Source organism: Ictalurus furcatus, chromosome 20 (genome assembly GCF_023375685.1).
Source record: "Ictalurus furcatus strain D&B chromosome 20, Billie_1.0, whole genome shotgun sequence".
Classification (NCBI taxonomy): domain Eukaryota; kingdom Metazoa; phylum Chordata; class Actinopteri; order Siluriformes; family Ictaluridae; genus Ictalurus; species Ictalurus furcatus.
Genome location: NC_071274.1, coordinates 11725242 through 11864004, shown reverse-complemented (window position 1 = coordinate 11864004; position 138763 = coordinate 11725242). Strand labels below are relative to the sequence as shown.

At 40.5% G+C, this 138763-nt stretch overlaps 1 protein-coding gene across 1 annotated transcript; it reads left to right on the top strand.

The window, feature by feature from the left end:
* The first annotated feature begins 21835 nt into the window (after window positions 1–21835).
* On the top strand, window positions 21836–55720 carry alg3 (ALG3 alpha-1,3- mannosyltransferase). Its single transcript, XM_053651265.1, has 10 exons — window positions 21836–22014; window positions 34307–34406; window positions 34649–34796; window positions 36523–36683; window positions 36888–37008; window positions 37526–37659; window positions 37866–37937; window positions 38695–38771; window positions 39240–39384; window positions 43453–55720. The coding sequence occupies exons 1-10, from the start codon at window positions 21840–21842 to the stop codon at window positions 43622–43624; spliced, it is 1305 nt and encodes a 434-aa protein (XP_053507240.1). The 5' UTR covers window positions 21836–21839; the 3' UTR covers window positions 43625–55720.
* Window positions 55721–138763: the final 83043 nt, after the last annotated feature.

Sequence of the window (138763 nt, the reverse complement as noted above, 5' to 3'; positions counted from 1 at the left end):
CAACACAATTTTTTCTAATCTCTCTTTCTCTCGTTCTCTTCCCGAAGGTTCGGGTGCGGACGAAGACGCCAGCTGGTGAGCTTACACACGATGGTGGATGACGGCACGGGAAAACTCCACACCCTTCTAGGGAATCCCGACACGCCCTCGAGAGTGTCGCAACGCCAGCCACACCCCCACAAAACCTCCCACACTCACCCACACACACCTCCTCACTTCAGACAGCACCATGTAAGAGAAATAAAAGATTAATCACTGTATCACTGCAACCAGTTTCCTGCGTATCTGTGCTCCGCCCCCCTGGGCTATTTCCCTTACAATATATATATATATATATATATATATATATATATATATATATATATATATATATATATAATACACACACACGCCGCCCCAATTCCAAAAGTGTTGGGATGCTGTGTAAAATGTAAATAAAAACAGAATGCAATGATTTGCAAATTTCATAAATGCATATTTTATTCACAGTAGAACATAGAAAACATATCAAATGTTTAAACTGAAGAAATGTACCATTTTAAGAAAAAAATAAGGTATTTTGAATTTACTGGCCACAACACATCTCAAAAAATTTGGGACAGGGTCAACAAAAGGCTGGAAAAGTAAGTGTTACTAAAAAGAAACAGCTGGAGCTTAATTGGCAACAGTTCAGTAATATGATTGGGTATAAAAAGAGTATCTTAGAGAAGCAGAGTCTTTCAGAAGTAAAAATGCCCAGTGGTTCACCAATCTGCGAAAAACTGCATCTACAATTTGTGGAACAATTTCAGAATAATGTTCCTCAATGTAAAATTGCAAAGACTATGAATATCTCATCATATACAGTACATAATATCATCAAAAGATTCAGATAATCTAGAGAAATATCTGTGCGCAAGGGACAAGGGTGAAAATCAATATTGCATGCTTGTGATCTTCGGGCCCTCAGGTGGCACTGCATTAAAAACAGGCATGATTCTGTAATGGAAATCTCTGCATGAGCTCAGAAACACCTCCAGAACATAGTGTCTGTGAACAGAGTTCGCCGTGCCATCCACAAATGCTGGTTCAAGCTCTATCATGCAAAGAACATGATCCAGAAATGCTGCCATCTTCTCTGGGCCAAAGCTCATTTAAAATGGACTGAGGCAAAGTGGAAAACTGTTCTGTGGCCAGACGAATCAAAATTTTAAATTCTTTTTGGAAACCATGGATTCCGTGACCTCTAAAGAGGACTAAAGAGTAGAGGAACCATCTGGCTTTTTATCAGCGTTCAGTAGAAAAAGCCTGCATCTTTGATGGTGTGGGGGTGCATTAGTGCCTGTGGAATGGGCAGCTTGCACATCTCGAAAGTAGGGCTGCACAATTAATTGAATATGGATCAATTACGATTACGATTTTGACTGCCCACGCTTAAATGAACATGATCGACTGTGATATTGACGTTTAAAGTTCATCCTCCGCTAATAGAAAACTCTGCTGCAGATCAAATCAAGCGCTTCACTTACAGCCAATCACCATAGAGCGGCGCAGGGATGACATCATTTTGTAGTGTCAAAATCCCGAAACGGAGTTAGCATTTTAGCCCTCGAGCTGCCAGCTTCGCTTTAAGCTCCAGTGCTTTGCATGAGGGGAAATCATGACATTAACATGATGCTAAATGGCACTACAGAGGTTGTCGGGGACATTAAAAGTTATCACGCCGAACGGGAATAAAACTTTGCAGATAAACTCAGGGCTCTACAGTGCGACCATTTCACTTGCATTTGTGACTGAAAAGTATTTGGTGCTACTGTAAAAAATATATATTCGCACCGGTGCAAGTGACCTATTTGGAGTTGTATAATACAATCTAGATAAAAACTACAACTCCAAAATTCATCTACACCAAGCAACAGTTACTTTCACACTGCTTTTCATCATCTCAGTCAACCGAACAAGTGTTGAAATACTGCAAAGAAGCCATTATGATGACAAGTAACTCTGTACATCATCTGATTCAACTTCCCAATCTCACAAACCACCATCTTTTATTGATCCTGCAAAATGACCGGAAACTGCGACCTGCTCGTGTAGACACAGCGGCTTCGGGCGGAGTAAATTAATAATAATGCTAACGCTACAAGGTGGGTTTAATTCAAACTTCTTTATTAAAAAATTCCTCACCAATCATAAGCAAGAGTAGCAACTGTTCAGTCTGTACACATACAGTATGCTGCAGCTCTCCATTCACTAACTCTAATTCACTTCATTTAAACTCAGGGTTGCCAGATATCACTAGAAAAGTCAATTCCAGTTTCCATCTTTTGATTTAATCCCCCCAAAACACAATATTATCAGTAGACACGGCAACACTGTACTGGGGGAACCAATCTAAAATTGATAAACAAACAAAAATAAAACTAATAAAATGTAAAGACAGAAAATGTGCTTAGTTATAAATAAATCATTTAATATAAAAAAAGATATTATAAAAACTTCATAAAATATAAGTAAAATGAGAAATGAAATAATGTTTAATTACTATGGGTTGCATTTAATATCAATTTGACATTAAGCTTAGTAACTTATTTCCTTAGAAAGCTATTAGCCTTTTTCCTAATATAGATCATTTTTGTGTTAGTCTACTTTTAATTAGGACTCTTTGTTGTTTTTAAGATATTTAAAAATAAATATTTTATGCTTGTTTATTTATCAATTAACCAACAGTATCTCATTGCTACTATTTTAACTCAATTAACAGTGACCATGAGCAGAGAGCTTACATTTAACTGTTTATGATAGACTTCATGATTAAACTTTAAACGAAAAAAGATTGGTATCTGGATCGGTATCGGCTGTAAAAATCCTGATCAGTGCATCCCTAATGAACACCATTAAACTAAAGCGCTTCCCATCTGATGGGTAAATGAACTCACCCAATCACATCCTATATGAGATTATTCAGATATATACACAATATACACAGAGCTGTTCGAGAACTGACTCCAGCCCAGAACCATGACAAACATTCACACACCCATTCATACACTACGGACACTTTGGACATACATGCCTACCATGCATGTCTTTGGACTGGGAAACCAGAGTGGCCGGAGTAATCCCCTGCAGCACAGGTAGAACATGCAAACTCCGCACACACAGGGCTGCATTGGGAATCGAACCTATAATTTTTAGGATCAAAATGTTTTACGTCTTCTGTGAGAACGATATGTTTAGGCCCGTCCGAATATTGCACATACCCAAACATGTCTGAGGTAAAATACAGTTATTTTCAAAAGGGCATGAGAGCCCTCCTTGTGCCCTCAGTGTGGGTACCACGCGCACTCTCACTTTTAAGGTATCACCCAATCCTGTTTAAAAATGTTAAAACTAACAACTTCCTAATTTTTTACATTGTTAAACTTGTTTTATAATACTCATTCCAGGTTATTCAGTTAAATTTTTTGTATAGATGCCAAAACAAATAAAGAATGCCTAGAGCCTGGTAGTGTGTCCAGAATACCAGTCAAAACCAGGCAGTCACTTAAGAAGAAGGCTGCTTTTGAGGTAACTACATGTTTTTATAAATTTTCCAACTAACAATTTAAAATGCAATGAACATAACTGTGAAATTTGAGTAATAAACATTACACTGTTACAATACTACAGAATTTTAAAGCTCTTATAGTGTTTTAAAGGTGGGAGAGCCATCAGGGACAAACACCTGCTCACAATCATACTAGACCCCTTCTGACATGGAATGGTACACTTCTGAAACTCCTTTGCATCTAGATGACTTGACTTAAGACTCAGATATAGCGTCAGTTATGGATGGATCACGGTGTGTGACTAATTATGAAGGTATTATTGGGGCAAAACAACTGAGCACCTGTGACAGTGGAATTTTAACTTGTAGATTTTTTTTCTCTCCCACAGACACAACAGTTACACCTTCTCAAATTCCTCATTGCAGGTGCACTAATCCTATTCTACAAATCACAAATCCTTCTACAAATCACAAATGAGGAAACTCATACGCTCAATTTTTGCTAAAGTTGCTGCAGTGAAAACACATTCACACACCCCTTTAAAAAGTGGGGTGTCATAGACAAATTTTGCACATCTGCAAATTAGTATGTGAATTCATGCAATGAGAGTTACACACCTGTAGAATATTTTCTCAAAGATAATTTTTTTCTTGAATATTTTTCTAGCACAAACCATATTCACTGCAGCAACTGTAGCAAAAATGTGAGTATATGAGTTTCTTCATTTGCTGGCCTATTTGTAGAAGTGGATTTGTGATTTGTAGAATAGCATCGGTGCAACTGCAATGAAGAATTTGAGAAGGTGTAACTGCTGTGTTGTGTTGTGGGAGAGAAAAAAATTCAAGTACAAATTCCACTGTCACAGGCGTTCAGTTGTTTTGCACCAATAATACCTTTATAACTAATTGTCCAGCAACTGACTAATCAAACACTGCACTGTAACAGATTTTGAACTGCATGCTGTGTATGATTTTTAAGGTGCAAGGCATTACAGGGACAAACAAAGCCCTTTTGCTCATGGACCAGACCTGTTCAGACGAGTCCTCTTTGGATATAAATACATTCTCTTCAGATTCAGCCGTAGCTACACTATATAGAGTAGCAACCACCAAATCATTCATGAAAATGTAATAAACACCATACTGGCTTTTGTATTGTTTCAAAGGTGGGGCAGCCTTCAGAGTCAAACTTGACCTGCTCATACTCATGCCAGGCATCTACTGACATACGCGGTACACCTTTCCACCTTGATGAGTTGGCTTCAGACTCAGAGGTAGCTTCAATATTTGATAATGTCTAACATCATTTGTTTGCAGGTGACATTTTTTTTTGATATTGTGTTTTATAATGCAATTAAATTCATACAGTAGTTACTCATCTTGGCAGTGATTTTATGAACAAGATTTGCATGTAAATTTGTGTGTGCCTTGGCAGTAGGGGCATTTTTGTTGCCTTCCTTCTGTACAAGTGCAACTTAAAATAGTATTCATCCTAAAATTTGAGTGAAATATACTTCCAAAATTATTTGACATTTTTGCTCTTACTATTGTGCATTTGTCTATGACATAATACTCACTGATTAGGCTTAGATTTAAGATTGTTTACTATACTAATAATAGTATTTCACATTAAATTAACAATCACTAAATATTAAAATGCAGTTCTTTTTTCCTGTGCCATACTAAGCTAAGTGTCTTTTCATAATTCTCTAGGGTGAGACTGTATCAGATTTCTTTGGATTGGATGAATTAGATGAGCCCGCTTTCAGCATGTCTTCTGAAGATACAAGATCTGATGACACGAATAGTGAAAGTGAGGTTCACACTCTGACAGATAATCCACTTCACAAAATTGCCACAGACACAGGGATGGACACAGTTCTTAAATCAACAAAGTGAGGAAACAATCACAAAGGCAGAGGCTCTGCTGTTGATAATGGCTCATGCTGCTGTACATAATATTACTGGATGTCAACTGGATGACCTGCTGAAGCTTATTAATTTCCTTTTTCGGTAATGAAGTAGTCCCAAGGTCCAAACATATGTTCAATAAGGTATTTAAAAACAGCTCAGAAATAGTTGAGTTTCATCTTTCATCTTCAGGCTGCAAATCTCACATTGTAATCATTTCTTTAAATAATAATTTTAATAGTAATAGTAAATAGTAATAGTAAATAATTTAATAGTAATTAATAGTTTTTTCATCAATGTGCCAATTGCACCACAAATTCAGAACATTCTGGAAAATTCAGAAATTCAAGAGCACTTCAGCTATCGATTTGACAGGCCACACAGTGTCGAGAATATTATCTCAGACACCTATGATGGAGTTATGTATGAAAAAGGTTGTCACAACCTGGTGGAATTCTTTCAAATCTAAACAATTTTTCATACAATTTTAATTCTGATGGGTCCCCTGTAAACAAATCTTCAAAATTTTCTATATGGCCTATACAGCTACACTTGAATGAACTGCCCCCAAAATTAGATTTAAGCATGTAATCCTTGCTGGTCTCTGGTTTGGAACACAAGAGCCAGCTATGCAAGTCTACCTGAAACCATTTATAGAACAAACAAAGTCCAAAGCAAGACCTGCAATGCAGAACACCACTCAGTTTAATGGGTATTATGGATGTGGTTTCTGTCTTCATCCCGGTGTTTTAGTTATAAGACAGATTAAGTACACTGTTTGCCTCAGAACATAATGACAGAGACTCAAAGTCTATGATAAGAGACATGGAGGCAGCCTTAGTTGATGGTAGGCCTGTCAGAGGAATTAAAGGTCCATCACAACTTATGAACATGCCATAATTTGCTATTGTATGGGGCATTGTACCGGATTATATGCATGCTGTCCTTCTTCGAGTAACCAGACAGGTCACAGAGCTTTTACTTCAGAGTAGTCACCAGCCATATTACACTGGTAGACCAGACACTTTGGTAGACCCGTACACTGGTGTACGGGTAATAGAAAATCGCATCCGAAGAATCCAGCCTCCACATCTCATTACCCGCTTACCTAGGCCACTTGACGAGTTCAGATATTGGAAGGCATCAGAATGGAGAGATTGGTTGCTTTTTTATTGTTTCCATGTCTTACGGGTGTGGGGGGTGTTAGTGAGTGTCTGGTGTATTATGAGTGGGTGTGGGGGGTGTTAGTGAGTGTTTGGTGTTAAAAGTGTGGTGGCATGAGTGGGTTTGTGGGGTATTGGTAGGTGTATGGTTGTGGGTGGTTTATTGAGTGTATGTCGATGGGGGGGGGGGGGGGGGGAGTAGTTGTAGGCGTGTCACACAGTGCAGATCTTATGGTGTAGTGTAAGCTGCTCTTCGATTCTTTCTCTTACTCTCTGTTCTCTCTTCTCACTTCCCACAACACCCTACCCCCCACTCCAATAACACACACACACACACACACACACACTTTCAGATCTCTGCTACTGTAATTAACCATGTTCCTTCCCATTGAAGGTGGAATATGTAGGAAAACCTAGTTTTGGACAATGGAAGTAGCTGACGTGTGAGAACTTGGAACCTGGAAACTTGCCAGGAGTAGAAGGCATACTAGGGGTTACCACTGTCTTGTCATAATTACTGTAACATTGCCAGAGCAGAGAAAACATGTTGAGGAAAAATAAATGTGACTTTTCCTTCTGTATAACAAAGTTTTTATTTTACTTATTTTACATAGTTCAACATAACACAATTGATATTGTAGCATTGGTGCTTGTGTTTATAGTTTTAAGGGAATGTGTTTGGGAATAACTAAGGTATATGTAAACCCAATAATAGTAAGTGTTAAGTCTCAATCGGTCCAGCAGTTTTTATATATGTATCTCTAAAATTGTCTGAATGGGAGTTAAAGAAAAATAAACTCATGTGTATAGGATTACATGGTTGAAAATGAGATATAAAATGAAAAGTTTAAGGGGGCTAGGCAAGTTACAATTTAAGTTAGAATTCATTAGATTTCCAAAAGCCGGAAGCATCATGTATGTTGTGTCTACTTAATATATTGTACAGTTGTTTTTTTTGTCTCACAAACAGACATGGAAAAAAAAAAGATAGGTGGGGTCGGTTCTGAAAGTACTTCACATTTACATATGATACTATTGTTGTTATTTTTTATTATGTAAAGACTATGTCTGTTTCACTTGTAATTTGTGTACAAGTCTATTGAATACTGAAATGTTCATACTAAAAAAGCTGACTATATTTGGTCAATGTATTATTATGGTGAGTGTATTTGTTCAGACAATATTTTAATCTGGTATGATTCACAGCATCCTACAGATTTTATGTTCTAATTTATTTGTGCATCCAGTTTAATAATTTTGATGTAGAATTTTCTGATGTAGCTATGCTATCCAGCCTGCCTGACTACTCTTGTAATTACCATTGTCAGTAGATGAAACTAATAAAACAATCTAATTAGGAAATGGATAAGATGAACACCAGCTTGACCAGGAAATCAACTGACCCACCATTTAAAACCATCTGAACACCAGATTTGCCAGGCTAGTAAACCAGCTGACCCACCCACCATCTAAAAGCATCTGAACACCAGCTTTGCCAGGCTGGGAGACTAGCTTGCGAAATTTCGCATTGATTATAAAATACTATTATTAACTTATAAAGCACTAAACTGTCTCACGCCACAGTATCTAAGCAACATTTTGGTTTTCTATGATCCACCACGCCTACTTAGATCAAAAGATGCAGGCTATTTGACGGTACCTCGAACAGCGAAGGGTACAGCAGGGGGAAGAGCTTTCTCTTATAAAGCCCCACAGTTATGGAACAGCCTTCCAATTAGTGTTCGGGACTCAGACACCGTCTCAGTGTTTAAGTCTAGGCTTAAAATATTTTAATTTGTTTACTCAAGCCTACCATGACTAGACTTTCTGTTACGTTAAGCATAGTCCTAACAATCTCTTCTCTCCCTCTCTCCTTCTGTCAAGCCACACATGATTTTATGGAGATACGAGAGATCCTGATCCTTTCTGCTCTCCGGACCTCCCTGAACTGTTTCGGATATCCTACCTCTGGATGGAGGTCTCATCTACTCCAAGTCCAGATTGCTGGGACTACAGTTGCTTCTAAGGCCAAACAGACTTCATATAAAACCATAATGAACTTTTTTACACTATCTGTTGTTACCCAGATGAGGATGGGTTGCCTTCTGAGTCTGGTTCCTCTCAAGTTTCTTCCTCTTAACATCTTAGGGAGTTTTTCCTTGCCACCGTCTTGCTCAATTAGGATAAATTCGCACATTTAAAATCTGTATACCGTGTTTATATGTTTCTGTAAAGCTGCTTTGATTACAGTGTCTATTGTAAAAGCTCTATACAAATAAAACTGAATTGAATTGAATAGTAAACCATCTGAACACCAGCTTTGCCAGGCTGGTAAACCAGTTGACCCACCCACCATCTAAAACCATCTGAACACCAGCTTTGCCAGGCTGGTAAACCAGTTGACCCACCCACCATCTAAAACCATCTGAACACCAGCTTTGCCAGGCTGGGAGACTAGCTTGACCAACTTGGCCAGGCTGGGAAACCAGCTACATCCATCTTAAACTAGCAAAGACCAGCCAACCAGCCTAGGCTGGCTTTAGCTGTTTTTTTTTCAGTAGGGAAAACAATGTTATTAAAGTAGTGTTGTATCAGAAATTCTCCAAAATTCTCATTGACTCATGATTTTCCTCTACAAAGATAATTTGTGGAAAACTATAAAAATGAACTTAAAATCGGCCATGGATCCAAATGCATTGAAATCTTGAATGTGTGGGATTATGTCAATTTTGAAATTGTCTGCAACACTGAGGAGGAATCTGCCATTGCTGCTTGCAGCTATATTTATTATTATTCTCCTTATCTCCCTAAAGTGCCCAGTAACTCAAGATCTGAATGATAAAAAGTTTTGAAATTTGGCACATTGATACTACAGGCCACGAGTAACTTCCACACCATAAATGGCCAACTTGAGCCCATAGGTGGCACTAGAGGCCATGCCCAAATTCTACATGATTTTCCCTGCACCCCATAAGTCCAAAATATCTGAAAATTTGTATAAATGCCTTATTTCTCATAGGGAACAAAAAAGCCATGGGGACCCATAATGTCTGCCATGATAGATTTTCCAGTACATTTGTCCAAAATTACAAAAATCTTCTCCTCATGAACCGTGAGGATGCATGTCTTTCAATAAGGTGATAAGCAACAAGGGATAAAATAAAATTGGTCGAACTATTTACATATTGGTGAATTGACAACTGTTGCACATATTTCTTGTGCCCATTAATCAATGGAACATTAACCTATGGATTTGATCTGTGCCACACACAAAGAGGACACTACAGTATGTTATCATGTGCGATGGCAGCCTCATATCTCCAAAAACAATTACATTAAAGGAATTATTATTATCTTTGTTAATATCTGTTATATTATCCATCCATCCATCCATCTTCTATACCACTTTATCCTTTTCAGGGTCACGGGGAAACCTGGAGCCTATCCCAGGGATACACCTTGGACAGGGTGCCAATCCATCGTAGGGCACAATCACGTACACAGTCACACACCCATTCATACACTACAGACACTTTGGACACGCCAATCAGCCTACCATGCATGTCTTTGGACTGGGGGAGGAAACCGGAGCACCCGGAGGAAACCCCCGCAGCACGGGGAGAACATGCAAACTCCGCACACACAGTTTGTTTTAAATCCAGCCAAAGTAAACTTCATTCAGATTAATCCTATAGCAGCACAGAGTAAATCAAATTAATGTTATAACAGCAGGAATAAATTCAAAATAATGTTAAAGTAGAGTTATATCAGCACAAAGTAATTCTCCAAAATTCTCATTGACTCCTGATTTTTCTGTACAATGTTCATTTGTGGAAAACTACAAAAGTGAACTTAAAATCTGCCATTGATCCAAATGCGTTGAAATGTTGCATCTGTGGGATACATTTCTCTACTATGTCAAATGGTAAAATGGTCCGCAATATTGAGGAGGAATTTCTGCTTTCAGCTGTATTTGTTATAATATTTCTATATTATGTTGTATTCATTGGAATAATACATAACAAAATGATTCAACTTGAATATAATAACTGTTGAATACTGTTGTCCTCTAATCAACTTTTCCATACAGTATCCACCTAAAAAGATCTTTGTTCATACACAATTACAACAAAGACGGACAATATATTATTTTTCTACTGAACAAAAATCACAGGAATAATCAATGTCTAAATGAAATCTCTCTAATACATTTTAGCTGGATATATACCATCTAAGATTTTAAATGTAACCTCTTTTTGCTTTATTATTTAAACAGTATTTTCACAAATACTCCAAGCTTTAACCCAGTTTATATTCCTAAATACAGATGTCCACAATAAGCTTTTATGTGTAGCTGTTTCACCTAGGCCTATCACAATATTCCTAATATGTTTATTAATAATGAAGCTTGTTATAAAATGTAGGTAATTTCACAGTCAGTTTATCAATTTTATAATCACATCTCAACAAAAGATCAAATCACGTTTTAAGTGGAAACAGCAGCGATTTATTTAGACTTGAAACTGAAGAAAACTCTTTAGTACAATGAACTACTTTTATTACCTCTGAATTAAAAAAAAAGATAAATTGTCTTCCTAATACTTTTATACCTTCAAACCCTGCCAAAATTTGGGCAACTAATAAAAACAAAAATGTAGATAATGGGCTATCCTGCTGTATACATTGATTAATCTTAAACCTACCAGTTGTACCATTTGATAATTTGTGTAAACTATTTTTAAAAGTATTCTCCAAAACCAAAATGCCAAATACATCTAAACATAAATTAGAAGACTCATGGTATCAAATGCTTTGTAAAATCATATCTAAAATTAACCTAATACAGTGCCCTTCACTAATATTGGCACGCTTGGTGAATATGAGCAAAGAAGACTTTATTGTTTAACCTTTTGATCTTTTGTTTAAAAAATTCACAAAAATACTCTGCTGTCAGGGATAAACAATTGCAAACACAACACAGTTTATCCAAAAAAGATCTTTGTTAAATATATGTGTGCCACAATCATTGTGACCCCTATGAATTCATATGAGAAATATATTTGAAGTATATTCCCATTGATATTTTACATTTTTAGTACACCTGGGTGACTACGAAAAGGAAATTGTTCAACCATGACTTCCTCTTTTACAGGGTGTAAATATGAGGTAACACATAGGCCAAATTCCCTTAGTCATTCATAACAATGGGTAAGACCAAGGAATATAGCTGTTATGTGCAGCAAAAGGTTGTTTAGCTTCACAAAATGGGAAGTGGCTATAATAATATAGCAAAAGCAAAATGCCCATTTCCACCATCAGGGCAGTAATTAAGAAATTCCAGTCAACTGGAAATATTATGAATCAACCTGGAAGAGGACATGTGTCTATATTGTCTAAACGCACTGTGAAGAGGATGGTTTGAGTGGCCAAAAAATCTCCAAGGATCACAGCTGGAGAATTGCAAAATTTTGTTGCGTCTTGGGGTCAGAAAGTCTCTCAAATTACAAATCACCACAAGTTGTTTGGAAGGGATTCAAGAAAAATGCCTCTACTCTCATACAAAAACAAACTCAAGCATCTTCAGTTTGCCAGACACTATTGGAACTTCAAATAGGATCGGGTTCTAAACCAAAATAGAGCTTTTTGGCAATAAACACAAGAGGTAGCCATATTTAAAAGTACCTCATGTCCACCGTTAAATACTGTGGGGGCTCTTTAATGTTTTGGGGCTGCTTTTCTGCCAGAGGACCTGGACATTTTGTGAGGATACATGGCATCATGGACTCTATCAAATATCAACAGATATCAAATGAAAACCTTACTGCCTCTGCCAGAAAGCTTAAAATGGGCCGTGGTTGGATCTTCCAGTAGGATAACGATCAAAAATGGTTTACTGACCACAAAATTAAGGTCCTGACTTGAAACCCATAGAAGACCTGTGGGGTGAACTGAAGAGTAGAGTCCACCAGTGTGGACCTCAAATTTGAAGGATCTGGAGAGATTCTATACGGGGGAATGGTCTCAGATCCCTTGCCATGTATTCTGCAACCTCACCAGGCAATATAGGAGAAGACTCAGAGCAAAGGGAGATAGCACAAAGTATTGACTAAAAGGGCCCCAATAATTGTGGCACACATATATTTAACAAAGTTTTTTTTGATAAACCCGTGTTTTGTTTGCAATTGTTTGATATCCATGAGAGAAGAGTATTTTTGAATTTTTTAAACAAAATATCAAAAGGTTAAACAATAAAGACAAAATTTCACAACCTTCTTTGGTCATATTTACCAAGGGTGCCAATATTAGTGGAGGGCACTGTATTATTACAGATATGTCTCCCAGTCAGACACCCTGATTGTTCTTCCTCAATAATTTCAAGGGCAAACAGTTTGCATCATTATTCAGAAGAGTAATTGGTCTCCAGCTGTCAATATGAAGTTTATCCTTATTTATTCTTAGGAATAATTGTAATAAGACCTTGTTTAAGAGTTGCAAGTAATTCTCTGTATACTATGGATTCTTTGAACATGGCTACTAAAAATGAGACAACTGAACATCTTATAAAACTCACTAATTAGTCCATAATTTCTGGAGATGTGTTATCTTTCAAACCCATAATACTTATATTAAATATTACTAATATTTTTAACCTCTTACAAATTAATGTATTTGTGACAAAATAATTTAAATTCTCCATCTATTTTCTTTGTTCTACTCAAAAAATAAATGTTTCTATGTCATTATAAGGGTCTGAAGTGTAATGATATAAAACTTGGTGACATTCAGCAATTTCTTTATTTTCCACATACACTATTATTACTCATGAGTTTATGTATAGATGATAATTCACTATTCTGTTTCTCCAAATGAAAAAAAAAATCCATCCATATCTGTCTACTTCTTATAGAGGCAAGTCTAACTTTATTTTCATATATTGTGTCTAATTGTAATTGCAAGGAGGCCAATTGTTTAAGTTCTTCATTTGTTAAATGTTGCCTACTGAACAGTTTCATTATTGTTCAATTCATTTATTTTCTTTTTCTCTTTTTACTTTGGCAAATTTTCCCCCATAGTTATAGCTATGCTCCTTATTTCAAATTTAATTATTTTCCAATTGTGACCAAATTTATTTAGAACACACACCTATTCCCAATATTTTCCTATAATTTCAAGGACTTTCTTTTTAAATGATTAATTCTCTAACAAGTTTATTTATTTATTTATTTATTTATTTAAATTTTCAATAGTTTTTCTTTGGACCAACTGTATCTGCAGCATAATTGTTAAAGTTTTATGAGAATTCAGCATTCTCTGCACTGTCTGCTGAAATTAGCCAAAAATCAATGAGATAGTTTAGTCAAATCATTATTACTCCATGTATACATTATTTGGTGTGGGTATGTATATCTCCAAATATCTAAAAGATCCAATCTTGCACATATGTTTTTTAATTCACATGTTCTTTCACTGTTTTTGGAGGCCATCTGTCTATTTCTTTATCCATGTCAGTATTAAGGTTTTAGCACAAGGAAATTTAGAACTAATTTGGTTAAATTTACTCCCAACTGTTAAAAACAAATTATTATTTTTCTTCTTATAATTGGTGGCATTAACATTCACTACAATGAATTGAAAGAGATCTATACTAATGTATAGAAATATCCATCTACCTATAGTATCTGTTTGTATACTGTGAACTTTTTCTTTTATTTTTTCTTAATATAACTACCCCTGCTGATCTGTTGCTACCAATTTAAAACCCAATTATAATTCCCCCACTGACTCCTCCAGAAGGTCACATCTGCTTCACAAGCATGAGACACCTGAATAAAACAAAAATCTATTAAATATTTTAAAAATCTATAAATATTGCTTTGACAATAATAAAGATTTCCTTTTCACTTGGTTTCTTATATGTCTGGCATTAACAGGAAAAAATATAAACTGATGAACACCAACTAAATAAAGTAAGTTAACTTATCTCAAGTGCACTTAGTACCTAGAGAACATATGTTGTCACACACATTGAACTTGTTGCATTCATCAACAGTAACTCAGATAAATATTCTGACTTCAATAGCAGTCATTCTATAGACAATATCTAAAAGATAAACAGTATTAGAAATCTCTGGTTCTGAGCAAGAAATGGACCTTAATGAAATGTTCATTATACTTTAATTTCTTTTCCATTCACAAATGCTTTCTTGCCCATCAGATAAGCCTTCTCCCCATTTTTCCTAGCCTTCCTTACAAATGGTCACAAACAAGCATGCATTGCCCTGTTGTCAGCTGTCAGGTCTTCCTTAACTTGAAACCCTCTACTCCTGAGGAACTCATTGATCCTGGCGCCTTTCCATAACACATCTCTTGCTGATCTAGGCATAAATCTGACGATCACTGGCCATGGAAACGGATGCTTTAATCTGCTGTCCGTTCTGCCAATGCGATGGGCCACATCCACCATGATCCATCATGCTGCCATGATTGTCTCTCAGTCACTGCCTGGAATTGCTGCATGGCAAATCTCTTTCAACTTCAGTGTTTTCCTCCTGCTCTTTGGTGATACCATACAGTGGATTTAAAATGTCTACACACCCCTGTTAAAATGGGAGATTTTTGTGATGTACAATTTTTTAACCCTAGATAAATCAGAAACTTTTGTACCTTTATTGTGAATTTTTAACCTATTAATTAAAGTGACAAACAATAAGAATCATTTAGGGAAAAATACAAAATGTACAATAACCTCGTTGCATAAGTGCACACACCATTTTATAATTGGGAATGTGGCAGTGTTCAGTATCAACCAATCACATTCAAACTCATGTTAAAAACTAATTAGTATACACCTGCCATCAATTAAAGTGACTGACTGGATTTTCCTGATATCTTTTTGGTAACATCCAACTGGAATAGCCATGGGCCACAAAGAGCTTACAAAGCAGGAACAGGGTCTCATTGTTGAAAAAATTTCCAAGGCATTGGAAATACCATGGAACATTGGAAAAACAATCAACAAGTTGAGAAAATATGGCATGACAGTGACACTACTATGAGTATCCCTCCAAAACTGGTGAAAAGATCAGGAGAAAACTGGTCAGGGAGGATGCTAAATGGCCTACAGCAACATTAAAATGATTGCGGCAATTTCTGACAAGTGCTGGTTGCTCCCTACTGTCACGTATCAAGAAACTCTGGACTCCACTTCCCATCAGCCACTGCACTGCTCTAGTTGTCACATGACCACCTGCACCTGATTCACGTTTTGGTTAATGAGCACTCATGTGTATATATAGTCCTGGTCTGTACTATGTGTGGGTCTTTTGTTGTCTTAGAGTGCTGTGTTCCATGTTTCTTGATCTTGTTAGTTTATGTTTAGTTTTGCCACAGTATTATGTTAAGTTGTCTTAGACTCATGTTGTTTATGTCTCAGTGTTTTGTTTCATGCCACAGTGTTTTGTCAAGTTGTCTTAGTGTCTTTGTTTCTTAGTATGTTGCTTCAATAAAAGTCATTATCTGCACCTGCTTCTGGCTCAACCTCGATTCGTGACAGAACGAAAGACCCACAATCAGAAGCAGCAGATCGCCAGGATGGATAACTGGGGTGTCAGGATGCCACCGATGTTCGTGGAGTATTTTGCTACGTTACGCCAACAGGCGGAGGATTACCAAGCTGCGCTACGAAAGCAGCAGGTCGCCAGGAATTATCTGGGCTTCAACTTACCTCCTATGTTCACGGAGGACTACGCCATGTCACGCCAACAGGAGGAGGAGTCCGGGTACAAGGGGGAGTCTGTGGTCGGGGCTAGTACCATCTCCCACCCTCCCTCCCCTATTATGGATCTCGCTCAGCCATCATGTCCCGCCGAGGACGTCGCTCCGCTTTCGTGCCCCGCCGAGGTCGTCGCCCGGCCTCCCTGCTCGGCTGAGGTCGTCGCCCGGCCTCCCTGCTCGGCTGAGGTCGTCGCCCGGCCTCCCTGCTCGGCTGAGGTCGTCGCCCGGCCTCCCTGCTCGGCTGAGGTCGTCGCCCGGCCTCCCTGCTCGGCTGAGGTCGTCGCCCGGCCTCCCTGCTCGGCTGAGGTCGTCGCCCGGCCTCCCTGCTCGGCTGAAGACGTCGCTCCTTTTCTTTGCTTCTCTCAGTTTGTCGCTCCCCCTTCCTGCTCCACGGAGAACATCGTTCCTCCCTTGGGCCTCGCGGAGAACCTCGCTCCTCTTCCTGGCCTCGCGGAGAACCTCGCTCCCCCCCTTGAGTCTCATGTTGAACATCGCTCCCCTCTCCTGTCCCATGGAGGACGTCGCCCTGCGTTCATGCTCTGCCGAGGACGTCGCCTCGTTTTCATGCTCTGCCGAGGACGTCGCCTCGTTTTCATGCTCTGCCGAGGACGTCGCCCCGCTTTCATGTTCAGCTGAGGAAGTATCTCAGCCTCCCTGTGCCGTTGTGGAAGCCGCCCGGCCTCCTGGTTTTGCTGGGGACATGTTTTCCAGGGGGCCAGGACCACCCGATGGAGGACGTATAACTTTGGGCGCTCCGGGAGTAGCGCCCTTAGGGGAGGGTTCTGTCACGTATCAAGAAACTCTGGACTCCACTTCCCATCAGCCACTGCACTGCTCTAGTTGTCACATGACCACCTGCACCTGATTCACGTTTTGGTTAATGAGCACTCGTGTGTATATAGTCCTGGTCTGCACTATGTGTGGGTCTTTCGTTGTCTTAGACTGCTGTGTTCCATGTTTCTTGATCTTGTTAGTTTATGTTTAGTTTTGCCACAGTATTATGTTAAGTTGTCTTAGACTCATGTTGTTTATGTCTCAATGTTTTGTTTCATGCCACAGTGTTTTGTCAAGTTGTCTTAGTGTCTTTGTTTCTTAGTACGTTGCTTCAATAAAAGTCATTATCTGCACCTGCTTCTGGCTCGACCACGACTCGTGACACCTACATGTGACAACAATCTCCCTAATTCTTCATATCTCTAGGTTAAGAGGTAGGGTGGCAAGACAGAAGCCTTTTTAAACCAAAATAAATAAATGAATCAATAAATAATACATCCAATCTCCCAAAACCATGTGGAATAATGTGTTATGGTCTGATGAGACCAACTTTTTGGCCATAATACCAAAAGACATGTTTGACAATTTTGGTGCAAAACATTAAGGCTTCTGCTAAAACACTTGCATTTGACCCAAAGCCAACCTTCAGATCAACAAAGGAATGGCTTCACCAAAACAAGATCAAGGTTTTGGGATGGCCCAGCAAGAGTCCAGACCTAAATCCAATCAAAATTTTGTGGGGTTACCTGAAGAAGGCTGTGCACAGGAGATGCCCAGACAATTTGACAGTTAGAATGCTTTTGCAAGGAAAAATGGCAAAATATTGTCAAGATGTGCCAAACTGATTGACCCTTATCCAAAAACATTTAATGCTGTGATAAAATCTACAGGTGCTTCAACTAAGTATTAGTTTAGGGGTGTGCAAAATTATGCAACCAATATATTTTGTTCTTTTTCCTAAAATGATTCTAATTGTTTTTCACTTTAACAGGTGAAAATTTCACAATAAAGGTAGAAGAGGTTCTGACATTATTATTTTTTTTAAACAAAAACTCACCATTTTAACAGGGGCGTGTAGACATTTTATATCCATTGTATGTATGAAGATTATACTGATGGCTATACTGATCCTCCTCATTCACCTTTTGCTCCATTTCACTAACTTTCTTTTGCATTTGTACCACTTTCATCTACATTGTAGTGTTACTTAGTGAAAAAGCACAACCACTTGTTCCACCATCTTATAAGGAATATATTTCCTTTCCCATTCCTCATGCTGTCCAAAGCCATGTTGATTTGACGTCACTCAAATCAACATGGCTTTGAACGGCATCAGAAATAAACAAAATAATACTTCTTACCTTTAAATGAGTTATACTGTATATGCAAGTATTAGCTTTAATAAACATAGACATATTTGCTTGTTAGATCTAAAACACTGACTATACAGTTCGCTGTTTGAGAAAGAAAATATACTTCACTCATTAGAGTTAGCTGCCTAGCTTTTTGCTAAAAAACAAAAAACGAACATGGGAGCGTCCATTTTCCCAGTTCGTCTGTCAAACATGCCGAGATTGAAAATAATGCAATTCCAACCAGCAAATTATTGCCTAGGATGTAATACTAAAAAAAAAATAATTTTTTTTTTTTTTTTTTTTAATCTCAGCGTGCAATGTTTGGGAGAAGTGCAGGCTGAAGGAGGATTTTATCAAGTTAAGAAAGCTGTATTTTTCATATTGGCTATAATACCATTTATGGATGTTTAATTAAAACTTTAAATATGTATACAGTGGTTCTTGAAAGTTTGTGAACCCTTTAGAATTTTCTATATATCTGCATAAATATGACCTAAAACCATCAGATTTTTAAAAGGATTTATTTAAATAAAACAGGGTGCTCACTCACACCTGATTGTCATCCCATCCCAAAACATCTGACTCTAATTTCACCTTTAAATAAACTGCTAATCCTAGAGGTTTACATACTTTTGTCACTCACAGTAGTTTTCCTGAGTTCATAAATGTACAAGTATAATATTTTTGTCTAATTTGTTTCAATGGGTTCTCTTTATCTACTTTTAGGACTAGAATCTGATGTTGTTTTAGGTCATATTTATGCAGATATGTAGAAAATTCTAAAGGGTTCACAAACTTTCAAGCACCACTGTATATAACATGTACAATCTCAATTAGAACATTTTGAAAATCATCTTAAAACAATTCAAATCATGATAATTGCCCAACACTAGTTCCGGTCCAATAATTTTATATTTAGTACAACAGCACTGGGATATTTCACTGTTTTTTATCACTCTGCTTGTCTATGTTCAATAAATAAATTTCCAATTCTAGCAATAGTTCTTTACACTTAAACTCTTACTATACTTACTATGGGCTGTCAGTAAGTCTGTGCATTGTCTGGCAACACAACACTATCAAGCTGTGACTTTTCTGGGAACTATTTGTGTTGATGGAGCAAAAATAAACAAAATATTTGACCATATTGTGTCAGTTACTGCATATTAATTTCTTGTTTACAGAACTGTTGTATAAAAGCAATATCACACTCACAATCCTGCTGTAGCCTTGTTCCTTCAGCAAAATCACAGTCAGGCTGATATTTAGTACAACAGCACTCTTTCTTGAGCGATAATTGCTCATTAAAAAAAAAAAAAAAAAATCAAATAGGGTGAATCCATGCTGTTACATTACCTCCATGTCTTATTTTCATGTATACTGTGTCTTTATAGCTAGCTAGCTAGATAGATAGATACAGTACTTTATTGAATCCTGAGGGATTTTTTATTTTATTTTATTTTTTTACAGTATAAGGAGCATCACATTACAAGGACACTCATAGTATCAGACAGTAAGCAATGTAAATAAAATAAAAACATGAAATAATTAAGCATAAAGTGATCCACAATAAGTAATGAATAAGGAACGTGATAATAATGATAATAGAAGAAAGAGGCAAGTGATCAAAGTAAAGTGATGGCCAGGGAAATATGTGCCAATGATGTAATAGATTAGTCAAATATATAAATAATTACAGTGCAATTGAAGGATGCAGAAATGTTGTATTCTTGTTGTACCCTTGCTGAATGGTGGCTAGATCAGTCTGGAAGGGGTGTGAGACATTTTCCATCAGTACGTTTACATGGACAACAATAATCCAATATTAACCCGATTAAGACAATACTCTGATTAAGAAACTACCATGTAAACAGCGATTACTGATGACCTTAATCCGACTAAAGTCATACTCGAAGTAAACACAAATCGAATTAAGACATGTGGAGTATTTCTGTTTTAGTTGCATTATCGAAGTGGATTATAGACATGTACACACCTTATTCACACTATTAACGTCGTGTGGGAGTTTTCACCGCATTGTGTGACAGGACACATACACATACGGCAGTACTCAACCGTTTCACGGCAAACAAGAGAGCACGGCTGCGTCCGAAACCGCGTACTTACCTACTATATAGTAGGTGAAATACATGTATCTCGGCTACTATATAGTAGGTAAGTACACGGTTTGGGACGCAACCCATGGCTTCAAGCAGTCGTCTATTAGCACGTACAGCATGACAAATAAATAAACTGCACTTGAAGCTTTCATAAAATTAAAAATAAAAACATCCAAAACTGTATACGGTACCATAATGAAGACGAACTGTATGTTGATACGTGAAATTCTGGAGGGAACGTCGGATGGTGTGGCGTGGGGACGTAATGACGTGTGCCGTTAATCGGTCTATGTTCTATAACATGTAAAACGGGAACATGAAAGGAATATTCTAAAAACAACTCATGTAAGCACCTTAATCAGAATATTGTCTTATTCAGAATAAGGTCAATAATTAGATTACTGCTATCCATGTAAACATAGTCCATGATGAGCAGCAGTTTAGCCAGCATCCTTTCCTGCTCAACTGATTCCAAGGAGTCATACTATTGGATAGTTCCAATAAACTGTCCAACCTTCCAAAATAGTTGTTCAGCCTGCTGATGTCTCCTGCTTTAACGCTACTGCCCCAGTATACTGCCGTGTAAAAGACTGTGCTTGCCATAACCAACTGGTAGAACATGTGTACGCTGTTTTAAAAAAGTGAATATACCTTGAATAAACGAAAAGTTATCTAGTATTTTGCATTATGAGATTATTATATAACGAATTTTAGGCATATTTCCTAAATTTCAAGCTTAATAGTCTTTTACTATTTGGCATATAAGTATATGTACATAGTTAATGTACACATTTACAAATTCACACATCTTACCCAATTTCACACATACTACCAAACATTAAGAACATTACCAAAAAAAAATTAAGTCATGTAAAATATAAGGCAAACAGCACTATACTGTGACTTTTGATTGAAAATATAAACTCACAGCTGAGTTGAGCAGCTATTGGCATTTTTTGGAGAAATTTTAATTTATGCTCTAAATTCATTTCAAGCCAATGAGCGCATCTAGGGGAAAATTACCCCTTCTAATATGGCGACCCCATTGACGTACCTTCTGCATATACGTTATTTTTCTTACCCGTATTTAGACAAATCCCGCCTCTTACAGCGTCATGGGGCTTGGTGGAATACGGGTGGAAAACGTCAGGCAGCAGGAACGTATATTTCCTGCAGTTGCTGTGGCCGTGTCGCTGTTCTCACATAGTCAAACATGGCAGGAGGCAAAAAGAGAACTGCTCGCCTGTCCGCATTTCAAACTACAGTCAACTCCATATGGCAGGACAAACATCTGATATTGTTCAAACCGGAGTACACTCTCCTGGTCGCGGCGGTGCTCTGGTGTGTGGAAGTCGGCATCAACGTGTGGGTCATTCAAAAAGTAGCATGTAAGTCCCGTGCTAGCTAACCGGCTAACAGACAGTGCTAACAGACAGTCTATACGTACACGGTGATGTTATGGCGTCAATTTTAAACCATAAGTATCGTTGGTCGTAAGATAATAAAATAAAAAAATACACGCGCATCATAGACCTGAATACACAATAAAAAAAATCGAACAAAGTAAAAAAGAAAACAAAATAATCAGAATTAAAAACAAAATTGTGCTTTTCTTGTTTAATTTACTGTTACTTGCGCCTTCTGCTATTTTCTGCTAATAATTTTATTTTATTTTCATTCACACTTCAGTTTTCTTTGCCCTCGTTCCAAGTTTTTCGTTTATGATTACGAAAAGAGTTTCATGCAAATCAGGTACGGGATTAAAGTCTTTTTATTCCTTGGTGTTTTACGGCAGTTGGCATCCAAATTGTTGTATTACTGCCACCTACTGTCTTTCTTTAACTTTCATCCATCCATCCATCCATCTTCTATACCGCTTTATCCTTTTCAGGGTCGCGGGGAAACCTGGAGCCTATACCAGGGAGCATCGGGCACAAGGCGGGGTACACCCTGGACAGGGTGCCAATTTCTTTAACTTAGTCCTTGTTAATTAAATTCGTCCACGCAGTCCAGTACTCATTAGGAAATGAATCAAATATTTCCTTCCTTTATCATTATTTCCACATTCTATTATACTTCTAATATTGTACTCTTCTATATCAATTCTCCTTAGCTGTTCTTTCTTGTGAATATCTCCTGAATGACATAAAGACAGTGTTTAACTGTCTCCTCCTCCTAATATTCATAAATCTGTAGGATGTTTTCCTATGATATGTAGAGTTTTAGTTAGCTTGCAATTACTTATCCTTAGTCTACTTATTATAACTGGCTCTTTCCTTTCATTTTCCCTCTCTCTTACCTACTATATTTTGAACTCTGTACAGATGTTAGGGATGCACAATTATTGCCAAAAACGATAATCATGTTTATTTTGATCAATACTGAGATCATGATTATTCATTGATTTTAGGGACAACATATGTTTATTGCACTTTCACATTTAAATAAACAGACCACTGCTTTCACCTCTATGTTGTGCTACATTCCTGCTAATGAACAAATCTTTGCATCAAATTAGACTGGTCCTTAAAGTGCATCATCTCATAGAAGCAAAATTTAAATAAAATTGTACCCAAAATATAGGATAAGTAAAAAAATAAATAATACCATCAACCAAATGAAAATATGCAATCAAATATAACAATATCCAACCAAATGAAAACAATTCAGGCCTATGCAGAAAAGGCAATAACAGTGTTTACAGGAAGAGAGACGCAGCCAAATCACCCAATAAAGAGGTGCAGGGATGATGTCATTTTGTACCAGAACCCAGAAGTTAGCATCACACTGGTTCCCTAGACAAAATCCCAATAGGATTTCCCCATAGGCTTTTGGATTATCGCAAAAAATAGGCTCTGTGATCAACAAAAGTTTACAATACTAACATGTTTTGTCCATCAAGATAAATTTCACAAATGAACACAACTTTTATGAAGTTTGAAGCCTAAATACAATCGGCAGAAATAAAGAGCAAACCGTATGCTATAAACAAACTACACCACAGTCGCGTGACTTCAACGTCACCATCACCAAGCTTCCGATAACTTTTGCAAATTTTATTTAAAAATATTTTCCATAATACGGATATATACTGTGGATGAATCTTCATCCACGTTTTTTTGGTAATTGTGCACAGCATATCTGAACCAGTTTATCTGCAAAGTTTTTTCCTGTTTGGCGTGATGTCATTTAAAGTACCCGACAATGTCTGCAGTCCCGTTTAGCAAGTTGTTAGTATTATGATTTCCCCTCATGCAAACGCTGGAGCACTCAGCTTGCTCTGAAACCCGAAGCGAAGCACGTAGCGGGAGTGCTAAAATGCTAGCTCGTTTCCAGGTTTTAACATACAAAATGACATCATCCCTGCACTATTCTATGGTGACTGGCTGTAAGGTTAGGAAACGCTTGAGTTGATATGCAGCGGAGTTTTCTATGAGCGGGGGATGAACTTTAAACGTCAATATCGCAATCGATCATGTTCATGTAATCGTGGGCAGACAAAATCATAATCGAGATCAATATTCGATTAATTGTGCAGCCCTAAGAGATGTCTCCCTTTATTTTCATGATCCCACTGATGTTCCTGTTTTTCCATTATCTGATTGTTTCATTCTGACTTTGGTAACTTAAATTTGACATCAACATGTCCCTTTTGGTGCCTCTTTTGCCAATCTATCAGCTTTCTCATTTCCTGTATTCCCACATGCGCTGGGACCCACATGAATGTAATACTTCTCCCTAGTCTGCATATTCTTGAGTTTGTAAACAAAATTTCAAACAAAAATTCTTGATGATTTGGAGTTATTCCATACTTAATACTCATAAGGACTGATGGTGTCGCTACATATTAAAATGTTATCCCTGGTCTGTTCAATCCATTCTAATGCTATTGGTGTAGCATATAATTCAACTGTACATACATTTAAGCTGCCAGATGTTCTTTTGTTGACTCCCATTTCACATCTAGGAACGAATACTGCAGATCCTGTTGTATCTGTTTGTAAATCCTTTGACACGTCTGTAAATATTTGAATGCTGTCTTTGTATTATAAGACATTGTATTACAAGTCTTTGTATTATAATGCTTGTATTTATAATATTCACTGGCTATATATATTCTACTTCCTTTAATTTTTAAAAGCTCTAGATCAACCTATGGGTTTTCCAGTAACCAAATTGGTTTATCAGGCCACACCACAGTCTCAGCAAATTCTTTATCATACGCTTCGTTTTCCTTTGCTATTAAATCGCCTGTCCATCCAAAACTTTCATTCTTTCTCTTCTGCTTCTCCCAACATATCTATAATACCTTTTTCATTGGATGGTTATTTCCATGCCCCCTTAGATTGATCTAATAGTTGGTTGTCAGTTGCCTTCGTCATAACCACAAAGGCATTTCACCTGCTTCAACCTGAAGTGCACATACTGGGGAAGTTCTTATTGTCCCTAAGCATATTCTTAAAGCATGTGCTTGTTGGCAGTTCTCTCCCATCACCTCCCATCTTTTTAATCATACCCCATATTTCTTCAGTCTCTTCAAACTCTTCAAAGAGTTTTCAGTTGAATCACAATGTTTTCCAGAATGTCATTTTTGTTTGTCTTATTGTCTTCCTTACTTCTGCCTGAGCTAGTGTAAACTGAATCATGTGTTGAAAGTTGTGTTCTTTAAACTATCTTCAATGCTTTATTCCTGTTTTTTTTTACTACTTCCTTACCTGGATATCCTTACATGGTCATCCCACCATGGTACTACTTTCTTTTTAATTCTTCCTTTAATCTTGGGAATAGACTCTGCTGCTGCCAATATTATACCTTGCTTTATTTTGTCGTCTTATGTTTCTAATCTAATGTTTCCTACTTGATGATAATCATATAATTCAGTGGAATTGCCAGGGTGTCAAAGCTAACTTCACAGAATTACAATGCTTAACTGGCATTTTAAATCCACTTGCTTTTTGTATTCAGGAAACTAATTTATCGCCAAATGATCCCTTGACCCACAAGAATTTTACAATGTTTAATGCATATTGACCAAAGTTACAACAACCAACTGGTGGATCAGCTGTCCTAGTGAAACAAGATATAATTCAGTTATATTGCATTAGATACCCAACTACAAGCAGTCTGACTTACTCTTCATAAAGTCACTACACTGTGCATACCTACATACCTCCCCAATGAAATCATTACACAACAAGAACTGGATAAACTTGTCGCTCAACTGCCAACTCCATTCATCCTCATGGGAGATTTTAACGTCCATAACCCTTTATGGAGAGAAGACCGCTGCGATGTCAAAGGAAAGAGAATGGAAGATTTCACAAACAACAATGATTTATGTTTACTAAATGATGGGACTAAAACTTATCTCCATCCAGGTCATGGCTCTTATTCGACAATTGATCTGACCATATGCAGTGCAGAGATTCTTCTAGATTGCTTGTGGCAGGTCTGGGATGACCTATGTGGAAGTGACCAGAGTTGAGTGTAACGTGTTATTGTAATCTAATTAATTTTTCTGATAACGCAGTAATGTAACACAATATATTTTAAATTTATTTAATCTGATTACATTTACTGATGTCAATAAAATTACATTACTTACGTTACAAATTACTTATTAAGAAATCAAAATTAATTAAAATGCATTTCTAAAATATATCATGTTTTTCCCCGAAGATTTGTTTGTTAGCTCCAAATAATTCTCCACTTGGAGCGGTTTGTCACTACATAACTGAATGTCACTAAAAGAAGACCGCCTGTAATTTTATATCTTCAGTGAATGGAGGCGAGACCAATTAGACAGGGTTTACAGGAAAATACATGGAAATACTCGTGTCTTATTGGCTGACGGCTCTCAAATCTGCAAAACATTAGCTCACACAGTCAGTGTGAGGAATAATGGAAATATTTTTTATTTATTTATTTTAAACCAGTAAAGGGGAAACTGAAACAGTAACATCCTCTGATGCTAAGCAGGAAAAAAAGGTGTGTAAATGTCTATATGAGTTCCAGTGTACGTGTACATGATATGAGCCGAGCATAAGGAAAGATAATGTACTCTGCATGGCACTATAGCAGCTAAACTCATACAACGAACCCTTGGCTAACGATATCCAAACGAGCCTAGTTAGAAAAGTTTTATATTTTATTGGTCTGGTAGTCTTACAAAAAGTAACAAAACCCAAGGCAAGTTTTATGATAAATCCGACTTTTTCTGATCATGTTGTACATTGCGCGCTAAAATTACTGAAAGAACTGAGTTTCACTTTGTAGTGTATTTTTGTCGGTTTGATGGGTTTTGAAAGTAACGTGAAAGTAAAGTAATTAGTAATCTGATTACTGATTGCTGCAGGTAAAAACTAACGTAATCAGATTACAATTTTAAAGAAGTAATTAGTAATCTGTAGTCGATTACTTGTTTTTTGCGTAATTACCCAACAATGGGAGTGACCAATTTGTTGTCCCCTTATCATCTCCTTTACAAAAACAGATGCCCAACAAAGACCCTCAAGATGGCAGCTTAAGAAAGCAAATTGGTCTTCCTTTTAAACATTATGCAGTGAGAGATTTATTTCAATATTGCAAGACAATCAGGACCCCATAAAAAGCTTCACTGATCAATTAATTGCTATTGCAGATGAAACAATACCAAAGACATCAGCCAGATCACACTGTAAGGCTAATCTGTGGTTTTAATGAGCAGTGTAAAAAGGCTATCAAAGCGCGGAAAAAGGATGAAAGACTTTTTAACAAACATCCATCAACCGCAAACCTAACATTTAAAATCTGTAGAGCTCAAGCTCACAGGATCATTAATGAAGCAAAAAACAAAACAAAAACAAAGTTGGAGACAGTTTGTATCAAACTTAACATGTAATACACCCACGAAGAGGATCTGGAACATGGTTCGCAAGTGGGAAGTGGATCACAAATTCAACATATCAAAAATACACCAATAGAAAACTGCCTCCCTGAATTCCAGTCTGCACGAGTACAACAGGGAAGTATACCGCTGAATATCTCCACTAATAACAAGGAACCATATAATCAACCTTTCAAGATGGAAGAATTACTGAACTCTTTGAAATGCTCACACGATACTGATATTGGTCCAGATAAAATCCATTACCAATTCTTAAGGCACTTACCCCATAGTACATTATCCCTACTTTTGGAGAATTTCAACTTTGTTTGGTCCTCTGGTAAAATACCATCTGCTTGAAAAGAAGCAACAATAATTCCCATACCTAAACCAGGAAAAGACCATACTAATCCAAATAACTATCGGCCAATTGCCCTCACCAGTTGCTTTTGCAAAACCATGGAAAGGATGGTAAACAATCGCCTCGTCTGGATACTGGAATCAAACAAACAAATAATTGACTTCCAGTGTGGTTTTAGATGTGGACAGAGGACCTTGGATTAGACTAGAGTCATACATCTAAGATAGTTTTAGTAGAAAGGAACATGTCACTGTCTTTTTTTTTTTTGACTTGGAAAAAGCATACTATACAACCTGGAAGTATGGCATCTTGAAAGACCTTTTATCAAATGGGTTTTAGAGGATGATTACCCATCTTCATCGTGAACATTTTGGGAAGCAAATATTTCATGTCCAAGTGGGGAACACTTGATCAAATATACACAAACAAGAAATTGGAGTTCCTCAGGGAACCATACTCTCAGTCATTCTTTTCAGTATTAAAATGAACAGTATCTTTAATAACATTGGTCCCAGCATATTCTGCAACCTATATGTGGATGACCTTTGCATCTGCTACAGATGGAGGAACATGAGCACAATTGAAAGGCAATTACAGTTATGTATTCACAAGATTAACCAGTGGTCAATTGAGAATGGTTTCAGATTTTCCAAAATCAAAAGAGTTTGCACACACTTCTGCCTCCAGTGATCCCTTCATCATGACCCAGAATTCTTCATCAATAGAGACCCCATCAAAGTTGTTAAGGAAACCAAGTTATTAGGCCTTCTTATGGATAACAAATTAACTTTTATCCCACATTTGAAAACTTTAATTATATTCATAGATTTAAGACACTTGTTTCTTAAAGTGTTAGCCAAAGCTAAATGGGGAGCAGAGTACACTATAATTCTGCATCTTTTTAGAGTATAAATCCGATCACGTTTGGACTACGGAAGCATAATTTATGATTCTGCCAGGAAATCGCACAAACAAAAGCTTGACACAGTGCATCATCTGGGATTATGGCTTGCATTGGGAGCATTCAGAAGCCACGAGTACACTGAAGCCAGTGAACCATCACTTCATAATAGACGGTTGAAGCTATCACTCCAATATGCTCTTAAACTAAAGGCAAACATAAATTACCCAGCCTATTCCACAGTTTAAAAAAAATTTTTTATCCCCAATACATTAATCAGTATGAGAACAAATCCTAAAAGCATCAGACCTTTTTGGTATTCGCATTAAACCACATTTGGAAAACTTAAACTTGGACAATCTAAACCAGATGCACTTTAGTTCTTTACCCCCTTGGACACTAAGGAAACCAATCATCAACATGGATCAGACTCATCAGAAGAAAGGAATGACTCACTCAAATGTATACATCAGAAATATTTAGACATTAGAAATCTCTTCCCTTTTCATTTACCTATATTTACGGATGGCTCAAAAGTGGAAAATGGTGTAAAGGTGTAAAAGTACAACAAAATAATTTTATCTTCACTAGGGCTGCAACTAACGATTATTTTCATAATCGATTAGTTGGCCGATTATTTGTTCGATTAATCGGGTGGGGGAGAGGCAAGCTTTCAGTACCCTTTTTTGTTTATTTAAAATAAAATCTACAAACTGAGTGTTACAAATAAACTTCAGACTAAAACTTTACACAACTGTTTGTCCAAAACAGAAAAGAACCAATATACACACACACACACACACACACACACACGAATATATATTGTTAATGTAGGACTGTAGTTTAATTAGGTGCTTTTTGTGCATCCATAAAAATAATGCATAAATACTGCATAAATTTTATATACATACACACACATAGTGGCAAGAAAAAGTATGTGAACCTTTTGGAATTTCATGTTTTTCTGCATAAATTTGTCATAAAATGTGATCTGATTGTCATCTAAGTCAAGGGTATTGACAAAAAATAATGCCTAAAATAATAACACACAATGTGCTCTTTTGCAAACTTCAGGCATGCAGCAATGTTCTTTTTATTAAACAGTTGCTTCCTTCGTGGTGTCCTGCCATAGATACCCTGCTTGTTCAATGTTCTACGTATTGTACACTCATGAACAGAGATGTTAGCCAGTTTCAATGATGACTTCAAATCTTTGGCGGTCATTTGGAGTTGTTTCTTTACCTCGTTGAGGAGTCTTCGTTGTGCCCTTGGTGTCATTTTGACTGGGCGCCCACTTCTTGGTAGAGTAGCAACAGTCCCAGCGTGTCTCCATTTGTAGAATGTTTGCCTAACTGTAGACTGGTGAATTTCTAAAGTCTTTTGAAATCACTTTGTAAACCTTGCCAGCTTTATGTAAATCAACAATTCTTGATCATAGATCCTCTGAAAGCTCTTTTTGGCGGGGCATGGCTCACATAAGCGTGTGCTTCTTGTGCAGAGCAAACTCCAAAAGTTTGAGGGGTTTTTATCAGTCAAAGTAACTGTAGTCCACACCTCCAAACTCATTTTCTTAATGAGATTCCAGGTGTGCTAAAACCTGACTCCAATTAGCTTTTCTGAGGGCATTAACTCAAGGGTTCACATACTTTTTCCAGAAGCACTGAGGTTTTTATGGTTGTTCTCAATAAAGACATGAAAGATCAGAGTTTTTTTTTGTGTTATTATTTTAGACACATTATATTTGTGAATACCCTTGACTTAGATGAAGATCAGATCACATTGTATGACAAATTTATTCAGAAAACCATGAAATTCCAAAAGGTTCGCATACTTTTTCTTGCCTCTGTGTGTGTGTGTGTGTGTGTGTGTGTGTGTGTGTGTGTATATATGTATATATATATAATATATATATGCACACACACACACACACAGGCAAGAAAAAGTATGCGAACCTTTTGGAATTTCATATATATATATATATATATATATATATATATATATATATATATATATATATATATATATACACACACATTTATATCTATCTCTCTCTCTCTCATATATATATATATATATATATATATATATATATATATATAGCGCCATCCGCTCGACACATTGCTGTTCCGAACCCTTCCAACAAAATCCCCTCCGAGAAAGCAAGAGCCTGGATTAAAGTCTCTATTGGTCCACTGGTTATAAACTGACAGCTCTTCTCTAACCAGTCAATAAGCTGGGAGTAGATGACATCACGAATGCACAACTCTGCCTCTTACTGTTCAAACATGTCTTGAGCAGGTGAATATGGACAATCCCACACAGCCACAGGCAATCGATATAAATTTAATTGATTAACCAGTGGACCAGTAGAGGCTTTAATCCCGCCCCTGATTTGCGTGAAACTCTTCGTAATTTTTGTAATCATAAGCAAACAACTTGGAAACGAGGGCACAGAAAACTGAAGCTTGAATGAAAATAAAATAAAATTATGAGCAAGCATCAGAGTAAGTTAAACAAGGAAAGCACAATTTTGTTTTTAATACAGATTGTTTTGTTTTATATTTTTCTGTAAAGCTGCTTTGTGAGGTGGTCTGAAAAAATTGCTGGAGCTGAATTCACAAAAAAAAACCCTAACAACCAACCAAACAGAAAACCCCCTGAAAATCAGGGTTTGACCAAAATAAGTTTTCCTGGCATTACTTTGACATCTGTACTTGTGACCTGCAGAAGTCACATCAGATAAATAAGAAGCCAGTTTTATAAACAGTCAGTCCTAAAGATGTCAAAGTGTGATTTTTTTTATTTTTTATTTTTTTAATAATGATTTGATTAGGTTTTGAATAAGTTTTAAAATGATTAAAATGACCTAAAATTAAATTAATAACAAGAAATTTAGCTAACAAAACTGACTGAATTAATGAGCAATTAATTGCACCGATCCACCATAACATTAAAACCACTGAGGGGTGAAGTGATTATCATTCGATTAGCTCCTTACTGTGGCACCTGTCAAGGGTGGGATATATTTTTGGCAGTATGGGAACAGTTAATTCTTGAAGTTGATGTGTTGGAAGCAGGAAAAATAGGCAAGCGTGAGGATCTGAGCAACTTTGACAAGGACCAATTTGTGATGACTAGCTCAGAGCATCTCCAAAATGGCATACAGTGGTTAGTACCTACCAAAAGTGGTCTAAGGAAGGACAACCAGTGAACCGGTGACATGGTAATGGGCACCCAAGGCTCATTGATGCATGTGGGGAGCGAAAGGCTATTCCATCTGGTCCGATCCACTGCTTAGCTACTTTAGTACAAATTGCCGAAAAAAATTGGGCTGGCTAAGATAGAAAGGTGTCTGAACACACCGCACACAGCAGTTTGCTGGGTATGGGGCTGGGTAGCCCCAGACCAGTCAGAGTGCCCATGCGCTGACTCCTGTCCACTGCACAAAATGCCTACAATGGGCATGTGAGCATCAGAACTGGACCATGGAGTAATGGAAGAAGGTGACCTGGTCTGATGAATCACGTTTTTTTTTTGTTTTTTTTTTAAATCATGTGGATGGCCGGGTGTGTGTGCTTTTCTTACCTGGGGAAGAGATGGCACTAGGATGGACTTTGGGAAGGATGTAAGCTGATAGAGGAAGTGTGATGTTCTGGGAAATGCTCTGCTGGGAAACATTGGGTCCTGACATTCATATAGATGTTACTTTGACACGTGCCACCTCCCTAAACATTGTTGCAGACCAAGTACACCCCTTCATGGCAACGGTATTCCTTAATGGCAGTGGCCTCTTTCAGCAGGATAATGCTGCCTGCCACATTGTAAAAATTGTTCAGGAATATTTTGTGGAACATGACTGAGTTCAAGGTGTTGAGGCCCCACCTCGCTACTTGCAGGACTTAAAAGGTCTGCGTGTAACTTCTTGGTGCCAGATACTGTACCACAGCACACCTTCAGAGGTCTTGTGGTCTATGTCTTCATGGATCAGAGCTATTTTGGTGGCAAAAGGGGGACTTACACTATGTATAAGTTTTAATGTTTCAATACTGGTTTTAATGTTATGGCTGATCTGTGTATTTTCCCACTGATGTTCGCTCCGACAGACATCAGTTGAGTGAACAGATGATGACGAGGCTCAACTGTGTCAGATGCTATGAGTGACTTTTACTTCAGGGTGATGAGACAGACCAATGTACTAGTACTAATGTTTTTTCAAAAGTAAATTAGGTTATAAATGTAGTGATAGTGGGCATGGTGTCTTTATTTTGAATTGGAGTCTTTTAATGCAGTTTTCTCCCTTTGCCTTCTTTTTGGAGTAACCACTACTCTAAAATGAAAGAAGTTTACTTCTGTTTGGTATAGGGATGTCACGATACCAAAAATCTAGTAGGCTGTTCCGATACCACCAAAAGTATTCGATACCAAAGTCGATACCACAGTGTGGTTTAAAAAAAACGAAAAGAAATACTTTTTTTTAAAAATAAAATTAAAAAGTCCTGGAGGACATCCTCCTCTAGCTGATACTGGCAAAGAGAGAGAGAGAGAGAGAGAGAGAGAGAGAGCTATTTTAGCTATCAAACACTGTCTGACAATGACTAAAAATAAGTGCTAAGGTGCACTCCTAAACACACACACCCCCCTTATACTCTGAATGCAAGCATTAGTTTAAATTCACTGATATGGTGGCATGCCAAAAAGAGTTATTAAAACCATTATCAGTTTAATAATTATTTGTGACATTAGGTTACATTTTGCTGACAGGACATGGGCTGAATGGCGATGCATGGTGGCCCAATAGGAGGTAGTTTATAACATTGCAACGTGTTAGTGTAGTTAACAAATAACTGGCTATCGCTAACATTACATGTAGCATAACGTTAGCTGGTTTCATGGCCACAATGCCAGCTGCCTCAAACAAACATAATATAGGGACCGTCTTTCAGGTGCTTTGCCAAATTCCAGGTGTTTCCTTGCTTTGTTTGAAATGAACGATAGCATCGGTTACACCGATGCTAGCTTTCCTCTCTTTTCCTATCAACGAGTCGGGGTGGCGCTAAACTTATTAAGCTAAGCTAATTGTCTGTAGTTTTTCCCATGTGCTTGTAGGCGTTCTTCTTCTTCTCCACTTGTGGACTGACTAAAACACTTGCACATATTTGCTGCCCCCTTCAGTTCCGGAAGAATTGCAACCTCTGTACCTTCATTACCAACGTACTTACACTACTGCAGAAAAACAAGTACCGTCACGTTTTAAGAATGTTGGTACCAAAGTATCGGTTCTCGTGACATCCCTAATTTGGAGACATGCAAAAGAGAAACATGTTTCAGTTCCAGAAAACTTGTTGGTAGAAAACGTCAAAATGTGACCATGTGAACTACTCAAAGGAACTATTTTGCAGTGTGGAAGTATGCCACCCATTCATATGACATGATTTTCAAAATGCCCATATAAATGAGTAAAATTTGCTCAACATTGTTGCATTATTTTTGTCAGAATATTGAAACCTGTCCCATCACTGTTTTATCTCCCAAACACACTGTCTGCCTCCACAGATACAGAGATTGACTGGAAAGCCTACATGGATGAGGTCGAGGGCGTCATTAATGGCACCTACGACTATACCCAGTTAAAGGGTGACACGGGGCCTCTAGTGTGAGTTTCAGTCAACCTTGCAGACCACAAGTGTTGAACTTGGGGTTCTGCAGAACACTGCTTAGTTTACTGTTGACTCTATTCTATCTTTTTGCAGCTTTTTCTCTTAAAACTGATGATGTAAAACTTCTCCATTCACATTCATTATTGGCTCAATTTAAATGAAAGTATGAATGATCAGCTGTATCACTGGATAAAATGTTTTAAACCATTTTAGAATATTTGAGGTGTGTGTGTTTCAGGTACCCAGCAGGATTTGTGTACTTTTTCACTGCACTTTACTATATTACGGACCAGGGGCTGAATATTAGACTGGCACAGTATTTGTTTGCCAGCTTCTATCTTATCACCCTCTTGTTGGTCTTCCGCATCTACCACCGTACAAAGAAGGTGAGATCCGCTAAGCGCACACAGACTCCAATCATGCAATAGATTGGCCTAGCTGAGGTGGATGGTTCATTCTTACTAAAATAAACATTAACCTGGAATATACAAACACTAACTCCTTCATCAAATGGTTGTACAATCAGTACAAGATAGAATCCTGTATAATATTTGAATAACACAAAGGCTAAATATTACAGGTAAAGTATGCCAATTACAGTGCCCTCCACTAATATTGGCACCCTTGGTAAATATGAGCAAAAAGGCTGTGGAAAAATTGTCTTTATTGTTTAATCTTTTATTTAAAAAAAAATCTGAGACCATTCCTCCAGACAGAATCTCTCCAGATCCTTAAAATTTTGAGGTCCACGCTGGTGGACTCTCCTCTTCAGTTCACCCCACAGGTTTTCTATGGATTTCAATTAGGGGACTGGGATGGCCATGGCAGGATCTTGATTTTGCGGTCAGTAAAAAAATTTTGTGTTGATTTTGATGTATGTTTTTTGGATCGTTGTCCTGCTGGAAGATCCAACCATGGCCCATTTTAAGCTTTCTTAGAGTCCATGATGCCATGTATCCTAATAAAATGTCCAGGTCCTCTGGCCGAAAAACAGCCCCAAAACATTGAAGAGCCACCACCATATTTAACCGTGGGCATGAGGTATATTCCCATATGGCTATCTCTCTGTGTGCACCAAAACCACCTCTGGTGTTTATTGCCAGAAAGCTCTATTTTGGTTTCATCTGACCATAGAACCCGATCCCATTTAAAGTTCCAGTAGTGTCTGGCAAACTGAAGACGCTTGAGTTTGTTTTTGGATGACAGTAGAAGCTTTTTTCTTGAAACCCTTCTAAACAATTTGTGGTTATGTAGGTGACTTCGGATTGTAGTTTTGGAGACTTTCTGACCCCAAGATGCAACTAACTTCTGCAATTCTCCAGCTGTGATCCTTGAAGATTTTTTGGCCACTTGAACCATCCTCTTCACAGTGTGTTGAGACAATATAGACACACATCCTCTTCCAGGTTGATTCATAACATTTCCAGTTGACTGGAACTTCTTAATTATTGCCCTGATGGTGGAAATTTGCATTTTCAATGCTTGTGCTATTTTCTTCTAGCCACTTCCCATTTTGTGAAGCTCAACAACCATTTGCCGCACATCACAGCTGTATTACATGATATAACCCATTATGAATGACTAAGGGAATTTTGTGTTACCTATATTTATACCCCTGTGAAACAGGAAGTCATGGTTGAACAATTTCCTTTTATTAGTCACCCAGGTGTAATTTTATTTTTTTTTTTAAATATCAATGGAATATACTTCACATACATGTTTCTCATATGAATTCATAGGGGTGCCAATAATTGTTGCACACCTATATTTAACAAAGATATTTTTGGATAATCCTGTGTTGTGTTTGCAGTTGTTTGATATCCATGAGAGCAGAGTATTTTTTGTCTTTTTTTTTTTTTAAACAAAAGATCAAAAGGTTAAACAATAAAGACAATTTTTCACAGCCTTCTTTGCTCATATTTACCAAGGGTGCCAACATTAGTGGAGGGCACTGTATGTCTTGTGCTTTGAGTATAAAAATATGATCCTTTTCATAGGACATTGGTGAATAAGATTTACATGTTTGTTTTCTTTATTTATTAAAGGGTTTATACAACCACTTTGAACTATATAAAAAGTCATATATAAACATTTTACTTCTTGTCTCTTCAGGTCCCACCATATGTTTTCTTCTTTGTGTGCTGCGCATCATATCGGATCCACTCCATCTTTGTGTTGCGACTCTTTAATGACCCTGTGGCCATGATGCTGCTGTTTGGAGCAGTCAACCTCATTCTGGATGCACACTGGACCCTGGGCTGTGCCCTCTATAGGTAAAAGGACATAGACAAGGATAGAGTTGGATGGATGGATAGATGGATTTCTGGATAAAATATAATGGGAACATAAAGGCCTAGTTTTGCATGGCTTTTGAAAATGTAAAGCGTAACATGTCATGACTGAATTCATCATCTCTTGCAGTGATTGTGTATGTGCTTAAAATTCTGTAATCTCTGTAAATTCTGTAATGTGGACAGTCTGGCAGTGTCAGTGAAGATGAACGTGATGCTCTTCGCTCCAGGACTCCTCTTTATCCTCTTGTCAGAGTTTGGACTGATGAAGACCCTTCCCAAGCTCACACTCTGTGCCATCATCCAGGTCTCACACACATTCTGACAAAACGCATAAAAGCATGTTGAGACATTCACACTGTGTTTATAAGCCACAGGTCACTGACCTTCAACATCCATTTATTTTTAAGGTCCACAAAATATAGGTAGCTAAGTTGCATACATGCTACTCTATGATTTATATGTATTAGCCAATCATTTGGATTTGTTGTTTCACCACATCCTACCTGATTTGCGTAGGATTGAGAGTCTATTTACTAGTCACTTGTTGCTAGAATCACAGCAGTCACAAAGCCTGTTGCTTGCTACTGTGAATGCTGGGTCAGATTACAGGTTTAATATACTCACAAAAATCACTTTCTTGATTAAAAATAAAGGAATAGTTATAAATAATTTGTTTATGATTTATATACTATAAACCACACATAAATTAAAGCAACTCTTCATCTTAGTCTTTTGTGCTTCTTCTCATCTCATTTCCCCTTTCCACTTGCCTATTTTTCTCCCACTATCGGTCTTAACTTCCCTTTCTTCCCTGTCTTTAGCTTGTGTTAGGTTTGCCCTTCCTCTTGGTGAATCCTGTAGGCTACATGACCCGGGCATTTGATCTGGGCCGTCAGTTTCTTTTTAAGTGGACAGTGAACTGGCGCTTCTTGCCGGAGGACATTTTCCTCAGCAGGTATTCTCTTCACCCCACAGTAGTGAGTTGGCATTTATTATTGTAGACTGTGTATGAAGATGAATGTGGCTCTGTATGAATTGCAAATCTCCTTTTTGGTACATTATTGCTAATAATGACACACAATGGAGAGAGCAACTACAATAGAATAGAACATGTTTAATAACATAATGATGATGTTGAACATGTGCAATTTCCTTCTTTAGGTACTTCCACCTGGCACTGTTATCCGCTCATCTGACCACACTTATCTGTTTTGCACTGAGGAAATGGAAGAGGTAGGAGGCTCTGTGATGTTCCACAGTGACAGAAACCTCCTGTGATGGGGTTGCAAGACTACAAATTTTTACTAGTTGATCAATAACTCAAAAAAGTAGTTAACTTGTTGTCTTTTCCGTAGTTAAATCAGCAACTATTTCAGGACATCACATTTTTAGACTGTTTTATTTATGTAGCATAGACCACGCAAAACCATAATTTGGGTAACAGCTGTATACAGACTACAAATGATGTTTCCAGCTTCAGTGCTTTTGAGCACAGCACAGAATCTCTATCACTAAATGATAAAATCCTAGCTTAATGATTGATGGAGGACGCAAAGTCTACAGCAGTGTCTCTGAGGTTTTAACACCATATTAAACTCTGTAACGTATGGATCAACCTCTTTGAGATGGCATGCACAACTGATTTGACTGTAATCTAGCTGGATACACCTCCATGCAAAGTTATATCCAAGTATTAGAGGTCCATTAAAGCAAAGGAAAATGGAAAAAAAATTCCGTGCAGTTGACAGTAGAACTGACTTCATCTAATTTTTTTCAGACTAACAAAGTACATTTACCTGCTTTATTTACTGTCTGTGTGACATGTTTTTTTTTTTTTTTTAAACTGCCTGACTAGTCAACATCTCCACAGCTGCTGTGTTAGTCCACTAATCTATACAACTTGTCTACTGTGATATAAACTCATTCATGAAGAGAAATGCAGACATGTTTAAAGTGTGTGTGTGTGTGTGTGTGTTTTTGTGTTTTACAGGTCAGGGAGCAGTGCTTGGGCTCTTTTGAAAGATCCATCAGAGAGGAAGCCAATGATACATAAGCTCACTGCTGATCATATCTTTTTGTGTGTCTCATTTTAAAACTGATAAATTTTTATATATAAGAATTTATAGTCCATCCGATAATTGACTTTTGAGTTTTGGTATGTTTTATGTTCTGTACCCCAGCACATAGAGATGTATCTGAAAATAGGAGGTTCAGTTATAGAATGTCAGCTTTAATTTTGGAGGTCTGTGTTTGGCAAAACATTTGGAAATACAGTCTGGCCATATCAGGGGGTCATAAGTAATCAGACAATTGTATGTCACTTGTAAGTTGTTTTATTAGCTCATGCAAAAGAAACCTAACAATCATGTTTAAATCTGGAGAGCTCAGCTGCTATCTCTTATTATGAGGACCAAACAAGTGTCCATTGTCTTTCGTTCCCTTTTTCCTTTTGTTGTTTGCTTTCCTTTTTATAGAGTTATATTTCGTTAATGTGTTTGCTGATCAATAGTTCAGTGCTCCCTAACCGACTCTCACAGATCGTTCTCATCTTGTACTCTTCCAACTTCATTGGCATGTGCTTTTGCCGCTCGCTGCACTACCAGTTCTATGTTTGGTATTTTCACACTCTGCCCTACTTGCTGTGGAGCGGTGGAGTGAAGAAACTGGCTCACCTGCTCAGGTGAGAACACATGCATACACCCATACACCTGAAGTGATCATGTGTGCTACATTTTCTCTTTACAAAGTTTCACTTGTTTTAATTGTAAAAGTTACTACCTTGAGTCTAGGGCTTTTCACACTTGAAATAGTTATCCCTGGGTCATTCTAAACCCTGTATAAATGGAATCCTGCTTTATATTGTTTCACACTGCTCATACTTTACCCAAGATTAACAATGTTTCACACTGTACATTCCTAAACCACCCTGGGTTAACTTTCTTATTTGCATATTTATAACAACCATGATTGGATAAATGACTATAGTGGTGGGGGTGTGGTCGAGCATCAGTTATCGATGGAGTGGAGATGGGTAGAACCGGCAGGTAACATGATGATTCTCAACTGTGACGTATTAGCCCGAGTTTGCTTGTGTGTGCTTCCAGTGCCCCATGACAAGCCAGAGAAAGAGAGATATCTGAGCGCATGTGTGTATATGATAATGAGTTTTTTACTGATCACCTATACATTACAGCACAGTGAAATTCTTTTCTTTGCATACCCCAGCATGCCAGGAAGTTGGGGTCAGAGTGCAGGGTCAGCCATGATACAGCGCCCCTGGAGCAGAGAGGGTTGCTCAAGTGCCCTACAGTGGCAGCTTGGCAGCACCAGGGCTTGAACCCCTGAACTTCTGATCAGTAACCCAGAGCCTTAACTGCTAAGCCACCACTGCCCTCCACTAATAGTGGAACCCTTAAAAAAAATTCACAAAAATACTTTGCTCCCATGGATATAAAACAATTGCAAACACAAGACAGGTTTATCCAAAAAATATATATTTGTTAAATATAGGTGTACAACAGTTATTGGCACCCTTTTAGTCACTACTTTGTGCTATCTCCCTTTGCCAAGATCTGAGTCCTATAATGCCTGATGAAGTTGGAGAATACATGGAAAAGGATCTGAGACCAATCCTCCATACAGAATCTCTCCAGATCCTTCAAATTTCAAGGTCCATGCTGGTGGACTCTCCTTTTCAGTTTACCCCACAAGTATGGGTTTCAAGTCAGGGGACTGGGATGGCCATGGCAGGACCTTGATTTCGTGGTCAGTAAACCATTTTTGTGTTGATTTTGATTTATGTTTTGGATTGTTGTCCTGCTGGAAGATTCAACCATGGCCCATTTTAAACGTTCTAGCAGAAGTTTTCATTTAATATCTGTTGATATTTGATTGAGTCCATGATGCCCTGTATCCTAACAAAATGTCCAGGTCCTCTGGCTGAAAAATAGCCCCAAAACATTGAAGAGCCACTACCATATTTAAACGTGGGCATGAGGTACTTTTCCATATGGCTACCTCTCTGTATGCACCAAAACCACCTCAGGTGTTTACTGCCAAAAAGCTCTATTTTGGTTTCATCTGACCATAGAACCTGATCCCATTTGAAGTTCCAGTAGTGTCTGGCAAACTGAAGACGCTTGAGTTCGTTTTTGGATGAGAGTAGAGGCTTTTCCAAACAACTTGTGGTGATGTAGGTGACTTCAGATTGTAGTTTTGGAGACTTTCTGACCCCAAGACACAACTAACTTCTGCAATTCTCCAGCTGTGATCCTTGAAGATTTTTTGGCCACTCGGACCATCCACTTCACAGTGCATTGAGACAATATAGACAAACTTCCAATTCCAGGTTGATTCATAACATTCGACTGGAACTTTAATTATTGCCCTGATGGTGGAAATGGGCATTTTCAGTGCTTGTGCTATTTTCTTCTAGCCACTTCCTGTTTTGTGAAGCTCAACAACATTTTGCCGCACGTCATGGCTATATTCCTTGGTCTTACCCATTCTTCTTAATGACTAAGGGAATGTGGCGTTTGTCTTACCTATATTTATAACCCTGTGAAACAGGAAGACATGGTTGAACAATTTCCTTTTTGTAGTCACCCAGGTATACTAAAAATGTAAAATATCAGTGGGAATATACTTCAGATATATTTTTCTCATATTAATTCATAGGGTTGCCAATAATTGCTGCCCACCCTATATTTAAGAGATATATTTTGTTTTTTGGATAAACCGGTGTTTTGTTTGCAGTTGTTTGATATCCATGAGAGAATTTTTTTAAACAAAAGATCAAAAGGTTAAACGATGACAATTTTTCACAGCCTTCTTTGCTCATATTTACCAAGGGTGTCAATATTAGTGGAGGGCACTGTATATACAGGTGCATCTGAAAAAAAAAAAAAAAGTGGAATGTTGTGGAAAAGTTCATTCTTTTCTATAATTTTATTCAAAAAGTGGAACTTTCATATGTTCTAGATTCATTACACATAAATGAAATATTTCAAGCCTTTTTTTTTGTTTTTGTTTCTTTTTTTGTAATCTTGATGATTACACCTTCCAGCTCTTGGAAATCAAAAATCCAGTATCTCAAAATATTAGAATAAAGAATTTATAATACAGTTAATTTAAAAATGTTAATTTATGCACTTAATACTTGGTCAGGGCTCCATTTGCACAAATTACTGCATCAATGTGGCGTGGCATGGAGGCAATCAGCTTGTAGCACTGCTGAGGTGTCATGGACGCCCAGGTTGCTTTGATAGTGGCCTTCAGCTCGTCTGTATTGTTGGGTCTGGTGTCTCATAGATTCTCTATGGGGTTCAGGTCAGGCAAGTTGGCTGGCCAATCAAGCACAGTAATACCATGGTCAGCAAACCAGTTACTAGTAGTTTTGGCACTGTGGGCAGGTGTCAAGTCCTGCTGGAAAAGGAAATCAGTATCTCCATAAAGTTTGTCAGCAGATGGATGCATGAAGTGCTCTAAAATCTCCTGGTAGATGCTGCATTGACTCTCGACTTGAGAAAACACAGTGGACCAACACCAGCCGATGACATGGCACCCCAAATCATCACTGACTGTGGAAACTTCACACTGGACTTCAAGCAATGTGGATTCTTTCTCCAGTCTCTGGCACATTGATTTCCAAATGAAATGCAAAATTTACTTTCATCTTTCCCATGATTGTGGTTGTGTGTACTGAACCAGACTGAGAGATTAAAGGCTCAGGAAACCTTTGCAGGTGTTTTGACTTAATTAGCTGGTTAGAGCTCTTCTCAGGTCGACATTTCTCTATTATAAATTCTTTATTCTAATATTTTGAGATACTAGATTTTTTTTTATTTCCATGAGCTGTAATCCATAATCAAGATTAAAACAAAAAAAAGGCTTGAAATATTTTACTGTGTGTAATTAATGTAGAATATATGAAAGTTCCACTTTTTGAATTAAATTACAGAAAAAAAAAGAACTTTTCCACGATATTAAGATTTTTTGAGATGCACCTGTATAATATAAAATATACGTGCGCAGTAAAATAATATAGTTGAAAAGCAAAATTAAAAATGGTTAAGTAAATAGAGTCCCTTTTGAGTTATCAAGCCTGCCTGGTTTCCTTATTTCCCTCCGAACCAAAAAGGGAATTGTTATAATGACTTTTCTGACCATAACTGTAAAAATTAAACTGTCACCTATTCATTCCAATTGATGCGATTTCAATCACAGTTGACATTTTTTTTTGTTGTTCCATCAAACACTGCAACTACTGTTTTCACAACATGTGGGGTTTCAAAGCACCTGATATGAGGCATGCGCTGTTCAGTTTCCTAACATTCCAACACCGCATTTTCACACTGTACTCGTTTGGCACCGCAATGCGTGGTTAACACCACAAAAGCAGTGCTAATGCTGTTTCAGAGCAGGGTTTCATAACTCTGGGTAAAAAGCGGTGCTAACCCTGCTTCTAAATTACAGGTGTGAAATGTTCCTCTACTATGGGTTAAAAGCGGGATTTAGAACGGCAATAACCCGGGGTTAAGCACAGTGTGAAAAGCCTTTCTGTCTTCTCATCTGTTCTTGCACTCTTCTTGTTGTCCCCTGTTTTTCTTTCTGGTTTTCTCTCTCTCATTTGCTTTCTCCATCTTACACTTTTGTCTTATTCATTAAATTTCTCATGATGTCATCCTGTCACTACGTCACTCTGCTTTTTTACTGATGTATATCTCCTCTCCTTCTCTCTGTCTCTCAGGGTGTTGATACTAGGTCTGATAGAGCTGGCGTGGAACACGTATCCTTCCACCACCTACAGCTCCTTGTCCCTGCACGTCTGCCATCTCATCATCTTGCTATGTCTGTGGTTCAACCCGACCCCTTCTCCTCCAGATATGGGCTCAGAGTCCCATAAGGTCAAACGCCAATGAGTGGTGCTTCACCCGCAACTGTGTTCTTGCTCCATACACACACCTCTCTTCTGGATAAAGGAGGGACAATGTTAGCATTGTTGTTAAATTAGCCTGTGATCTCTAAGGGATGACCTTGGTTCAGATGTTAGTGTGCAGGAAACAGCGGGAGGAAATAGCTCTGATTTTCAAGCTGCTTAAAGAATTTTTTTGAGATGGACAATGTGGAAGTCACATGGATCAGCATGTAATGTGACTTTTTACATGTAGACCATTACATGCGACTTGAAAACACACGGTGTTGCTTATTGATATTGGGACATTGAAACGTTGGAACGAAGGTCTCATCTATAGCAGTGGTCTAGAGATCCTGAAAAGTTTGATTTTCGGCCAAATTTATGGCACCTGATTCAACTAATCAGTAGTTGGGATTTCATCTGGCTATTGTCTGGAATACCATTTTGACATATTGTTTATTACAGTGGTTCTCAACCAGGGGGGCGTGCCAGGAGAGATAGGAAAGGGGGCACAAATTGTTTTCAAGAAAGAAAAACAGACATGGCATCATTTGGGTACTCGGTGTATTTTATTGCGTTTCAAATAGAATGTGCATAAATGAAAAACCCCACGTTCCCTCTCCCTCTGCATTTTCTTTTTCTGGGGAGAGGCAGCGCTTAGCCTGCCTTTTATCTAACTGTCATTGCAGACCAGTGTTGCCAACATGGCAACTTTTCAGACTTCTTTAGCGACTTTTTTGCAAAAAAAAAAAAAAAAGCATATATCGACAAATCGGCAACTTTCCAAAAGTCTCCAGTACTGTCCTGCAAGCGCGAGGTTTTGCTTTCCCGCTGCAATCTCACCTCTCTCTGCGTCTGCACTGTTCAGTGAGTGGCTGAGAGCCGGAGCAGCACATTCCATTGATCGCACGGCAGCTGACAGACGTGAATGTAAAAAGAAGCAAGCGCAGGTATCCCACTGATTGATTTAACAATGGCATGGCTAATGAGACGCACGCTTCGTCCCAATTTACATAATTCATATGCGAATGTTTTTAGAATGCAAGACGATGTAAAATAGTACACATTATTACAACTGTTGTTCAAAGTAGTTAGTGTTCAGAAACATTTTTTATAATTCATGTTCCATACCTGTCTGTTATATAGTTTTATAAAAGTTATTTTTAAAAATCATAAAAGTAATTAAAAAAGTAAAAAAACACAAAAGCAAAAAAAAAAAATCTATCTATATATAGGGGAGGCTTGGAGGGTGGGGGGGGCTTTAGCTACAAAAGGTTGAGAACCTCTGGTTTAGTACAATGTTTTTTTGGAGACTGTAATCTTTGCACTCCCTTATGTTAACATATAGTTTTACACCAAATGTGACAATATTAATGCAACAAAACCATAGTTAATTGAAATACCACAAACACTTTCTACTGACTCCAAATATTTGTAAACTTTTGTGTGAAACATACATACTATCTTCAGAAGACATTAGTTAGCTGGATCAGGTTTGTTTGATTTGCATCAGAGCTGTTGAACTGTGCAGGAAGGTAATCTCGGGGAGTTTGGTGGGTTTGATTCATAGCCTGTTTAACTATATTTGGTGTTTCTTCTTGATCAGTTGGAGAGTTTAGTGGGCTTGGAAAAATGTTTAATGGAATGTCTAATGAATAGGTGTAAAGTGGAGAAGACCTTTTGGACCTTTTTGTGCTAACTCCTCCATAGATCAGCATGCAGTTTATAATTGAAATATAGTCACACAACAACAAAGTAGCAACCTTGACATTAACATTTTCCTAAAGACAGAATCAGAGGGCCATGTTCCAGACTGAAAAGAAATGGGCTGACGTTTTACAACAGGAACACCAATGTAAATTTCTGTTTACATTGTGGAATAGTAAATCTTTTGACTTTTTGACTTGCAGTATATTGCCACTTCATAGTTGGCGAATTAAAAATATATATTTTTTTCCATTTCAATATTTAATTTGACACACTGAGTTTCCAGTTTATTCAGGGATGTGCACAGGGGGAGTGGCTATGTGGCCTGAGCCACTGCCCATTTGCCGTCATAGGCTAAGGTGCTCCTCTGGTAGGCAGAACAGTTCTGTAGGCTGTATGAACAGAACTGAGTGCAGCGGAGAGTATTTACCATCCCCAATAAAAGCATTCTGTAATTACTCCGCTAATGTTCTTCTCCATGGTTTCCATTTCCCACTCACTCTCTGTATCTGCTCACTGGAGACAACAGAAGTTGATCAGCAGAAGTAATAATTTGGAAGTTTGTTTTTGTATTGCTGGTGCCATTTTGCTTTTGCTCCTGGTTTTCTAATAATGCTGAATAGTTGTACGAAATATCAGCATTCATGGAAGTCCATTCCTGGAAGTGAGGGAAGCATCAATATTCTCTATTTTACTTGAGACTACTGATGTATCACATACACTGGTGCTTGAAAGTTTGTGTAGGATTTTCTAGATATCTGCATAAATATGACCTAAAACAACATCATCCTAAAAGTAAACAAATAGAAACCAATTAAACAAATGCTGTAAAACATTATACTTGGTCATTTATTTATTAAGTAAAAATATCCAATATTAAATATTGAGTGGCAAAAGTATGTGAAACTAGGATTAGCAGTTAATTTGAAGGTGAATTTAGAGTCGGGTGTTTTCAGTCAATGGCATGACAATTTGGTGTGAGTGAGCACCCTATTTAATTTAAAGAACAGGGATCTATTAAAGTCTCATCTTCACAACACACGTTTGTGGAAGTGTATCATGGCTGAACAAAGGAGATTTCTGTGTACCTCAGAAAAAGAGTGATGCGCGTCAGGCTGGAAAATGTTACAAAACCATCTCTAATAGTTTGGACTCCACCACTCCACAGTCAGACAGATTGTGTACAAATGGAGGAAATTCAAGACCATTGTTTCCCTCCCCAGGAGTGGTCAACCAACAATGATCACTCCAAGAGCAAGTTGTGTAATAGTCCATCTACATAAAGGTCATAACAGAACCCAGGGTAACTTCTAAGCAACTAAAGGCCTCTCTCACATTGGCTAATGTTAATGTTCATGAGTCCACCATCAGGAGAACACTGAAAAACAATGGTGTGCATGGCAGGATTGCAAGGTTGAAAGTCACTGCTCTCCAAAAAGAACATTGCTGCCCTTTTGAAGTTTGCTAACAATAACATGGACAAGCCAGAAAGCTATTGGAAAAATGTTTTGTGGACAGATGAGAACAAAATAGAATTTTTGGTTTAAATGAGAAGCGTTATGTTTGAAGAAAGGAAAATGCTGCATTCCAGCATAAGAACCTTATCCCATTTGTGAAACATGGTGGTGGTAGTATCATGGATTGGGCCTGTTTTGCTGCATCTGGGCCAGGATGGCTTGCCATCATTGATGGAACAATGAATTCTGAATTATACCATCAAATTCTAAAGGAAAATGTCAGGACATCTGTCTGTGATCTGAATCTCAAGAGAAAGTTGAGAAGGTCGTTCTACCAAAGAATGGATAAGGAAGAATAAAGTTAATATTTTGGAATGGCCAAGTTAAAGTCCTGACCTTAATCAAAGAGAAATGTTGTGGAAGGACCTGAGTCAAGTAGTTCATGTAAGGAAACCCACCAACATCCCAGAGTTGTTGATGTTCTTTAGCCCTGTATGGGCTAAAATTCCACCAAGCCAATGTGCAGGACTGATCGATACTTACCGGAAATGTTTAGTTGCAGTTATTGCTGCACAGTGGGTCACTTCAGCTGCTGAAAGCAATATGCCTTAATATGGTTCACATACTTCTGCCACTCACAGATCATAGGTCATTTTTCTCAATAAGTAAATGACCAAGTATAGTATTTTTGTGTCCTTTGTTTAATTGGGTTCTCTTTGTCTACTTTTAGGACTTGTGTGGAAATCTGATAATGATTTAGATCATATTTATGCAGAAACATAGAAAATTCTACTTTCAAGCACCATTGTATTGCACAGGTGTGCTTTGTGGTGCATGATGTACATGACCTGACCATAAAGGAATGCTTCAATCAGCACTGTGATGTTTTTTTCAAAAACAGGAGAAGAGCTTGAAACCCTAGTAATGAACTTTCTGAAGGAAAGCCAACTAAAAGTTGAGGACATCCGTGGCCAAGGTTATGGTGGAGCAGCCAACATGAGCGGGCCTTACAAAGGACTACAGTCCAGAATACAAAAGCAAAATGAAAAAGCATTATATGTTCATTGCCATGCTACTTGCTTGAACTTTGTATTAGTGAAAAGTGCAAAGTCAAGCATACACTGTCTTTTTTTTTTTTTAAACAGTATTTGAAAAACTTTACACCTTCATTGCCAATTCCATGAAACTGCATGCAGCATTTGTACAAAGACAACAAGCCATTAATCCATGCCAGCATACCCATGAGCTCCAGAAGCGACAGAAGAATTTATCCTTTGCTTGGAGATAACTAGGTCCAGAAAGACCTAGACTTGGCAGCAGCATACACTGTTGTAAATGGTGTCATTAGCAGAATTAATAAACTGAGATCTGAATAGCAATTTAAAAAAATATAAATCCTGATGCTACCATTCATGTGGAGACAGGAGGGATTAACATGCCTAAAATGATTCCAGGGCTAGCAAGATGTTGAAATGTAACAGAAAAGTTTAAGTACTGCTCCACATCAGCAAATGAGGACTACCAACCCCAGACTTTAGTACTACAGAGGAACGATGTACTTCAATTTTTGGATTCCCTGATTCAGGAATTCTACAGGCGATTTCAAAGGAAATAGAAAACTGATGAAATCTTGCATTACTCGATTTAAAGCTGGTTTGAGCCCCGCTCTGAGCAGGTGGTCCGGCTACAAGAGCACGTTTAAAAAAATAAAGTTGTAGCATTATGAGATTGTTCTCATAATATATTGAGAATAACGTCATTGCATTATGAAAACAAAGTATCATTTTGAGAATAACATATATTAATGGTAGAAAAACTACATGATTATCACAACGATAGAAAGCTGAGCCAGCAGCTTAATCAAAGCAAGAAATGGATGTGGAGGATTTAGTTAGCTAAATCATACTTTAGGATTAGGTTCAGCAACAATGAAATTCTTTGTGTTTCGACAAAAAATCTGGCAAAGGGGATTTAACACATCACCTCTCGGGGACAAAGGATTCCACACCCCACTTGCACCTGTGTGACATCAAAGTAAAGACAAAAATAAACTTTTCGCCAACCACAGTAGATTGGGCTGCTTTAAATCATAAAAGCCATGTAGGATTAAATAATTAATAATGCTTACTAAAATACATTAAACAATTGTTTAATTAAATGTTTTAATTGCTATGTGGGATTACATTCTTAAACAAAAGCACAGCAAAGTGTTCTGGCCTTGGTCTCCGGTCTGGCTCTGCTGAATCTAGGTGTAGTATTTTGTCTTTCTTCAGGGACACATTTAAACATATCGGGTACAATCACACCTGGGAGGAGAGACCAGCAAATGTGATGTGAATTTGAAAAAGTGTTTGGGGTTTCTGGCAGTCTCAGACAGAATGTGGACATTACTGAAGAGTAATGGGGTGTAGACAAAGGAGAAACTGCTGATGTAGATCTTTGAACTGGTGCCTCACAATACATGTTGAATGAAGAAATTTCGGCAAGTGAACCCATTAATTGACCATTAAATTTGCGTGCAAATCCAAAGCTACTCATAAGCTATTCAAGCTTAGTGACCATATGCATTTTACTCTCTGGATTGCCCAATGAAATGAACTGCATTCCTTTTCAAAAAAAGTTTTTAAAAAGTTAGTGATACTTTCACTAACTTATCAAAAACTATTTTTTCTTGGTCACAGTTCTAAACTGGTGGGTCAGTGAAAATAGGTCAGTAAGAAATTTTCAGTTGCTCAATAAGACCCATTATGAAATGCAAGAATATAGTAACATTTTCCCCCAGCATGCGATTAAAAAAAAGGACATACAAACGAGGAACATTATAAGCAATTTATCATAAGTGCTAACAATATTCGTTCAGTGTTCTGAAGATGGAAAAAAGTCAAACTGCATTTGGAATAGGCAGTGATTTCTGTTATTGTAAAATAATCTTACAAAGCATTATTTTATTATATTTCTGTATAGTATTTAATTTCACTGTGCAGAGCTCTGCAGCGAACGCTCACTCCCTTGAAGCACTGAGAATGATGTAACTGAGTTGGTGTCCCTACACTCTCAAACTACTTAAATATTTGTACATACCTTAATATTTTGCAGTAAACATGCACTATATTGTTTCTATATTTATAACCAACAACAACTAAATTGCTAGTTTTATATTTCTGCATAGATTTTATTTGACTACATAATTTGAAATGCTTTCATGGGATTGTAGTTCATTCCCAGATTAAGGACATGGTCTTAAGAAACAGTCTTGTAGGTGTAGCTAGACCCTTTTCACGGGGCTTCAGCCCTGCCTGTTTTTCCATCTCAGCCCCCAAAAAGATCTGCCCATGTTAACGTGGCTTTATTTGACCAAAATATACTTTTGTTCAGGTGGTAAATGGCCATTGCTTAAACCACTAGCTACAGTCTGGTACAAACAAGATCCATCCAGTATGTGTCATTGTTACATAGCTCAACTTGAGAATGCAGTTCATCATCACCATGGAAATGTTTTGGGGTTTTTTTTTTTTTTTGGCTGAACTAGCATAATCAGACCACTTGTATTTCATCTTTACAATGATACCAACATCATGTAGAGGGACAGTTTACATGTAATGGACAGTGAAATATTGCATCAAATTTCGTTTGGGTGCAGGCTTTTCTGAATAAGTTATTTCATAGCTTTGTTTAGCTATTATTTGATGATAAAGAATGAACAAGTATTTAAAAACGTTTGACTGGTAGTTTACTTTAAAAATGATTTAACTTTATCTTCATTAAATAAACTTTTCTTTGGACTAATGTAGAAAATGTTTGTAAAATAAACCGTGGAATTAGCAGAAATAAACAACAATATTTTAGGCTTCCAATAAAAACATGATGATATTTATGATAATTACAGCCACGTAAGAGAGGGAGCACTCCTTACGTGAGATTCAGTTTGGCACTGGTGGGAGCACTTGAGTCTATGCGCAACCTGATGGATATTCTGGGAAGTGAAACAGATGTATTTAATTCTAAGAAACTGGTCTGACTACCCCTGCAGCATTTCAGGGGTAGGCAATCTTATCCGGAAAGGGCCAGTGTGGGTGCAGGTTTTCATTCCAACCAAGCAGGAGGCACACCTGATTCCACCTGTTTAATCAGTTGATCTTGGCTTTCAATAGTCTCAGGTGTGGTTTGTGCTTGGTTGGAATGAAAACCTGCACCCACACCGGCCCTTTCCGGATAAGATTGCCCATCCCTTAGCGTGATAGGCTTCCTGATCCTACATAAATGAAAACATTTTTTAAGGTCACAACTGTAGTTAAAAGCTAGTAAAAACTGTAGTAAAAACCGTCAAATCTTTGAACCCCCCAACACCCTTTTACATAAAAATTAGGTGTTAAAAATGGTAGTGTACACTAGATTTATATTCAAGTTTTATCAAATGAAAGCTTTAAAAAATCTGATTATAGACATATTTTAAATGGTTACTTTTTGTCTCATAGGCAAGTACTTATCTTTACTCTTAACAACATTTGCTCCAAATGTGACTAAGCTTTGGCTAAATAACTAATTCAGGAATATAGTACAGGGCACAAAAACTGCATTTCCAGTGGCTTTTTTTTTTTTTTTTGGTCTTTTTAGCATCATTTTTTTGTCTTTCTGTCTGTTCCTGATTTTGTCATGCTTAGTTAGTTAATGTTTTTGTATGATCTCTTAAATACATAAGGCAGTTGCTCACACAGTTGATCTGGTGTATCTGCTAAATGTGTCAGGGCTATAAACCACCAGGCATAGTATTGTGAACTGGAAGCAACACAATGGCATAACACAATATTGTTTTTCATAATAAATTTTATTCCAAGATTTTCTGATTGATTCACTCATTCTCTTGCATATCTCAGTACAGCTTCATCAAAAAGTCTAAAGCATGTCAACCCATCGCAACTATTAATTGAGCATTTTAAAAGGTTTTTTTTTTTTTTTTTTTGGAAAACTAGGACTGAACATGCAATAAATAAAAGTGGCAGCTAAAACCTACAGACATACAATTGAGCAATTTTTCATTTTCATTTTTATCAAGTTTCAGTAAGAAAAAGTAACAGAAAGAAAACTGAAGTTTAAATCCCTGCAGTAATTTTAGGTGATGTGATTTCTGAAGGCACAGATTAAGTGTATTGTAGTCTGTGATTTTGGCAGAAGTTAGCTGAAGTGCAAATATTCAAAATTCAGACAAATGCAGCCTATATCAGCAAAGTAGTTTAAGCTCTCAGACTAAATAAACTTATGTTATTACACTAATATAATTTATCCATTAAATTCATTGTCATAAAATGGCAGATGCTTTATACATACTGTATATTCTAAATGTTTCACAAGACAAAATATTTTAGTATGTAATGATGGACTGCAAATAAAGGTATAGTATTGTGTTTACAGTCTTTTTCCCAGGATGGCAGCCACATGATGTGGGATGTCAAGGTTGTTTTGAGTTCTTTAATGGCCTGTTATCAAAGGAATTATAGACCCATGTGGTAATTTTATTACATGTTCCAGTTCTGTTCATTTGTAGCAGACCATGTCAAATTGGACATTCTACTACATACTTGGTTCTTGCTGAGCTGGAGATCCTCATCCCAGAATATGCTAAATTGGACTGAACTGGTTCCGTCACATGTAATTTGGATTGTAGCAGAGCATGTTAAGCTGTAGATTTTCATCCCAATGGCGCAGCAGAAGGAACAGCTGTCTAGCGGCTGCTCTCAGCCCTGGCAGGTCTACACCCTCTGGAAGTGACTGACATTTGAGCCAGAAGTCTGCCTTGGCTGCCACAAGCTCCCACTCCACAAAAAAGCCTGCACAATGGTGCTCAAGCCATGCCAAAGCCACAGATGTTGCCCAGCTGGAACTCTCCACATCCAGCTGTGCCAGCTGTTCCCCCTGTGGTTCTACCTCCTCACACATGTCTGTTTCAGAGCCACGCCCACTATCAGAATGTGGGACTCCCCCCACAAGTTCTACAGAGCCCTCTTCTGAGCTGAAGGGTTCTGGAAGCACAGTGAGGGAATCATTGGCAAATCGCAGGCCTGAGCTAGCATGAGGTGGGCGTGTGGTTCTCTGGTCATCTGGCCTGTAGGAGGCAATGGGGCCAGTGGAGGGGGAAGAGATGTAGTAGTAAGGGGGGCTTAAGCTGCTGCGGTGGATCAGGTAGGGAGATGCTCGCTTTAGACGATCCAGGGGGATGTGAATGCACTCAGAGAATGATTCAGACAGCAGGAAGGCACCCGAAGCAAGCTGCAAACGCAACTAAAGAACAGGTGTCACAAAGACAGGAATTTGTACTATGGGTGTGGCAATTAGCACAAATTCCTCTAAATAGAATTTCTTAGTAGAAATGCATGTGCCCTTTAAACAAATTTAACTGAACAAACTTCTATCAATTTGTATGGTCAGATTCCTTCTAATTACTAACTTTGCTGGTTAGCCTTAAATGCAAATCTTGAAATACATGGATGGATGTTTGTCTACATAAACTTTTAAATGAAGAAGATTAATGATACAATTTTAATTTATACTTGCCATTTATCTGCCATTTGAGACTAATGAGAATAATTGCATACTGGGACCATAACTATGATTGGATGGAGTGTGAATTGGAGGATATGTATGATTCTCACCAGTGGGAGGTAATCAGGAGACTGGGAGTTTGTCTGTGTTTCAGATACAGCAGACAGGCACTGAGGTTTAAGAGGAGTTTGCCTTCCTGAGCTGTGGCTAGGCCTCAGTCTGCCAAGATTAAATCTGCCAACACATACATTGCATCAAACAGAATTCTAGACTTTCATTCTCCTCAACACATTTAATACATTTTCACCAGATACTCTTGCAATTTTTAAAAAAATAAAACATATTAATGAAACATCATTAAATTATTAATTAAGTATAATCTATAGATATTGGTGAAAAGTACTTTATTTTTAAACAAATATATCTGTTAACAGACCAGGTTAACCAAGCATGTTTTTAATCTGGATTACAATACACAGTAGTATTCCTAGAGCTTCGTTTTCATGATGCTGCAAACATAATTTGCTGGTTAGCCTCAGGATGTTTCTATTTTGGTTTGAAATAAGCCCCTTCTAGCACGTGGGAGAAAAGTTTCAAACAGTATGCTTTGTCATAACTGCACAACTATGTGTAAAAAAAAAAAACCAACCTATTTTATATACAACTCATATACAGTATAGTAAAGTTCATGGACTATTTTAATTGAAGATTGTTGAGAGCCCCTAATGTTCTACAGAACACTATTCTAGAGTTTAGGGAATCATCTCCCACACTCTCAGAAATTATGTGTTAATATCCTACACATTTTTTTGTGTTAATAGTATTTTAACATGTTGTGGTTTTGAGCTTTTGATTGTGACAGTGGAGTCGAACTCCTAAGACGAGGAAACCAAATGACCACCAGTAAGTTAGCATTCATCACTATTTAGCATTAATGCTGCTGAAAATGCCTGGCTGAGTTTGTGATATCTAGGCAGGGAGCTCTTGAAAATTTATTTATTGGAAAACAGTAACTCTGCAAGTGATAATTAACTTTACCTATCGCGATGGCTTCAAAAGTGAATATCATGTACTGCTTCATCAGTGTTGGTGTTATGCTACTAGTGTCGTGTTTATTTTGGCTGTGAAATATGGACTGAGGTTGTATAATTCTCTGGGTCTGCATCTTATCTGAGGCTCAGAGTTAGGGTTAGCTAGCTAGATGCTGTCACCAATCACAGTAGGAATGAGTGATGCTCACCTGAGTTGATAACATTTCTTTAGCAGCTTGCGGTAATGTTAGACATTCCCATTACCTTTTTGAAAGTTAATAATAACCTAGCATTACAGCTGTTCAACATGATGTAATACAGAAGTGGGATAATGTTAACTACATTTAGCAAGTGTTTTGGACAAGGCAAGCTGTAGTAATTATCATTAGGAGGATGGGTTAGGGCCGTGTTTCTTCATGTATGCAGAGAATGTTAATGCTGGTTAACAGATACAGTCAGTCAGTGGCTAACGGAACTTAGCAATTCTACTTAGCATTACTCAGTAATGTTCAGGCCAGAAGTCCTTCACAAGGTTCAAGTGACAAAAAGAGAGGATGGGGTTTAGGTTTTAGTGCTTTCCACTATCTCTGTAATGTTGGTTGACTTAATTAGATTGTGCAAAATATTGGCGGTGAGGTGTAAATAAATAAAAGGTTAGCTAGATTTTATAGCACCATTTTGTTCATTGGGAGAGTGGCGGTTACATTTCCAAAATTACACAATTTGGGTAATTATATAACGCAATTTCTCAGTTGAAGCCCAAAGTCATTTGTCCATATTTTGGAGCCAACAACTAACCAACATTCTTTTTGCTCTTTTACAGCTTTTCAAATAGAAGGGAGTGGGACTCTTATCGTGCCAGATGACAGGGGGATTTGTAAGAAGATGCATCAACTCCCAATCTTACATCTGTCAAATTAACTGATTTTAATAATTTTTTTTATTTTTTTTTTAAGTGAGCATTTTAGTAGAATTTTAGCACACAAACAAATTGCATTTTAGGATAATTGTAGGGAAAAAAAATATAAACAACAAATCTGTGTTTTGTGGTTTTTTTTGTCTGCATTTGTTAAATATACTAACACACTGATTGTGTTGAAAGCAACACAAAATGTGTTGCCCTTAATTAGACACACAGGTGTGTTAAAAATGAACACATGATGTGTTATTTTGAACACATCGGTTTTAAGAGTGCACCAGCTGAGGATTAACAGCAGGCCCGGGAAGGGAAACAGTAACTCAGTGGTTAAGGCAGTGGACTTAAGGTTGTGAGATCAAACCCAGAACTGCTAAGCTGCCATTGATGGAGCCTGGCTCAATTGTATAAATTAGATCATTTTAAGTCACTTTGTATAAGGGTGTCTGCCAAATGCCATAAATGTATAGGTCTGCCTCACTTTAACAAAGCATCTTAAGTGGTCAATGAGGAATGTAATTGGCAATGTTCCACTCTTTAGGTTGTGAAAGCATGAACTAGTTACAAGGTTAGAGTATATCATAGGTTTGAGGGAAAAAAAAACGTTTCTGACCCAAAGCTGAAGAAACTCTCCATGGTCCTGCTTTCGACTGAACGTTGAGAACGGGATGAGGCAGCAGATGGACTGCCAGGACCCACGTCTGACAAAAACAGACACAATGGGTTACACTGTATCATTTAATATAGATGTTAATGAAATTGATTTCTATGACTTTTTTTTGGCATTTCAAAGCTGTTTTCACAGGACTAAACCCAGACCTGCCAGTCTTAGTTACTACTTATAAGGGTTTTAATTTTCCTCCACTATGCTTTGCACTCTCTTGCTGCTACTTCCTAGTTATCACCAGTTCTCTTATTCTTGCTCTTTCTTTACCTGTTTTTCTCCATCAAACATTCACTCACTCATTTTTCTGTATTTATGTTTCTCTACTCACTGTTGCCCAAAGATGCCAGACTGTGTGGAGAAGCTGGGGTGTTTTCTCTGTCTGGGGAAAAAAATAATAATATTGGAGTGAGTTGTATCAGAAATCCAACATTACAGGTGTGCAAAGGCAAAATAATGGAAAACAACATTTAGTGCTGCAAATGTTTTGTAGACATGTGTGCATTATTACCTGTAGAGTTGTGTGTATTGTCTATGTCCTCACTGTCTCTGATGGATGGATGTCGACCAACAGAGTATGCCCTCTGTCTCCCGGTACCAGTTGTGTGTCTACTCCCAAAAGGCACACCTTACACAATACAAACCAGTGTTGGAATACATAACACTAACAAAACATACATACATATTAAAGGCACACAGTGTTATCTTAAATCTTCACCACAAATATAACACAAACAGCAGTGTTAACATGACCACAGACTGCAATGATACTCAGTCACTTATTCATTTTCAGTTAACACTGGGTGCAAGCCAGAAGAATTCACCACAGATGGCTTACGGTTCATTGCAGAGCAACACACACACACACACACGCACGCACGCACACACACACACACACACAAAAAAAATTACTGATTCACATTTAGGGGCAATTTAGCATAGTCAATCTGCCTACCTGCATGTTTTTTGGACAGTGGGAGGAAACTGGAGAACCTGGATGAAACCCATGCAAACACAGAGGGAACATGCAAAACACTGCACAGACAGTTATCCAAGCTCAGGATCAAACCAGGGACTCTGGAGCTGTGAACTGGCAGTGCTACCCACTACAAAACCGGGGATCAGTGTGTATCTCAAAACAAGCAGAGGAATTTTTTTGTAATAAAAACAGTGACGGTTCACCCCTATTGTCTCCCAGCATATTGTATTTGTTACCGTTCAACAAATATTGATGTTCATAAAGTCCCCATTCACAGTCCCATATAATTTAAAGTCCATAAAAAACTAATTACCTGTTTTAAGTGACCAACGATCACTACTGACACATATATAGTAGTTCCGTTGATTTAGTTCTGATTGTGATTTGCTCACACTCTAAATTGTGGGGCAGAGCACTCGCTGCCCCTTTATCATCCACAGCACCTAGTGGTCAAAAATTGGAACTGAAACATGTCAAATGAAAAGGTCCATTGGGATAGGGATTTACGCTTGAGTAAGGAGCAACGGGCAGACCCTTAATGACAGTGTTGCCAGATTGGGCTAGTTTAAAATACTTTGTCTGATTACACAAATACACAGCCTCCAAGATCTTATTTTACAGCAAATAATGAAGGCAAAGTGTAAGTGCAGACAGTCTCTCTTTGATGTACAGAAACATTTCTATTGTAAGATATACTGCAAAGACTGGGATAGAGAAAGGTGGATTATGGAGGCTATCATGTATGTACATCAGAAATATGTGTGAAATACGTTTGAAAAGTTTTTTCAAAATTTTTTTGCTCACATTTTCTGGGCTAGTTCCAGGTCTTTTGTGTAATTTTTGATATGCAGTTGCACTGGAAATCTTACTAAAATCTGTAAACCCTGGTTAATGATATTACCTTGAACACATATATGTCTAAAACTCATGTGATACTAGGATACCCTCTAGACTTAATGCTGTTTCAGACAATGTCATTACACTGCAAAAAGTGAGATCAAGTGAAAATACATTAAGTATAGTCAAATCCATTTTGTCTTTTCATATTATAAGATTACAATAACCCAAATATAAAGCTTAAATCTATTTGTAGACAATCTTACAAATTTCTGTGATAACCACCGGAATAAAAAAGACCCAGAAGCATAAGAACTGAAGGCTATTGGATTTTATTGAAGACTGGAATGGTGTGGGGAGAGAAGCGTGGCTAGGTGCATTGGTTGAGGTCAGGGCTCGAACTTGGGTCCACAGCGCAAAAGTCAGATACATTGTTGGCACGCCAGAGGAGGGGGAGGTGACATGGAGTATGGACGTTGCTCAAACGCAGGAAAGGTGGATTTTCACTGATCTTAGTAACTCGAGTCTGACAACTGAGGGGTTGATACTTTCTATGATGAAAGGACTCAGGTAGAGAGGAGAACGTTTCTTGCAATTGTTTCTGAGTGGGACGTCTCTGGAGGATAATCACACCTTCTGACCAGGTTGATAATTCGGTGTGGGTGTCCGATGACAGTCAGTGAGGCAATGGTTGCCGTTGGCTGAGGGGAGCAGGACAGCATGGACCTTTCTCCAGATCTTGTGACATCGACAGATGTGGGCCTGAATTGTCAGGACCACAATGCCATTCTCCTGGATAGAAAACAGTGGAGGGAGACAACCCAGGGAGCATTCAAAATGGGTCATACCAGTAGCAGAGCTGGTCAGGGAGTTGTGGGTGACAGCCAGGGAGACCATTACCTGGGTTGGGTTGGGTGCATTGAGCCTTCTTGACGACCACCTTAATCTGCCATGTAACTGTCCCCACTACACAGGAAGGAGGGAGGATGGTATCAGGGCTTGTGGAGGCTTCCTTTGGGGCAAATTGCTGGGATAGGGCATTGGGCTTGGCATTCTTAGAACTGGGGTAGTACGTAATGGAAAAGCTGAATCGGCCGAAGAATAGGGTCCGACATGCCTGGCGAGAATTCAGCCACCTGGTGGTCTGGATGTAGGCTAGTTTCTTGTGGTCTGTACACATGATGAATGGCTGTTCAGCCCCCTCGAGCCAGTGCCTTCATTCCTCTAGGGCCAATTTAACTGCCAGCAGCTGTCAGTTCCCATGATAGATCTGCTCTGCTGGGGATAGGTAGCAAGAGAAGATAGCACATGGATGAAGCTTTTGGTCTGGAGCCGAACCCTGGGACATCACTGCCCCCACCCCTGAGTCTGAGGCGTCCACCTCCACAATGAACTGCTGAGACAAGTCTGGCTGGATTAGGACAGGGGCTGAGGTGAATAGTTCCTTGACCCTGGTGAAAGTGTGGGTGGCTTCAGGTGTCAAGATGAAAGGGATGGAGGAGGTGTTTCTGGTGAGAGGGGCCACCACCCAGCTGTAGTCTCAGATGACATGGTGGTAAAAATTGGTGAAGCGTTGTAGTTGCTTTAAGTTGGTCACTTCAGGCTACTCCGCCATAGCCCTGATCTTTTCAGGGTCGGTCCTGATTTGCCCACTCTCAATGATGTACCCCAAAAAGCTGACAGAGGGTACATGGAACTCATCCTTCTCCTCCTTTACAAACAGCTGGATCTCCAGTAGCTGCTTCAGGACTTGGTGAACGTGGTTAACATGTTCCGTGTGGGTTCAGGAGAAGACAAGGATGTTGTTGAGGTAAACAAACATGAAACGGTTTTAGGAAATCTTGGAGTACATTATTCACCAGGGCTTGAACCACTGCAGGAGCATTGGTGAGGCCAAATGGCATGCCCAGGTATTTGAATTGACCAAGGCTGTTTTCCACTCATCACCTGCTCTTATGTGGACCAAGTGGTAAGTGTTCCTGAGATCCAACTTGGTGAGGATGGTTGCATTTTGAAACATTTCAAAAGCGGAATTAAGTAGTGGTGGGTACTTATTCTTGATTGTTCTGCTGTTCAGGCCACGGTAATCGATACAAGGGCAGAGAGTGTTATCTTTTTGGGAAACAAAGAAGAACCCGGCACACAGGGTAGAAGAGGAGAGCTGGATTATGCCAGTGGTGAGGGAGTAATTTATGTATTTTTCCATAGCTTCCCTCTCCGGGCAGGAAAGATTAATAGCTTACTGGAATGCAGGGGAGCCCCTGGGCGGTGTGGTGGTAAGAAGAGAGCCCATTCAAGACATCACCCAGATTGTGATACTCAGGGGTAACAGCCAACAGGTCAGGGGTTCCAAAACAGATGGTGCCCCCATGCCCTCTGCAGGGGGAAGGGCCGACTGTGGGCAGGTGGAATGGCAGAAGGGACTCCATTTGATAATCTTCCCTGCCGGCAAGTCAATGTGGGGTTTGTGCCTGATCAACCACAAATGACATAGCACTAGCGGAGAGGATGGAGAGGAAAACAGGTTCAGTTGAATGTGTTCCCCATGGTTATCAGACAGGACCAGGAGCAATAGGGCAGTGTGGTGAGTGATGAGAGCAGGGGCCTCACATCCAGGGCATTCACATTGACAGGGATTTCCAGTGGTCCATCGGGATGTCAGCCTTCGATCCTAGTTTTGTGTTTAGGAAGTTGTCATTGGCACCAGAGCTAGCAAGGGGAGGGGAGCTGATTGAGACAAAGGGTGGCCTGGACCTGTAGGCAGAGAGCAGGCTCTGAAGGAGAGGTGGTCTGGCTCACCAGTAGCACCAATCTACTGATGAGCCTCCTCTTCTGGCTGAAGTGGGCAGACAGCAAGGAAATGGCCCAAGTGATGACAATTGACACATTCATCTGACATGCGTTTTTACTGACTGGTGAAGATCCTCCAGTATATATACACCTTGTCAAACTCCTATGACCATCAAGCACATTTTACTGAACTGTAAAACCTTTGGAACTATCAATCAGACAACGCTTTAATTCAGAGACTTGTTTAATAGATATTTTTAAAAAAGTACCATCTGAACAGATTTTACAGTTTTTATCTTGCATAAATTTTAAGTGTCTTATTTAATATTATAAATATTTATTGATAAAAAATAAATAAATAAATAAATAAATGCATTTGTCCACCCTCAGTCTCTGGCCACATTTTGCAGGGGTAAGTTGGGCATGGCCCAAATGCATGGGCTCCTCTCTGGATGGAGTGGGGCTGGAGGAGGCTCAGAGGCTGGGTGGATGCTCAAAGGCCGCATCAACTGGAAAGCAGGGAGGCCGACGCGGAGCTAGAGAAGAGAGGGGCCAACTGACTTTCTCCCTACACCACTCCCGCATGTGATGGTTAATTTTTTTGGATCATTTTCTTGCTGCATAATCCAGTTGCGCTTGAGTTTCAACTTACGGACTAAAGACCAGACATTCTCTTTTAGGATTTTCTGGTAGAGAATTCATGCTTTCCACAATTATTGCAAGGGGCCCAAGCCCTGAAGCAGCAAAGCATCCTCACACCACCATGCTTGACCATAGGTATGATTTTCTTTTTGTGGAATTCTGTGTTTGGTTTAGGACAGATGTAATAGGACACCTGTCTTCCAAATAGTTCCACTTTTGACTCATCAGTCCACAGAACATTCTCCCAAAAGGTTTGAGGATCATCAAGGCATGTTTTGGCCTTAATGTTCTTAATATTACTTAATGTTACTTAATTTTACTGGGTTAGACCTTTTAACCAACTTCATGCTATTGAGAAAGTTCTATTTAATTGGTGATTTGGTTAAACAGGGTTTGCAGTAATCAGGCCTGGTTGTGTCTAGTCCAGCTAAACCCCATTATGAATGCAGTTTCATAGATTTGTGGAATTAGTAACTATGGGGGCAAATACATTTTCACACAAGGCCAGTTTGTATTGGGTAACTATTGTTATTCAATAAATAACTAATTTAAAAACTACTTTGTGTTTACTCAGGTTGCCTTTGTTTTATGTTAGATTTTGTTTTAATTTCTGAAACAATTTAGTATGAGATACACACAAAAAAAATCAGGATTGGGCAAATACTTCTTCACTTCACAGCACTCCATCCGTCCGTTCAAGTTCAAGTGGTTTTATTGTCATTTCAGCCATATACAGTTGGTACAGTACACAATGAAACGAAACAACGTTCCTCTAGAACCATGGTGCTACATAAAACAGCACACTAACCACATGAGACACAGAACTAATAAGATCCACAAACATTCTACATAAAGTGCACATGCAAACGTGTGCTAACAACACAGTACAGTACTACTAAAACAGGACAATAGGTACAGTAAGTGATAGTGTAACACTGAACAGTACACAGTTTTAGTGTGGAAGTATCTGATATAACAGGTTGTGCAAAAGATAGGTGCCAAGGAGTAACAATATAATATAAAAATGGTATAAATGTAAACATAACATGCTATGACTGAGTATTCAGCAAATTAGCTTATACCAAATATGAACATAGCAGTTATTGTGGTAGCAGCCAGGTAAAGTGTATATAGTGACAATAAATTACATACTATATTTGTATAATACAGTAGCATCAAAAAATGCAGTGTCAATGCAGGAATGTGCAAATATTTCAATGGGAGTTAGATGGTGTTCAGTTCAGAGTGTGTGTGTGTGTGTGTGTGTGTGCATGCGTATATCAGTCCAGTCTTTGAGTATTGAGGAGTCTGATGGCTGTTTCACAGTCTGGTTGTGAGGGTCCGAATGCTTCAGTACCTTTTTCCAGATGGCAGGAGGGTGAAGAGTGTGTATGAGGGGTGTGTGGGGTCATCCACAATACTGGTGGCTTTGCGGATGCAGCGTCTGGTGTAAATGTCTGTGATGGGGGAGAGAGACCCCGATGATCTTTTCAGCTGTCTTCACTATCCGCTGCAGGGTCTTGCGATCCGATGAGGTGCAATTTCTGAACCAGACAGTGATACAGCTGCTCAAGATGCTCTCAATAGTTCCTCTGTAGAATGTGGTAAGGATGGGAGGTGGGAGATGGGTTTTCTTCAGCCTTCGCAGAACGTAGAGATGTTGCTGGGCTTTCTTGGCTATGGAGCTGGTGTTGAGGGACCAGGTGAGGTTCTCCGTCAGGTGAACACCAAGGAATTTGATGCTCTTCACAATCTCCACAGAGGAACCATTGATGTTCAGTGGAGAGTGATTGCTCCGTGCTCTCCTGAAGTCAACAACCATCTCTTTTGTTTTGTCCACATTCAGAGACAGATTGTTGGCTCTGCACCAGTCCGTTAGCTGCTGCACCTCCTCTCTGTATGCTGACTCGTCGTTCTTGCTGATGAGACCCACCATGGTCATGTCATCGACGAACTTGATGATGTGATTGGAGCTGTGCATTGCTGCACAGTCATGAGTCAGCAGAGTGAACAGCAGTGGACTGAGCACATAGCCCTGGAGGGCACCAGTGCTAAGCGTGGTGGTGCTGGAGATGTTGTTCCCGATCTGGATTGATTGAGGTCTCCCAGTCAAGAAGTCCAGGATCCAGTTGCAGATGGAGGTGTTCAGGCCCAGTAGGTTCAGCTTTCCAATCAAGTGCTGAGGAATGATTGTGTTGAATGCTGAACTGAAGTCTATGAACAGCATTCGAACGTAGGTGTTCTTTTTGTCCAGGTGGGTGAGGGCCAGATGTAGGGTGGTGGCGATGGCATCATCTGTTGAGCGGTTGGTGCGATACACGAACTGCAGCGGGTCTAGTGAGTGGGGCAGCAGGGTCTTGATGTGACTCATGACGAGCCTCTCGAAGCACTTCATGAAGATGGATGTGAGTGCAACGGGACGGTAGTCATTGAGGCAGGATACTGGAGACTTCTTTGGTACGGGGACGATGGTGGTAGCCTTGAAGCACGTTGGAACGATGATGCTGCTCAGGGAGATGTTGAAGATGTCAGTGAAATCATCTGCTAGCTGATCTGCACATCCTCTGAGCACTCTTCCAGGAATGTTATCTGGTCCAGCAGCCTTCCGTGGGTTGACTCTGCGTAGAGTTTTCTTCACGTCAGCCGTGGTTAGACATAGCACCTGGTCGTTGGGAGGAGGGGTGGTCTTCCTCGCTGCCACGTTATTCTGTACCTCAAACCGAGCGTAGAAGTTGTTCATCGCATCTTGAAAGCCTACAACAGCGAGTTCCCAACATAAATGTGAGTTCCGCACGTAGGCGTAGCAGGGATATTCTGCATGTGGTTGTGCAATGTTGACGTTTGTGATTGGCCCTAATACCTACAGGCTGTGGCCAATGAGAATGCTTCTCTATCAGCGCACATCCTCACAGGACTGATCAGACCACCTCGGGTGGAGCCTTAACGGAGCCAAAAATCTTAACAGAAACAGTTATTTTAACAGATGCAATAGTAAAAACTTTGATATGGAAAAGCTGCATGCATGTACCTGAAATAATCCAGGTTTAATTTTGAATGCCATTATTAATCTTAATTTATTTTCACTATCATAGCTTGCTAAGTATTATATCCACAGTTATGTTGGTGTTCCACAAGGTTCTGTTTTAGGCCCACTGCTTTTTTCTCTATATGCTACTTCTGGTTAAAATTATTCATAAACATTGCATTAGCTTCCACTGTTATGCTGATGAAACATATATTTAAATATAATAAGTGGTACAGTAACAGCACATAGTGGCTTGAGAATCTGCTTAAATGACAGCTAAAACACTTTACAAACCTTACATATCTCTCTATGTAACTATTGACCAAGTTTCTATTTGTAACTAACATGTAGGTCAACATAACTGTGGATATAATACTTAGCAAGCTATGATAGTGAAAATAAATTAAGATTAATAATGTCATTCAAAATTAAATCTGGATCATTTCAGGTACATGCACACAGCTTTTCCATATCAAAGATTTTACTATTGCATCTGTATAATAGTGGCCAGTCTTTGAGTAGCTGGTGTGGGAATAAATTTAAGACACAGGAAAACACAAGGGTAACAGAGTATGTAGTTTATTGAGAATCATTATCATACACATATTCTGGGGAGGGCATAGGTCTTGTAGGAGAATAATTTGTAGGTGAGAGGTCATATGATGTGTTTGTAGCAAAGCTACTGTCATCATCAGAGGAAACAATAAATGGGCCCTCCACAGAAGTTATGGGAAGAAATTGAGCTTCAGTTTGATTGGAAGCATGAACATAGGTCACCGATGGAATGATATGATAGGCGGGATAATAGGGAGGCCCGGTAGGTGCAGGTGAGGAGCAGAGACGTTCCAGCAGAGCTGTAACATCGATGGCCAAATAAGCCCGCTGATGACGTATATATTCACCCAGGCCACCCAGGCCTGTGAGATTGAGCAGCCGAGAGAGAGAAAGTCCAGCTGCAGCAGGGCATTGATTAGCTGGATGGAGATCAGAGAGAAAGGATGGAAATTAGGTAAAACAGTAGTGGTAACACTTAAAATATATTCACATAAAAACATGTACAAGCACATGCAAAGAATGCAGGAAACAGGTATCAATACATGACATGGATAAAGCATGAAAAAGGGGAAAAACACACTCATACGATGTTTTGAGAAAAACACACACCCACCCACTCAAAAATGTTCAAGAGGAACACACACACACTCACAAATATGGTCAAAAGAAACGCACACACACACACACACATATTCACAGAATGTCTAAGAAGCACCAAAAAAATATAAATAAACTTAGAATTAGAGAAGAAATATGTGTAACATTAAGCAATAATAAAAAAATATCTTACCCATAATGAAGAAGTGATGAAAATATCCAAATTAATTGTTCAGGACAACGGGCGATGAGATGCGCACTGCTCGGTTACTGGAAGTGGGTATGGCAGTAGGGCCTTGGAAATTGTTTTAAATACCCAAAAAGAAAAACACGAAGATAAGAGTATATCCAATAGCTGACTATGTGTTTTAAGGGGATTTCAGAATGACAATGTTACAACACGGCGAAATCGGCGCTGCAGTTCACAACGTGTAGTGCCACCCAGGGACATAGCGGAAGAGGACTACACTTCCCAGCCATGCCCACGCTCGAGTTTGCCGGAGTTCTAATTATGAACACCTGCAAGGCATCTAAAGTTGTATAAGGGCCTCGTTAGCGTCAGCCGCTTGCGAAGTAACCACTCAGCAGCCTCGTCTCTGTTTGTTTACCGAGCCTTATTGTTATATGCGTTTTCCTGGTTTTCGATATCCGCTTGTCCTTAAGACTACACTTTTGCCTATGCCCCTGACAACCCGTTACCTGAGTAATCCCGACTCTGATCTCGTTCCATGTCCGTCCCATGTTATCTCTTCATCTGTCCGCGTTTGTCTCCGCCAGTGTTTCGTAACAGACAAAAGCTTGTTCTAACTGTATTTCAATTTGAGGATAGTTGGATTTAAGGGGAATCAGAAAAGACGTTAATAAAGCATATTGGGATTCCAAAAGAACGAGATAAGTAGGCGTAACCTAAAGATAAGACTGTATAAATAGGACATTGAATCTGTGCTTAGATTCAGATCACTTTTGGGACATCTCACAAGGGGATCTCGTTGTTTTTTGAACAATAAACTGGAATTTTGCTTCTCTCATCTATCTTGTTCGTGGCCTCATTTTGATCAGTAAATTGAGGATTATTGTATTGACTAACTACAGGAAATTCAGCAACCTAGTCGTTTTAGACACGACACTGGTTACACATCTGTTAAAGTAACTGTTTCTGTTAAGATTTTTGGCTCTGTTAAGGCTCCACCTGAGGTGGTCTGATCAGTCTTGTGAGGACGTGCGCTGATAGAGAAGCATTCTCATTGGCTGCAGCCTGTAGGTGTTATGTCCAATCATGAAAGTCAACACTGCACAACCACAGGCAGATGTGTTCCCATTGGCTGCAGCCTGTAGGTATTCGGGCCAATCACAAATGTCAACACTGCACAACCACATGTAGAATATCCCCGCTATGCCTACGTGTGGAACTCGCATTTATGTTGGGAACATGCTGTTGTAGGCTTTCAAGTGGATAAAAGATAGAAATCCTCTTCATTTCCCAAAAAAAGTAGCCAGCAATGCCTCCCTCTTTTCATTCCCTGGACTCCCCCCTTGTAATTTAGAAAGAAATTTAGAAAAAAAAAAGTAATAAAAAGTGTAATATTTTGTCTTTTTAATATTTTTTATTTTTTAAATTACATTTTAATCTCATTTTTTGTCAACAGTATTTCATGTTGCTATAGTCACAGTTAGTGTTTAATGATGTCTGTGTTTTCGCCTCATCATCTCGTCTTAGTCACGGAAAAAAAGGTCTTTGGCGAACATTTTGCGTGATAGTTTTCGTTAACGAAATTAACATTAGACCACATGCAGCTAGACGAAAGCTTTCTGATTACATAACTCTAGCTGGCCTTTCAGTTGCATCATGCACAGCAGTAAAAGACCTTGGTTTGATTATTGACTCCAGTCTCTCATTTGAAGCTCATGTACATAATATTACTATGATAGTCTTTTTACCTTAAAAATATTACTAAGATAAGAAATACAGTGGTGCTTAAAAGTTTGTGAACCCTTTTCAATACATCTGCATAAATATGACCCAAAACATCATCAGATTTTCACACAAGTCCTAAAAGTAGACAAAGAGGTCCCAATTAAACAAATGAGACAATTTTGGTCATTAATTTATTGAGAAAAAAGATCCAATATTTAATCTCAGTGAGTGGCAAAAGTATGTGAAACGCTAGGATTAGCTGTTAATTTAAAGGTGAAATTAGAGTCAGGTGTTTTCAATCAATGGGATGAAGATCAGGTGTGAGTGAGCACCCTGTTTTATTTAAAGAAATGGATCTATCAAAGTCTAATCTTCACAACACACATTTGTGGAAGTGTATCATGTCATGAACAAATAAGATTTCTGAGGACCTCAGAAAAAGAGTTGTTGATGCTCATCAGGCTGGAAAAGGTTACAAAACCATATTTGGACTCCACCAATCCTCAGTCAGACAGATTGTGTACACATGGAGGAAATTCAAGACCAAGTTTACCCTCCCTTGGAGTGGTCAAGCAACAAAGATCATTCCAAGAGCAACACGTGTAATAGTCCAACGAGGTCACAAAGGAACCCAGGTTGACTTCTAAACAAGGAAAAGGCCTCTCTGACATTGGCTAATGTTAATGTTCATGAGTACACCATCAGGAGAACACTGAACAGCAATGTTGTGCATGGCAGCGTTACAAGGAGAAAATCACTGCTCTTCAAAAAGAACATTGCTGCCCATCTGCAGTTTGCTAAATATCACATGGACAAGCCAGAAGGCTATTGGAAAAATGTTTTGTGGACGGATGAGACCAAAATAGATCTTTTTGGTTTAAATGAGAAGCATTATGTTTGGAGAAAGTATAACACTGCATTCCAGCATAATAACCTTATACCATATGTGAAATATGGCGGTGGTAGTATCATGGTTTGGGCCGGTTTTGCTGCATCTGGTAGTGTAAGATCACAGCAAACCAGCGACTCTGTTTCCCAGGATGCACCACCAACTACAAACATGGCCAAAGAGGACTACACTTCCCACCCACACACACGTTCACCTTCTCCAGAGTTCTAATCACACACCTGTTATCAATCTCACACACACTCACTCTACAGTATATAGAGACTGTTAGAACATAATGTCATTGCGATGTATACGCTCAGTTGCTATTGTCTCTGTCATTACCAAGCCTTACTAAGTGTTGATCTTCTGGTTTTGACTTTGTTTGCCCCATTGACCTCGATTCTCTGCCTTGCCTGTTTTGACCCGTTTGCCTGATCATATGACCCTTGCCTGTTTAACGTTGTGGATTTTTGCATTACCCGTTGGACTTGTTTTTTTGGATTAAAGTACATAACCTGCACTTGCTTCTGTCTGCACCTCCTTTATGTGAAAGGTAGTAACACCTTATATATTTCTGAGCAGGGTAACAAAATCGGCAAGTTTAGGGACTTAGATCATGAGCAAAGAATCACAGGCAACTTCACTTTAATATAGACGAGACTTTATTACACTATTCTACAACACAAACTAATCTAACTACTACACAAAGACTACTCTAACAAATATGCACATGTGCACACACACACACACACGGGCATGTCAGAGTAATAGACTTACAGTACAGCAAAGGCAAAGCAGAATGCTAGTGTTTCGGCAAATTTTGGTTCAAAATAGACTCTGACCTGAGTGAACCATCAAGGTACTATGAGCAACCCAAAAAATGATTATAGACTATGGATTCCTAAGTACTGCACCAGCTTATTACATGTGGGAAAGATGTGTACTTGATTGCCGTAGTTAGTTGGAGACAAGGTGTACAACGTCATTGGAGGTCAGGTCGAGACGATGATCGGTGACTGGATGGAGTCGATCACGGTCGCAGGTCGGTTTCAGCTTAAGTGTCTTTGGTGAAAGTTATCAGTAATACTTAAGAAAAGAAAGAAGTGGAGGTCTGAAAACCAGATGATGACATAGACGAGACTAACAAAAATTTATGTTCCTCACTGCCAGCCAGTGGGTTCACCATGGCATGACCTTTTAAACTTTGCTAACTGTCTCAGCCCTCTAGGGGTCTTAACCAATTAGAAGTGGTCTTTTGTGCAGCGGGTAGAGAGTTTGGTCTTTCCCTCCAACTAATCTGCATAATTTCTGTTAGGCTCCATGCTCATTCAACTTTATTGTTAATTTGTCTTTAACTTTAAAAAGGGATTTTCATGAGGAGTTATTATAAATTTCCATTCACTAGCATTCCAGAAATGTTATGGCCAACATACAGATACCAAACATGAAGTATTTAGCTTGAAGGAATACTGTGCCAAGTATATTGGCCTAATAACAGATAATAAAAGCCTAATAGCTACCTTTAGGTTACATACAAGGTTACTATAGTTCACAATACTCGACAGTTTGGGATACTAGTAAATACATTTGTTAACAAAACACAAGGATTACAACTTTGGATTCTGGACATGGATATGTGAGTGTATAGGAAATTATTATGATCAATCAATTGTGAAATAGGCGGTGTGTTGTATAAAGGCACAACTATATGATTATGACAAAGTCTATGTTATAACTTCATATGGAATCATAAGGCATTAAGTGAACTCCATGCAGGAATTTATGTCTCTGTTCTTCCTTGCTGGTCACAAGAAGACAAAGGAAGGTCTGTAAGATTTCACAGGCTAATCCAGGGTCAGGGTGAGCAGGCCTCCTTCTTGTGCTTTGCTTATCTGAGTGGAGCCAGCATTAACAAAATCCAAGGCTGATCTGCAGAGAGGATGGTACATATCCTAGTAGATGATCAGAGAATCGAAGTCTGGGAAGGTATTGCAGAGTGTGTATACTTTTTAGAAGACTGTATAAAGTTAGATTGCAGGGATTTCCACCCTGCTCCAAGACAGGATGGGGGGCGGGGGAAGGGGTTGATCTATTACCAAGAGGCAACATCCTGCCAGATGGTGTTAACTCCTTTGTTTGGAAACTCATTACCTGGGGCCCCCATCCTGTAAGTGAATCTGGGTCTTATGGTTTAAAAGGTCTGAAGGAATGAAAGGGAGTGCCTTCAGTGGAATGTAGTGACAAGTTGTGACTATGTTTTAATCACTCTTTGACTTTATTGGCTGCCTGGATGTCCTCAAGGTCTACATGCAGCAAGTCAATGACCCAAAGCACACAAGTCATTCTACGAAATATTTTGCAATGGCCAAGTCAAATTTTCGACCTGAATTCAAGAGAAATGTTGTGGAAGGACCCAAAGCAAGCAGGTCATGTGAAGAAACCCACCAACATCCTAGAGTTGACGTTGTTCTGTACTGAGGAATGGGCTAAAATTCCTCTAAGCCGATGTGCAGGACTGATCAACAGTTACTGGAAATATTTAGTTGAAGTTATTGCTGCACAAGGAAGGGGGTCACACCAGATACTGAAAGCAAAGGTTCACATACTTTTGCCACTCACAGATATGTAATTTTCAATATTATAATATTGCCTCAATAAATAAATGACCAAGTATAATAATGTTACAACCCTGCTAAGGTTGGGACTCTGGATCTGCGCAGGTTTCGTAACATGGGCTGGAGGTAAACAGTGGATAGCTGGCTTGTTGGAGGAAGGAGGACTGAGGAATTGAGCATATATTTACAAAGGATTATTACCAAAGCACAAAACATACAATTTGCAAGACAACTCTTTGTTAACAAATGACACGTTGAATGACAACCAGTTTAACAAGTGTCCCCTGGCGAGAGAACTTGACGGTACCAAAGGAAAGAACAGAATAAACACTTCTAAACCCTATACGTAGATTAACCCTCTTAAGTTATTTACCTAATTACCAGGATGAAACTGTTATACTACCTTAACCATTTTCAACAAATAGAAGGGGTGGTATCCACCCACTTACCTAGTGTCACATTCCGGAACGTAAGGGAGGATAGGACAGATGCAAGTGCAGTAAAATATGTTTAATAGAGAGAGACAGGCAGACAAATCCAAATCATGACACAAGAGCATGGTCAAAACAAGCTATGGGTCAAGCAATCTACAAACAGGCATAAACTGGGCAAGGCTAGAATCCAAAATGAGAAACAAAGTCAATAAACATGACTCAAACCGAGAAACAAGGAACAACCGCTTGGTAACAAGAATACACTCAATACTAGGCAAAGTCATGGTGTTCAAAAAGTCTCTTATATGGCGTGGAGTAAGTGAGTGAGTGTAAGATTGGCACCAGGTGTGTGTGATTAGAATTCCGGAGAAGGTGAATGTGTATGTGTGGGAAGTGTAGTCCATGGCGGCCATGTGTGTAGGCCACAGTGCAGGATGGGAAATGTAGTCACTGGTTTGCTGTGATATGACACCTAGGATGTCTAGACAAAGAAGATGTTACATGAGGATTATTTAAATGTGTGTACATCAGTGTATATAGAGCGTCTGCCATACAAGTCCTTCTGTTTGAGCTGTTAGTATAGAAACAATAACGTACAAGATCAAGTGCATTACTATAAACCTATCATTCATGTTACAGCCAAAACTACTGTTATGTGAAATACTGCTCTTACGGTGGGGGAAATTATTGAACATTTTTTTCAGTAAATATAATTCCAATGAGGCTATTCACATATCAGTATTAACTCAAGAAATCCGAATACATAAAGAATTCACACCATTAAAGTCCATAAATATAGTTATGTGTAATAAATTGGAATGACACAGGAAACAAATATTGAACATGCTAAGAAAAAGCAGTTCTCCCAGGCAAGGTAAGGCCAGGAACTAGCTGAAATCCATAAGTAATTATAACTCCTATCTGTGCAAATTAATATCAGCTGGGTTGGTAAATTGATGGTCTTCTGAGTTTCTAATAGTTTTGTTGTTGTTCTGTTCATGTTCATCAGAGGATAACACCTAAGAAGGTCATGTCATGTCATTTAGATTACTACAGAATGTTTATCTGCTTACAGAGACACAAACATGTTTTTCTGTTAAGGGTTCGATCCTGAAACAAAGCCTTTTTGAACCGCCTCAAACTGCTCCTTATCGGTACATAGAAAGTGTATCTTGTCCTGCGCTTTATATATATAGTAGATGTTCAGCACAAGTGCCCCAGAGCGCTCTCATTATTCTATCTTTCTTCTATCCTGCTTCCTTTTATCCTGTATTCATCCTTCTGTAATAAGCCTCTTCATCTCAGAGGATGAGTCTACTGTTGTTTGTCTAAATTTCTACCACAGTCTATAAAAAGACCTTTTGTTACCAAAGGTGTCACACAAAAAAACATCTCATGATGGGTAAAAACAAAGAGCAAGAAAGACCTTCGCAACCTTATATGTTGCAAAACATATTGATGGAATCGGATACAGCTGTATTCTAAAACTTCTGAATCCTCCAGTAAGCACCATCATTATCCGCAAGTGGAAGCAACATCACTCCGTCATCAACCTGGCCATGCACACAAGCTCCTCACAAGATTTCTGACCAGGGATTCAGAAAAATAGGCAGAAGAGTAGCCCAAGAGCCAAAGACCACTCGGGAAGAGGTCGAAAAACACTTGGAGGCAGCAGGTGCCTTCGTCACAGATAAAACAATAGGCAATGTACTCCACTACTCATGCTCACCCTGCAAGACTCCATTACTAAAGAAACGGCATGCCGAAGTTCATTTAAAGTTTGCTACAACTCATTTAGACAAGCCTATGAAATACTTGGAGAGTGTAGTTTTGTTAAATGAGAGCAAAATTGGATTTTTTGGTTGTTATACTACACACCATGTTTGGAGAAGAAATGGCACTGCACATCACCCTTAAAGAACTATTCGAACAGTGAAGTTTGTAGGTGCTAGCATCATGGTGTGGAGATGTTTTTCATCGCATGTTACTGGCAGACTTCGTATAATTGAAGGAACGATGAATTGAGTCCTTTACTTGGAGATTCTTGAGAAGAATCTGCTGCCATCCACCAGGATGATGAAGATGAGACGTGTGTGGCCTTCCAGCAGGACAACGATCCAAAGCATACAGCAAAGGAAACTCTCAATTGGTTTCAGAGAAAACAAATCAATGTGTTAGAATGGCCCAGTCAATCACCTCACTTGAATCCATTTAAACAAGATTTAAAGACAATATGTTTAGAAGAATGGGCCAAAATCACACCTGGATACTGCGGCCACTTGATTTCTTCATACAGGAAGCATCTTGAATCTGTCATTACAAACAAAGGCTTCTCCACTGAGTATTAAATAAATTTCAGTTAGGGTGTTCAATACTTTTTCCTGTGTCGTTTCTCTTTATTACACATAACTTCATTTATGGACTTTAATGTTTGGATTTCTTTATATGTGTGGATTTCTTGAGTTAATACTGATGTCTGGTGAAAATTTCATGTGAATAGCCTCATTGGAAATATATTTCCTGAAAAAAATGTTGATTCGTTCAATACTTTTTTACCCCACTGTATACAAAAGTAATGCACACCTTCTGACCAATCAGAATTGAGCATTCAAGCACGCTGTGGCATAAGATTTCTTACCTTCTTAAAAAGATTCTTGTTTGAAACACTTTCTGATAGGGAAACATTTTGAGGTTTCCCTTTAAAGACACATATATGCTATGCCAACAATTTGCAGAAAATATATTTAACATGTAAGAATTAAAATGTTTTCATGAACAAAAGCACTGTTGATATTTATTCATGAAAAATTCCATCACTAGTAGCAAAAGGTTGGCCACAGAAATAATTCTCATATAGGGAGAAACCACAAAGAGGGCTGACCAATACCTAAATTAATTTGGTTTAAACAAGGAACAAAATAGATCCTTGCAGTTCCTTCCCAGGTGTCACAAAGCAACCATCCTGAGTGCTATACAGAATTTGTTGTGAGTGTGGGCACATGGCTGTTGTTTATTTGTTATGTATTTTAATGTGAAATTTGTGTCAGATTGCTGTATCTGCAACATTAGCTTGTGCTGTGCAAGTGTGTCTACCCATGTGTCGTATGTCTGTGGACTCTGAAAACATTTTCCTGGTGCTGGCATCAGTAGTACTGAAGGATGTGTACATGGAGATGATTCCACAGCTCTTGCTAGTCTGGATGGCTTTCATTCGGTATTGCTTTGATGAACCTACAGTACAGAGATGGATTTCTTTAAAAAAAAAAAAAAGAAATTCAAGTAATAGAAGAAAATTTTAATAAATTATATTACTTTTCTAGCAGTCGAAGTCCAAGTACTAGATTGTTATAATAATATAAGACATTTCATGACTAATCAGAAATAATACCAGTCATCTTGACTGACGTTTTCAAAAAAGTCTCCATGACAGCAAAACAAAGTTATTCCTGAAATTAAGTTATTGCCAATAGTTTTACTGCAGCTGCACTGCAATCTTTCAACTTTCCAGAGTGAAGATAGAGAGATAGTCTCTCTCTCTCTCTCTCTCTCTCTCTTGCTCTCTATTTCTTTTCCCTCTGGGATTATGACTGATTAAGAGTGAAAATTAATATTGCACATTAAGTTAAATAAACAGAACAAGGCTGGTGTTACATTGGGCTTAGAAATGAACTGAAACTGGATACATTTTTTGCTTACCGAATACTGCAAAATAACAATATTGTTTAGAGAAATTTCTGAATTTCTTATGTCTGACATTCTATAGTGGCTACATTGGAAGTACATAACATCAGGAAACCCCATGCACAAATCAGAAATAGGGATATGTTTATGTCAGGTACCTGCTTTACTCCAACTACAAAAACTGAAATTACTTCTCTCCTGCTCACTTAGCTTTTTTGTGCCAGAGTGACTGCATCAAAACATTTATATGATTTGGCATACTTTTATTGGAGTATGTCAGATGTGGTCATAGCTAGTAATTCTGCTTTGCCTTTTTTAAAGAGGCAAAACAAACATAAAATAAAAATAGTTTTTGTAGCATTTATCTTCAAATAATGAGTAGTACAGGATTTCTTGACTCTACCTTTGGTTACATTAAATGACATCTTACATTTCACAAATCATTTTGCAACATTTGAATCCATGTTGACATACTTTAATTCATCTGCATGTTTTTATTTATTGTGATTTATGTCTAATCTTTCACCTGGACAAATTTTTATGTGAATTCAAACTTGAATAATAATGTGAGTCTGACTGTCTCTCATTACATAGTTGTGGTATCAAAGTCTAAAATATTTTTTGCATTATTGCCCAGCTCTCTCGCATCTGCTCAGACTCCCTCATTTCTTTTTTAGTTCTCTCTGCTTTTCTCTCACCATGCTCAATGTCTGTCTCCTTCTCTGCCATGTTCTCGAAATCTCGGATGACAGAGCGTGCAGCAAGATGGTGGACAGTTGCATCCCAGATGTCTTGTGGAGCTTCCTCAGAACTCCAGAGAACACAAAGGTCCATGCTGACCTCCCAGGACATAGGCTTTGATCCCAGCAGCCCATGGATCACCAACTGGCATGGCACCTGCGCAACCTGATATTGAATTAATTAGTATGGCTGTATGTGTTGTGTTATTGCTTTAAAATTCTGTATTTGCTTTCAATAAAAGCCTACAGGAGCAGCTGTGAATAGGGATTCAGGATCAGTGAAACCATCCCAGTCCAACGGTGAAGCTGGGAGGAGAATACCATCTGGAGGGAAGGGTAAAAGAGGCAGAATGAGCAAGAGAAAAATTATAAGGAAGAAGTTTTATGCTTATTTTGTGAATTTATTTAAAAGTACAAAAGCATCCAAAAGACAACAGTAGAAATATTTGCATATTATGTGTGCTCAATCATTTTTTACTCAATTGGTAACACATGTAAACAGTTTTAACTATTGCAGTTCTTAAGACCTAAACCAACAAATATCATGATTCAATTAGTTTTGTCCTCTGTGTGTTATGTTTTACTACATTACTATGTTTTATATAGAAAAAATATACAAAAATTCATATTTTGTGTCTCACTGGAGTCTGTGAGAGACAGAGCTCCTTGTGGAATGTTGTGTGTCTCTGTATCACTCTCTTCCAGTCTGCCCCCCATTGCCTGCTCGAATGAGACTCTCTCCAGTGCCCTTCGCAGTCGGTGCATGTCCAGCTCACCCTGTGGTGAGGAAAAACTGCGGCCAGCCAGTGCAGCACGGGCTAAAGCCTTCTGCCTGAGCACACACCCCTCACCATCTAACAGCCAGTCAGCCTAAACATACACACACACATGCACAATTACTACATTTGTGAAACAGCAACATTTCCCTGTGTGCTACTAGACCGTACTTGTTTTAATTAAGTTAATTTTAATACCACAGTTTTTCTTCGCATAAGCGACATCCTTGTGAGATTTCATATTGTAATTGGATCATGTTAGTACTACATGAAATGATCATGATATTCATGCTACATAATTGGAACAAGTAATTAAAAACTTGTTTAAATTAAATTTAGTATAGCCAATGAAATCACTTTTTGATGAGGAACTTGATATTTTTCTATAAACTATACATAATACCTTCTCTTAAATCTGATCGGCCACATATTCCCTTTTTTCAGTGTATCCTGGTGAGGTCATTGCATTCACATAATAATTATTATGTATATTAATTATGTTGTAATTAATGCTATGCTATACCGAAGTCCAACCCTAACCTTAACCTCAGTAACCAATAGAAAACCTTTTGCGTCAAATGCCAAATGTCCCCTCAAAAAACTGTAAACATGTGATATATTTTATATACAAGATACACACCCCCACCATGTTGTTTTGCTTTGTTCTGGTTGGTTTGTACAGCAAACTTGAGTGCACAATAACAATATTTATTATTAGGGGTCAAGCCCCATTAGTTTTCCTATTATTCTTCTTCTTCCGCTCTTGAGTCTATGGCAGCTCATAGAACCGTTCTCAGGAAAGTTATGAAAATTGGCACACCTATAGAGGACAGTCTCAAAATTAACCAGTTTTGGAGTTTCTACCTCAAACCCTCTAGCACCACCAACTGCCCAAATCTGCACTCACGTTTATTTTAATAACTTTTGAACCGTCAGTCCTAGGAACGAAGTTCCATGGCTCAAGATGATTCGATTGTACCCTATGCCGTCATTTTCCATCAAAATTCAGAAAATTGGCCTGCAGCATCCATAGACCCTCATGACAAAAAATTATTCACAGAATTTTGATGAACCATACCGTTTTCGAATGGTCCTTCAACAAATTTGAACCTGAGGCTGTATCACCGCAATGCTTTGAGGGATTGTGACAAAACTTGGTATGTATCATCATCATTAGGCCCTGAGGTTATCTGCAGTGTTTTGGCACACTGCCCCCTACTGGTCAGGAAATCATGAAAATTGTATCTTTAGATCAAGTGCTACATACTGAGTCAAACGATGCCACATTTTCCTATGTTGGCCATTTTGGATGTCAGCCATTTTACATTTAGTCATAAAATGCTGTATTTTACAAACGACTTGGCTTATCGTTACAAAACTCGGTGTGTCTTTGGAACACCATGCTTTGAAGGGACTCAAAAAGTTTTGGGACAGTGCAACCTTGAGGTCAAAAATTATAATGCTATTTCCAAAAATGCTAATAGCTATTGACTCCTTTTGCCTACTGTCATGAGACTGTCATGAGAATGATAGATTCCGTGGTTCATGCCGAGAGCAATTATACCAATTATGTCATGATCGAGTAAACTTTCTGTCCACCATTTAGACCGTTTGTCCGCTTTTCACCAAAATCAAAACACATCATCTGCAGACCATGCTGACAAAAAATTATGGAATGCTAGTTGATTAGTCAAACTGTTCTCGAATAACATAAACAAATTTGATGGCGAGCATGCCAAAATGGACTTTAGGCTATATCTCCATAAAGCTTTAGCATATTTGGACCAAACTTTATATATGTCATAGCCATCATGACTTGAGGGTAACTGCTCAGTTTCGAAACAGCGCCACCTAGTGTTCACAAGATTTGAAAAAAGCACATTTGAGCTTATAACTTCTGAATGCTTTGTCATAAAATCATGACCATTCTAAAACAACACTTGCTTATATTCTAACTTTGCCTCTGTCAGGCTTTCCCCCGGAATTGCTGTAAAAAAAATAAATGTCTTCTTCTTTTTCTTCTTCTTCTTCTTCTTATTGTTATTATTATTTGGGGTTCACATGCAAAGTGCTGGAACGCTATTGGTTTTGTAAGGATTTTTATTATTAGTAGAGGTTCAAGTGCAAAGCATTGAAACCCTATTGTTATTGAAGGGAGTTTTATTAGGGATTCAAGCGCAAAGCAGACACCCTATTGTTTTTATAAGGATTTTTATTACAACTGACTGTGGAGATCAAACCATAAGGCCTAGAGACTTGAAACTGTGAGGGTTGGTAGCACTCCCCCAGTCTACAACGGCGCAATGTCTCGCCCTGATTGGCCACATGGTGGCACTACAGTGATCAAAACATAATTTTTTACATAAATGACCATAACTTTTGAACCTTTTGTCACAGACTGAAGTGTCTAATATCATTGGAATCATTGGCTAAAGAGAAACAAAACGTATTTCTTGGATTTCATTTCTGCCATTGGTTCATCCAATTGGAACCAAACCAGTGCAGAACAATTCTTTGGAGTCCCATTATCAATAATTATCACCAAAAAAAAAAAAAAATTACTTTTGATTTAACTTCATGATGGCATGTCCAAATTTTGGAAGTGGGTGTGGCCACATTTACTTAAATGGGTATAACTCGAATGGAATGAGAAATTTTCACCAAAATTGAGAGAGACACTTATGTATGGGCCCAATCTGAGGACACATGCAAAGAATTATTGAGTATGACCAATTGGTGGCACTATAACAGGAAAAACCTGAAATTGGCTCTAACAATGGAACCATTGATCATGTTGACTTGAAAATGTGCATGCAGCATCTGTGTCAAAGGTAGAATCAATATGAGGACAATCACATCTCGAAAAACATCTGCCAGATGTCTGCCATTGTCCAATCAAATTTCACCAGCTGTTAGACAAGGTTAACAGAGGCCAATCAGGAAGAAACTTGACTCTTGGCTCCAGAGTCAAGTGCTATCAAGTTTGTCATGCAAATAAATTGTTTTATATACCAGTTTTTCACACAAACACAAGTAATTCATATGCTTTGATGGAGCTCCTCATTCTGAATAGCTTTGCCTGATGAGCCATTGGAGTCAGTCAAATTGTTCATTAAATACTTGCGATTAATTAAAAAAAAAACTTTTTTGAACTAGTCCTAGGTTTTTCATTCAACCAAAATAAAACCAGTGCAGGACAATTGGCTTCACTCCTTAGATCAATAATTTAAAAAAAAAAGTGAACTTTTCATTTAGCCTCACGAGGGCACATCAAAATGCTTGAAGTGGGCATGGTCACTTTTATTTAAATGGCTATAACTCTTGAATGGAACGAGATATTTTCACCATAGTTGGAACACTTATGTAAGGGCTCAATCTGAGGACATGTGTAAAACAAATTACTGAGTGTGACCAGTTGGTGGTGCTCTAACAGGACAAAACCTGAAATTGGCACTAAATATGGAACCGTTGGTCCAATCAACTTGAAATTTTTGTCTATGGTCCCATTAGAGTCTATGAGGACAGTTGTGAATCTGGAAAAACATGGCTGTCATTGGCCAATCAATGTTCAGCAGCTTTTAGACAAGTTTAATGAAGGCTGATATTTCTTAAAATTATCTTGCTTTTTCTCTGATTTAGGTGCTTTTAGGATTGCAAAATATTAAGTAATATCTTTTTACGCATACCCTTAAAGTGCTTGAACCCAAATAATTGCTGCTTGCAGCTATATTTATTATTATTATTATTATTATTATTATTATTATTATTATTATTATTATTATTATTATTATTATTATGCTCTAAAACTGATCGTGCAGACCAAACCGTAAAGCCTAGAGAGATCAAACTTTGAGGGAAGGTAGTACTCCCCCAGTCTACACCAGCGCAACGTTTCGCCCTGATTGGCCACACGGTGGTGGTACAGTGATCAAAACTAAATATATTTACAAAAATGGCCATAACTGTTGAACCATTTGACAGAGACTCAAGTGCCTTGTATCACTGGAACCCATGGGTCAAGATGAACAAAACAATCAATACATCTCTGATTTCATACCTGCAATGAAAAATATTCTCCCATATTGGATTTTTTGCCAATGGTGGCACTAAAGCATTAGTCATAATGTTCCTTAGATCCTCCCCAATCATTGTGACAAACTTTTTACCAGACGGTACTATGGGCTGCCATAGACAACCTAACCATAATAATAATAATAATAATAATAATAATAATAATAATAATAATAATAATTTATCATGGGCAGCACAGTGACACAGAGGATAGCATTGGTGCCTCACAGACCCAAGGTCCCCAGTTTGATCCTGAGCTCAGGTTACTGTCTAGGTTGAGTGATGCATGTAGTCCCTGTGTCTGCGTGGGTTACCTCCAGGTTCTCATGTGTCCTCCCACCTTCCAAAAACATGGAAGACTCTAATTTGCCCCTAGGTGTTAACGAGTGTCTGAATATGTGTGTATGATGCCCCGTGATAGACTCGTTTCCCATCCAGAATGTATGACCTGCCTGATGACCAGTGTTCTCAGGTAACCTCAACCCTGATAAGGATAAAGTGGTTACTGAAGGTGAAAAAATGTATGAATAAATGCAAGGTATGTTTTCACTAAATTATTTTGCAAATATTTAATTGAACTGTTAAAAATTTACTAAAGAACATGTGAATCAGTGAGGTTATCATAACTGAATATTGTTGACATCCTAACTGAAAGGCTGAAGCGGATGCTACAAAATTATGTAATCAGTAAGCTACATGCAAACAACAATTAATAGGCTGCATCCGAAACTGCATATCAGACATACATAGTACAAGGAGAGGGTGAAACTTTTCTCTAATATTTAGCCATTTTTAAAATATCTGAAATTTCATACAAGTATTATTTTCCAGCAATTCTCACACAGTAACAAACCACATGCTTACTGTCATGAGCTGAGGAGAAACATGGTAACTGATGAGTCCTTAATACATATAATGTTACGCCATCGCCAGCAGATGGCACTGTGGCACACCCTTGGACTAGACACGTGACTTTGTTTTGGTTCGCTCGCTTCCTGCTTGAGCATTTGGTTAAGTTTGAGTATGTCTTTGATTTGCCCCAGGTGCCCATGCTTTGGTTTGATTATGTTGGCTATTTAAACCCCTCGGTTACTGCGCACTTCGCGCAGTATTATTGTTTGTATAGTTTGTACCAAACATATCATGTGGTTTCTGTTTATGTTTGATTACGATAGTGAATGCGTTAGCATGCTAAGCGGTCTTGGTTTCATGTCCTGCTCTCGTTTCATGCTATGATTCCAGTTTTTCGTTTTCCTGTGAAGACCGCGTTTCCTGTGTTTTGTTGAGTTACGTGTACAATAAAGACTTTGATCTGCACCAGCACCCGCTCCAGTCCCGTTCCGTGACACACAAATTTTTCTGAAAATTTCATGTGCAAGTATGGCTCTGAGATTCAGTCCGTACACTTTGGATCATCCCACCAGCATATTTTTGTCCTTTACATTGGAGGGAGCAAACAGCCTGTATGATTCACCAGCATATCCCCCCCGACATAAGAGTCCACCAGCTATTTGGGCACATATAAATTCTACACTGGATTTCATACAAGGAATCCACCCAAAGGTATCCATGATACCCAGAAGTGTGGAGGACGGTGTGTGATACAATATGATGCTGATTTGTATCCTGGAATCATCTTTGCCACAGATGAAACCCGTGTGCAAGTGAAATGCATGCACACTGTTGGGCCAAACAGGTTCTTCTGGCCAGATCGTGAGGATGTGCTTTGGTATCCCATTGATGATATGCTGGAACTTATTCCTCCTCCAAAGCCTGTGAGATCTGAGCAGTAAAAATCTACAAGAATTTGTGAGCCAAACTAAATGAATAAATGTTCTATGTTTGTGATATTATTATTATCATTAGCATCTAAATTAGCTAAATTAATTAATTAAATTAATTAGCTGATGAAATGTTCAATTAATTAATGATTCACCAAAACACACTGTTCTTTCAGCACTGTTAGTGCTGGACTGTTAGCTAGCTAGCACTGTTAGAGTTGGAATTTGGGGTTGTTTTGATCTGTTTGTTTGGAGATTGTGTTGTGTTTTGTGAGGTTTGGTGGTGTGTTTGCTCCTGGGTCATGGGTCACGTGTGGTGTGGGAGGTGTATATGACATGGGTTAATCTTCTGACATGGGCGGACGGATATGGAGAGCTGGGAAGCACACCTTTTTTGATCACGTTCCTGCACGCCAACTCATAAGTACTTTTACGTTAAATTCAATAGTAAGGTTTAAGTTCAACAAGTTTTCATTCATCATTTGTTTCTGTCAAGAGAATTAAAGGACTTTTTATCTACAGTATTCAAGAGAGTGGGTTAATCCAACCCTGGTTCCCCCGTTTCCCCTGCATCGAACAAATCACCAACACACAAGGAGTGCTACTCCTCCTAGGCCTCCCTCTGGGCCTCCCTCTCCCCGGCATTGTTCCTCTGGCCCGTACCCCTCCCACACTATGAGGTGCTCCAGCCGGCTACTCCTGTGACGGAAGTTCAAGATGGATTTGACCAGGTAGGCTGGCTGGCCCTTTATGTCGAGAGCAGGCATTGGGTTGTCATGTGGTAAATCATTGGCCAAAGGGCCTGGTACAACTGGTTTCAGATGGGAGATAAGATGGGCTATGTGACAGTGGCATGGAAGTTCAAGCTTATATGTTACATCATTTAATTGTCTGCAAATCCTGAAGGGACTGACGTATCTGGGACTGAGTTCCATAAATCTGTCCCAAACACGGGAAGTAAATTGTGGTCCCCAGTCACTCACAATGTCCTTGGGGATCCCAAAGTTATGAAACACATGACTCTAAAGGAGCTCTGCAGTAGTGAAAGGCGAGGGAAGACTTGGGCATGGGATTAGGCATTAGGGACTTTGACAAAATGGTCAATGTTCACCATGATCTTAGTGTTATCTTGGGAGTCTGGCAGGTCAATCAGGAAGTCTATCACAAGGTGGGACCAGGGTTGTTGAGGCACCAGCAATGGCATGAGTTTACTGTCCAGTAGAGTTCGAGGCATCTTGGTTTGGGCACAGGTAGAACATGAGGATATGACTCGATGAACGTCTGCCAACATATGCGGCCACCAATACTTCAATTCAATTCAATTCAATTTTATTTGTATAGCGCTTTTTACAATAGACATTGTCTCAAAGCAGCTTTACAGAAATATCAACATGGTATACAGATATTAAAGGTGCGAATTTATCCCAACTGAGCAAGCCACTGAGTGGCGACGGTGGCAAGGAAAAACTCCCTAAGATGTTTTAAGAGGAAGAAACCTTGAGAGGAACCCGACTCAGAAGGGAACCCATCCTCATCTGGGTAACAACAGATAGTGTGAAAAAGTTCATTATGGATTTATATGAAGTCTGTATGGCCTTAGGAGCAGCCGTAGTCCCAGCAGTCTGGAATTAAAGAAGATTTGAGCTCCATCCAGAGGCAGAAAGGATCTGGATCTCTAGTATCTCCATAAATTCGTGTGGGGCTCGGCGAAAGGAGAGAGGGAGAAAAAAGATAATTATGACTGCGAAGTAGTAGAACAGAATCTAGTCAGGGTAGGCTTGAGTAAACAAATACGTTTTAAGCCTAGACTTAAACACTGAGACTGTGTCTGAGTCCCGAACACTAATAGGAAGACTGTTCCATAACTGTGGGGCTCTATAAGAGAAAGCTCTTCCCCCTGCTGTAGCCTTCACTATTCGAGGTACCGTCAAATAGCCTGCATCTTTTGATCTAAGTATCTAAGTATACTTGTCTCGCAACAAATGATATGTGCACTTGGTTCCTGGGTGGCTGGTAGCAACCGCAGTATGAGCCCAGGTGATGAGTCTGGTTCTCAGGAGAATTGGGACAAAAAGCTTTTTCAGGGGGCATGACAGAGGGAATTGCTCTCTACGTATACTGGCAATAACCCAATCCAGCTCCCACTCAATTGAGCCCACAACTCAGGGGGGAATGAACTCTTCATGATCATGATCTTCATGTTCTGCGACATGGATTTGGGACAACTCATCAGCTTTGGTATTCCTTAAGCCTGGACAATATGACAGGGTGAAATGAAAAATATGCAAAAAACAGGGACCAGCATGCTTGCCGTGGATTCAGATCCTTGACAAAATGATGTTCAAGATTTTTATGGTTGGTGTAGATGATAAATGGGTGTCCGGGCCCCTCGAGCCACTACCGCCATTCCTCTAATGCCAGCTTAACGGCCACCTGTTCTCACTTTCCAACAACGTAATTCCATTCTGCTGAGGACATTTTTTGGGAAAAAAAAGGAACAGGGTGGAACTTGGGCTTATCCCTGAACCATTCCGAGAGAATTGTGCCTACCCCTGCCTCAGAGGCATCTACCTCCAACCTAAAGGGTTTGGATGGGTCTGGTTGCTTGAGAAATTGGGCAGAGATGAAAGTAGTCTTAAGCTGGGTCAGAGCCTGTACTGCTGCAGGATTCCACACCAGCTGTTTGGGGCCTCCATGTAACAGCGACATTAGGGGGTGAGCAATGGTCTGAAGCCCCGAATGAGGCATCAATAAAAGTTGGCAAAGCCCAGAAAGCACTGCAGATCTTTAATCGTTCGAGGCATGGGCCAGTCCACTACAGTAGCGGGCTTCGACTGGTCCATGGACACTCCACTGGGGCCAAGGATGTAACCCAAAAATGATATGGTGCATTGGTGCAACTCGCAATTCTCCCCCTTCCTGTATAGCTGATTTTGTAGGAGGCACTAGAGGACCTGGCAGACATGGATAACATATCTCAGTGGATGGGGAGTATATGTCAATGATATGCTGGGGAAATGTGTAATCATCTATACCTCTCAGGACATCATTTATCAGACACTGGAATTCCAAGGCAGTACTAGAGAGCCCATATGGCATGATGATACTCATAGTGGCCAGAGGTGCTGCTAAAGGTAGTTTTCCATTCGTCCCCCTCACAAATACACACCAAATTATATGCACTTCGGAGATCCAGTTTAGTAAAAAAAAAAACTGCGTGAAGCAGAGCTGTTCAAGTGTGGCTGAAACTAAGGGCAACATTTCACAGAACATTGGTTGAATCCTTGATAGTCAATACAGGGTCTGAGCCCTCCTCCTCTTTTGTCGACAAGGAAAAACCTAGCTAATGCAGGGGTTGTGAAAGGCCTGATATACCTCTGCTGGTGCGCCTCCTGAATATACTCCTCCATAGCCCTCTGTTCAGCTACTGATAATGGGTAGATTCAGTTGGGGGGGGGGGGTTGGTTCCAGGAAGTAGCTCAATGGCACAGTCATAGGGCCAATGTGGTGGTAGCCCGCTGGCCCTGGTTTTGCTGAAGACCTCACTCAGCTGCCAGTTTCTGAGGGAAGGGTGGATGAGCTGTGACTTTTGGGGCTTTCTATAGACATGGAGGCGATGGTAAGCTCTGGGAACTTGGAGACAGTGGTTCTGACAGTAGGAAGACCAGCAAGTGAGTTGCCTTTTGGACCAGGAGATTTGAGGATTGTGATGCTCCATCCACGGGAGGCCTAGGATCACTGGATGTTTTGTGGAAGATGTGACCAGCAAAGTGTTCAGTTCATGGTGGAGACTCTGACCCTCAGGGGAAGGGGCCATGTGCTGCGAGTGATGGTACCTTCCCCAATGGGTCCTTCATCAATGGCCTGAATCTTAATGGGGTGTGACAAGGGTTGAGTAGGGAGTTTGAGATGATTTACTGTCTCCTGGTCAATGAAGTTCCTGGACACCCCCAAATCAATCATTGTTATTAATACAAAGAGTAGACCTGAGTAATTTATCACAACTGGCATGGTAAAAGCTTGGCATGATAGGGACTGGAAGGGACTCACCAGATATGAGCACTACCACTCATGACTGAAGTGGTATTGGAGCAAAGGGGGCACTCCCCAATGAGATGTCCAGTTGGCCACAGTAAAAACAATGATGTTCCCATCACCATTTCTCTCTATTTGCTTCGCTGAACCACACACACCCCAGTTGCATGTTCTCTGTGGGAATGTTGGCACTCTGAGAACCATAATCCAAGTGGGGTGGAGGTCGGTTATGGAGCAGATGGTCAACACTAATGTCCATGATAATGAGAGAGTCGGATGTGAGCTGCTCCAAAATATAAAGAACACTGCAACAAGAAACCTTTACATTGAGAGGTATCACCTGAGAATTTCTCTGGCATTGGAGGAACTGTCTTATAAATGGGTATGCTTTATATGGTGGGCAGTGGGGTTGAAGCAATGGTTTGGGAGTAGAGGTTCACCTTCGTGTCGAGCTCTGTGAGTTGCGAGCTGGTTGCACATTAACTGCCCGTGAACTATAATGGCGTGATGCCAATCCAGATCCTTAACTGCATCCATTAAAGGTGAAGTATTCCGTCATGTACGGGGATTGGAGACAGATTCAAATGCAGGTAAGGCAGTTTATTTTAAAGTTCCAGCAAAATAATCCGAATCGAGAAACAGTAATCCAAAACAGTAATGGAAATGGCCAGACGATTCACAAACAGGATATTAGAGGTAAGGCAAAATGCATGAAAACAGAAACAGGGTAAGGGTCAAAACCAGAAAGAGCAGACACAATATCAGATATGGTAACTACACAGACAACTACACAGGCAACTGAGCATATACTTCGCAAGCTTTTGGTGACTGAAAATCTCTTTTTAAAGTGTGCATGTGAGTGTAAGTGTAATGTGTATCAGGTGTGCACAATCAGAAGTCTGGTGACTCGAAGTGAGCGAAGCAGTGTGTGTGTGTTATGGGAAGTTTAGTCTGTAGCGGCCATGTTTGTAGGATGTTATGGATGTTGGGAACTGGAGTCTGAGATGTTGGTTGACCTGGCAAAATCAAAACATTTAAAATATTTTTTCTTAAAATGGTAAGGCACAAAGGGCACCCATTCCTGACAATGGCCCATATGCCACATCCTTTCACTTTCTTCCACTTTTTTTCTCACCTTCTCAGACTCTTCCTCCATTGACAAGGTGATGTTTTCTTTCCATGATGTGTCCCAGCGTGTGAGACTATGGCTGTGTTGAGGCTGCACTCTCTCCAGGCTGTGAGGAAGTGATGCAGCATCCATACCTAGAGAGAGGCACTCAGCTGGGGGAGAGTAGGAGGGAAACACACCCCTCTCACTGCCCAGAGAGCACCTCGTTAGTGTGTACTGTTCCTGCACGTATGATGTCTGCTCCATCCGCCAGCGTGCATCACTTGCAGCGTTGTCATCAGTGGCTTGTAATCAAACAAAAAAAGTCACTAGATTAACTAGGAATTCACTAATAGAAAGAATACTGTATTTTAAACACATGATTCCTTTTTAAGACTCTGACAATCTGTAATGAAGCAACCTGGATACAAATGAAGCGGTACTGGTGTGGGTGGCATTAATCTGTGTGTTATTTGGGTTGGTGTTGCCTCTTTGGAATTAATTTTATGTTAATGTCAATGCTCTGGGTGTTTTTGTGTTTCTAGATTTGATGATTTGATGGTTTTGGCCTCTAAGAGAGTGAATTACTGGAGTAAAATTAACTGTAATTTTATAAATGTAGATATTTATGTGTACATGTGCAAGCAGTGACCACACAGAATATATGACCATATGACCACATAACATTTGTAGTGTGAACGCAAGTATCTCAGTGTGTCCCTGACAGCAACAAAGGATCACCTAATCTACTGCGTCATTGCCCTAAAAAAAATACAAAAAAATTACATAATCATTGAGAGACTGCTTGGAAATCATACTGAACTGTGGCGTTCTCCAGAGATATAAATACCTAGATCAGGGGTGTTAAAATCATTTTGGAATGAGGGCCGGATCAGAAAAAAATATCTCCTTGTGTGGGTCGAATTACATTTTGTTAAACCTTAGTGTGCAGACAATTACATTATTATTAACCATACAATACAATATAATTTACAAGAAAACTAGGAAATTTGATGTCATGAAGAATAGGCATTTTGCTTTTAAATCCTGCTTCCTGACAACTGACATCTCTTTTCTTCAACCAGGGCATCAACATAAGTGATCAGTTTTTAGGCAGTTGCTATTTTCACAATATCATTTAGATGTCTGTGTGTGAGTCAAGAGCACAGGTTGGACTTGTTAAAGTTCATTATGGAAAAAGCCAGCTCACACATATAAGCAGTCCTGAACAAGCTAGGGATTTTGGAGGCAAAAGCTGTAATTTTTTTTGGATCGTAGGTCCTAGGTGTTGGTAGAATAAATCCACACCGACTGTTTATCAAAATGTATCTTTGAAATGTGTGTTGCACTGCAGTTTGATTAGTTCCATTTGGAGTTCTTCTCATACATCTGATGCACTCACAGTAAACGGTGAGCGGAAGAGTGAGAATTCCTTTATTGGAAGATCATTGTGGACCTGGAAGTGATTCTGAAATTCATTCTGCAGTTGTAGTATTTTTTCTTTGTAGCTGTCCATTTGTTGTGAGTGGTGTACACAGATTTGAAGGAGGGGAAATATGCTGGGTTGCCTTGAGACAGCTGTATCGCCCATAGATCTAGTTTCATCTGAAATGCTGAATTTTAGCATTCGGTAATGATTCTGTTGTAGCATTGAATCTTAGCATTGAGCACATTTAAGTGCTCGGTTATATCCAGCATAAAAGTAAGATCATGAACCCACTCGGGGTCATCCAACTCAGCAACTGATTTCCCTTTTTCTTTCATGAAATGACTGATTTCTGAGCGCAATTAAAAGATAAATTTGAGCACTAGCAAACCTCTGTGTGGTAGGGCAGACTGTGATCAAACTGCAGATGGTTGAGTCCCTTTGCTCTAATGAAATTAACTGTGTTTATCACTACACTCATGATATTGTCCATTTTCAGGCTTTTGCTACAAAGTGCTTCTTGAATAAGCAATGTAATATACAATGAAAGTTAAAGAATTTTTGCGTTGGAATCTCTTTCTGAATTTTCTCTTTTAATTTCTGTTAGGAGGAGGAGGGAGAAGCACACCTGGCACTGATTGGCTAATCAGTGGGAGAGAGAGGGATAAAGGAGCGGCTGGAAGCACCGGAGAGAGAGATGCATGTGCATCTCTCATCAAGTGCTATAGAGAAAGCAATGAATGACTTTCAGTTGATGGTTCAAATCTCTTGCAAATTCCCCAATTCTCTCAGCCACAGTATTTCTTGAAAAGCTAATGTTGGCAAAAGCCTGTCTCTTCTCAGGACACACAAGCACTACTGACTTTACCATACACTTCTTAATAAATTCTCCCTCTGAAAACAGCTTTGATGCCACAGTGATTTCATTGGCAATCAAATAGCTGACCTTTACGGCTGTATCAGTCCCTGCTCCTTTGGTAAACAGTGATTGCTGTTTTTTAAAAGCTGATGCTAGCTCATTTATTTTTTCCATCCTAAGCTGTCCAGTGTACTTATCATATTTATCCGCATTCATCTCATAGTGTCACGTTCTTACATAATGGAGTTGAGGACGGATGCAAATGCAGATAAGAGTTTTTATTAACGGAGATATGGGCAGACAAATCCAAATCGGTAATCCAAAGCGTGGTCCAAAAGCATGCAAAAGGTCAGGTGATCGGCAAACAGGCATAATTAGGGCGAGGCTACAAGCAAACTCGAGAAATGAGAAACAAGGTCAGTGAATATGAAATGACATGAGAAACAAAGAACAATCGCTTGGTAATGAGATAAACTCAATACTATGCAAAGTGCACAGAGACACGAAAGGTTTAAATGACAAACGTAATCATGGGTTAACATGGACAGCTGAAAACACTGATGACACACATTCGGAAAACAACCAATGACTAAACGGGTGGAGACAGAACATAACCATAACAAAAGCACGTGTCGATCGTAAACAAAGTCACTGTCCTTGAAGATCAAAAAGTGTGCGTTCTCTGCAATATTGCAGCGCTGACTCAAGGGGAAATTGTGACAGAACCCCCAACCAAGGGCGCTCCTCCCGGAGCACCAGAAAACACTCCTCTCCCCTGGTGGTCCTGGCCCTTTGGGCAAAATGTCTGAACCAGGAGACTGAGTGGCGTCCTAAGCGGAGCAGGAAGGCAGAGTGACGTCCTCAGCGAAGCAGGAAGGCAGAGCGACATCCTCAGTGGAGCAGGAAGGCAGAGCGACATCCTTATAGAACCTTGGCGTACTGGCATCCACGGTAGAGTAGGGAAGCAAAATGGAGCTCTTGGCTGCACCTGGAGGTGGAGAAACTTCCTCAGTAGAACAGGGTGGCTGAGTGGCATCCTCAGCTGTATAGGGATGCTGAGTGGTGTTCTCAGTCATGCAGAGAGTCTGAGCTTCGTTCTCCATCGAATTTGCAGGCTGACCCTGGTTGGCTGTGTCAGCAGACTCAGGCATGAGGAGAACTCGGTTGATCGTGTCATCAGTCTCAGGCATGAGGAGAACTTGGTTGTCCTTGTCAGCAGACTCGGGCGTGAGCAGAACTTGGTCGTCCTTGTCAGCAGACTCGGGCGTGAGCAGAACTTGGTTGTCCATGTCAGCAGACTCGGGTGTGATCAGAACTTGGTTGTTCATGATGTTGGCTTCAGGCGTGAGCAGGACCTGGTTGGTCGTGATGTTGGTTTCAGGCATGAGGGGCACTTGGGTGGTCGTGTCAACAGACTCTGGCATGAGCATAACTTGGTAGGTCGTGATGTCGGTTTCAGACTGGAACGTGACATGGTAGGTCACCTCGTCGACCTCAGACAGGAACTTGGCGTGAGAGGCCATCTCTTCAACCTCGGACAGGAACTTGGCTTGAGAGGTCGTCTCTTCGACTTTGGACAGGAACTTGGCTTGAGCAGAGCTTGGGTTGGTCGTCTCTTCGACCTCAGACAGGAACTTGGCTTGAGAGGTCACCTCTTCGACCTCGGACAGGAACTGGGCTTGAGAGGATGTCTATTCGACCTCAGACAGGAACTGGGCTTGAGAGGTCGCCTCTTTGACCTCGGACAGGAACTGGGCTTGACAGGCTGCCTCTTCGACCTCGGACAGGAACTTGGCTTGAGAGATCGCCTCTTCGACCTCAGACAGGAACTTGGCTTGAGCAGAGCTTGGGTTGGCCGTCTCTTCGACCTCGGACAGGAACTGGGCTTGAGAGGTCGTCTCTTCGACCTCAGACAGGAACTTGGCATGAGAGATCGCCTCTTCGACCTCAGACAGGAACTTGGCTTGAGCAGAGCTTGGGTTGGCCGTCTCTTCGACCTCGGACAGGAACTGGGCTTGAGAGGTTGTCTCTTCGACCTCAGACAGGAACTGGGCTTGAGAGGTTGCCTCTTCGACCTCGGACAGGAACTTGACTTTATGCTGGAGCTCTGAGATGAGATGACCTCGTGGGTCTCAGGCTGAAACCCTGGGGATGAGACCGCCTCTTGCATCTCATGCTGAAGCTCTGCAGGTGAGACCACCTCGTAGGTCTTGAGCTGGAGCTCTGGAACCGAGGTCGCCACGTTGACCTCCAGCTGGAGCTCAGCAGGTGCTCTCTTGTGGAGACATTTGTGAGTATGCGAGCTGCTCTTGAAATATCCCCGAGAGTAGAAATTTGATCCATGGATCCCAACTTGCCTGCATGTGGGACACTGTAGCTGGGCCTCTTGACTGCAGGCCTCAGTCTTGCAGGTCGTCGTCACCTCCACCACTGCCCTGTCGGCCGGGGCCTGAAGCTGAACTGTGGAGGCTGCCCTGTCAATCCACTCATAATTGGTGTGGAATGGCAGGTCAGGCTCGTTCCTCACACTGACTCCCCTCAAAAGTTGATCCAGGTCGTTGCTCTACACTGGATGCCCAAACTCCTCAAGAATAGTTCCTCAAACTGATTTACAGTATTGAGGGCACTGGACCCTGTACTGGCCAGATGCTCCACCCAGTTTTTCTTTTTTTGGACATGTTCAAGATCACAAGCAGCTTGCTACACAAGCATCCGTTCCAAACGGCTATCATCAATAATGTGCTTGAGATTTTGGCGCTGCTTTATAATGCACGTGTGTTAGGTGTACCGTGTTGTAATATCAACCCAAATAAATGTGCAACGAGTTCCGCTTTAAATGAAAAATAAATGTAGCAAAAATAATTTATTTATTTTTTATTATTTTGTATTATTCTTCAAATCATCCTGTGGGTCAGATGTATGACACCCCTGACCTAGATGCTGCATTGGCTTTGCTGCAATGTGGTTAGTAACCTGGCAACCAGACATACTTTCAAAAGTAGGTATTCTATTTCCATGTTGTTTATCACAATTGTTGGTATATGTATGTATATGCATAGTGTGGACTCTGTACTTCTTGACATCATGTACTTTGAAATAAAGTGTAATGCCTGCATAGTCCTTTATAGTGCCTCAACCCCATGCAGGTAATCAGCGGAGACACGTGGCACCTGTGCACGCTACTATTTAAACCCCAGGGTTCTGTTAGTTGCCATGCGGACATAACATATATGGCATGTCGCAGAGAGTATCTCTGTGATTTATTATTTGGTGTATTTTGAGAGTTTGAAGCTCTATTGTGGTTCAGGACCAGTGTTAGGCTCCTCAACATTTTTATAGTAATTAAGTATATATATACAGTATCTCACAAAAGTGAGTACACCCCTCACATTTTTGTAAATATTTGATTATATCTTTTCATGTGACAACACTGAATAAATGATATTTTGCTACAATGTAAAGTAGTGAGTGTACAGCTTGTGTAACAGTGTAAATTTGCTGTCCCCTCAAAATAACTCAACACACAGCCATTAATGTCTAAACCGCTGGCAACAAAAGTGAGTACACCCCTAAGTGAAAATGTCCAAATTGGGCCCAAAGTGTCAATATTTTGTCTGGCCACCATTATTTTCCAGCACTGCCTTAACCCTCTTGGGTATGGAGTTCACCAGAGCTTCACAGGTTGCCACTGGAGTCCTCTTCCACGCCGCCATGACGACATCACGGAGCTGGTGGATGTTAGAGACTTTGTGCTCCTCCACCTTCCATTTGAGGATGCCCCACAGATGCTCAATAGGGTTTAGTCCATCACCTTCTCCCTCAGCTTCTTTAGCAAGGCAGTGGTCGTCTTGGAGGTGTGTTTGGGGTCGTTATCATGCTGGAATACTGCCCTGCGGCCCAGTCTCCGAAGGGAGGGGATCATGCTCTGCTTCAGTATGTCACAGTACATGTTGGCATTCATGGTTCCCTCAATGAACTGTAGCTCCCCAGTGCCGGCAGCACTCATGCTTCCCCAGACCATGACACTCCCACCACCATGCTTGACTGTAGGCAAGACGCACTTGTCTTTGTACTCCTCACCTGGTTGCCGCCACACACGCTTGACACCATCTGAACCAAATAAGTTTATCTTGGTCTCATCAGACCACATTACATGGCTCCAGTAATCCATGTCCTTAGTCTGCTTGTCTTCAGCAAACTGTTTGTGGGCTTTCTTGTGCATCATCTTTAGAAGAGGCTTCCTTCTGGGACGACAGCCATGCAGACCAGTTTGATGCAGTGTGCGGCGTATGGTCTGAGCACTGACAGGCTGACCACCCACTCCTTCAACCTCTGCAGCAATGCTGGCAGCACTCATATGTCTAATTCCCAAAGACAACCTCTGGATATGACGCTGAGCACGTGCACTCAACTTCTTTGGTCGACCATGGAGAGGCCTGTTCTGAGTGGAACTGTCATGAGCTCCCCTTTAAGCAGCGCGCTGTGGAGCATGTGAGCGCGCGTGCACAAGCAGGTGCGTGAGCACCTGCTTTTCCCTTGTGGACAGTCGTGACATTTCGACACGTGCATTTGTTTATGTTTCTGTCATGTCTCCTCCCCGTTCTGTCATTGGTTGTAGTCTCACGTGTGTCTGAATTGCCCTCAGCCGTCAGCCATTACAACGCTGATTATCTCCGCATATATACGGCGCGGAATGTTGAATGAGTTAGATAGTAGATTAGTTTAGAGTCCTTACGATAGATAACCAAGTCACAGTCCATAGTTTCATGTTTCGATTCATAGTCTTAGTCTTAGTCTTAGTTCAGAGTTCATGTCATGTTTAGTTTCGTTTGTTAAGTTCACGCTGGTTTCTCCGCTACCAGTCCCTCGCTGCTGTTTATGTTTCATGTTTGGTATATCGACCCTGTATCCCGAGACCACGACGTTGATTCCTGCCTTTCCTCGTTTATGCCTGTTTGCCGATCGCCTGAACCTTGCATGTTACTGGATTACGTTTTTGGATCACGTGTTGGATTTGTCTGCCTGTCTCTCTTTAAATAAAACTGTTGTTCAACTTGCGCTTGCATCCTACCTTATCTCCGTTACGTCACGAAACGTGACAGAACATTCCGCCCATCATGGATGCAGCATGAGAACGCAGAACCCGGAGGTCCACGCCAATCATCCCCGCCTTGGATTCTATGCAGTTCTCGCAATGGACTTTCATGGACCTTCCCGATCGGTATGATGGCTTCTTTGGTTATCCAGACTATTTTATGATAGACTGCCAGAGTTACTTCTCAAGACTGTTTGACCCGAAGCCAAGGGAGAGACAATGGATTAAGTTCATGATGTCCCGATTTTTTGGCCCAGCTCGCAAGTGGGCACAGCGAGTAGCAGCCATGAGACCCCGGGTACTGGAGGACAGTAGGCAGTTTTCGACTTGTTTCTGAGGGAGTTTGGAGAACCAGGGCAGAGCTACAACTTGAATGAGCTGTTGAAGGGAGTTAATGTGGCGAACAGTGCTGATCTTCCATTCCATATGCATTATGAGTGGATGAGCCACCAAGTTGATGTTAACACGGACAACCAAGTCCCTGAGCTCCAAGTCCAAGTCAAGTCTCAAGTCCCTGAGGTCCAAGTCAAGCCTCCAGTCACTGAAGTCCAAGTCAAGTCTCAAGCTTCTGAAGTCCAAGTCAAGTCTCAAGTCCCTGAGGTCCAAGTCCAATCTCAAGTCCCTGAGGTCCAAGTCCAAGTCAAGTCTCAAGTCCCTGAGGTCCAAGTCAAGGCTCCAGTCTCGGAAGTCCAAGTCAAGTCTCAAGTTCCTGATGTCACGCCCAAGTCTACCGACCCGGTCGCCCAAGTTCAGCCCACGCGCAAGACTACCGACACGACCACCCAAGTTCTGCCAAAGCCCAAGTCTGCTGACACGCACAGCCAAGTTCTGCTCACGCCCGAGTCTGCTGACACGCACAGCCAAGTTCTGCTCACACCCGAGTCTGCTGACACGCACAGCCAAGTTCTGCTCATGCCCGAGTCTGCCGACACGCACAGCCAAGTTCTGCACACGCCCGAATCTGCCGACACGCACAGCCAAGTTCTGCTCACGCCCAAGTCTGCCGACACGCACAGCCAAGTTCGATTCATAGTCTTAGTCTTAGTCTTAGTTCAGAGTTCATGTCATGTTTAGTTTCATTTGTTAAGTTCACGCTGGTTTCTCCGCTACCAGTCCCTCGCTGCTGTTTATGTTTCATGTTTGGTATATCGACCCTGTATCCCGAGACCACGATGTTGATTCCTGCCTTGCCTCGTTTATGCCTGTTTGCCGATCGCCTGAACCTTGCATGTTACTGGATTACGTTTTTGGATTACGTGTTGGATTTGTCTGCCTGTCTCTCTTTAAATAAAACTGTTGTTCAACCTGCGCTTGCATCCTACCTTATCTCCGTTACGTCACGAAACGTGACAGGAACCTGTCCTGTTAAACTGCTGTATGGTCTTGCCCACCGTGCTGTAGCTCAGTATCAGGGTCTTGGCAATCTTCTTATAGCCTAGGCCATCTTTATGTAGAGCAACAATTCTTTACTCACTACTTTACCTTGTAGAAAAGTGTCATTTCTTCAGTGTTGTCACATTAAAAGATATAATCAAATATTTACAAAAACGTGAGGGGTGTACTCACTTTTGTGAGATACTGTGTGTATATATATATATATATATATATATATATATATACACAGAATCTCACAAAAGTGAGTACACCCCTCACATTTTTGTAAATATTTGATTATATCTTTTAATGTGACAACAGTGAAGAAATGACACTTTGCTACAATGTAAAGTAGTGAGTGTACAGCTTGTATAACAGTGTAAATTTGCTGTCCCCTCAAAATAACTCAACACACAGCAATTAATGTCTTAACCACTGGCAACAAAAGTGAGTACACCCCTAAGTGAAAATGTCCAAATTGGGCCCAATTAGCCATTTTCCCTCCCCGGTGTCATGTGACTTGTTAGTGTTACAAGGTCTCAGGTGTGAATGGGGAGCAGGTGTGTTAAATTTGGTGTCATCGCTCTCACACTCCCTCATACTGGTCACTGGAAGTTCAACTTGCCAAGACCCTGACACTGAGCTGCAGCACGGTGGCCAAGACCATACAGCAGTTTAACAGGATAGGTTCCACTCAGAACAGGCCTCTCCATGGTCGACCAAAGAAGTTGAGTGCACATGCTCAGCGTCATGTCCAGAGGTTGTCTTTGGGAAATAGACATATGAGTGCTGCCAGCATTGCTGCAGAGGTTGAAGGAGTGGGTGGTCAGCCTGTCAGTGCTCAGATCATACGCCGCACACTGCATCAAATTGGTCTGCATGGCTGTCGTCCCAGAAGGAAGCCTCTTCTAAAGATGATGCACAAGAAAGCCTGCAAACAGTTTGCTGCAGACAAGCAGACTAAGGACATGGATTACTGGAACCATGTCCTGTGGTCTGATGAGACCAAGAAAAAATTATTTGGTTCAGATGGTGTCAAGTGTGTGTGGTGGCAACCAGGTGAGGAATACAAAGACAAGTGTGTCTTGCCTACAGTCAAGCATGGTGGTGGGAGTGTCATGGTCTGGGGCTGCATGAGTGCTGCCAGCACTGGGGAGCTACAGTTCATTGAGGGAACCATGAATGCCAACATGTACTGTGACATACTGAAGCAGAGCATGATCCCAGCATGTATTCCAGCATGATAATGACCCCAAACACACCTCCAAGATGACCACTGCCTTGCTAAAGAAGCTGAGGGTGAAGGTGATGGACTGGCCAAGCATGTCTCCAGACCTAAACCCTATTGAGCATCTGTGGGGCATCCTCAAACAGAAGGTGGAGGAGCACAAGGTCTCTAACCTACACTGGCTCCGTGATGTCATCATGGAGGAGTGGAAGAGGACTCCAGTGGCAACCTGTGAAGCTCTGGTAAACTCCATGCCCAAGAGGGTTAAGGCAGTGCTGGAAAATAATGGTGGCCACACAAAATATTGACACTTTGGGTCCAATTTTGACATTTTCACTTAGGGGTGTACTCACTTTTGTTGCCAGCGGTTTAGACATTAATGGCTGTGTGTTGAGTTATTTTGAGAAGACAGCAAATTTACACTGTTATACAAGCTGTACACTCACTACTTTACAGTGTAGCAAAGTGTCATTTCTTCAGTGTTGTCACATGAAAAGATATAATCAAATATTTACAAAAATGTGAGGGGTGTACTCACTTTTGTGAGATACTGTGTATATATATATATATATATATATATATATATATATATATATATATATATATATATATAAGCTCTAGCCCAAAACAGATACAAGGCCACCAGGCCACCTCCCCATATAAGCCACCAAAGGACCAGGGCCCTCCCAGATAGAGGGATCTGGATTGGTCCTAAGTACAGTCCCTCTCACTTCCAGCCTATCCGGCCACTCTTCTTTGGGGTATTGGTAAACAGGCCTGTCTCCAACTTCGGGGGCCACAGTCAATTTTATAGATGAGGGCTTAGCCTGTAGACAGGGGTTACCTTTAGAGGCCCTCTTACACCATTTACCTGTTTCTGCCCTAGGTGGGCGACTACTAACCTCCGGCCCCGTAACCTTCCAGATAGTATCGCTCGCCCTACAGTACTGTGCAAAAGTTTTAGGCACCCTATTATTTTAGTACAAACTTTGTTATAGATTTTGCATTTTATGACTTTTCCATTATCAAATCAGTAGATTTTAGATTAGTACATTTTAGATTCCCAAATATTAGTTTCATAGCACAAAATGAAATGTTACAGAAAAATGTTTGTATGTTATTAAAGAAAGCACTATATTATGTAAGAGACCACTTTTCAGACAAAAAACACAAAGAAGGCTGCTGGGTTTTGCTTAAAAAATAAGCAAGTGCGACAGCCAAAGTCTCTAGAAGAACTGTGGCTGGTTCTGCAAGATGCCAGCTAAATGTACTGGAGACTACTATTTTTTATTTTTATTTGTGTTTGACTTTAGTTCATTTACTATTGTTTACTGCTCTTTATGGTATTTTTTTAAAACGTAGAAACATTTAATTTCATTATTTTGAAGGCATCTTTGCTCTACAGCATTTCTTTGCATATGCCTAAAACTTTTCCACAGTACTGTACATATAGGGCATCACTCAGAACACCTGCCCTGTCCAAAACAGATACAAGCACCGTGACAAGGGAAGGTGGCTCCCTTGTGTTCATTGCAGTTAATTTTGGCCACTTATTCGGCACAGAGATTATTCTCCAGCTCACTGCGAGTGATTCCTTTAGCATGCTCTACTCAAAGTTTGCAATCCTCGCAGATAGCCTAGTGGGTAGCATGGTGGGGGGGCACATGAGCTCCTTGGTTCATGCCCTGCTGGTGACAACATTAGACGAGGTCAAGTATCATTCAGCAGGTGCTCCCTTTTTGCCCCAGATCCGCATTTGTCTTTTTTATTTTCCCTTTTCCCATCCCGGCTTGGTACAGTTTCCATAATTGTACTGGGCCATCCCCGTAACACAAGGTCATTACTAGAAGTCTTAGATTGCTGTGTACGGTTATTTCACTCCTAAGTGATAAAAGATTCTGCGTAAAAAGGAACAAACAACACACATGGGGGAAAATACTTTTTATTGTGTTGTTCCAAAAATAAGTTGTATTGAATCAAGTACTGTAGTCTTTAATTTAAATTTGAGTAGCTTTAGCCAGGGATTGCCAGTGTGAACTGAATAAAATCAGCTCTCATCCTAAACATACAATTAAAACTTGACAAATATGCTGTATTATATTATATTATAATATACTATTAATATCATAGGGTGCATGGTGGCTTAGTGGTTAGCACGTTCGCCTCTCTCCTCCAGGGTCTGGGGTTTGAGTCCTGTCGGGGCCACGTGTGTGCGGAGTTTGCATGTTCTCCCCGTGCTGCAGGGGTTTCCTCCGGGTACTCTGGTTTCCTCCCCCAGACCAAAGGCATGCATGGTAGGCTGATTGGCATGTCTGTAGTGTATGAATGGGTGTGTGAGTTTGTATGTGATTGTGCCCTGTGATGGATTGGCACCCTGTCCAGGGTGTACCCTGCCTTGTGCCCGATGCTCCCTGGGATAGACTCCAGGTTCCCCATGACCCTGAAAAGGAGTAAGTGGTAGAAGATGGATGGATGGATTCCTATTATAATATTAAATTATTATTATTGTGTTTTATTTTGCTATCTCTTCTTCATTTATAAGTTTCACTTGCAGAATCCAAAATGCCAGGTGAAAATGGCTACACTTTCTGGCTGTCCATGTGTGATCAGATCACTTCGATGGAAGATAATACCATGTATGAACAGGCCCTACTGTATAGGGGAAGTGAAGGCCTCTTATTTACATTAAACAGTATTATTTGGTCGAATTCGGAGTTCGATGGAGTAAGACGCGTACTTGGAGTCTCCTGCTGATTTCGATTAAAATTGTAATTAATTAGCGCTTTTTGGTCATATAATATATTTTGACTTATTCTACTTCTTTTCCTTGTTTGCACTTTTAACTTTGTGGCTTGTTAAAATGTCTGGAAAGAACACGAAAACCCGTGGTAGCATTCAGACACAACTGAGGGCTAGGGTGCTCGCCGCGAGCGAGCCCCCTTCTCCCTCTGAATCCGCATCCATGTTGCTGAGCGGTGACCCTGACTTCGCCGCACTCAAGCTTGAGTTTTTGGCTTCACTGAGGAAGGAGATTGCCGATATTTTTAAAAAGGAGTTCCAGGAGATTCTCAGGGATGCACTGTCTACTATCCAGCTTGATCTGCAAGCTGTGAAAACACAGCAGGCTAGTGATAAAGTCGCTACCGAGGCTACCATATCAACACTGAAAGGTACTGTTGTGGAAATGGAGCATGCGTTCTCCGGTTGCACCGATGACATAGCTCATATGAAGAATACTATCGAGTCTCTCACTGCGACCGTGACTCAATTAGAGAGTAAATGTGAGGATTTGGAGTTGAGGTCACGGTGCAATAACGTTAGGATAGTGGGAGTTCCAGAGGGCCCTGACACATCTACAACTGCTGCTGTAGCGGCCTTGTTAAAAGAGGCGTTTGGTCTGGAGAAGGAGCCGGTTTTGGACCGGTCCCACAGGACCCTTCAGCCGAAGCCCAAGCCTGGTGAATGACCACGAGCTATTGTGTGCAGATTCCACTATTAGAGTGACTGTGTTGACATTTTACGCCGTGCGAGAGAGATCCAGCAGATTAAGGTGGGGGATTTGACCATCTCCGTTTTCCCTGACTACACAGCCAAGACAGCCCGGGCCCGGGCCGCATTTAATGAGGTTCGGCGTCAACTCCGTGGTATTGAGGGCGCTCGCTATGGAATACTTCACCCAGCTCGGCTTTGCATTACATATAACGGTGTCCAGAAGGACTTTATTTCAGCGGAGGAAGCAGGAGACTATGTTAAACTCTTGATATCGGGGTGAACTGCATCACCTATATAGTGGAGTATTTCTTTACTTTTCTTTTATTATTTTTTTGCACTCGGCCTTCCAGCTCTACAGAATTCGGATTCTTATTGAAGATATTGTCATTGCATTACTTCGTCTAGATTTTGTGGACTCACTCCTCTTAAATCTACTTCTGTATTAATGTGCTTCTCTGTTTTGTTGCTCTGACTGGGTTAGAGTTTCTGTTTATTTAATTGTATTAGTGTTATTTCTCAACTTTATGTGCTACACTGTTATATTTTTTGTTACAAGTCTTTAAAAGGTAAGGACATTATATTTGTTAATGTGCGCAGACTATTTATCAGATTTGAAGTCAGTAGGAGACTTTTCTCTTACTGGAATTTCTTTGTTTAGGTAATTTTGTTGGTTAGTTCAGCTTACACTTTGAGTTGTTTTCACATTGTGGACAACTCTTGGTGGGAAACACTGCTGTCTCCCTTGTTTTATGGAGACTTTGGGTGTGTGTTTGGGGGTGGGGGTGGGGGGGTGTTGGGGGGAGGTCCCACTTCGGCTCTAATTGGCTATTTATATTCCTATGGTTTACTTTATTTAAATGGTAAGTAGTAATATGGATTCCAGCATAGCTGGGACAGGCACACCTTTAAAATTTATTAGTTGGAACATCAGAGGTATGGGTAATCCTGTCAAGAGATCTAAGGTTTTTACACATTTGAAACGTTTAAACTCCAATATAGTATTTTTACAGGAGATGCACCTATGTATTAAAGATCATCAAAGGTTACACTTCCCTTGGGTGAGTCAAGTCTTCCACTCGAAATTTAATTCAAAAGCAAGAGGGGTCGCTATTTTAATTGACAAAAGGTTACAGTTTTCGTCCACTAACGTTATCGCTGATGCGAACGGTTGATATATTATAGTTGCTGGTACTCTAATGCAAAGACAGGTGTTGTTGGTAAATGTATGCGCTCCAAACTTTGATGACGTGGAATTTGCTAATAGATTGTTGAGCAATCTCCCTTTCTTAAATACTCACCTGTTCAATACTAAATACTCAAACTTAGATCGGTCTAATCCCCGTACTCCGAATCAATCTGCAATGTTTAAAACATTTTCCGATTTTATGTGTCAGAATTGTCTCGTTGATCCCTGGAGATCCCGTAACCCCTTTCTTAAAAAGTTTTCTTTCTTCTCCCAGGTGCATCATTCCTATTCGAGGATTGATTATTTTTTATAGACAGCACTCTTGATTCTTGTGTAGTTTCTTCTGACTATTTGGGTATTGTAATTTCTGACCATGCGCCTCTATAATTAGATATTCATCTTTCTATTTATAAACGTAGCCCACCGCCTTGGAGATTTAATTCTCTTCTTTTAGCAGACAGTGAATTCTGTGAGTTCATTTCTACTTCTATTGATGACTTTCTTTTCTTCAATCAGAATGACTCCACCTCTTATTCATTGTTATGGGAGACACTTAAATCCTATATCAGAGGGTTAGGGTTAGGTACTTTTAATTTTGTTTTCCTTTGTTAGTATGAAAAGAAAAAAAACTGAATGTTTACTGCTGTGTGTTGCTCAATTTGTTTTTTTTCTTCTAAATGGAATATTTGGGAAAGGGAGGGGAGGAGAGAAGAAAAAAGGTGATGTTCAGCAGACATGTTTGGTAGACGTGTTCAGCAGAAATGTTTAGTTCAGCAGAAATGTCCAGCAGAAATGTTCAGCAGAAATGTTTAGCAGAAATGTTTAGCAGAAATGTTCAGCAGAAATGTTCAGCAGAAATGTTTAGTTCAGCAGAAATGTTCAGCAGAAATGTTCAACAGAAATGTTCAGCAGAAATGTCCAGCAGAAATGTCCAGCAGAAATGTTCAGTTCAGCAGAAATGTTCAGCAGAAAGGTCCAGCAGAAATGTTCAGTAGAAATGTTTAGTTCAGCAAAAATATTCAGCAGAAATGTTCAACAGAAATGTTCAGCAGAAATGTTCAGCAGAAATGTTATGTTCAGCAGAAATGTTCAGCAGAAATGTTCAACAGAAATGTTCAGCAGAAATGTTCAGCAGAAATGTTATGTTCAGCAGAAATTTTCAGCAGAAATGTTCAATAAAAATGAAACTGGAAAAAAACAGTATTATTTGAAGACTTTTTAATGATTATTCACATGATTTGATGATCATGAGGAATAGGAATACATGAATATTCACATAGCTGATAGAAGATGAAAACATCTTACAGTAAAGTGCCTGCTTAGCAGGCACGGAATACATGTAACGGCGGAATACATGTAACGGCGTTACATAATCAGGATACAAAAAACTGGTAACTGTAATCTGTTACAGTTATGTCAAAAAAACAAAGTAATCAGATTACAGGTACATTTTGTAAAAAAAAATGGGAATACTACCAGGTCCCCTGAGACCCATGAGGTGGTCTCACCTGCAGAGCTTCAACATGAGACCCACGAGGCGGTATCATCCCCAGAGTTCCAGCCTGAGACCCACGAGGTTGTCTCATCTCCAGAGCTCCAGCATTAAGTCAAGTTCCTGCTAGAGGTCAACTAGGTGACCTCGCAAGCCAAGTTCCTGTCCAAGGTCGAAGAGACTGCTTCTCAAGCCAAGTTCCTGTCCAAGGTCGAAGAGGCGACCTCTCAAGCCAAGTTCCTGTCCGAGGTCAAAGAAGCAACCTCCCTCACCGAGTTCCAACTAAAGGTCAACGATGCGACCTCCCACGCCAAGTTCCAGTCTGAGATCAATGAGGCTATTGACATGACCAACCAGGTTCTGCTCACTCCTGAAACCGAAATCACGGCCAACCAAGATCTGATCATACTTGAGTCTGCTGACCTGGCCAACCAAGTTCAGCCTGCAGAGTCGATGGAGGACGACGCTCCGCCTTCCTGCTCCACCTTCCTGCTCCGCTGAGGACGACGCTACTCTGACGACATCACGCTGCCTTCCTGCTCCGCTGAGGACATCGCTCCACACTCAAGAAAGGCAGACAAGATGGCCCACCAAGTCAAGCACCTGTCTAAAGCTGACAACACAACTTCCAAAGCCAGGGTCTTGCCTAATGACTCCAGTGAACCAGCCCCAGCCTCATGTCTGCTCCTCGAGGAACCTGCTACTTGTTGGACAATGCCTGCATTGTAACCTGAGGAGCTGTGAAGACATTTTGCCCAGAGGACCAGGACCGCCAGGGGAGGGAGTGTATTATGGTGCTTCCTTGTGGGGTGAAAGCAAACCAGTAAAACCAGTGACTATATTTCCCATCATGCACTGCAGCCTACAAAGAGACTGCTTGAACACAATTGTTTTGCGTAGTATTGCGTGTTCTCACCATACAAAGCTTTTGTACCTGTTTCATTTCATGGTTTTTGATATTGCATCTAGTTTTTCGTTTCTGTTTCGCCTTACCTAGTTTATGCCCATTTGCCAATCGCCTGACCTTCTGCCTTTTTGGACCACACTTTTGATTACTGATTTGGATTTGTCAACCTGCCTCTCTCTGATAAAAGTCTTTAACTGCACTTGCATCCAGTCTAACCTTCATTACCAGGATCATGTGACAGACTTACACAAGCAAACAAATTATTTAATTTTCTTAAAACATATCCAAGCACTGAACATGTTTTTAAGCTCTAAATAAAGATCATATTGTTTTTTCTCTTGACTTTATGTACATGTGATCTTGAAGTAATCCAAAAATAATCAGATTACATTGTGATTACGTTACTGATTACATTTTTTATTAAGTAATTTGTAACTGTAATGGAATACATTTTTAAAGTAACCCTCCCAACCCTGCTGCTTAGTTAGCACAAAGTGACGACCATCCTATGTTTTAAGCATGTTCTATTATTGGGCATGTTCTGTGGAAAATATCGCTTATCGGCATATTTCATATTTTATGGACTGGTATCCCATCCAAAGTGTATTCATGTCCAGTGTTAATGGGACAGGCTCCGGATGCACAGCAACCCTGACAAGGACGAAGCGGTCACTGAAGATGAATGACTGTCACTGCAGTCAATGAGCGAATTAAGAAAAATCTTATAAAAGCCTATTAGCCTATAAACTAGAATAATACTTACTTTTTGTGAGAATGAGACTATTCATATGTGGCTTATGTGAAAATACATACTGAATATTACTGGTGCTAGATTTAAATCATATAAGTACACTGCAAAAACGTCTGGGTTATGCATGTAACCCTGTTCAATGAGAAGAAGTGTTTAGCATAACAGTATGGGAGCGCCGTTGCGCCCGCGACCAGTATCTGAAGCTTGTGTAAAATCATGCGTCTATTTAAAGGCCTGCCATGATCAGGTGACGTGGCAATTAAGCGGGTCGCGTGAAACAAATATGGCACCTGTGAACCACACAGTCAGCCTCTATTATCTGAAGCGAAGACGCAATTCACAGGCCTGCCCTGGTATGACAAAGCTACGCAACGTCTCGTTCCCTTCTCAGGGGACTGGGGTAACCCAGATGTTCCCTTTCAAAGGGAAATCGACGTTGCATTTAGCATAACAGTATGGGAATGAGTATGGCCTGTTCAAAAAGACCCAAGCCCGAGGGTCACTGCAAGACACTCGAGCCTGGAGTGGAATGAATATCCAGGCTGTAATAACGAATGAATGTGTGTGGCATAGACCACCCTGCAACAGCACACACATCCTGTAAGGATACCTCTTCGGACAAAGCCTTCAATGAGGCGACCGCCCTAGTGGAATGAGCCCTTATGCCCAGAGGCGTAGCAAGACTGCACGCCTCATAAGCAATAGAGATTGCTTCCACTATCCAATTAGAGATGCGCTGCTTTGACCAGCATCACGTCTACTGTCGCTGCCAAAGCAGACCAGCAGCTGCTCCGACTTACGCCACTGGCCAGAGCGGTGGATGTAAGTACAGAGAGCCCTTACTGGACACATTTGGTGCATCCTCTTTTGTTCCGGTGTAATTAATGGAGGAGAGCAGAAAGCCTGCAACACCACAGGGTGGACAGCCGATGTAGGCACCTTAGGAATATAATCCGGCCTAGGATACAAGAAGGCCTTGGCTAATCCAGGGGCAAAGTCAAGGCAGGAAGGGGCAACAGAGAGAGCTTGTAGATCTCCTACTTGCTTGAGAGATGTCAGGGCCAGCAGAAGAGCTACCTTTAGAGTCAGAAGCTTCTCAGAGGCTGACTCTAAGGGCTCAAATAGGGCCCCTGACAGACTTTCCAGGACCTCAGAAAGGTCCCAGGAAGGTATGCGCAGCCTGAAGATGGGCCTCAGCCGCCTGACACCACGCATAAACCTTGAAGTTAGAGGATGTTGCCCCACAGAGGCTCCATCAACAGGGGCGTGGCTGGCCAAAATGTGCAGTTATTAGCTATTAGCTATTAGCTATTGCACAGTTCACTGGGTCTACAGTGGATCCCTGCAGATGGGAATCTCCCAAGGACTGCCATCTAGCAGGGATATTATCTCTGAGAACCATATTCAAGCTGGCCAATAAGGTGCTACTAGCAGCAGACATAGACTGTCTCGGCAAACTCTCACTAGAACTTGTGGGAGCAGAGCGATTGGGGGAAAAGTGTACAGATGTGACCTCAGCCACATGTGCACCATGGTGTCCAGCCCTACTTGTGTGGGAGGAGTGAGGGTGAACCACCATGTGTTGTCTCCTCGGAGGCGAACACATGCAGTCCCGCTTGGCCAAACCTCCACCATATGGACTCCACCACTTGTGGATGGAGCCACCAATCCCTGAGCCTCAGCCCCTGCCTCAACAGGATGTCTGCCCCCACATTCCAGTTGCCCAGAATGTACATTGCACTCACAATGGAGCCAGAATGACATCCATGCACTTTGTGAAGGTGCGAGAGGATAAAGCTAGCAATATTTCTATGTGGAAATATGCACCTTTTAGATCTATAGTCACAAACCAGTCCTCACACTGAATCTGTGGAACGATAAGTTTGGGCGTCAGCATCTTGAACCTGTATGTCCGAAGAGTACAGTTCAGATAATGCAGATATAAAATTGGCCGCATACTCCTATATTTTTTTCAGACCAGGAAATAACGGCTGTAAAAACCTCCCTCCCTCAGGGAACGGGGTACATATTCTATGGCCCCTTTGTCCAAGAGGGATCTTACTTCCTGCGCTAACATCAGGCTCTGGTGTGTGCTGACTATTGTGGTGAGCACACCTCTGAACCGGGGGGGTCAAGCTCTAAACTGGATCCGGTAACCCTTTTCTACGGTAGACAGAACCCATGGAGACACATTTGGCAGTAGTTTCCATGCTGCCAGATGGCCTTTAAGTGATATTAACTATTCCACATTCTATTAGAGGGATAGCATTAGATTTTCGATGCCCTATGACAGCTCGCTGACCAGGGAACACTGAAAACTTGGGACAGCCTTGGCTAGGGGAGGCCCTACAGTAGCACTGGGGGCTAACTGCCCTAACAACCTCATGTCCCCTGATATGTCCCTCCACGGCCCCTCAGGACCGCTCTTCTTTGTCTGTTTGGTCTTTATGACCATTCTCAGATCAGGCCTAGTAGCAGGCCGCGACTGTGGCTGCCTGGTTCCCCTGGCTGTCTGGGGGGGTTGGCGGGCTGCCATACTCACCTTCTGTGTCTCCCTCGCACTAGTGCTGGCCCAGGATCCACTCGTGGATGCCCAGGTGAACTCGACACAACAGGAAAGGAACTGGCTGAATGCTGCCATATGTCGAGCTCACTCAGCAGGTCTGCTTGGTAGGCCTGCAACACTGTCATTGTCTGCAGTGACCCACAAGCAAGACTACTACTGCATAGGCCTTGCCCACCAATGCCACGGTGGCCTTACACGGTGGCTTGGATGGCAAATCCGGCCCCCCTAAATTACCTGTCATCGATGGAGAGAGGTAGCTTGCAAGCGTCTCTTCCACCTTCATCATAGCTAAATAGCCATGCCATTCGTTCCCCACAATGGCTGAATAATCCAACATCGTGGGTTTATGAATATGGCTTATGCATGGTTTTCCCCGAGAAGCCTGATATTTTGTCATGCACTTCTGGAAGAAAGGGGAGTTTTCTGCAGTGTGAGGGATTTACTTTCACTGGGGAGAAACAAGCTCATCCAGCCTTAGTAATCACTTCAAGCAGCTCTTTATATGCTGCTCTCAGTTTTTAGTACACCATTCTGGCTCCTCGGAGTCAGAGAGGAATTATTGCTTTTATTTGTATGTATGTGTTTTTCTCTCTCTTTTTTTCCCCTTTTGGCTTTCCATAGCGAAATGAGGAGTCGCGATGCGAGCTCCAAAATCCATCGGAGAGCCAGACCCGGAAGACAGAGCAAGAGATAGAGCAGGCTCCTCTTCCGGATCCATATCCATCATCTCTGGCTCCTCTTCCGGATCCATAAGACATCCCCCGGACCTGAGACGGCTAGCTGCCTCGGTAGGGGCCGGCCCAGATCCGCAAGGCTCTGAAACCCAACTCACTTCAGCTTCCGAGAAGAGAGCGAGTCGTGAACGGAGCTGCCTGATGTAGGTGTTACAATGCGCAGCCTCTCGAGGCTGCCAACGCATACTCAACTCTAGACACAGAAAGTGTGCACTACTCCCTTTGATGAAACGGGAGCAAGCCGTAACACCCTTCCTGAATTCTCTCACTCATATTTTTCTCTCGCGCTCATTCCTTTTTTTTATTCTTTTTTTTTTAAAGGGATAGAAAAGTTCTGAGATTTTGAGAAAAGATAGAGAGGAAATGAAGCATCTTTTGTTTCTTTACACAAACAACCGACATGCAGTCTCACTGAAGATAATAAGGCTGACGGTGCGGTTCACAGGTGCCATATTTATATCAAGCGACGCGATTAATTGCCACGTCACCTGATCATGGAAGGCCTATAAATAGAGGCATGATTTTACACAAACTTCAGATACCAGTCACGTGCAAGGGCGCTCCCATACTGTTATGCTAAATGCAACGTCGCGTTCCCTTTGAAAGGGAACAGCAAGTGGTAAACCTTTCCTAGGACACCAAATGTTTCAGGGCTGACCCTGTGTGCATTACCAGAGTCAATGATGTTAATTGTCTGTGTATAATATGTACAGTGAGGGAAAAAAGTATTTGATCCCCTGCTGATTTTGTACGTTTGCCCACTGACAAAGAAATGATCAGTCTATAATTTTAATGGTAGATTTATTTGAACAGTGAGAGACAGAATAACAACAAGAAAATACAGAAAAACGCATGTCAAAAATGTTATAAATTGATTTGCATTTTAATGAGGGAAATAAGTATTTGACCCCCTCTCAATCAGAAAGATTTCTGGCTCCCAGGTGTCTTTTACACAGGTAACGAGCTGAGATTAGGAGCACACTCTTAAAGGGAGTGCTCCTAATTTCAGCTTGTTACCTGTATAAAAGACACCTGTCCACAGAAGCAATCAATCAATCAGATTCCAAACTCTCCACCATGGCCAAGACCAAAGAACTCTCCAAGGATGTCAGGGACAAGATTGTAGACCTACACAAGTCTGGAATGGGCTACAAGACCATTGCCAAGCAGCTTGATGAGAAGGTGACAACAGTTGGTGCGATTATTCGCAAATGGAAGAAACACAAAAGAACTGTCAATCTCCCTCGGCCTGGGGCTCCATGCAAGATCTCACCTCGTGGAGTTGCAATGATCATGAGAACAGTGAGGAATCAGCCCAGAACTACATGGGAGGATCTTGTCAATGATCTCAAGGCAGCTGGGACCATAGTCACCAAGAAAACAATTGGTAACACACTACGCTGTGAAGGACTGAAATCCTGCAGCGCCCGCAAGGTCCCCCTGCTCAAGAACGCACATATACATGCTCGTCTGAAGTTTGCCAATGAACATCTGAATGATTCAGAAGACAACTGGGTGAAAGTGTTGTGGTCAGATGAGACCAAAATGGAGCTCTTTGGCATCAACTCAACTCGCCGTGTTTGGAGGAGGAGGAATGCTGCCTATGACCCCAAGAACACCATCCCTACCGTCAAACATGGAGGTGGAAACATTATACTTTGGGGGTGTTTTTCTGCTAAGGGGACAGGACAACTTCACCGCATCAAAGGGACGATGGACGGGGCCATGTACTGTCAAATCTTGGGTGAGAACCTCCTTCCCTCAGCCAGGGCATTGAAAATGGGTCGTGGATGGGTATTCCTGCATGACAATGACCCAAAACACACGGCCAAGGCAACAAAGGAGTGGCTCAAGAAGAAGCACATTAAGGTCCTGGAGTGGCCTAGTCAGTCTCCAGACCTTAATCCCATAGAAAATCTGTGGAGGGAGCTGAAGGTTCGAGTTGCCAAACGTCAGCCTCGAAACCTTAATGACTTGGAGAAGATCTGCAAAGAGGAGTGGGACAAAATCCCTCCTGAGATGTGTGCAAACCTGGTGGCCAACTACAAGAAACGTCTGACCTCTGTGATTGCCAACAAGGGTTTTGCCACCAAGTACTAAGTCATGTTTTGCAGAGGGGTCAAATACTTATTTCCCTCATTAAAATGCAAATCAATTTATAACATTTTTGACATGCGTTTTTCTGTATTTTTTTGTTGTTATTCTGTCTCTCACTGTTCAAATAAATCTACCATTAAAATTATAGAATGATAATTTCTTTGTCAGTGGGCAAACGTACAAAATCAGCAGGGAATCAAATACTTTTTTCCCTCACTATATGTGACCAGAGTTGAAGGTATATGTGTATGTGTCACCGGAGTTGCCAATGTTCTCTGTGGCTGGAGCACAGGAAAACTTACAGGAGATTTCTTGTGAGTTTTCCCTCAGCATGTCTTCAGTGTTCTCTTCATGCCCCAGTTCTCCTCTTCTCTCTCTCTCAGCCATGGGCACCAATGGCTGCAGCAGCTCAGATGATCCAGAAGAGAGTTCAAACACTGACCCAAATGAACCATATGGCAAGGGCCTGTTGGCCTGATTCCTCATCTACATACACAGATACACACATAGCTTTTGTCAATTTAGGTTTAATAACACATTTTACAGTTTCAGTATGAAAATAAAAATACTAAATAATTGGCACTTGACTCAATTTCTTGAACAAAAATGGAAAAAAGTAATGTTTCATTTTGTAATGTTTAATTTGTTCTAGAATAATTAAAAAAAAAAAAAGATTGTTTTCCCCATGCAATGGATTGCTTTAGTTTCTTCATTCCAAGCTTCTGTGGCAACTCCCAGGACATACTGTACATAATTACAATAAAGTGGGTGGGTATGAAATTATTCATATTCCAATGATTATGTGCAGGTAAAATGAAAGATTTATGTAAACAGGAAATTATTTGCATAATTTAACATAATTTTCTCAAATGTATTTGAAAGGGGATTTGATTCTATTTCTATAAATATGCTACAATTAAGATATAGATAAGGGATTTTCATACTGACATACATGATATACAACTGAATTACTACAAACTCAAGTGATGGCATGGGTCAAGAGCTAATGCTAAACAAAACAAAAAGTTAAAGGTACACACTGTTACAATACAAAACAAAAATACGATCTCTCACATCCACTAAGCTAAACTGTTCCGTTTCTTACTCTCTCTTTCTCACATACACTTACATCATTCTTCTTAACTTTGAAAGCAGAGACATCATAGAGAGTGCAGTAGCCAATCAAACGGTTCCCTGGATAAAGCGGAGGGATCTCATTAGGTGAGAGGAGAGCCTCTACGTTGTCTGGCACGTACCAGTCAATGCGCACATCTGTCAGCGCAGGTTCCAGAGCTTTCTTCAGACACTTTATCAGCTACAACAAGGCAATCATCTTTAACAAAATGCACTTCACATTTCATATGTAATTAATCATCTGACATTTCTGAGATATTAAATTCCCAACTTGCCATTTCTATGCCTTAATTGTCTTTTTGTTTGCATACTTTAGCTTTTTTTCAATAAATTTGGTTTATATTTCATACTTTTGTTGATATTTTTTTTAGTTATAAAGGTGACAGAAATACCTGTTCACTATTGAATAAACTAATAAAGTGCAAGAGATTTACATTTACATGTTTTACTTAATTGACTCACTGATTGTCATATCATTTTTCATTTTTAACATGGTTTCAAGCAATTATAATTTTTAGCATGACACCATATGAACAGTTTAAAAATAGGCAACATTTGTCCAAATGACATCTTTTCTGCTTTTTTTTTTTTTCAGAAACATTTTTATACACCCTCTTTCTGTTGTGTGTGTCCACTAGATGGCAACTGTGATCTCTCACTTTTGGCTGCAGCCTCTCATCATCACATAGAAATTCTGCAATTCCTCCCGTCAGCTTGGCAACACCGTGAAGGAGTCTCCTGCAGGCCCTTGACCCTAGACCAAGTCCAAAACATCTACACACATGTTCAGACACACACACACACACACACACACACACACGTCAGCTCAGTCATTCTATTCGCTAAATAAATTGAGGTGTTAGGAATGTTTATGGTGCAGATGTGACTGACCCAAATCAAAATACAAACACCAGTACTAACATTAACCCTTATTTGATTTCCTCCCTACATTTTCAAAACTAAATCCCTACTCACTTATTCTGGCACACATAGCCAGAGTAAGTGAGTAAGTCTTTAGTATTCCTCTGGGAATAATCAGGTCCATTTCACTAATTGAATGTCTAAGGAGAGCAGGAGCCAAAGACACACACACACACAATGCTTAGACTTCAGCTCAGGCCTGTTTGGGCTGTAGGCTCCTGAGTGTTTATCAATAACTGGCTCAGTTTTGAGACACAGCCAATACCCCCTACCAAAAATTGTCACTGCACAAAGAATCATCAATAATCTAAGACAGTACAATAAGTACCACTGCGCACATACACTGGTGCTTGAAAATTTGTGAACCCTTTAGACTTTTTTACATTTCTGCATAAATATGACCTAAAACATCATCAGATTTTCACACAAGTCCTAAAAGTAGATAAAGAGAACTCTATTAAACAAATGAGACAAAAATATTATACTTGGACATTTATTTATTGAGGAAAATGATCCAATATTACATATCTGTGAGTGGCAAAAGTATGCAAACATTTCCAGTAACTGTTGATCAGTCCTGCACATTGGCTTGGAGGAATTTTAGCCCATTACTCAGTATAGAACAGCATCAACTCTAGGATGTTGGTGGGTTTCCTCACATGAACTGCTTGCTTCAGGTCCTTCCACAACATTTCTACTGGATTAAGGTCAGGACTTTGATGTAGGCCCTTTAGGAATATAATCTGGCCTAGGATACAGGACGGCCTTGGATATTCCAGGAGTAAAGTCAAGGCAGGAAGGGGCAACAAAGAGCTTGTAGAGCTCCCACTTGCTTGAGAGATGTCAGGGCCAGCAGAAGAGCTACCTTTAAAGTCAGAAGCTTCTCAAAGGTTGACTAAAGGCTCAAATGCAGCACCTGACAGACCTTCCAGGACCACAGAAAGGTCCCAGAAAGGGATGCATGGTCTGCAGCTGTGCCTCAGCTGCCTGACACCACACATAAACCTCGACGTTAGAGTACGTTGCCCCAAAGAGGCTCCCTCAATAGGGGCGTGGCTGGCCAAAATGGTGGCCACGTAGACCCTGATTGTAGGAGGAGCCAACCCCGCTAAGAAACATCCTTGTAAGAACCCCAGGACTGTAGCTATTGCACAGTTCACTGGGTCTAGCTGATGTTCCTCACACCCAAGACAAAAAGTTGCCACTTGAGCGCATACAGTTTCATCGTGGATGGCATTCTAGCATTCTACAAAGTCTCTGCAACCTCAGTTGTGAGACCAGAATCTATGAGCTGGTGCCCCTTAGGGGCCAGACCCACAGTTTCCATAGTTCAAGCCGAGGGTGATAAATCAGCCCTCTGGCTTGAGACAGTAGATCCTTGCGGATGGGAATCTCCGAATTAGTGCTGTCTAGCAGGGATATAGTCTCTGAGAACCATATTCGAGCTTCGAACATTGCACTCACTGACAAAAACTTTCCCTCTGCCCAGAGAAAAATTAGTTGTGCCTGACTGAACAGGGGGAGCAAACATCATCCTCCATGGTGGTCAATATATGAGACCATCGCTGTGTTGTCTGTCAACACATGGTGACCTCTCAGTTGAGGAAGAAAGAATTTCAATGCTAGAAATATGGCTCAGATTTCTAGGCAATTTATATGCTGCTCTAGAGACCATGAGCTGCACAGTTGTCTAAGACCATGCCCCAGCCTGTGAGGGAGGTGTCTGTCATTACCGTCTTGCAAAAAGGAGACACCCCTAGAGTGTGACCTGAGGCTAGAAACTGGGGACACTTCCAAATTCTCAGAGCACGTAGGCATCGCTGCGTGACACTGATTACTCTCAGAGGTTTTGTCCTCGGAGGAAACCCCCAACTTTTCAGCCACCACTGAAATGGTCTCCTGTGCAATAGGCCCAAAGGTATGATGGTATGCTGCTGCCATAAGCTCGAATAGTCTCTCGTAGAGAATGGAGGGGATGTCAAGATCCAGTTTTATCTTGCTCAATGTTGATAGGATTGCCCCTACACATGTTGGGGATAGAAATGCCCTCATCGTAGTGGAATCCTTAGAACATCTAGAAAAGTTGTCCACTCCACTGGAGACAGCATACTTTTCTGAGGTTCAACCTGAGCCCTAAGCTCTTCATGCGGGCGAAAACAACATCTCAATGTTGAACCACCACTTCCCTGGATTGTGCTAGAATTAACCAGTCATCCAGCTAGTTTAGTACACGGATGCCCTGGAGTCACAATGGAGCCAGAATGAAATCCATGCACTTTGTGAAGATTCAAGGGGATAAAGCTAGCCCAAAGGGAACAACCTGATATTGGTATGTGTTGCCTCCAAACGCAAACCTCAGGAACTTCCTGTGACTGGGCAATATTTCTATGTGGAAATATGCACCTTTTAGATCTGTCATCACAAACCAGTCTGCAAACTGAATCTGTATGTCCAAAGAGTACAGTTCAGATGACGCATCTTAAATTGGCCGCATAATCCACTCGTTTTTTGCGGACCACTAAATAACGGCTGTAAAAACCTCCCTCCCTCAGGGAACGGATACATGTTCTATGGCCCCTTTGGGGGGGGGGGGGTCGAGCTCTGAACTGGACCCGGTAACCCTTTTCTACGGTAGACAGAAACCATGGAGACACATTTGGCAGTAGTTTCCATGCTGCCAGATGGTCTTTTAGTGACATTAACTTTCCCACATTCTATTGGAGGGAAAGCATCAGATTTTCATTGCCCTTTGACAGCTTGCTGACCAGAGAACACTGAAAACTTGGGACAGTCTTGGCTAGGAGAGGGCCTATAGTAGTACTGGGCCTAACAACCTCATGTCCCCTGTTATGTCCCTCCATGGCCCCTGAGGCTCGCTCCTCCTTTATCTGCTTGGTCTTTATGACCATTCTCAGATCAGGCCTAGTAACAGGCCGCGACTGCGGCCGCCCGGTTCCCCTAGCTGTCTGTGGGGGGAGGCGGACTGCTGTACTCGTCTTCTGTACCTCACTTGCACTAGCGTTGTCCCAGGGTCCACTCGGATGCGGATGACACAATAGGGAAGGAACTGGCTGAATGCCACTGTATGTCGAGCTCACTCAGCAGGTCTGCTTGGTAGGCCTGCAACACTGCCATTGTCTGCAGTGACCCACTACTGCATAGGCCTTGCCCACCAACGCCACAGTGGCCTTACATGGTTTGGATGACAAAGCCGGCCCTCCTAAATTACCTGCCTTTGATGGAGGGAGGTAGCTCGCAAGCGCCTCCTCCACCTTCAGCATAGCTAAATAGCCATGCAGTTCATACCCCACGATGCCTGAATAATCTGACATCGCGGGTTATAAATACGGCTTTATGCATGGTTTTCCCCCATAAGCGTAATATTTTGTCATGCACTTCTGGAAAAAAGGGAAGTTTTCTGCAGTATGAGGGATTTATTTTCACTGGGGAGAAAAAGGTCATCCAGCCTTAGTAACTTCATGCAGCTCATTATATGCTGCTCTCAGTTTTTAGCACACCCTTCTGGCTCCTCGGAGTCAGAGAGGGATTTTTATTTTATTTTATGTATTTATTTATTTATTTGTATTTGTGTGTGTGTGTGTTTTATTTATTTTGGCTTTCCATGGCGGAAGGAGGAGTCGCAACGCGAGCTCCAAAATCCAGCAGAGAGCCGGACCCGGAAGACAAAGCAAGAGATAGAGTCTTCGGCTCCTCTTCCAGATCGATACGAGATTCCCTGGATCTGGGCCGGCCGCTGCCAAGGCTCTGAAACCCAACTTGCTTCGGCTGAGAAGAGAGTGAGTTGCGAGCGAGCGAAGCTGCCTAATTTTTAAGGCGCTCAGAATGCGCACACTCAGACTTCTCAAGGCCTGCCATGGCATGCTCCATCCCTAGACACTTCACACAGAAAGTGTCCTTCCCGTGATGAAACGGGAGCAAGGCGTAACACACTTCTTGAATTCTCTCACTCATACTTTTCTCCCTTTTTTTAAGGGACAGAAAAGAAAAGAGATTTTTTTTTTTGGAAAAGATAGAGAGGAAATGAAGAGCCTTTTTGCGAGCATTACACAAACGATAATAAGGCTGACGGCACAGTTCACAGGTATCGTTTATATATCACGAGATGCGCTTAATTGCCACATCACCTGATCTTGGCAGGCCTATAAATAGGCATGATGTTACACAAGCTTCAGATACTGGTCATGCGTGCGCTTCCCACAGCATTCAGCTAACGTAACATGGAGTTCCCTTTGAAAGGGAACTAATTTTTCTATTTTTGGAGCTGTGTTGTGCCTACTTTTCGTTCCTTTTTTCAAATTTTTTTGTGGTTAAGCACCCTAATTGAGCTTTTTTGCCCATCAGATGTGCACACTTTGTGTTGAATCTTTAAATAAAAATGTAAAACTATTAGCTAATGAATTCAGTATTTAACCATATTTGAATACTCACTTGCCTGCCAATAACCTCTCCATTTACTGAACATTTCATTTACTTTTTTTTTTTTGTTGCATTTTTGCATTTTTTTGGGACGTGCTCTTTATTTTAAAAATTACTTGAAAACATACTTTGGTTTAAGTAGTCATTAAGTGTTATTCTTTTCCTTTGTTGTTATGCTTCCTTCTAAAGCTATATTTTCAACAATAGGGATCTGGCCTGAAAAAAAATCATGAATTATTCCAATTTGCCCACTGCTAACTTAAAGTTCAAACAGAATCCTACAACAGAAGGTTTCATTTTCAGAAAAGGTTTCAGTAACCCCTTTAAAAACCCTAAGAACTCATAAAAGAGCCCTTAATCATAAGGCTTAATCAACGCAAAACTGAGCACACATGCATTTTTTCTTGTGATTGTGAGATACTAACATTAATTGGATCACTTGGTGATAGTGTTACATATTTACCTACCAGGACTTTATGTAAAAGTGTTTGCTGGAGGAATTTATGTTTTAGGTGTTACCTGGCATTACAGGTGTTCCTCCTGACCAGTTCCAGAACTTGGCCGACGTTGATGAGTGAGCCATCAGTGAGGATGAAGAGCTGTCGAGGGCAGCTACGATGAGCAGGCTGGTGGTACACCCAGGACAGTGCCCCCAACAGGTTACTGCCACCCAGATCCGCATGCAACTTCTGTACATAATCTAATACCTGGGCCATAATAATCTTTTGAATAAAGATAGACAGAGATGAGGATTTATTTACATAAATTCACTATCAATGCCTTACATAGTTCAACATTACATTAGTAGTGTGCTGCCGTAGTGTCACTGTTTTCAAATGCTTACTGAAACAAGAATTTGACATGACAAAATTTTTCTAGACATCTTGCAAGGATGTATAACCTAACAGTCGGTATCAGCTGATAAAGCCAAAACTTGTTTTGAAACAGTCAATATGCAGGGCCATGCACAGACATGAGGGGCAGTGGCCGAACCAAAGAATAAAGAAATCAGTTTTAATAGAATTAACTGCTGATAATAACAAACTATTTACATGTGGATCTTTGCCTATTTCACAATGTAACACTCTTAAACGATGGGCGAGGAGGAGGCAGGAACCGCTGAACATAAACAACTTTAATAATTAACAGAACTCAAACCTAACAGAAACACACAAAAATAATTTTCTCTCCCTCTGGAACATGCAGCCACTCCTTTATCGCTCTCTCCCACTGATTAAACTCACAGCTTTGCCCCCCCTTCAGGTGTCAGATCTCTTTTGCTAGTCATCCTATTAAGGCTAAAGATAAGAATGACTGCAGGCTACTAGACATAGAACCAGTATGTCTTACAGGTACACCTCCTCCCATGATAAAACAGTACCCCATTTTAAGGGAAGCTATTGAGGGAATTTGACGTATAATTGCTGATTTGGTCAACCGAGGCATTCTTGTCAAAGCATGCAGTTCCTCCTCTTCTCTTCTCTGGCCTGTGAGGAAAGCTGGGCCTAAGATGGAGACAGCAGGAAGTGCACCAAAATCCCTCTGGCAGTTGATTATTGTGTTGTGTTAATGATTGCATTGTAATGATTGCATTCCACCACATGTAGCTGACCCAAGCACCATTTTTGATGGCATTCCAAATTCATACATGGTGTTTTCAATTATTGATATGGCTAATGGTTTTTGGTCTGTGCCTTTACATCCAGATAGCCAGCCATGGTTAGCTTTCTTCTTTGATGGTGATCAGTATCAGTGGACATGACTCCCACAGGGCCTCCACAACATCCCAACATTGTATCATCAGGCATTCAGGTGTCATCTGTCAGAGTGTCCAGTTAAAGATTCAGTGGTACTTCAATATATCGATAAAATTATTTTAGCCTCACCTGATATGGAAGTGCATAACAGAGAGTTGTTAGCATTGCTTACACATCTTACACATTTTACGTTTAATCTGACATGCTTGGTATGCAGATAAATGGGTGAGACCTATGCTTCTTTTAGGATATGTAGATGGATAATCAACTGGCCAGTGGTTATAGTATGTAGAATAGTATAGAAGGTTTAAGCTTGCTTTGTGAAATATTTTTCTTATTTTCCATGATTATTATTCAATCATTTAAGATCGGTTCAACATGATTTTTTTTGCATACTCATGAGGTTTGTGGGTTTCTGTCCTTGATTTTGTTTTTGTCAAGTCATTTTGTCTTTTGTTTTATGTTTTTGTCTTATGTTTCTCCTTACAAGCCTTGGGTATGAAGTTTGCACATACATATGAGTATAAAAGCCAACTGTAACATATGTTTAGACTAAGAAACGATGGAGTGCCCATGCTGTCTTTGCATGCATAATAAACCTCTATTTATAGAATACCTCTATTTATAGAGGTTTATTATATACATAATATACATGATATACATGACTATACCCTGCCTCTTGGTTCTTGGTCTCCTGATTCTTCAAACATCTTACTTCTGGTCAAGCAGCAGCATTTTGATCATGAAGAAAAAATTTACATCAAAGCAAAGGTTAAATTGAAGTTAACACTGTGCAACAGCATGTTTGCTTCTCCTGCAGCTGGGTCAGGTGGCTCAGACTTTGTCAGATATTCCAGGAATTGCACAACTGCAGGGATGCATTTTCTGAAAGACTTAATGGCTCTTTCCCTGAAGCTCCATCAGGTGTCTGACAGCTTCTGAAGCTCAGCGGAACTGGTCTGGATTAAGGGCTTGCTGTGTTTGTACAAATACTCCATGCCATTTCATGAAGTTGGCAATAAAGGTATAAAGTTTTTCAATTACTGTAAAAAAAACCCTGACAATATGCATCCTTGACTTTGCACTATCAACTAATACAAGGTTCAAGAAATGATCATGGCAAAAAACATATAATAACTTTTCTTTTTTCTTTTGTCTTCTCTCCTGGCTGTAGTCCTTTGTGACGCCCGCTCATGTTGGCTGCTAAATCATAACCCTGGCCATGGATGTCCTCAACTTTCAATATGTTCTCCTTCAGTAAGTTCATTACTAGGTTTTCAAGCTCTTCTCCCGTTGTTGACTGAACATCACTGAATGAAGCGTTCTGTTATGGTAATTTCATGTACATAACACACAACAAAGCACACTTGTGCAATATGTGATACATCAGTAGTCTCATCAAGCAAAATAAACAATATTGATGCTTCCCTTACTTCCTTCGGTATGGCCCATTTCACATAAATAGCCATTGCTTTAATTAGGTCATTTTGTATTCTGTTGGAGAGGAGCGACAACTGTGTTTTTTTATGTGATGCTTGTTTTTCCTTGATGTCAAGATGAAGTTTAAGGACACTGAAATTTCCTTTGTTTGAACTTGAGAGGTTTTCATCATCACCTCTTAAGGCCATGCCTTGTTTTGCTAAGTACAATAGCAAAACAACAGGTTGATAATCTCCCGAGATAATCAACCTATTGTTTCGCCTTTCTCTTTCTTTCACATTTCACATTCTTAAAGGCCACATCTATATATACATGCCATTAATATGCAGAGTGCTTTCAAGATGCTGACGATCTCATTTGCATATTGCATGCTGTGTGGTAACATTATTCAGACTGTGTGCAGGTGAAAGAGGATGACGATAGATCTGCTCTGCTTGTTTTATTATTCCTTTATTTCTTTGTAACAGTTAAGGGTTTAGGCTATTCCCTCATGTATGAGAAGAGCGTACTGCCTGTGAATCTTCCATTAAATGTGTGGAACGCAGACTTTTGCTGTTTGACTCTCTGATTCGTCAGACTAAACAACTTATCTCTGGGTAAAGGCGTTACAACTGGAGCCCAAACAACTGAATCTAGATCCGTCATCTACGTGAAACCTGCACCGACCTGAATACACATAAAATATGGGAGCTGAGTAAAGCTGTGTGAGTACTCAATTGACACTGCTGAACTGGTGAGATTAGTTTACTAAAGCATGTTGCCATGTGGGTGACGATCTCGTGTTTTCACGTGTAGTGCTGCATGAGTGATTGAATTTTTTTCTTGGAGCGACAAAGACCGCGGATTAGTTTAAACCTTCAGACATTTTGTTTTTCATGCTTCACTGGACACAGATTTTATGAGGCAAAGACCTGTCGAAATTGAGTATTATTTTGCCTTTCTAGGAGCCTCATGTCAAGAGTGATTTAAGAGGTAACATTTTGGGAGACCAACATATTGTTCCTCGCTTATACTGTTTCAGAATATTAAAATTTTTTGTTGAACTTGACTGAATTTGTGCAAAAATCAGACAGTAAAGAGGATTTATATTCAGTGGTTTTTCATTTGCATTTGAACTGGATTTTCTAGCACTTTTAGAGGAACTGAGAGACACTAGCTGTGAGCTTATTATTTTTTTCATCATGAACTGCATGTCAGTGGTGGACTTGGGGTTAAAATCTAACGTTAAAATCTAAACTCTTACATGTATGAATGAATTCACAAACATTCTATTCAGTTTACATCACTGTAGTCTAGCTAAAATAATATAAGGAAAAAGAGGTACATGGTTTTGAACTATTTCAAACTTCTAACTGATGACACGAAATTGCTGGCTATTGTCAATATTCATTATGGGTGCATTGTAATGACCATTACATTTCTGAGCTACTTTTGGGATATATTGTAATTGTTATTTTGCTGTTTATGTGAATGCATGATGGCTTCTAATCATCAGACTGACTTGACCTACTTGTTGGCAGACTCTGACTCCAGACAGAGACAGAGGTTACCAAACACGCTGCCGTGAGCCTGGAAACTTAAGTGGAACTTGTACAAGCTGGAGTATCAGTGCTACAACAGTGCCTTAATGACTCGCTTAAATTGCAGCAGTGCATATTGAGACGTTTTGGACATCGTGAGGTTGACACCCCTGCTGTGCCACATGAACAGCCACTACAAATGTACAATTCCATGCCACACAGCTGTGTTCCACCATCCCAGACACCACTGCATGGCTACTAATAATATTCCCTTTAGAATGTGACTTGCTCACTGCAACCCAGTTCTGTTGATATGATTAGCACAACATCCTTGCCTCCTAGCCATGTGTGTTTGCCGGGGGTGGGAATATAAGCCCTTAAGATTGGCTTCAATCAGTCAACATTTACAGGATTTCTCTCGACTTAATTCTTCTCAAGCTGCCACGCATTTTAGTGAAAGAACCGAGAAAGTGGTTCATTGTCTTTGATAGACATGTTGTTACGTGGGCTCAGTTCTGTGACTTCTTCATGAAAGTCTTTCTTCCCTCTGACAATCAAGAACAAATAAGGAGAGGTATCTTTAACTGTATACAAAATCATGAAGAGCCCCTCCCTACTTTTTTGGCCCACATGCTGAGTGAGTTCAAAAAGCTAAAAACCTCTCCACCTGAGCAAGAACAAATAGACCTTATATGTAAACATGCTCTTCAGAAATACAGAGTTGCACTCTATGGCACTTCTGTCCCCTCAGTTATGGATGGATCTTCTTCTGAGAGCTCACAAGCTCCATGTGGTTCTAGGAGTAAGTAGCCATTACCCACCACCAGTGCAAATTAAAGCTAAACCTGGCAAAGAGACCTACCATTTCAAATGCTCACGGTCTGGCTTCACATCTCGTACATATCCAAATTACAACTCTCTGTCTAGGGTGAGCTCACACCCAACTGAGACCCCTGTTATGCATGCTGAACCTTCACTTGTTTGCATCACCTGACAAATGCATCCAACCTCCACCAACCTTTCCTTTGTCATGTGGAGGATCGCACATCAACTTCCTTTTGGAATACTCCATTCAGAGTTAAAGCTAGCCTACACAGCCAGGTACTGGATGCTACACTTGACACTAGCACATCACTTTCTGCTGTGCAGGCAGAAATAGTTCAGAATCACACTAAACTGAAGGCTAATGTCAAACCATGGACTGCTCCCCAATCCAGCTAGCTGAAAGGGGGACTTGCCAACCCTTAGGGGTGACATGGTTAGCTTTCAGCTGCATAGGCCAATGGTTTTATCATCATTTTGCCATTGTCCCACACCTGCTCTCAACCCTAGTCTTGGGAATGGACTTCATGTTGCATGCTTCAGTTACTATTCACATACCCTCTAGAACTGTTGTTATTGGCAATGACCCTGTATTCACAGAGGAGCTGGAAGATGTGTAGTTGAAGAGAACATGAGTCTGAAGGCACTTTGTTGTTTATGGAGGTCCCATCTTCAGCAGTTTATATGAAAATTGAGAAAGTATATCTGAGTACTGCAGAGAAGAAGCAGCTGACAAACCTACTTGAAAGCTTTACAGACCTTTTTTGATGGTCACCTGGGCCACACATCTCTGGAAGAGCACTCCATAGACATGGGTAATGCCAAGCCAGTCTACCCTCCTCCTTATTGAACCTCACCAGCCAAAAAGCAGTTGATAGAGGACCAAATTGAAAATGTGTTAACTGAAGGCACCATTAAGCCAGCATAAAGCCCTTGGGCTGCCCCATTGTAATTGTCCAGAAAACCTGTGGTGAACCATGATTTTGTGTGGACTATCGTGGTCTAAACAAATTCACAGTGAAGAACTCTTATCTTATTGACCACAGTTGACCTTGATCTGGGATATTGGCAGGTTGCTGTAGCAGAGGAGTGAAGACCAAAGACTGCTATTGTTTCACATTGTGGGCTATTTCAGTTCCATGTGCCTCCATTTGGCTTGTGCATAGCACTGGCAACTTTTCAAAGACTTATGAACAGTATCTTGGATGGTGTCATTTATAAGTCTACCTAGATGACATTGCTGTGGCTTTGCCCACTTTCAAACAACACCTTACTGGATTGACCATTAAAGTCAGCAAATACTAGTTTTGCTGTAGAGAACTTAAATTCCTTGGGTACCACATCAGCCCAAGTGGAATCCAGCCTTTCCAGGACAATGTGAAAGCTGTTGTCAAACCCCTTTCAATGTGAAGCAAGTGAGACAGTTTCTGGGACTGACTAGCTACTATAGCCGTTTTATCCAAGACCAAATCTGACAAGCCAAACTGCTATGCATGCTCACCAAAAATGATGATCTCTTTGTGTGGGACAGTACCTGCCAAGATGCCATGGATCTCCTGAAAGGAAGATTAACATCGGCACCTGTACTAAGTTTCCCTGATTTCACTTTCTCTTTCTTTATCCATGCTGATGCCTGTGACACAGGACTTGGAGCTGCCTTGATGCATAGAGATAAGCATGACAGGGATGTATGCACACCAAGCCCTGCATAAATCAGAGGAACCTTATTCCACTCCATCAAAAAAGTTTTTGGCGGTCATCTTGGCTCTTGAATATTTTCGGCCATACATTGACAGTCGCCATGTCACAATCTTCACAGACCACAGCGGCCTTAAGTGGTTAATGTCCTGTCCCAACCCCACTGGCTTGATGACTCGGTGGTCTCTCCATCTTCAAGACTTTGATTTTGACATTGTTCAAAGACCAGGGTCACAAAACAAAGTACCTTATGCACTGTCTAGCAACCCCCTGATGAACGATGATCCCCAGTAGACCTCCTAAAAACCCAATAGGATTTTCCCACAGGCTTTTGGATTATTGCAAAAAATAAGCTATGTGATCAACAAAAGTTTACAATACTAACATGTTTTGTCCATCAAGATAATTTTCACAAATGAACACAACTTTTAAGAAGTTTGAATCCTAAATACAATTGCCAGAAATTAAAAGTTAACCATATGCTATAAACGAACTACACCACGGTCGTGCGACTTCAACGTCACCATCACCAAGCTTCCGACTACTTTTCCAAACTTGATTTGCATATACATTTATTCATTTAGCAGATGCTTTTATCCAAAGCACTTACAAATGAGGAAATACAAGCAAAGTGATATATCACTATCTCTCCAGCCTGGGCATCACTGGAACTGTTCTGCGCTGGGTGGAATCCTATCTCTCTGACAGATCCTTCAAGGTATCATGGAGGGGAGGTATTTCTGAAACTCAGCAACTCACACCCGGCATTCTGCAGGGGTCAGTTCTGGGTCCACTGCTCTTTTCTATCTACACTACATCTCTGGGGCAGGTGATTGAGTTTCATGACTTCTCATATCATTGCTATGCTGATGACACCCTGCTCTTTTTGTCCTTCCAGCCTGACGTTCCATCCGTCTCTGCACGTATCTCTGCTTGCCTGTCGGACATCTCGGTCCGGATGAGGGAACACCACCTTAAGCTCAACCTGGCAAAATCTGAGCTTCTCGTCATCCCAGTCTCACCTTCAATCAACCACAACCTCACTGTACAGCTCGGCTCAACCACACTCAAGCCAACCGGGACGGCCAGGAACCTTGGGGTGATTCTCGATGACAGTTTGACCTTTACAGACCACATCTCAACAGCTGCACGGTCCTGTAGGTTCATCCAGTACAACATCAAGAAAATCGGACCCTACCTCATCGAACAGGCTACACAGCTACTAGTCCAGGCTCTTGTTATCTCAAAACTGGACTACTTCAACTCAGTACTCTCGGGCCTCCCGGCCGGCTCCATCAAACCCCTTCAAATGATTCAGAATGCAGCAGCACGCCTCGTCATCAACCAGCCCAAGAGAACCCATGCCACACCCCTCTTCATCTCCCTCCACTGGCTCCTGTAGCCGCCCGCATCAAATTCAAGGCCTTGATGTTCACCTACAAGACCTTGTCTGGAACAGCACCCTGCTACCTCTACTCTCTCCTGAAGGTTTACGTTCCCTCACACAATCTGCGATCAATCGACGACCGATGCTTAGTAGTACCTACTCAGTGTGGCTCAAAGTCCCTTTCAAGAACATTCAAACTAACTGTTCCTCAGTGGTGGAATGGACTTCCAACCTCAATATGGACCGCAGAATCTCTCACCATCTTCAACAGCTAAAGACCCACCTCTTCCGTGAACACCTAACCAACCCATAATAAATAAATAAATAAATAATTTAATTACTCTGGCACTTACACCTCTACTCTGCACACTTTGCTTCTTCTGGAACTCAATTAATTGATTGCACTACTGGTAGCACTACTTGTATTGTTCCCTTCTTGATATATTGCTTTGCTTGTATTTTCTCATTTGTAAGTCGCTTTGGATAAAAGCATCTGCTAAATGAATAAATGTAAATGTGTGATCATGCAAGAGCAGCCCTGGATACCAGCCATGACAGACAGAAACTGTACCATGATAAAAGATGGCACTCTGTTTATTACGCCATTGTCAGAGTAAAAACCAATCAGATAATCAGTCTTAATAAATCAAAGTATAATCCAATCGTGGATAATCAATGTATAATTGCCATGGTAACGCCGGACTCAGCATATAACTACACTTCCCAGAAAATAGCGGAGCCTATTAACATGGTCGCCAAGAACTACAACAATCAGACTTTCTCACGTTCACACTCACCTGATTAGTGATTACACACACCTAGACACAATCACCTTCACAGCATTCTCACAATATAAGGACATTCAGTTCACTTACTCATTGTGAAGTATACGCTCTGTGTTTCTCGTACCAGTGTATACCAAGCCATTGTTCCATTGTTTGTTTCTCTGGTTTTGACTTCATTTTGTTGTTTATCTTTTTGATCTTGCCTGCCCTTGTTTATTCTGTTTGCACATCGCCTGACCCTTGCCTGTTCACTGACCATGTTTTTTGGTTTACATCTTTGTACTGTTTGCCAAGATCATTAAAGTCTTTGTGTACCTGCACTTGCATCCTCAGCTGCTTTGTGACAATAAGATATGAGAGATTTCGTATTCGTATTTATGCATGTTAATTAAGGGAACTAGGACAAATTGATGTAATTCTAGCTTGTGGGAAATCACTGAGCACACATTTTTTTTTAATACAATTGAACCTATCCAAGACTTATAAGTGTTTTATTGTTCAAACTGCAGAAGTTAGAAAAATGCAGAAGGTGCATGTACACAAAGTGCTGATAATGCCATCTGTGCAGCAAGGTGCTTGTTGGAGAAGAAGGACATGTTTGTTCAAGGGCATGCATGTATGTTAGTTTGCTAAAACACTTCCTTTACACTCTTATCACATAGCAGAGAGATGAGCAATAGAGGGTCTCTGTTTGAAAGTTTATAAATAAATGTATCAACATTGAGTCCATCAGACATCCTGGTTTTATTGCTTTGGTAATAAGTCTATTTTCTGGCATCAAAGCCCAGAGAGACTCTGAGAAGTTTTTATTTTTACTGAAGAAGATTCCACGACAATGGAACTCATGCAACAGTCATACACCAAGTGAGCCTCAGGTTATGAATGAAATCCTCCATGGGGAATGAGAGGACAGTTTACTGGAGACTCAAAGGAGTGAGGATCAATTTCAGGCCCTTTATAATTCTCGGCCTACTGAGACTATTGCTAATTGTGACAATTTCATTTCGCTCTATTCACGTCCCTGACACATATAACCGAAACGTGCAATATCCTGACTTTGAAGCTGACGATCTAAGACCTAGACTGGCCCCCAGAATCACCTCAGGGTGGTCAAACAAGTATCACACTGACTGGTTGGACCTCTAAGTGATGATGGATTTAATGGTTTGAATTTCTTATGTGCTAAATGTTCATAGTTACATGCTCTTTCCTTGCATAGGTGTAGGAGCTGGAAAATATGTTCTTTGTTCACTTTTTGCGAATATCTTGTCTTATTGATACTTGAAAAAATACCTGAATATCACACATATGGCTTGGATACACAAGTTTATGGGTGGCTTTTCTATGCGATGTGCCTTTGAAGAGCATATACTGTATGTTTGTGTGGCTTGTACTGACATGTAGGCTGATTATTAGCCTGTGGGTAAAACATTACATGGTTTTGACAGATTTCAAACTGTCTATGTATGGGTCTGGATTTGAATGCTTGTGCCTATGTACAGTTGGGAACAGCCTTTTTATTTCCTGTAAAACTGCCTGTTTTATTATTCTTTTATTTTTTTGTAATGCTTCAAGTTAGGATTTAAGTTATTCCCTCATGTATGTGAATCTGCCATTAATTGTGTGGATTGCAGAATTTTGCTGTTTGGCTGTTAGTCTCTAATTCCTCAGACTAAACCACCTGTCTCCAGGTAAAAGCATTACAATGGGCACCTCAGCCTGTTAGGGCAAATGGGCAGTGGTTCAGGCCACATAGCCACCAGATGTACACGTTCCTGACTGATTGATGTCCATAAAAACTAAAAAAAATAATAAATGCTTTATGCTTCAGCCATAGGATATGTACAGGTATTAAGCAATAGATGTGTTATATGGACATATTTAACACTAGCTGATCATAAATGAATGTGCCTTAATGTAGACTAATGCTGTCAAAAACAAATTTTACTGTTCAAATACTCAAAGGAACTCAATATTTCAGTGTTTAAGGGGAAATAATTTGAAGGTAATGAATTTGAAGTTTACAAAACAGTTGCTGTCTCCTTTTGCATTTATTAGAAGTTGAGGATTTACTCTAAATTTAAGGTAAAGTAATATATGTTAAGTTGGTTATTCTCTATTGCTTTTTATTATAGGCACCTTGCATATATCAGGAATTCAAGCTTATTTGGAGGAATGGATCTGTCCATATTTTTGAAATGCACTTTGGGAATTTGATAAAAATAAAAATTGTCATGAAGAATATCAACAGTGCAAACTCTGAACAAATTCTGTGCTCATGTTGAAGTCAATAATGTCACAGTGAGAGTTCCCAAACATGGCTAACACTTTATTATTATTAGCCTTTTGCGCATGATGTGTGCCAGCTCTTTAGGGGAGTTAACACCCACAAAGCAACCTGTTACTGGGCTCACCACATGGTGTGGCCAGAGGCACAATTTAGGACCCGTTTGTCCATGAAGATATATTGTTAAGGGAACCAAGCAAAACACTTCAGTATCAGCCCAGCTAGGAAGAGTTAAATAACCTTGACACAGAAGTAAAACAAAACTTGTTCTTTTCAACCAACATCTTCAGAGAGGTCTCCCCAATCAACATCGTCTTGCTCCATAATACAGAATATCAACTTACAGACTGAAGACCGGACATTCAACATTAGGATTTTCTGGTAGAAAGCAGAATTCATGTTTTCCTCAATTATTGCAAATTTCCCAGGCCATGAAGCACCAAGGCATCCCCACACCACCACCATGCTTGACCATAGGTATGATGTTCTTTTTATTGAATTCTGTGTTTGGTTTATACTCATCAATCCACAGAACATTCTCTCAAAAGGTTTGAAGATCAATCAGGTGTGTTTCGGCAAAATTCAGACAAGGCTTAATGTTCTTCTGGGTTAGCAGTGGTTTTCGGCTCACCACTCTTAGATGGATGCCATTTTTGCCCAGTGTCTTTCTGATAGTAGAATCATGAATAGTGGAATCAGTGACCTTTATTGATGCAAGAGAGGCCTGTAGATACTTTGATGTTGTCCTTGGCTCTTATGTGACTTGTTGTTGCTGTGCTCTTGGAGGAATTTTGGAAGGTCGGCCACTTCTGGGAAGGTTCACAACTGTGCCGAGTTTTTCCATTTGGAGATAATGGCTCTCACTGTGGTCCTTTGGAGTCCCAGAGCCTTTGAAATAGCTTTGTAACCTTTCCCAGACTGATGCATTTCAACCACCTTCTTCCTCATCATTTCTGGAATTTTTTTGGCATAGTGTGTTCCAACTGCATGTTGTTGAAAAAGTTCTATTTAACTGTTGATTTGATTGAACAGGACTAGCCGTAATCAGGCCTGGTTACATCCAGTCCAGCTGTACCCCATTATGACTGAAGTTTCATAGATTTGGGGAATTAGTAACTATGGGGGCAAATACACTTTCACATAGGTCCAGTTGGTATTTATGGAAGTATTTTGGGACAAATTTCAAAAGCAATTGCAAACTATATTTGGAATTGGGTTTCCTAATTGTAGGTGCATAAATTGTGACATAATGCAAATGAAAATGCAAATCGTGTATTACCATTTGCGTTTTCGTGAATGTACAGTGTCTGCCAAATTTCAAATGGAAACGCAAAGTCCATTTGCAATTTCATTTCCAATGTCCAATGAGTTATGATCCTGTCATATCAAAATAGCAATAGCAGTTACCCTGTTTGCTATTTCACTTCCTCTGGGTCACGTACGGAGCCTGCTAAAATTCAAATGGAATATCAAAACCCTTTTCATTTGCATTTCAGATGCCTTGCACAGAAACCTGCCAATCAGTGTTGAGACTGGGAGAATACTATGGGGTTTGTTTGTATTTGGAAGTGATGTCAGTCACAGACGACCACATTTTGGAGCACCTTGGGGTCGTACCCAGCCATAATAAAGCATCAGCCGTTTAAAGTTTTTGTTGGGAACGCAGGCAGCTCAATCTAAAACAGCTAATTTTCCCTAAAGATTTCATGCCTCCCCCAGCAAATGGGTGGTCAAATGTGCCCGTTAATGCTGATACAAATGAGTCAATGGTAGAGTGGTCTCCAAGCCAACAGAGAAATCATATAGGTGATCTTAGCCTGTTCAAAGGGAAACTGAGATGTCTGCATTTCAAACACAAGCAAGCACTGCATTATACATGAATTACACTTCCCTGCTTCTCCTGTATATGGATGAGCATGTACAGAGATGGGCAGTATCGCCGATCGGGCATCAGTAGTTGATTTGCAAGTCGATTCATGATTCAAACTGGTTAGAGCTGTGACAGAGGCTGAATTTGGGTGACACACTTAGACATGCCCTGAATGGTGCAGTTTAGGGCCTGTTTGTCCTCAAAAATACAATATATCATATAAAGAACCAAGCACGGATGAGGAAGTGCACGCTGTGCGCCAAGCAACTTAACCAAAACCAAATGCCTTAGCCAAGGCATGAACCAAGCAGTTTTGGAATGCTGCTTCGGAGTGCTAGCCACCAAGCTGATTATGGGAGCAGTGCACATGAGGGTAATCGTGCTTATGTGACACAATAAGGGGTCAGAAATGTGAGAGCTTCAGAACATTAGTCTCAACACAAAGAGTACCAGGGTGAGGCAGGAAATGACAACTCAAAATGGCCGAACTTAAAGGCACCAAATGATAGTGGAACAAATCGCTAACTTAAGGGACCTAAATCTTTATTTTGAAATCAGGGTTTGTCTTTCTAACTTTCTCTTTAGTCTCATGTTCCTTTTCTTTCTTTTCATTAATCTATTTTCTCTGACATTCTGAGCCCTTTCTTTTAATAAGAAATCAGAGTGGCATGACGATGCTCTGTTACCTGGTACAGCTTTATCCATACAGATTGATGCATTTGGAGGGCTTATAAAGAGGCGCAGCCAGGTCCCGCATGTTTAGGCTGATTACCCACACGAGGGATTAGCATACCAACCATTGGCAGGTCTGTGATAAAAGCCTGGGTAGGTGGTCATGAATCTGCCTGAGAGGGCACTTGTGGCATTATACCCCAGGCCAGATGGCATCCCTAACCACATCCTTCAACCATGCACAGATCAGTTAGCTGGTGTGTTCACAGACATTTTCTGTGTCCCTCATTCTGTCTACTCTGTCTACCATTACTGCCTGTTTCAAGAAGTCCACCTAGTGTTTGTACCTAAGCATAACAAGGCAACATGTCTTATGACTGGAGACTTGTATCACTTCACCTCCATCATCAGCACGTGTTTTGAGAAGCATGTCATAAACTTGATCTGCAACATTCTTCCTACCAACTTAGACCCTCTGCAATATCTCATAACAGATCTACAGATAACATAATCTTTGCTGCACTACACACAGCCCTCTCCCACCTGGAAAAGAGACACACCTATGTGAGAATGCTGTTTGTAGATTACATCAAAGTGCCCTCTAGACTGGACACCAAGCTCAGAGACCTGGGTATGAAGCCATTATTGTGCAGCTGGATCTTCAGCTTCCTGACAAGGTGACACCAGGTGGTGAGGATAGGCTCCAACACTTCCTCACCATTAGTACACATGTGCACCTAAGCTCTTTCCTCTACTTACTGTACACCTATGACTGTGTAGCCACAAGGAACTCTAATATCATGGTCAAATCTGCAGATGACATGACAGTGATATGCCTGCTTTCCCACAATGATGAGAAGGCCTATATAGAGGAGGTCAGAACCCTTGCACTATGTGCTAGAAAAGCAACCTTCAGGGAGCTGAATGTGGAGAAGAACAAGGAACTAATTGTGGACTACAGAAGAAATCTGGCAGGATCACACACATCACTCACTATAAATGAAGGTGCAGTAGAGAGGGTCAACAGCTTCAAAGGACCTAACCTGGCCACAGCACAAAGCTGTTGTCAAAAAATGTGCATTAACCTCTCTTCAACCTTAGGCACCCTAAGAGTTTCTGTCTGAGCCCCAGAATCCTTAGGTCATTTTACACCTGTACTATCGAGAGCATCCTGAAGGGTAACAACACATGCTGGTTCAGGAACTGCACTGCTCTTGATGGCAAAGAGATGTAGTAGCATGTAGTACAAACCATCCAATGTAGTACAAACCATCCTTTTCTATTTATACTACATCTCTAGGGCAGATGATTGAGCTTAAGGTGGTGTTCCCTCATCCAGTCCGAGATGTCAGACAGGCAAGCAGAGATTCGTGCAGAGACAGATGGCTGGAAGGACAAATAGAGCTGGGTCTCATCAGCATAGCAATGATATGAGAAGCCATGAGACTCAATCACCTGCCCTAGAGATGTCGTGTAGATAGAAAAGAGGAGTGGACCCAGAACTGACCCCTGTGGAACGCCAGTTGTGAGTTGCTGAGTTTCAGAAATACCTCCCCTCCATGATACCTTGAAGGATCTGTCAGAGAGATAGGATTCCACCCAGCGCAGAACAGTTCCAGTGATGCCCAGGCTGGAGAGATAGTGATATATCACTTTGCTTGTATTTCCTCATTTGTAAGTGCTTTGAATAAAAGCATCTGCTAAATGAATAAATGTATATGCAAATCAAGTTTGGAAAAGTAGTCGGAAGCTTGGTGATGGTGACGTTGAAGTCGCACGACCGTGGTGTAGTTCGTTTATAGCATATGGTTAACTTTTAATTTCTGGCAATTGTATTTAGGATTCAAACTTCTTAAAAGTTGTGTTCATTTGTGAAAATTATCTTGATGGACAAAACATGTTAGTATTGTAAACTTTTGTTGATCACATAGCTTATTTTTTGCAATAATCCAAAAGCCTGTGGGAAAATCCTATTGGGTTTTTGTTGAGGGAACCATTGTGATGCTAACTTCCGGGTTCCGGTACAAAATGACATGCACCACTCTACTGGGTGATTTGGCTGCGTCTTTCTTCCTGTAATTGCCTTTTCTGCATAGGCCTGAATTGTTTTCATTTGGTTGCATATGGTTATATTTGATTGCATATTTTCATTTGGTTGATGCCATTTTTATTTTTACTTATCCTATATTTTGGGTACAATTTTATTTATATTTTGCTTCTACGAGATGATGCACTTTAAGGACCTGTCTAATTTGATGCAAAGATTTGTACATTAGCAGGAATATAGCACAACATGGAGGTGAAAGCAGTGGCCTGTTTATTTAAACGTGAAAGTGCAATAAAAATATGTTGTCCCTAATAATCATGAAAAATAATCATGATCGCAATATTGATCAAAATAAGCATGATAATCATTTTGGCCATAATCGTGCAGCCTTAGAGGTAACCTTCCCCATTTACCACACACAGCGCATGAGGAGGTCCTTGAAGATCATAAAAGACACCAGCCACCTGAACCACAAATTGCTCATGTTGGTTAGATTCAGAGACAGTTTGATTTCCATAGGCCATGAGACTGTTGAAAAGCAGTACAATGTAATAGCCGGATATTAAACTGCATAACACATATCTCTGTAATTTTGTCTTTCACCTTTTATACTTCTTTATCCTGGTTAAACTGTATAAATGTGACCAAGTGTGATGTGACAAAGTACAAAGTCTGAAAAGATCATACAAACAAATATTTTTACCTTGTATATGTGTGTGCAGCCTTATGTACAAGCCATCAGTACATCCAGCAATGTTTAGATTCATTTAATAGCTGCAGATATCTAGGGTGGGTTCATTTTGTATGCAAAAGTTTTGAACAGTACTGTCAAAGCCAGATTTGCTTTGACTAATACATGATGCAAAATGTCAAACAGGTCACCATATGGCCGGATGTGTCTTTAACCCTGGAGCAGCTAAAACCTGATACTGCACTGCCATGGCAACCTGCTGTAGCAACAAGGACACAGACTCTTATCAGCATGAAAGGTTGCCTGCACATAAATGACCACCACACACACACACACACGCACACACACGCACACACACGCACACACACACACACACACCACAACACTCAGTAGTCATAGCATGAGGTAAACTCTAAAGTGTCTTTAGGTTTGTCAATAAATTGTATGTGCTCCCAGTGACTGCTTTGCATGGAGGACTTGGTGGCTAATAAACAAACCAAATTTAATAAACAAACCTATCACTAATATTCAAATGCTCCTATTTATCTAAACTTTGCAGAGGGTAGTTTTAAACAGCCCTCTGCTACAGCTCTAGCAATGCCAATCTCCTGTAACTATGGTATAAATGGAAAAAGTGAGCACTTACATCAGTGCAGGGCTTGCTGGAGGTAAATAGAGGCTTTACGACAGAGCCAAAGCCAGCAATGTTTACCATTGCGCTACTAGGAAGGCTCTTGATGGCCACCAGCATACCTTCCTATTTGAGAGAGGTGAGGAATAGTAGAGATTACTTCAGTTTCAAGGTTAGAAAACATGTACAACAGCCAGATTTATAAGTAAATCAGTCTTCAATGAAAGAGAGAGATTTAATCTGCACCTTGATCTTGTTGATGCTGTGTTGCGTCATGTTCCCACTGCAGTTGATGAGGAACAGAAGCTCACGACTGGCCTGTTGAAGCTCCACAGGCTCAGATAGCAAATCCGGACAAAAATTCAACATCAGCACTGGGTTATTCAGCACATCCTTGTGGTAACGCTTTCTAACAAACTCCAGCTGATGATCAACAACAGTTGTTAATGGCTACACCAGATCCAGGTTCATAGCAGTAATTCAAATTACCTTACGGAGCAATATGCCAAAAGCTGTGAACAGGAATCACTTAGAAAAAAATATAGGGTCAACAAGTCTTTATTTCTCTTATATACAAAAACGTAGCTTTTATAAATTATTGTACTGACCTCTCTGATGTCAAGACACAACACAAGAAAACTTTGAAATAAGAGAAGATTATTAACATAGGCAACACCAAAAGAAGTATCTTACTTTTTTCCCAGGTTCTGCTTCTTTATGTACATAACGAATGAAGTCACGGCGGGCACTGACTTGCTGCTCATACTGGCTGAAGGTAAGCCGCCCTCTCTCCAATATGACCAATGGGCCGTGAGGCTCTGTTAATAACATCAACATTATTTCATTTAAAATATGATCAAATTGAGTCTTGGATTTGTTCAACTATGCTTCCTGACTCAACATACTGCTCCTAGATAATCAAATACACAAAAGTTCTGGACATTCCAACATCCTCGTCAAGAATCAAAAATTTAATTAGGAGTAGAATTCATGGTATCTGTGGCGACAGGCTGGCGGCTGGCGCACAAAAGGGAAAGAGCGCTCCTCCCATGACTGTGCTGAAGAGACAGCTCCACTTCAGCACCACCAATGTTTTGGACAGCCGGAGCGCGTGGCTGTGGGGCGGGGCCGCCGACACACACACGGCTGGCGGCTGATGATCAGTGCGGCCGCTCTCCGCCATCCTCCACTAGAAAAGGGAGGGAGGGCTCCCAAGGCATGCATGCTAATTTGTTGTGTGTTTCTTGCAGAGGATTCCGACGCAACAGAAGACTCCGCCCCCTGGCTGCACCCACGGCGTTGTCTGACTGCAGAACGGGATCCCAGCCACCCGGGAAACCCCCAGCACAGCCCCGGCAGCCCCGCGGACAACTGAGCACTTCACTTCACGGCATCACCTTTGCACCCACACACTCAAGGACTTTAAATAAACTCTCCACGTTTGACACTTAAACGGCCTCCTGTGTGTCTGTGCTCTGCCCACCGCTGGCTAGGTTCCCTACATATCATAACTGCATAACCTGCATAACTGTGAGGACACATGTCTGGAACTGAGTTGTCTAATCAATGGGAGAGAGCAATAAAGGAGCAGCTGGAAGTGCCCGAGGGAGAGAGAGAGAGATACACATGTGTTTTATGTTTGAGCTACGTTTGTGTTTTACGTTCTGTTTGAGTTCTGTTTATTATTAAATTTTATGTTCAGCCAGTTCCTGCGTCCACCTTGCCTATCTTTAAAATTTGTTACATTGGTGCTGAAACCTGGGAAGGAAGAGGGACATGCTGTTGGAGATCCCTCGCCATGGTGGGAGGATCGCGGTGCCAAGGAAGAGTGAGGCTGTGGTGTTGGAACGGTTGCTGGGGTAGGCAGGAGTCGCAGCCGTCTCCTGGGAGGTGGAGGAACTGCTGCCGTCCGCCTAAAAGGGGAGGAGCAGTTGCCATCCGCCAGGGGATGGAGGACCAGCTGCCATTCACCAGGGAGGAGAAGGTTCGCCTGCATCTGCCTGAAAAGGGAAGGAGCCATAGCCATCCGTCAGGAAGTCCAGTTCCATCACCCAGCATTGTGGGGGATCAATTCCCAGCTGGCTGAGGACCAGATGACAGTGTGTCTGGGAACTGGAGAACCAATTTTTTTCCCCTCTCTCTCCACTCTCTCCCTGGCCGGAGGCCTGAATCTGGCTGCGGAGGAGTGTGACAAGGAGGAGGGAGGGGCCAGGCTGTGAGGATGCATGCCTGACACTGAGTTGTCAAATCAGTGGGAGAGAGTGATAAAGGAGCAGCTGGAAGCGCCAGGGGGAGGGAGAGAGATGCATGTGCAATGTTTGCGTTTTCTGTTATGTTTGTGTTCTGTTTAACATTAAAATTTATGATTGAGTTTAGTCGGTTCCCACCTCTTCCTTGCCCATCTTTGAAGGTTGTTACAATTGTTAATACAGATAACAACTTGTATGTTGTAAATTGTACACTGTAAACATTTACAAAAACATTTGGTGATGTAATTATTTATACTGTATATTTATAGTGTAACTATATAAGATTCTAGGTGGCTTCCCTCACCACTCAGGTGCAGGATGATTTCCAAGTGCCTGTCATACAAGTGCTCCTCCGCAAGGGTTATGTAGGTAGCAGAGGCAGACTGAGCATTGGGGTCTGCATCCGCCCGCAGTGCATGGGTCGGGCTCTCTAGACCTGAGTAGAACCAGACAGGAAGGGCGCAGAGAGACAGCCAAGTAGAAACAGAGACAGTTAGCTAACAGTGAAGACACATATAGTAGATGAAGATCAGTAAGGTGGATGCGGGTACAGATAAGTAAGGATGGATACAGACAGATGATGATAGACATGTGGGAGTGGACATACAGTAGATGCATTAATTACTGACCTCTACTGACGTTGATGTCAGCTGCTGATATGAATGGATTGATTTTCAGTTGTATTATAAACCTTGAAAGTCAATATCTTTCACAATATACGTTTAAGAATCAGGACAGAGGAAAGCTTTATATAGAGTCAGTTTATGATTTTACATTAGATTAAGACAAGGTCAGGTGTAGGTCTGGGTGATAAGTGAGTCTGATATGCTGGACCGTGTCAGTTCACACCCCTAGTGGAAGGAATGTCGGACAGATTGAGGTTCCCTCATCAGCCGATTTAAAGTCGATCATTTGTATTTTTCATATTAGTATATATCCTAGTCATGTGTAGTGTCAGTCTAACACATATTTGAACAAAAATGGTATGATTGGTGAACACTGTGGTGATTTCATTAGCAACATACAAGTTCAGGCAATTGTAAAATCAGGCATTTGAATATGATGGAGCAATCTATGTCAGCATACTGACATTATTCATTCAGGAAACAAAGGTAAGTAAATGTAGCAGTACCAGGAACAAAAGAAGACAGAAGACTCTGCTGGGGAGGACCATGGAAGTCAAGACATCAGCATGAGCCAAATGCTATTAGCAGAAATGCAACAGCCCACTGAAGGACATAGCTCTCGCATACAGAGACAGACAATGATGCGCTATCAGCGGCTGTGTCTCATTTTTTGAACCTGCAGGCACTTCAGAAAATAATGCTGGTAGCTCAACATTGAAGCACACTGAATATCAGTCTGAAAAGGAGGAGAACAGTACAGCAGTGGCAATAAATGCGCTATAGGCTGGTACGGATGTCTAGGCTTAATTTAAGCTGGATCTTTCACCCAATAAGGCTGGACAACTGCCTAATACATTTTGTGGTACATCCACCCAAGTGACTGGGCTATTCCACAATATTCTGAAGTCATGTTTAAAAGTGTGTTGAATCTGCAACTTGATAAAAACATACCGGCTGCAGTGACTGTTGCAGAAAGCTTATGCTTGAAATCAGTCCCTCTAATAGAGAGACCAGTCACCTTACTAGTTGTATAGGCTAATGAAGCTTTGCGTGTAAACCTGCACTCCATATAGCCTGTATATAGAAAGGTTGCATCTGTATATACCACCTGGCTAATATTGTGTAGGTCCCCTTGTGCCACTGAAACAGCTCTGACACGTCGAGGCAGGGACTCCACAAG

What these genes read in the sequence shown, in the direction of transcription:
- alg3 (XM_053651265.1), top strand. Translation starts at nt 21,840, where the DNA reads ATGGCAGGAGGCAAAAAGAGAACTGCTCGCCTGTCCGCATTTCAAACT. An exon ending in CTGGGCTGTGCCCTCTATAG is followed by an intron (nt 36,684 to 36,887) that starts GTAAAAGGACAT and finishes TAATGTGGACAG; the next exon opens with TCTGGCAGTGTCAGTGAAGA. An exon ending in AAACTGGCTCACCTGCTCAG is followed by an intron (nt 39,385 to 43,452) that starts GTGAGAACACAT and finishes TCTGTCTCTCAG; the next exon opens with GGTGTTGATACTAGGTCTGA.